The sequence below is a fragment of the Pseudoliparis swirei genome, chromosome 7 (assembly GCF_029220125.1).
Source record: "Pseudoliparis swirei isolate HS2019 ecotype Mariana Trench chromosome 7, NWPU_hadal_v1, whole genome shotgun sequence".
NCBI lineage: Eukaryota > Metazoa > Chordata > Actinopteri > Perciformes > Liparidae > Pseudoliparis > Pseudoliparis swirei.
The window spans coordinates 6,718,553-6,825,952 of NC_079394.1; the positions used below are offsets into that span (position 1 = coordinate 6,718,553).

Genomic DNA, 107,400 nt, shown 5'->3' on the forward strand with positions numbered 1-107,400 from the left:
ACACAACAGGATGCAATATCACATCAACACTCATCTGCACCCTGTGGAGTCACAGCGAGCTCATGTCTGACAGAGCGACGCCCCTTACACTATCATCAGCACCACCATCATATCCCATCATATGCGTCAAGTCAAACAATCACAGGCTGAACAACGCAGGAAGTGAAATAATATTCTGTTGAATAGCTTAATATATTTTAACATTGGCAAGCCATTTGAGTGATTTCAGCTTTGATGGCTGCAACTGCAAACCTTTTTTCACTTAAATGAATTAATTGATTATATTCATTTAAATAATCAACCAATTAATCAAAACAAATTCTTTGTGCTTGTTTTACACGCCATATGCCACAAAATATTTAGTTTACGATGACATAAAACATACAAAGGCAACACATCGAAGCTGAACCAATAAATGTTGGTTTACCGACATGATTTAAACAGGTATTAAACACATATGGATTTCCTGTCAACAATTCCGCACTACGTTGATTTGCCACTTACTAAAAGCTAGTGAACCGCTGGCAATGTTTCTGAGAGAACATTATTAAGTTACAGAATCATATGGTTGAATAAAAAAGGCCCTTTGATTCACAAAAGAGAAATTATCTATTTGTGATTTTTTTTAAATGTGTCAAAATCAACAATGTGTTACCTTTCAATTAGGATGTCAAGATATATAGTATTGTCATATAATTCACGCAAGGCGGTGTAAAACCTATTAAGTAAAAAATTATAAAACCTAACATCCCGTTAACGTGGGTTTAATTTGAAAGCCACCAGGAAGTCGTGTTTTGCACATTGCCTAACTTTACTCGCACGCAGCCTTGCGGGCCACTTTCCTTCAGGATGACTGGGAGTGACGCAGGGCATACGGGAAAAAACTAGTGCATGAGGGTAAGGGAGCACGGCGGTGATGCTGGAAGAACTGAAGCTTTCATTTCACTGGTTCCAGCCCGATGCACCGCGTTCCCGACTGCACAGAGGACATGAGAGTAACCTATAGCTAGAGATCATAATAATTAGGCATCATCACTTCATCCTTGGGGTGGATCAGGTTGCATACACTCCCAGGTAGGATTCATCGTGCCGATAGTTGTGACAATGCTGTAGTGGTTGCTCTGATAGGTGGGGTTTATTTACACAATCCATTTGATGTAAATGTGAATATTATTTTTTTCGGTTGAGTCAATCGCATGGACCCTTATTGTATGAGCTATTATCAATATGCTGTGTGATTGTTTTACCGTAGCCAATTCCTCAAGCTTTACAGTCACGATTCCTTACTACTGTAGATGTAAAGAAATCCGCACCCAATTAATAACACGAGACTTGTTTCTCTTTAGGCAGCATTGATCCCCGCCCCTCTAAAACGGAAAGCAGCCGAGTCATTCCGTCTAGTTGCTGAACACCAGGCTGCAAGTCGCATCCAGTTTGGGGCTATTTGGGCACATCTCTCCTCTAGAGCGTCTCCATCATGAACTACCTGCGTCGACGACTCTCGGACAGCAATTTCATGTCCAACCTGCCCAATGGCTACATGACCGATCTCCAACGCCCCGACCAGCCGCAGCAAAGCCCCGCAGTGTCGCCCGGCCCGGCGGAGAGGCGGCAGTCCCTCAGCCAGCCGCAGGAGCAGCCGCAGCCTCAGCCTCAGCCGCAGCAGCAGCAGCAGCCTGGTGGAGGTGGTGGCTTCTTCTCATCCATATCAAATGCTGTTAAACAGACCACAGCTGCTGCGGCTGCCACCTTATCTGAGGCAGCGGACAGGGCAGGAGTCTCCAGCAGTGCCAAGATGCTCCTGGTTATCGATGACCAGCAGACCGACTGGTAAGAGCAGCGCGCATTGCCTGCACGGTGCCTCGTCGTCGATACCTACATGTGTGCGGTGCTGTGAGATATATCACGTGTAACAGCCGTGGGCTTTGCTCAGACCTGAGACATCGTGTAGATGTGTCTGTGTACCAATGCCATGGCAAACGGGAACAGACTGAAGGCAGAGGAGCCATTTTCAATTGAAGAGCAGCTGTTGCTCGTGTAGAAGTATTGCATTCTGCCAATGCATTGGCTTTGGGCTAATGCCACAATGATGATGCAGGTATACGTTCAAGTGGAGTGGATGGAAGAGCACAAGACAAATGCATGCATCAGGTTAGTCAAGGCTCATCACCAGTGTGCATTATGCATGCTTCTTGGAGCTCTGAGCACACAACCAAGGTGATAAAACACTGCACTCTCGTCCCAAACTGACACCCTAGGTGATAATAAACTGCATATCTGTGCATCTTCAAATCAAAACCCTCCCATCCCACAGTACAGAGGCCCTGGGGTTCTCACACTCATGCAAGATATGTTGATATTAATACTTCATAGGGTGGATTTATGTCCAATTCATATATCTTTGTGCATCAGGTAGTTAAATAATGTTACATAAGCATCTTATTTGAGCTTTACCTTTCGGGCATAGTCCTGATGAAATGGAAGCAGTTACAGTCATATCCGCATATAGTGCCACTAACATATTACTTTATTTGTGGAGAAATAAAATGTTGCTCGATTGAACTCAGCTTTATTCATGTATTTGACATATCTCTTTCCTTCGTCAGTTCTGAAATGTTCTGCAAATGTTGTAAACAATGTCAGGTGTAGCGAAATGAGCGAAATGAATCTTTTGTGTGTGAATACACACAGCAATTGGACTCAAATCTTAATTTCACCTGCAGGGTGAAGGTCTTCAGAGGAAGAAAGGTCCATAATGAATTTGACATCAAGGTGGAACAGGTAGGTTTTTGGCAACTATTTCCGTATTCTGTGTTAATGTCAATCTTTACTTCTTTGGAACTTATAAAATAACTGGACTAGTTAAAATAAACCAACTTTAGTCTTATGACTAAACTGTGAACTTCTGTTGGAGGGATATTACATAACCCTGCCCATATTGTGCATAATCTGGCTTCCCTTTGATCATATTCTGGGCATTTCCATTTCCCCCCTGTGGCTTCTTAACAGGTAGCACACACGACAGATGAAGTCCGCCATCTTATAATAGCACCCTATTCAACACAACTCTTGTGGAATAGGTGATATGCCAATGTCCTGCTGCTGTGATCGTGATTTAAACTTCTTCTTTTTTAGGCAGACTTCTCTGAAATCAGCCTGGTGGTGAATTCCACAGGCACTTACAATGTGGACATTGAGGCAATCAGGAATGGGCATAAGGTTACTAAGTAAGTACCCTGCAACATATTTCTAGTGAAGAAAGTTTGTAAGTGCTTCTACAAATCTGAGGTTATGTTGAAATCTGCTGCAATTCCACTCGACCATGAATGGAAGTGCCACATGACCGATCAGTTATTCTTGCAATGCAGTTTAATATGTTGCTAATGTCCTGTCTCCCAGATCCTTGAAGCCAGACTTTGTGCTGATCAGACAGCATGCCTTCAGCATGGACAAGAATGGAGACCACCGGAGCATAGTGATCGGACTGCAGTATGCTGGACTGCCAAGTGTTAACTCTTTGCACTCTGTCTACAATTTCTGTGACAAACCATGGGTGGCAAGTATTCTTTATCAATTAATTTGAAACCATGTAACACAATTCTATCTGCATACAGATATAAAACGTACATTTTGGAATACAAAAGCTCTCTCCTGAACATTTGTGTCCATTTTAGTTTGCTCAGATGACTCGACTCTTCAAGCAACTGGGCTCAGATGAGTTTCCTCTCATCGAGCAGGTTTACTACCCAAACCACAAGGAAATGGTGAGTTCTTTGCCATCTGCTCTCCTCTCTCTCGCCTCCCCACTGATGGGTTTGTCTGAATGCTGAAGCCTTAAGGAGACACACACACACTCACACACTAACTGAGTGTCCCTCTGCACAGCACATTTCACATTTTAGGAGGGTAATTAAATTCCCTATTAAGATTCAATCTTGAGTAGCTGCTTATACCAATAAAATGTTCTGTGGAGTGTTTTTTCCCCCCGTTACTTGTAGAAGTTGAGTTTTTCATTTTTCATTATTCGTCTGTGCAGTCAGTGACACTACAGTTCTGTCAGAGTCTGTTGCTGCAGCGCAGTCATCTCCACCCCTGCAGTCACAGGTGGACAGTTCTGGCTGTCAATATGAATCAGAATCTCCTGCAGAAAAAGAGGAGGGGTGCTGTGTGTCACTTCCGTTTGACAGAAATGCATAACAAATTGTATTTTAGTGAATAGAAAGCTTTGATTAAGACGATTCATATTACATGTGTGTGATAATTCTCTTGTTTCAGATTACCTGTCCCCGCTTTCCCGTCGTGGTAAAGATGGGCCATGCTCACTCTGGAATGGGAAAGGTAGTACTGCTCAAGTGTTTACTCAATTCAATATGAGCACACTATTTATTGGACCGATATATGCCAGTATATTTATGTTTTGACCTTTGGTACTCAAGGTGAAAGTGGACAATCAATATGATTTTCAAGATATTGCCAGTGTTGTGGCACTGACCAAGACTTATGCCACATCCGAGCCCTTCATTGATGCAAAGTATGACGTCCGCATCCAGAAGATCGGCAACAATTACAAAGCTTACATGTGAGTTTCAGAAGAGCCAACACACCGGTACATTATTATATCAAAAGAAAGTGGTTAAACTGCTAAATAATAAAAATAAAAACATTCTAATAAACAGGAGAACATCAATTTCTGGCAACTGGAAAACCAACACTGGCTCATCTATGCTGGAACAGGTGGCCATGTCAGATAAGTAAGAGCTCATAAATGCAGAGGAGATGAGATTGTGAGTCCTATAATGTCTCAGTGCACTATTATAGATCTGTTTAATGTTATTACAGGTACAGACTGTGGGTGGACTCTTGTGCTGATATCTTTGGAGGGTTGGATATCTGTGCTGTGGAGGCTCTACATGGTAAAGATGGCAAGGACTACATTATAGAGGTACTAAAAGGCAGCATAACCATATCAATGGAATATTTGTCTCTGAGAATAAGAGAGAGATATTTAATCCATCATATGTGGAATTTTAGGTTGATGACTGTTCGATGCCACTGATTGGAGACCAGCAGGACGAGGATCGTGTTCAGATTGCAGAGCTGGTTATTTCTAAGATGAACCAGGCGGTTCCACGCACTTTGAGCTCTTCCGCAGCAGGACAGCCTGTACAGGTATTTTACAAGTCTTTATTTTACACACTTTTGTTCGTAATATACTGTCAGTCAGGACTGTTTTTATTTCACATGCGCAGTTTCACACAAGGTTTCTAAGAACATCAGAAACATATTAGATAACATATGTACTGCTTATACATACAGACTATGACTTTGAGAAACAGATGATGAGTAAATACATAGTGAAACACATTCATGTCCATGATTATGTGGTGCCGAGCCATGCAAGCCTTTACATATCAAAGCAAAGACCTTTAAGTGTGGAGGTGTAGCTTGACCTAACTCAAGGTAATTGGTGGAACCATGTAAAAGACAGCATAGTGAAGATCAGTGAAGATCATTGACATGTTACAACAATTGAAGAATTCCGTTTGAGGAATAAAGCATTATTATAGATTCAAAGGATAGAAGCAGTAATATTATTTAAGCAAAATTACTCTGACGGTAATGCGTGAAATAGTTGTCTAATTGTTGCCAGGATAGATGGCAGATGGTACAAATAATTGAGTGTTATTGGCATAAAGCGGAGATGTACGTCACCGGTGTGCCTAATCAAGAGACACAATCATACATGCAAACTTGTCACCTTTCGGTGAAATTCACCTTTTTGAACTCAAAATAGGTCATCCACGTGAATCGAGAGAGAGTTTTTTTTTTGGTGGTCACCTGGCCCGCTGCCGTTGAGAGATTGCAGACGAAAAAAAAAAGTGAAGTGTGTTGCGCAATAAAACATCTTTGATGGGGCGTGTCGCGTCCGTGCAATCGCAGTTCAGATCAGCGTTCAGGGGTTCGTTCAGTTTGGGGAATGTTAGCCCGCTCCATCTACTCCGCTCACGCTGCACGCGATGCTATGCTAACAAAGTGCCCGCACGTTAAACACACGTTAAACACGATGTTTTTTATATCGATTTTAGTATAAGAGAGATCAGAAGCGCACGCGCTGTCCGTGTCGAGCTGTCTGCACACCGTGCTCTGCAGCAGCTGCTGCGAGAAGAACAGCGCGAGAGACAGAGCAGCTTTTAAATAAAAAGATGCCAGAAGTGAAATGTTTCAGTCTGTAATAAAGCAGTGTGTCAGTTATCTCTGCATCTGCTCATCTGTATCATCTGTCAGGACTATAGTGTATAATCAGTGCTATGAATAGTGTATAATGTGCCATGTAGTTTCATTGTAGTTCGGCTGTATTATGGCTAATATTAAATATTACTGACATTTGTTAAGTTGAAAAAGTAAAAAGTGAACCATACATTTATATTATTTTATTACTATTATAGATAAATATACCATACTCGTAATTATGGTACCATATTGTTTGTATGGTGTATTGAATTCATTTATGGCATATGGTGGGTATGATGTATATGTAATATGTAATATATAATAATATATAATAGTAGAGACAGAAACAGATTCGAGAGAAGTCCATGAGGGACTGTTCAGGCAAAAAAAAACTGCAAAAAAAAAAAAAAAAATCATGAATGACTATAAATATATTATATATAATGATTATGTATATTTATATAGGGCTGAGCTGAGGGCTGAGGGAGACGGTTTTTTATGTTTATTATTTTTTATTATTATTATTATCAGAACAATAAAATGACTGGAACAAATGTTCATCTGTGGTTCTGTTTTTTCAAAAACTTGGATGGTGACAACAAAACAAAAAAAAAAAAAACCCCCTGTTGTCACCTCACCTCCCCACCACCTTTTCATGCCACAATGAAAATGAATGGGCCAAGCACTAATAGTTTGACTTTTAACAATCTTTTCCATCTTTAGCTATTGTTCTTTCCTTTCTTGAATGCTAAACATTTACTCTCTGCCATTTTAAACCCTGTATGTTTTGTAGAAAGCAGTTTCTCCTCAGCCTGTCTCCCAGCCCAAAGTACCACAGGCTCAACAGCGCCCCTCACCTCAGGGTAAGAACTTTGAAGTTAAATGATACAATTTATTTGTATTTTTGTTGTTGTCTTTATTAAGTCTAGGTAAGCGTAGTAGGAAAGTATCTGCATTAGATTGCTGATTTGTTTATCTCCTGTAGGTGGTCCTCAGCAAAGTCCCCCATCTCAGCAGCGCCCACAGCCTCAAGGGCAACCTCCTGCACAGGCCCAGCAATCTGCTGCGAACCCAGCAACCGGTGACCCCAGTGCTCAGCCACGGCCACCAGGTCAGGGATCCCCTCAGGGCCAGAGAACTCCTTCTGGTCAGGGCTCTCCTCAGCGAAGCCAGGGAGGTTCACCTCAAGCTCAGAGGCAACAGTCTGTCCCCCTGCAGCAGAAACCTCAACAGAGGCCCGCACAGCCTCCTAGACAGCAGTCATTGGGGTCAGCGCAGCAACAGAGGGCTCCCGGACAGCCAGGTCGCCCTGGAGGACCCACCACCCAGCAGCCCCGACCTGCTACTCAAGGCCAAGGGGGTCTAGGAGGACGACCCCCACTGCAGCAAAAGCCTCAGCCCCCAAACAAGCCCAGTCAGGACAACCCGGCTATGAGCGGTTCTCCACAACTAAAGTAAGTAAGTGTGTATGATAAATGATTGTGGATCAGTTTCCTCAAATTTGTTCCTATTTTTTTTGCCTGCATTTGGATATGCATGCGACCTGGGAAATCTATTCATGCACTTTGTTTCACAAAAATTCCTCTTGAATGTGCATGATTTAATTATTCTTACACTTTTCAGTCTTTCAGCAGCAGTCTCACCAAACACAACATTTCAGATCGTCATACATTAAAACAACAACAAGTTGAAGCTGGCTTGCATTGGTCACATTCCATATTCTAGGACACAGGTTAACACATGTTCAACATTTTGAATCAGTTTTCGCTTTCTATCAGGAATGGATAGAAACAAGTAAATACATATTTTTAAAGTACTTATAGTTCAACTTTTAAAAGTTGTTATTTAAAACTTTTTTGTTTAATGTTTAGTTTAATTTATTACATTAATTTATCAAAGAAATATAAATGTTGCTATTTTTATTTTTATAACTTTAAATCTGAGTTATTATTGACATATCCTGGAAAGAAATTAATTGATTTTTTCCCCCCCGATTTAAGTCACAACATATAATTTGAGACAACACTGATAACTCTGAGGAATCTGAACCATTACGATATCTAAAAATGTAAAGCTGAACAAGTACATTTACATTTCAGCTGTATTTGCTTTAGAAAGGTTTTTGCTGTGAAAGAAAATCTGTATTATTGCTTCTATCTTTGTGGTCAAATACATTCTCAAGCTGTGGACTCACATGATCCTGATTTAGGGTTATAATATATTATATTATGCTCTCTTGAAATAGAGACGTAGAACACTTGTCATCATCTCTTTGCATCCAGAAAAGCCGTCATTCACTATCTCATATCAAAGCTACTGTAATGCTTTGATGATACATGATAAGGTGCATGGCCATATAAAAAGCTTTTATACTTTTTTACTGAGCCTCTTTTCTCCTGCCTCTCTCTCTCTCTCTCTCTCTTGCCATGGTCCATGACTTTTCATTTCATTGGTTTGCTGCATGACTTTAATAGCCTCTTCCTCCTCTCTATTGCCGTTTTCCTCTCTTTATAGCAAGTCCCAGTCTCTTACCAATACCTTCAACATTCCAGAAACCCCAGCGCCACGAGCCAGCCTTAGCCAGGATGAGGTGAAGGCTGAAACCATACGCAATCTACGCAAATCTTTTGCCAGTCTCTTCTCAGACTGAGATGTCAGAAGCCCCCCTCCTCTCCTCCTATTGACAGACAGATGGACAGGCAAACTGAAGGGCAGATTCTCCCAGCGAACAAGGACCAACACGATCCAATTTCCGTGCATTGATGACCATGATGTGAAAATGTACACACTTGACACCCACTGCCTAAATAGTTAACACCTTTTAAAATGAACAAAAAGTAGAATACACAGTTAATTTAGGCACCGATATCTGAAACATTCCTTGCCTCGCCTCAAGCTTATTAAGTCATCCACTAATTGTGTTCCGCAAACAAATCACAGAACAAAGCCTGTATATGCATGGGCTCACATACACAACGATGAGAAACTAAACAACAAAATACTGCTCCCACTTGTTTGTAGGTGCCATGAAGTCATTATGATCTTTATGTTGCATTTTGGTTGGTTAGCCCACCAACTGAATGAATAAAGGGACTGTACAAAAAAAGACTGGAGGAGTGTTAAATCTAATATTTTATTTTATAAAAAGGCAAGGCCCTCCACAGGGTTTTTCAATATTGTTAAATTTATATATTTATTCCAAACATAGCAAAATAGTGAAAATACAGCTGTTCTATTTCTATTTTTAAACATAGAACTTGCTAACACGTATTATTATTATATCCTCTGCACATGGAAAAATACACCTCTATAGCACACATGAAAGCCATCTTTTTAATTGACTATTTATGAACTATTTTATCTATTTTTGTATAATTCATCTCACACAAACAACATACAATATGACCTAGTGTAGAAATATGGGGTAAGATAGAACAACATAAAAGACCCTTCCCTGCTATCCCAAAAAAGTAAGACTACACTCTCCTGAGTAAAAATGACAATACCCTTTCCTGATACATCAAACATATTTTTTGTACAGTCCCTAACACAGCACAGCTGCACACATAGTATGTCCAGAGTTAACGCTAGATCTGTTCGAGCTGTTGACTGCTCATGGTGATGTCCTAGCTGCATGTCAACAGGAGGCAATGGCCGCATTTTCCAACCCCTGACATTGGCGCTTGTAACTGTGTCGTCACATGTAGTTGAATTAGTTCGTACAGTAACCGTGTAGGTGTCGTGAGAATGATGTTGCTGCCACTTTGGTTCACGTTTTTTGTCGCACAAGAACAAAAGCCCCAAAGCGCTCCCCCTTAAAAGCATGCCTTACACAGACAAGAGCGTCAGATCAAATGGAGTTGGCTCAGGGTTTTCCAATTGATTGTGACACTATGTGGGTGAGGGTCTTCCATTGCAGTTGTATTGTCCTTGTTTTCTAATAATGAAGGAAAAGCATGCATTTTAATGAAGTAGAATCTTTCTATTATTTACGATGCATTTTCACACGAAGAATACTGCAAAATTATACATGAATACAGTGACACTGACTGATGTATGAAGACTTTATTTTCAGGTTTATTCGTCTGCCACTTGACAAAGCAACAACTCGGTGTGCCCACCCTGGGGTGCTGCTGTGTGTGTGACAGGTGTGGCACAGAATGATACAGCACATGCAGGCAGGGCTTGCAACAGTGCAGGTACAGTTAGTGAACAATTTGATTATATGCAGAAAGTTTAATTTCATATTCCCTCGACTCCAATGCAAAGCATTGAAAAAAGCTTCTGACTATAATCTAGTTTTGGATTTACAGTAAATTAGTGGATTGAGTCAGGTTTTATTGAGTATAGCAATGTTAACTTTTTCTTTGACCAGGCACTAAAATGTCTTCCAGAAGGAGTGCTTTCCATTTGAATGTCAACGTAGTATGGCAATATCATGCTTTTTAGAGAAGACCCAATAGCCAAAAGTATAAAGAAGCCCTGGTTCCCCCTGCAGATTCTTCTTCTTCTTCTTCTTCCTGCTGCCTGTGTTTTGTGTCGCCACAGTGACCCCTTGTGCTCAATGGTGCATACACGTGTGAATGTCGTTCTGTAACTGGTGGAACCAAATAGATGTGTTGTACAGAGGTCTGTTTGGGGGCAGATTGTCCCCTGTATCCCCTGCTGCTATTTGTGCTTGTTGATATTATGTGCGTCTCATAGTTTCAGTTTCTTTATTCTGTTTTTATTTCAACTATTTTTCTATGAGGCAGGACTATCTGGGGCTTGTACGTTTATGCATTAGTGGTTCAGAGCTTCATTTTAAAACTTTACAGGGACTCAGTGTCAGTGCATTGCTGTCTGATGTATTGTGGTACAGTCCAATGCCAAGATAATCAGAAAGAGCAGTTTTGTGTAATTGTTCCATTGAGTGCGTCATTTATGAAAATGAGCCATCAGAATTAGCATGGATGGTTAACTTTGAAAAATGTCATACTGTTGCTCAGAGGCCTGTTGGCCATTATAGGATGTACCATTTGTCATGGCGCCTCCCGAGACTGACAGGATGAGCTATGACAATAATGAAAAGAAGACATTTTATGTATTTATGTTTTGGATATTTACATTCTTTTTAAAAGTTTACATTATTTTTGGTGGATGTATCTGACTGTGAATGTACATTGATTTATTTGTGAATGGTTTTATTGTTTTTTATATGTGTTGTATTATCATTGTAAAAAGATTACATCTTTACACATTTGAGTTAAACTGATTGTCAGTTAATGCCTGCCATATTTTAAAATGTACATCATAAATGTAAGTGCAAGAATCAAAACGTTTTTTAGATTAAATTAGATATTACATAATGTTAATCATGGTGGAATTGAATTTAATGTATAAAAAAAAGTAATATTTGATGTTATATGCAATGTAGTTATATTATGTGAACATTTATATGTTATTAAAACATGCACATCTCTAATAAAGTCTATGACCAACTATGAGCCTTTTATTTGTCATTAACTGAATATGAAACAATAACAAGTTTCATTTAGTTATGTCTGTACATTAAACACCAGAGGGTTGTAGGTTGTACAGATTGTAAAGCCCCCTATAACAAAAAATTCTGAAAATAAAACTTTATGACCTGGCATGACAACTAGATCAATAACTAGATCAATATAGATCAATATAATTTTCGCTTTGAAATTGCTCGTACCATCCAGGTAGGAGTTGTGCTTGATCTGCTTGTGTTTTGTATTGTATTGTGTACGAGTAGTATGCAAGTATTGTGAAAAATCTAACATTCGTGGTCAGGAAGGAGCTGAAAATGACAATATAACATGCTTTAAATGGATCTCCAAAACTGTAGACTGATCACATGTTTTGCAGTGTTTTGCAGTTATTGTAATAGGAGTCATACTATTGTGACCACAAGGTGGTGCTGGCCTGCAATCTGACTACCACAGCCTTCAATCTTGCCCAGATTAAACAGGTTATGTAATTCATTTTACAGTAGCGTAATAACCCTTTTATGTCTGTTTGATCAGAACAATTCATTACATTCATTTGAAAAAAATGTTTTTAACAAAGCAACTTGCAATATGTAAAATCATATTTTAGAGGAACAGGAGCAATCAAACTGGAAGAGCATCTCTCTCAAACAACAAGGTCAAATACATTTTCGTGCTCCAGTTAGGATTCATATTTTATTTTTAGAAGTGAGATGATTGTATTTCACTATTCAGAGAACAAACCATTATTATGTTGGTAACATCACAGAGACGTGGTTTTTATTGACTATTGTCTTCTATAAAAGACACAGAGGTCTTGTTTTCATTGTGTCTTCTAAAACATGCATTTTAATCACATGATTTTGAGTCATAATCACACAGAAAACACAATTACCAATGTGTGCATACTCCTAATAAACTAAACTAATCACTGGCACATATGAACAAATGACTCCCTGAATACTGCTCCTCGTAGTTAACCTACCTTTTCTTATTCGGATAGTGGTCTGATTCATACTGTTAGAGTAAAAAATAATTTATAATGTTACAATATCATTTGCACTTTAAGTAGGGCTGCATTTCTGAATGCAGCAGCTGCAGCTGAGAGAGGCCAATAGTATTACTCATCTACAGCTGAACCAAATACATCAGAATTAATATATTTGACTTTCCTTTATCCAACTTTAAAGTGACTTGCCGTGTCTAAATATTTGGTGTGGCTGGTTTTATGCAGTGAGAAAGAAAGCTCAATTTTAATCACCAAATGGATCAATTTCTTATTCCCTTGAGGTTTTCATTGCAGACAAAAGTGTCTGGAGTGCAAAATCCAATTTTGCGAGCATGATGTAATATGGCAGCTCGCTCACGAAAGGTCAGTGTGGTTTTTAAAGCTGTCGGCACACCTGCACTTCTTGTCTCGACAGACACAACTTCATGTTGAACATGTTCTGGATGATGGTTACATTCTACTTTTTTTACATCATTTACCCAAAACCCTTTACATTTGGATCCTACATTCGCAAAGGAGTACTTTGGTATAAGAGGACAGCCGGCTGGCAAACTATACCATCCATTCACAAAGAAAACAACAGAAATTGTGATTTCCTCCCACTACAGTCATGCACTTGAGGTGTTGCGTAATCATTCTAAAACAACTTCTATGACTTTGCAGGTCACAAACAAAGGCTTCAAGCGTACTACCAGCAATAGTCTTGCTCTGTTACGGGAGGGGCGCTCACGACTTCTTCTCTGAGCCAGGATATTTCCAGAGCTGACCCATTTAAATGGCCTGGAGAAAGCTGCGAGCACATCAGGTGCATCTGGATGGATGCAAATGGCAACCGGAATGCGTAATTATATACTTTAAGCGTCAAAACCGATTTGCACATGTAATTTGATAGAATGCGCAAACTAAGCAGGATTTGAATGGGAAAGATTCCAAGGGATGAGAATTGATAAGATTTTAACGATTTCTTATCGATTCTTTTGGGCAAGGGGTGAAAAAAAGAGCACAAACGGGTTTATTCACATTAATTTTCTTTTATATAATGCTGCACACACACAGTATGTATACATACACATTTACTTTTTAAATAAGCATATTACTCTTGAACTTAAAATAAAACTTACATAACTTAAATAAAATGTATTCTGTTTAATTTAAACATGTTCCTAGAAATTACAGTGGTGCACCATCAATTGTATGGATCATCAAAATAAGCATGTCTGCTTTCTCCGGGAGGATACGCGATCTCTCAGGACTTATTGTGTCTCCAGCCGTGGAGAACACTCTCTCAGATGGGCTAGAGGATGCCTGAACACAAAGATATGAGGAGGTGTACAAGACGTGCTGTAGCCTGTGACCCAGACAAACTACCAGCCTCTGAACCGGTCTGACTCTGAACCTCATCAGCTAAATTGGATGGCAATGGAGATTATTTATAGAGTGAAAGCTGGTTTACACAATGAAACAAATGGCACTAACAAAATCGCTGAATTTGCTGAGCTGACATACGACCTCTGCCTCAATGTAGGGTGACAATGGAAGATTCAATTTAATAATGGATTAAAAATCGATATGCTCAGTTTAATAATGGGTTAACACGACAACGCGAACGTTTGCTGATAACACACGCCCTCCAATAATTAATACCGTTACGATCAAACATTTCTCAAAACTGGACTTTAAATCCAAACGTGAAGTGATCGATAATGGGAGACCAATGCCGGAGCTCAAATGTGTGCTTCAAACGACGGGACAGAAGATAACTTGATCGACTACACACAATAAAGGCAAATGGCTTCACACAGTGAGTGGTTGTGATCACTTTGGAGGAGTTTACCTTGGACAGAAAGAGATGAAGCGCCGGCGTTAGCTGAGCTGCTGCATCGAACACATGACATTCCTGTCATTTAATTCCACGCTGTGTTCAAATGCTTATTCATATTAGTTGTATTTCCTCCTTCGACGAAATAGATTTTTGACACACGTTACAAGTGGCGTAGTTGTCATTTTGTCGTGTGAAATAGAGCCAAACTTTAGAGCGCTTCTGCCTCGTTGCCATGTTTGCTGCAGTCTGAAGAAACTAAAAAAGTTCGCGCATGCGCAACGCCACAGAGGACCGTTAGCAGAACCGTTAAAGAATTTGGCTAACGATCCCAAACAATCGGTTCACTGGGAACCGGTTCTAAAACAGAACCGGTTCTCGATGCCCATCCCTACTCTGGGGTCATGTCACATTGGACTCATTCATTTGAACTGAGTCACTCTTCTATGGAGGAAAAAGAAAAGCCAAAGTCAGTCCACAATTCAGTTGTTTTATTCAGAAATCAGATGGTCGTCGTTGAATGGGAAACAGTGGCTGTTACAGCTGTTATACATGGCCCGCCCCGCACCCTTTCACAACTAGTGCAAGTCAGTACTACTTTGCATTGTTCTGCTGTGGGATGGAGAGCGAGAGATATCCATATTTAGAAGGACCTCATTGATTCTTCCTAACCAAGGCACAAAAGACCTGTTGTCTGTCCAGTCTTGAATAGCGGGACCTTAATGACAGCCCTCCATTATAAAACCTCCTGCTGATCTCAATCGTGGTTTGACAAATCTGATGAAACTCTCTTAATGTAATATAACTGTATTCTGTTGCCATGTTGTTACATAACAATAGCGTAATGACAATGCACATGCACATAATTCACACCATCAGGAGGCCTTGGAAAGAAACTGCACCCACTGAGAAGCCCGTCCCTTCAGTCTAAATGTGTTTCCCCTTTAATAAACGTGCACACATGACTGAGTGAATCCTTCGCCAAAGAGCAGATGATGAAGGATGAGATAAGTTTGTCGTAAAGATTTAATTAAATCTCACTATGGGATGTCTTACTGTGACTCCGGAGACCAGGACAGAGGAGTTTGTGTTTGCTCTGTGCAGCTGTGATTAATATCTACACTATTCTTACTTTGACCTACATGTACTGAGAGGAGGATCTGCCCACACCGGTCTTCCTTCCTGTGTTATTTTTACCATGAGGCAGCCACAGGGGGCCTCCTTATGTTATACCTTATGCTAACTTTAAATTGTCAATCTCTGCTTGAGATAATTTGGGCCAGCCGAGATATTGACACTGTATGTTTCCACCGAACGTGCATCGCTGTGAACCTGCACTGCTCAATCCCTCCTGCGGTGCGGATTGATGAAGGTTTACAAGCGGCGTTTACCTCTCTTCATCCGTGTGACGTACATTTTTACGGTCTCCATGAAAGACTCCCATCATAGCACATTACTTCAATTCAGTCTCTTTTGCTCCTACTCAGTGTGGGTTACCATGGATACCTCTCCCAAATGGTTTGGCTTGTCCATGAATTTGTTTATTTGTGCTACTTGCAGTGGATTTGAATGTTCTTTTTGTGTCCGGCCAAAGTAAACATAAGTCGCTAATTAAGAATGAGAAATGACATTGTTATTCAATTCTATTCTTCAAGTCTCAAGAGTATCTCGTTTGGTCAACGTTTCCGATTGTGCCAAGAGAGCATCTAAATACTTCCTTGTGCTGCTTCTAAATCCTCAAAGAAACACGTGGTCTGAGTGGCATGTGCTGTATATGGACTGCCACAACTGTAAATCGTGTCGAGGAAAGAAAGTTGGGAAGAGAGGATTGAGTGGATTAATTTGTTGAGAATTTAATCTGGGTTCATTCGGGATTAAGGGAAGACTGGGTGCATCTCCCCAGAGTCTTCAAATTCACAGCTGCTGCATTTCACTGATCTCTGAGGCCACTGCATCAGAGTATCTACATATTTTATACAGTCATGTAAATGTCCTGGAAGATCTGAAGGAACCGCCCTCATTCTGACATATCCAAGAGGTCATATGCTGGTTATGTGAAATATTAACCACTGCAGGGACCGCGGACAACGTTCCTATAGCTCCCCTGGGGATTCCTTGTGAAACAGTCCAGGTAAATTGTGTTTGCCTTTACATTTCTGTTTAATATGTTTTCCTTGTTTCCTCTGACATGTCATTACAGTCGACAATAAGCCATGTTGAGAGTTGCTTTGTGTTAGCCTGTCACAATAGCTATTATGGGCTGGCCTTTGTAAGCAGTGGGGTTTAGCTGGATGTGCATCCCTGCATTTCTTATGCAATTCCCTTTAATGGGAACACGACAACAAAGCAGAATGTCCAGATTCCTCCTTATGGCTCATTATGGCTGATACGTCAGAGCAGCATGCAAGCTTGTTGGAGCAGTGGATCCGGAGTGAAGCAGGGTTCTGCTTTAATGTCGTTGCTTTGTGGTGGTATCAGGCTGATTGATCCCTGTCAGAGGGGCCTCTAATCAACAGAGGGCCATTGATTTCCTCTCCACAGAGCCTACAAGGTGCCTAAGACACCTGCTAGCAGCCAGCTGACAGACACTTATGCCTGCTAACCAACAGCTGACACAAACTGATGCCAATGCACTGTGTTTGAGAGGGTGAGTCACACGTGCTCAGATAGATCCCACTCTCAGGGACGTTGGATGCCACACAATGTGAGATCCACTGTTCTGTCATTCTGAATCACATCTCATACACGTGGTATGCACAGATGGAGTCTCGGTTAGCCATGGTGTTTTGTAACCAAGATGCATGCAGGAAAAGTATAGATAGAAACCTGGTGATTATCTATGTGCAAGCAGTGTAAATATGCATTTTCTGTAACAAAATGAGCCATTTAAATGCTAAACAGCATTGCAATCTTCAGCCCTATCAGCACCGTTTGTCTGTAGTGATTTGTATCTTCTGTGAGATTGCTTCAATAAGCAGTTTTCCAGCAACATGCTCCCGGTTGGGGCTCACAGCCAGCTGTCTCCATCATCAATTCAGACAATGCACAAGGCTGTGGCGAGGGGAGACTCCGGGGCAGATGTGTGTGGCACAGAGAGAGCTAAGGAAGGCACAATGCTTTTGAATCCTGCAAGATTGCAAACAACAATTGATGAAGTGTTGTATCAAAAATCCTGTTGTGTCAAGGAATATTTGATTACCAGAGAGTACAAAACAAAATTTTCAGTGCTAATAAAACATATGTACAATCTGGTTTTGGTGCTGGTCGAGTAAAACAGATAGAAAGAAAATAAATGGTGGATAATGGTTCATGAAAACAATCCACATAATACTGGCACAGGACACATTTTTCTCATCGCCATGTATAATGCATGTGCAACAGTGTGGGAGGAAGATCAGAAGTAACCAGTGAAGTGTAGAAGACGCCTCATTTTGCAGGCAACAGTCTGTATGCAAACATTCTACAAATGTAAATGTCAGAATCGCTTTTCCTCGTGATGAAGAAAGTTGATTACAAGCTCCTCACATTGCAGGAGGACCAAACACACAGCAGCTGTCCCGGAAATGCCCATGCACTAGTCCTCGGGGCTCCATGTTCCGAGATGAACGGAGAGACTGCATTGCTGTTCCCAGCCTGATCACCCACCCCAGCCTCTTCCAACACCCCCAACCCCTCCTCCCTCCCTCCTTCCCTCCCTCCCTCCCTCCCTCCCTCCCATCAAAACACGCACAACCACGCCTCCAGAGACACGCGTACAAGCGTAGGCTCAGACACACCTCCTCTTTCCCCTCCATCACACACGCACACACACGCACACACACACACACACACACACACACACACACACACACACGCACACACACGCACACACACACACACACACACACACACACACACACAGACCATAAGCAACTCCGAGAGCATCGCCGGGTGAAGGAGACAACATGTAAGGCAGCATGAAGGACGAGTGCTCGGCTCCGGGAGGCGTGCGGCTGGTGCAGTGGGGCTGAAGCTGCACCTCGCGGGGAACAGGCTGCCGCTTCACGATGTTCACCGCAGGCGATTTACCCAATGGCGAGACGGTAAGGCCCCCGGTTCACTCGCGACATGATCTCCTTTCCAAACTTAGCCAAACTCATCCCCCCTTTCTCTGTCCTGGTTTCAACCCGTTGCTTTTTTGATGATGTGAAAAGTATGTCATTCGCGGCTCGAAGGCATTAGGTCCGTTTCAGAGGATGGAGGGCCGGTCGTGCCGCAGCACCAACATAAAAAGGCTGTGGAAGTGCGTGAGAGCAAGTATTTGGTAACGCGGGGGCTCAATGCGCCTCGCTGTGGCCCCATGGGGAGGTTTCAGGCGAATCTGCATCGCATTTGTTATTGTGGGACAATATTAACGTTGTTGGCAGAATACAGTTGAATATGAGCTCAATGACTATTAAACTGCCTGTAGAACAATTACCTCGTGCAAGAAAAATACAAGCTGGCACAGGAAAACACAGCTGTTGGCTCTATAAGGAAACTATTATAGCAATAGTATTGGTGTATCCTTTGATATAAGGTCAATATTAAGTTGCACTTGTGGATCACAGATGGATGTTGCCCACACAGAGAATATTAAAGCAATTCATTGGGAATGGGAATCCATTTTTTCCTGACTGAAATTGTTCCCTGAGTGTGCAACTCCAGCAGTGTTGGATGGTTTCTTTGCTGTGTGCTGTAGCCATGGAGACAGTATGTGGAATGCGGCTTTATTGTGCAGAAAAGTCTAGTCCCTTTATTCAAGAAGCTCCTAAGACGAGGATGAGTAGAGGAAGGAATGTACCTTTATTGTCTTCTAATTTAAAACAAATATGCTTTTTTTGTTGGTCTTATCTTCAGTCCCAGATCAGTAACATATTAGCATTTCACTTGATTTCCACATGGACTTTAAAGTGTGTCGGGGGTGGTCAGTAGTGATGTCACAGTGACGTAGACCTACTAAATTAGCTCTATTAACACTATTATATGAATCTCTTATGACATTTTGTTGCATTACTATTGGAACTTGTACAGCTGCTTTGCAGGATATTGTGAAAATACTATACACAGTCCTGAAAATACTCTGAATTTAGCAAATTTAAATCCACTGATGTATTAAAGTTATTGTTGTTTGAGGACAAATAGATTGTGGTATACACTTCTCACTGAATGTTCAGCCTTCACATCATGCCCCCTATTGGGCATATTTATTATGCTGTGTAATAGAATGTCTCAGTCTCATCAAGGTGGCAGATGGTATTCATATTATAATGATCTATAGCATTCGTGACCATTATTCCCAACAGTGATATAACAGCTGATATTAGTACAGAAGGTAGCCTGCATTTTGAAGCACAGCAGACTTTTGAAAAAAAATATAAACTACAATTGAGTAGCTTTTATAAATTGTTCTCCAATTGTTGGATTCAAAGTTCAAAGTCAAATTGAGGTATTTAATTACTTGTGCAGCTAAAACACTGGCACTATAAGATGACTTCTAAAGTATTTGTTATGATGTCATGAAATTGGAGAAAATGAATGATACATCTAAAGAAAAGTACCATCTTGCCAAATTATCTGGGATCTGGTTTTCATTAGCTATGTTTTTTAATCATGCACATCAATCATGCATATCAAAAACAGTGTTTCGAAATGAAATAAAGAACACTTGCATACAACTAGAGTAGCAAAATACACACAGGTATCTTATAATATTTCATTGAAACAAAGAAATATAAGGAACGAGACAAAGCGAATACAAATTGTTGGTTTGCCACGGTTGTCATGTGTGAAAGGACGAGATATTTAGGTGTGTTGTGGAGACATGACAGGGGGATGGGTGGTCAGTCCTCTCTCATCACGATAAACAGATGGTAACTCAGCATTAGCTTGTGGGTGGGTGCCAACAAGGAAGCCCATGTGTATATCACACATAAATCCATTGTTGAAATGGAATCATTTTGTTCCAGAAAATATTCAAAGCCCTTCAAAAAAATACTCTGGATGTTTAAGCACATATTATTCATTCACAAGATGTGAATAATCAAATTGTGGGAAACAGAGGGGCTTTGTTGCATTCTCGGTAAAAAAAATTTGTAAAAACATGAGCCACTCTTTTTTTACATTTTGATGTGTCTAATATGTACTGTGTTTGATTATACATCACAGGATTGAAAGGTAAACCATCATTTGCTACAGTTATGCAGTAACAACATCCAATTCTGCAGAGTAGATAATACGATAATGTGTAGTTCATTAGTTCAATTATACAATGTTAGCATACAGTGTCTCCAATCTAATTAAAGGGCATGTCTCGTCATTTTCTGTGGTATGATTACATAAAAACTGCCCTCTCAAATTTGCTAAATTATCTCAAGAGATATAATCTACCACATCTGTTAAATACTACCATCATTTCAGGCTTCTGTATCATGGGGTCAGGTTGTTGTTGTACAAATTAACCTCACTGAATCAGCTTTATAAATGCTTTAAAATAAAACATTACACTTATTTCAAAAGGTTTGAAACGACTTGGTTGACAGACTAATTAAACATATGCTGATCCTACTATTGCTATCAACAACTAACTGTACATTTAAATTGCATTGAAGGGTATTTGTTTTCTTCTCTCCCTTTCCTCAGGCTGTATTGATCTTGAATCACACTGAATGGAGAGCATTGACGTTCCTTTAAGATGACACGAACGCATCCCCCTGATATACTGGCATCAACTCTATATCGGGACTTTACTTTAAATCCCATCAGCGACCACTCCATTTCTCTCCACTCCTCACGGCAATGTGACTTGAAAATGATAGACAAACCAGAAATCATCAACAAAAGACACTGCCGTAGCTTTGACTTCATTGAGTCACTAGATGACCAACAGTCCCTCTCTTCCTCAATGGAGTACCCTTACAAGAGGGCTGAGCATCAGACATTAAATAAAGATCTAATGTGGAATGGACTAGATCAACCGGGGCACCTTCGCTTTTCGTCTCCCGATCTGTTCAACACCAGACAGTCCCAGCAGCACACCACCCAGGATAAAACCAGCCATCTTGCATGGTCAGACTCTAAAAAGAAAACAAGATCTAGAAGCGCTCCAAGAATTAAGTCCACCCTCACTCCTGTGCCCATCTCAGTGTCCCCTCCAGGAGCCAGGAAGGGGAGGGACGCGCATCAGGCTGCGTCAGATACTTTCAGGACTTCTGAAACACATAGAGAATCCTACTCCTCAAACAAGGCTTTTTTCAATGATGTGCATCCTATCAAACTGCAGCCTCAGTCCTCCCTCTATGTCTCAGACTGTTTTGAGGAGGGTAAACCAGCTATAACCCCTCATGTCAGGTGCCGTGTTGACATTAAACCAGATGCTGCTGTACTGCAGCACACATCGAGGCAGGTTCCCAATGTACGAACTGATCCTCTTTGGCAGCGATACTCCCAGGCTAGTAGCAGTAGGGGTTTGTATGCACCTCGACATATTGTGTCCTCACCAACGCCTACTCCGAGTGAATGCTACAGTGGAGATTTTCGACAAGGATACAACTATACCACCAGCATGTCTCCTATTTCTTACCAGCATCTAGACATGCACAGAATGCCGTCACCAGCAGCACCATATCTGAGTCAAGAACAAAGAGCTTACTCAAATCCTAACATACCAACCAAGTTTTTCTATACTGAGGACCCAGTTCGGTATCAAGTCCATCCCTATCCTAGAGCATACGTTCAGGATGACCGGTCCAGCCTAACCAGCCATGGGAGTACGATGACTAGTCAGTATGATCCAAGGAATCGATGGGTCCACACTCTTCCTGTCAGGTCGTATTACACAGAAAACTCTTCCAACAGAGAGCCAGCACACTCTGTATACAGTCGGCCTTGCTCCACGAGTGAGGCAGGATCATACTTTTCTCAAACTCCACTGTCTAGATCTTACTATGGAGAGGACAACCGTTCCACTCCATACTATATGAGTAACTCAAGGTCGTTTTATTCTAAACCATGCTCTCCTGAGGAGCAGTACTTTCAATCAAGGCCATACCATACAGAGGGTCGTCGACGCCCTCGAATGTCGCAGGCCTTTTCAGATGACTGGTATCGCTCGAGTATATCTGGTTACTCCAACCAGTCTTCTCAGCACACACCACCAAGAGTAAGGCAAGAACCCAGTACACCCCTGTGGTTTACTAACACCGGTGTGGAGACAAGTAGATTAGGAGCAGAGGTCAGAAACCATTCCAAGTCTTGGGACAATATTCTATATCCCCGGCACGAAAAAGAGCAATCAGTGCCCCGTGGTCGAAGCTATGAGAACCTGTTTCACCAAGCAAAGCATGCAGCACCCTCTGACATACAGAGTCAACCTGTGATACTTAACCTCTCAAGTTCACCAAGACGCTATGCTGCCCTTTCGCTCTCTGAAAGCTCGTTAGAGAGAGGCTCAAGCAATCCGTGGAGGAATACCAAGAGTGGCCACTGGTATGTAACTCCTGAGATAACCATAACAGATAATGACATATGTGCAGGCAACAACAGTAAGCGGCGTGATGTGCACTCTGTCAGCTGGGATATGTCTGACGGTGAAAAGATACCACCTTTGAGAGCAATGGATCACAAGAAGCCACACAATACACAGGACATAACCAAAGAGAGGAAACACAACAACTTCTCCCTCCAGCAGAGTCTAGAGCAACTTGACCAACTCTTAGCTGATTTGGTCGTTGATTACAAACCACCAACTAGCAGACAGTCAAGCGAGGACCTTTTAGACCAACTGGAGCAACTCATTACTGCAGATGACGACAAAGACAGAGGATCTTCCGGACTGGAAAACGTAGGATGCCTGAACACACAGCTCCCGTCATCTAAATCCAGCCCTGACACAATCAAAGACCCCGATAGTGGGTTTGATGCTTTACAAAGGAGTGCAGAAGAATGTTCTCCAGACCACAGCACAGATGAGGACGACACTATGGTGTGCGCTAACAAGAAGTGCAACCGGATTGAGAGTATGTTCAACGCCTGCTTGTACTTTAAGTCATGTCACAGTTGCTACACATTTTACTGCTCACGAAACTGTCGCAGGGATGACTGGGAAATCCATAAAGAGACCTGTCTGTACAGCCGTGTGAACAGTGTGTGTCGACACACTCTGAAGTTCTGCAGAGAGAATACGGGGATCCACAAAGCCTTCTCCCGCGTTGCCAAAGCTGGCTATCTCTCCCGAGGGAGAGGCGTTCTCTTTCTGGGTTTTGCTAATCCGGAGACAGTTGACAACTTCCTCCAAATTGGACTCGAGAGCCTCCTCATGTCTCCCACATACCTGTCTCTCAGAGAGCTGGATGGATTCAAGGATAACCTTGGTGAATACTGCAAGGACCTGCAGCAGGCAGGCAACGAGTATGACCCCAATGAATGTTTTCTTCTGAATGTATCCGTAGCTGTTGGTGAACTAGTGCCTAACAGACCTTCACCAAGGGTCCCAGCACCAACAGTTCGAAAATATGCAAAGGTGTCCCTGGCCTCCTCAAGCCCTGACAAAAAGGTACTCAGAAAGGATCGTGAAATGGAAACACTCATTCTCACTCCGCCTCCTGGCACACCGGACATTGACAAGGAGGGAGAGGAGGGCAGGAAAGCCAGAGAGGTGTGCTTTGTCAATATCCAGCGTAAGCTCAGGACCAGGGGAGTCTTCCTTCGTCATGAATACCCCAACATCTATAATCAGCTGTGTGAGTTTGTGGAGAGCAACAAAAGATTCACTCCAACTACAATTTACCCACTAGATAAGAGAACAGGGAAACAGTTCATGTGCATGATCATGGCTGCGTCCGAGCCAAGAACACTGGACTGGGTTGGTACCCCTCATCTCCTAGATGATATTATATAAAACAGCACGAAATAGTTATCATAATGATGTCAGCTACACTAAATGTACAAACTGTAAATACATGGTTTAGCAAATTGAACATTGATATGGAAATCTGTGTTTATCTGACCAATCTCCCCTATTGTCTCTCTCGTTCTCTTATTTCTCTCTGTTGTCACACACACACACACACACACACATAAACACACACACACAGACACACACACGCACACACTCACGCTCACAAAGACGCACACACATACAGTATATGCTCACACTTTTTTAGGATGCACTATGTTGTTTTTGGCTTGTTTTGATCCTGTTGCATTCAGAAGACTAGCCTGCATGTAGACTAGTCACAAGTTACCCAGGTGTTTATGATGTGAACATGTATGATCTGGGAAGTTTCTGCAGATAATGTATGAAGCACACAATATTTATAAAATAAACATTGCATTGCCACCACATAATAGTAGACACAGCCAGGCCAGCCATGGTGTAACAAATGTCAATTATTGATTTCTCCAACAAATGTTATATCAGACATGTATTGTATAACTTGTGACACTGGTTGTAATATTACAACTGTTTATTTGTACTTAAGTATTATTTTTTAAGTATATCGTAGTTGTGTGGGTACGTTTTGATTTGCCATGTTGTTTGATAGACAGTACAATCAAACCACCTATTTGTTTCCCACTTGATTAAGAATTTTAGTTTGAGCTTATGTCATCTTGTCATAAGGCTTGATGTCATTACCTTAGCATTGAAAATGCCGGAAGGTTATGTTTTGATCGCCGTGTATTTATTTATTTATTTATTTGTATGCGTGTTATTCGCAAAACTCAAAAAGTATTGAACCGAATCACATGAAATTTGGTGGGATGATTGTTTATTATCCGGGGACCAGTTGATTAGATTTTGGGATCGATCGGGTCAAAGGTCAAAGGTCATGAACAGGTCAAAATCTTTCGCAGAACTCAAAAAGTATTGAACCGAATCGCATGAAATTTGGTGGGATGATTGTTTATTATCCGGGGACCAGTTGATTAGATTTTGGGATCGATTGGGTCAAAGGTCAAAGGTCATGAACAGGTCAAAATCTTTCGCAGAACTCAAAAAGTATTGAACCGAATCGCATGAAATTTGGTGGGATGATTGTTTATTATCCGGGGACCAGTTGATTAGATTTTGGGATCGATCGGGTCAAAGGTCAAAGGTCATCAACAGATCAAAATCTTTCGCAGAACTCAAAAAGTATTGAACCGAATCGCATGAAATTTGGTGGGATGATTGTTTATTATCCGGGGACCAGTTGACTAGATTTTGGGATCGATCGGGTCAAAGGTCAAGGTCAAAGGTCATGAACAGGTCAAAATGTTCTTGAATCGCATGAAATTTGGTGGGATGATTGGTTATTATCCACGGACCATTTGATTAGATTTTGGGATCAATCGGGTCAAAGGTCAAGGTCATGGAAAGGTCAAACTCTTTTTTTACCATAGCACGATACATTTTTGTCCAATTGGCATGCAACTAATGCCAAAATGTTCATAATTCAATGCCCAATCTTGTGATATGCGAAGGTATGCGCTCTACCGAGTGCCCATTCTAGTTCTTGTATGAATTGCTTTGTTTGAAAGTGGCCTTCAGTCAGGAAAAAAAATGCATTTGACACAAAGCAATGTAGGTGTAGCTATTTCTAAAGGGATGACAGTTCTGGACTTAGGTTGTTTGAACCATTGTAAATGAACAATTATTTTGCTCAAAGCATGTTATTTATATTCAGGTATTTTAATATGGATATTGCTTATAATTATATTTATTATGTTAATGAGATACCATTCGATGCTTAGACATGTAAGAGATATATATATTGAATAGCAGATCATTTTAACATGACATTCAGACCTTATTGTAACTAATATGGCAGTATGTTCTTCAACAATATGCAATAAAAGAGCAACCTTAACATATATATATATATATATATTATCCTATATCTTATTTTATTATTAATGTTGAATAATTCCCTGGAGCCAAGAGCTGCAAAGACCTTGTTTGCACTAAAATATAAATTATAAAATGAGAATGTTCCTAACACAACTGCAGCACTGCACCCAGATGTGATGGTATGCCTGCTTTCATTGCCATTGTTGACTAATCTAATGTTGCTCTTTTACTTGATTATATATCTTTGTGAAAGACCTCCCTCAACTTTCTATTTTTTGATGTTTATAACCCATGTAAAAATATAGAATAAATGGAAATTAATGAGTGACCTTGTGACTTGAATTTATCTTCCACGACACTCCTTATTTTGCTATTGCAGAGTAAAAAAAGAAGGTTCCCATCAATTAGATTGATCAGCATGTCTGAAGACAAGTCAAAGTCAAAGTCAAAGTCAGTTTTATTTGTCAATTTTCCATATGTGCAAACATACAGAAGATCGAAATTGCGTTTCTCTTCTGTCCAACATAAAGTGAATTGTGCAACATATAGACAACATAGAGTGCAAAAATAGTAAAAAACATGTGAACATATAGACAACATAAAGTGCATAGACAACATAAAGTGCAAAAATAGTAAGAAACATGTAAACATATAGACAACATAAATTGTGCTAGCAGCATTCAGCAGCCGCCTTCCCATTTTGCTTACAATTTCATACATGGAGTCAAAGTAGCCCAGTCTGAGGTGTTTTCCCCTCTGGATTGACACGCTCTTGTGCCTCAATTTCCTTGCGTTCACTTTGATCGGATGATCCACGGACACGTTGCGATGCATACGATCCCTTTATTATATTTGCTGTGCAATAACATAAACCCGGTCCCTTGATGCCAAAAATTAACACTCGGTTGTTAGAAGCATAACACTCGTACCGTCACAGCGGTCAAAACTCTTTATCCTCTCCGGGGCCCAACACCTGATGTCAATATTACTAATTGACTACATAGGCCAGCACAGGACCACAGAACAGCATTACCTAGTGTACATACAGAGTGACACAATAATGAGCATATTTGGCTCTACACATGGTTTTATGACACATGCAAGAGTGCACAAGAAAAAAAGATGAGAAGAAAACATGTCCTGTAAGGTACAGTTAACCCCCAAATCCCGAATAAACAACTTTAGTTCTATTCATCATACTCAATTGTGTTGGTGTGAGTTGCCTATAGTTTTGGGCTGAGTTGTCCTCCTTCTCTTCAGTAGAATGGGACTATATGGCACTAGGCATGTGGTGGTTAAAGTGACAACATTGTTTTGGGGGAAAACTCAACAGCAATGTCACTTTTAACAGAAATCCTCACCCGGTTAAGTAATCCACAGACCTTGTGAGTTGTTTCACGGAGGAATTATTTTCTTTCAGCCATAGTTCCTATGAAACTGCTCTCAACAATGTCTGTGGATTATCTTGAGTAAAAAAGTTGTGATGTCTTGGTATATATATATATATATATATATATATATATACACTACCGTTCAAAAGTTTGGGATCACTTAGAAATGACTTTATTTTTCAAAGAAAAGCACTTTTTTTCAATAAAGATAACATTAAATTAATCAGAAATACACTCTCTACATTGTTAATGTGGTAAATGACTATTCTAGGTGGAAACATCTGGTTTCTAATGAAATATCTCCATAGGTGTATAGAGGCCCATTTCCAGCAACTATCACTCCAGTGTTCTAATCGTACATTGTGTTTGCTAATCGCCTTAGAAGACTAATGTCTGATTAGAAAACCCATGCAATTATGTTAGCTCAGCTGAAAACAGTTATGCTGGTGATATAAGCTATACAACTGGCCTTCCTTTGAGCTTGAAGTTTGTAGAACAAAATTAATACTTCAAATATTAATCATTATTTCTAACCTTGTCAATGTCTTGACCATATTTTATATTCATTTGATAAATAAAAGTGTGATTTTTCATGGAAGACACACAATTGTCTGGGTGATCCCAAACTTTTGAACGGTAGTGTATATATATATATATACTAAAGTTTATATGAGCAAGTTTGAAATTGGCTGATGCTTTGAGATTCCCAATCTTTCTTTGTTTATACTAATGTGGTCTACCGTGTCTGATTCGAGTTACTCTCACAGGTTATTTACTCAAGGGTTTTCCTGAGGTGTTGTTCTTCTGTTATTAGACCACCACCTAGTGGAAAAATCGATGTATTTTTTTTTCTTACCCCAATTTGAGCAGGACTAAACCTACAGGACTGTCTCAGAAAATTAGAATATTGTGATGAAGTTCTTTATTTTCTGTAATGCAATTAAAAAAACAAAAATGTCATGCATTCTGGATTCATTACAAATCAACTGAAATATTGCAAGCCTTTTATTCTGATTTATTGCTGATTATGGCTTACAGCTTAAGAAAACTCAAATATCCTATCTCTAAATATTAGAATATCATGAAAAAGTATACTAGTAGGGTATTAAACAAATCACTTGAATTGTCTAATTAACTCGAAACACCTGCAAGGGTTTCCTGAGCCTTGACAAACACTCAGCTGTTATAAATCTTTTTTTTAACTTGGTCTGAGGAAATATTAAAATTTTATGAGATAGGATTTTAGAGTTTTCTTAAGCTGTAAACCATAATCAGCAATATTAAAAGAATAAAAGGCTTGCAATATTTCAGTTGATTTGTAATGAATCCAGAATGCATGACATTTTTGTTTTTTTAATTGCATTACAGAAAATAAAGAACTTTATCACAATATTCTAATTTTCTGAGACAGTCCTGTATATGTCCATAAATGTACTTCAGCGCATGTAAGCAGAGGTAAAACCACACTATCTCTACATCTTCCGCCGGAGACTGAAAACACACCTTTTCCGACTATATCTGGATTAAAACACAGATTTACACTTCAGTGGCACTTAAATAGCACTTACTTATGGTACTTTTGTAGTTCGACTATGTTGAGGAAATGTTACTTCCTGTATTCTTGTTGTTCTTAGTTTGTACTCTAGGTTGAATGCACTTATTGTAATTCGCTTTGGATAAAAGCGTCTGCTAAATGACATGTAATGTAATCTACTGGCTCAGTATATATTTATTCAGTTCCAATAATATACCTTATAACTGCACAATGTTGTCCTTATTGGAAAACATTCCATGAGAAATATCCAAATTTAAAGTGTGATGTCTTTTTGTTTATCCTCTCTTATTGTACATTGTAATATGACATTGCTGTCAGGGAATACATTTCATGGGAACTATTCCTGCTTTTAGATCCCAATCCTAATGAAGTGGGCCTGTCAAAAAAGGTTGTTTCAATCCATATAATCATGCAATCATGAATTATGTTTTTTTTGTCTGACTTGCTCAAGTTATATTGTGTCTTATTTTTAATTCCCTTTCTGTGTTTTCCTAAACAGTGTTTCCTTGATGTTGTGGTGCAGGGATAGTAATAACAAGTTGTAATTTTAGACTATACAAAGACGAAGGATTAAATATAAACTTTGAATTGATTAGAGTAACTCATAATTATATGATGTTTAGAATCTGTTTGTGCATGGAAAGAGGACTCATATTGTCCATCATCACTATTGGATGAGCAAGGGATCGCTTTACGGCCAGTATGAACAGGAGAATTTAAAACACAGCTACATGCAATTTCAATGTTTATATTGCCACCTGACGCATATAATGTGAACCTCCGGCTTTAATATATTTTTGTAATGCCCTCATCTTGGCTCTCTGCAGCAGTTGTTCTTTTCAGTGTTTAACTATAAGATGTGGTCCCTGCAATGTTGAAATGTTTTTCTCAGATCGGAGTGATTGGCAACATCATGCAGATAGTTTTCACTATCATGCATTTGCCTAATACTGTTTTATGTCCTAGTATGTCCAGACTGGGCAATGATAAGTGGTATTAGTAAACCAATTTTTGATTAAATTAAACAACATTACCTCTGTGACACACGATCCAGATAGATTAACAGTCAGGTATTATCATGAGTATGAGTAAAACACCTGACAAAGTGACATTTTGGAGAGAATATGAAGAAAACAATGCCACTATATAACCATAACAAAGACATCAACAGCAATTAAAATATTGTTTTAGATATTATCCAGAAATATATGGCATATAGCATGTGAATCATATAATCTCCAAATGTGTGTTTGAGTATGTAGTTTTCCATTTTCCAAAGTGCTGTTGGATTTGTCATAAATTGCACCAACTATTGTTACAGCATAAATAGCATGGCGTGTCGGCCTGTTGGTGGGAAAGCGTCCTTTAACAAGCCTTTGCGCATGCGGGGTGCGCATGTCTCCTCGTGATGACAGCAAATGACAGCACTGTTCGCTCCTGCAGAAGCCAGTGTGAGACGGCTAACCGCCAACACACAATTCATTTGATTTGAGAAATCTTACGATCGGCTGTGTTCTGAGAATAGTGAACAACCAGTGAGCGCTAATCACATCAGGTAAGTTGCTGAGTACCTGTTGGCATGTTTCGCTTATCAGATTGGGACATTGGGGAGCTTGCAGCCTAACGCTAAGCTAGCGCAGCTAACTAGCTCATCGTTAGCTCACCCTGCTTGACGAGCAATACGTGTTCAACTTGGTTAACGTTAGCAGGCTCCTGCTCGGGTTGGACAGCTCACCCGGTTTATGTCTGTGCTTCTTCTCAAATCCGTGCCAACACGAGCCAAGTCTCGGCTAATAACAGTGTCGTTAGCACCTGGGTGTCTCGGGTTGTGTCAGTTTCCTTCATAGCATTTGACGTCAGGTGATTCGTGGTTTATTTGATATGTTTCTCAGCTCGTCTGATGGGAATGTAGCCTAACAAACTGCTATAAACATTCACTTAACCTACCCATCTCGATGTGTTGGCTACATTTCGGTCGGCTTGTACGTTATCAACTCAAGGACACTACGAAATGTTTTAGCTTGAGTGTCAAGTGTGCTCACAGCCTCCCTTTAATCCTGTGAAGGTAATGTCGAGCTAAAGTTGGAGCCTAATAACTTAACCACTCTGACACTATTTGTATCTGTCGGCTTGTAAGGCCAATGTTAGTATTCAAATGATGCGTCCTGCAGAGTTATATCATCAAATTGAATACATTTGAGTTTGTAGTGTTCGCCAGACAAAACATGTTTATAAAAGACCTGAAGGCTCTGTGAGCTTGTGACTTAAAGCTTACAAGATAAACGATGGAATATAATATTACAACCTAAATATACAGTCATTACCTCCCTCTTTGACAATAACTGTTGTCATACTGATCCTTAATTATCCTATCTCTGTATTTGCTTACCTTAAAAGGACTAACATTAATACCAAGTGTCAAATGCCAACTCACTTACACAGCAGAACATGCCTTTTAATAGGTTCAGATGTCGGACTCGGTATATCACTTTGTTGTATTAATAAATCTTTATCGGCTCTGTTGATTCCAGTGTGACGAAGGGATCACAAGCTTGTTGCTTTGCAACTGGATTTATAATAATTCTTAAGCTCATTTATTATTTAGTAGGTTCATCTTTACTTGTCGGATGACCACAACACTGCAAGTTTAGAAGACTACCAACGACAGATAATTTCAGATGAAATTGCATGCCAAACGATATACAATGTACAGTTTTCTAACCATCTGCAGTCGCAGAAGAAGATGATGTTGAGTTGTGTATGTGTTTGAGCTTTTTTGCTTCACTTTGTCGTCATCGGTGCCGTCATCTTAAGAATGTTGGTTTGGACAAATGTCTGTCTTAATACTGCAAACCCATTGTTTTTAGAATTTCTTTGAAGTATTTCACTCCATGTAGGTTGGATGTCTTCTTGGGCAACAACACATGGTTTGACCCACCTTCATGGGTCTCTCAGAAGGCCAGAAAGAGGCTGAATTTACATATCATGCCCAGTTGAGGTGGTCTGTCCGGACTGAGGCCAAAACTAATGTGCACTCTGGTGCTCCTCATCTACTGGCCAAATCGAACACTTCTAATAGAGTTGCCCTGAAGATGGTCGATACAATGGCATCCCCTGTGAACTGGGTTCGAGCCCCATGATATCCAGATCTACAGTACCAGTTGTAACATTTAACTTAAGCACCTGATGAGCGACTGGTATTCTAAACGGTGATCCATGTTAATGATAAACACTGATTTGCCAACTTCGAGTTAACACCCTGTGATTAACTAAACTAAGCTGATAACATTTACAAACCGTGGAGTTTTTCCAGGAACTCCAGCTTCAACATTGTTTTCTCAACTGAATATGGAAGAGCAACATGAAATGGATTTTTATCTCCCTTTCATAATATGTTGGGCATCAGGAAGGATTTAGTAAGACTCTGCCCCTGAATTGAGACGTGTAAAGTGTGTGTTTCTCTTTTGGCACCACTACGGCGTTGCTATCTTTGAGCTGGTGGACATTTTAAACATTCCTTTGGTTGTTGCGGCCAACGGGTCGCTTCCTCAACCTCCAGACTGCAGGTTAAAGTGAGTGGGGGCAGATCAAATAATGCTCGCTTGCCATGTACCCAAACTAAACTTTTTTTTTTTGCTGAAGATACTCATTGCTGATCATAGATGATAAATATTGGCAGATACGTATTTAATTATAGCAGTTTAATCCCAAAAATATTTCAACCACTCTGAGGTTGTTGTAAACCATTACAAAATACTAAATGTTATCCTTTGACTTTGTTTTAGTAATTTATATTTTTCTTCTTCAAAACACCCAAATCGAATCATACGGAAAAGCCTTTTTTTTTTTTTCATTGATTAAAACAAATCTTGCGCTGCTTATTGTGGTTGTAAACGAATCATAATTTCCTCTAATATCTATTTGTTATTGTGAAAACCTTGTCTCATTCAAAAAACTGGATTTATTCAAGATTCTCACTCTATTTTACTCTTAAATCTCATGTACTTGGTGTACACTATCGGCTTGCGGAGCAGTGTAAGACATTATTTGAAAGGGAAGTGTAAAGAGGATGTTTGCTCAGAAACATGAACATCTTTTGTAGAAAGTGAAATCTTTTGAATATCTATAAAAAGCTATTTGTGCTTTTGGTTCTGTGTGGGTTTCTTGGGGGGGGGGGGGGCTAGGAGTGGGATGTTTTCCAAACACCTTTGCTCATGTGCTATGATATTATCTGATATTTACTTAAAACAGTATTGTTATTGGCTTTCATTCATTTTCCTTTTGTGTTTTAAATCTATTTTTTTCTGAGCCCTTGCTCTTAATAATTGTAGTGCCGATGTAATGGAGGATGACTTGGCCTCTTAATAATGAATTTTATTTATAGAGCACTTTTCATTAAAACATAATCTCACTGTGCTACAGAGCCAGTAGATGGTTGAAAACAAACTATAATAGAAAATAAAATAGCTGGCAGTGATTTAACACAAAGTCCAAAACGCCTTCCTGAATAAAACATATTTTAGAGTCCAGTGTCTGTGTTGCCCTCACGTGGTCTGGGAGACTGTTCCAGGTACGGAGGTGCATTTCCATTCATGCATTTATGGTGAGTAGTAGGACTTTGTGGTCAATCCTGAGACAAAGAACCAGTGGAGTGAGTTGTTGGTGTTATGCGCTCATATTTCCGGACTCATCATGCACCTGGCAGCGCTGTTTTGAATGTATTGCAGTTTCTGGAGGTTCTTGCCAGTGATTCCAGTGAAGAGGAAATTACAGTCGTCCTCTCCAGAGGACATGAAGGTTCTCCTCATCCGAGAGGGTTACAGTGGGGTGGAGTTTGGAGAAGTTTTTGAGATGATAAAAGGAGGTTTTGAACAGGTATTTTATAGGTAATTAAAGCTCAGGTGAGGGTCCAACCTAACTCCCAGGTTAGTGACTGTGGAGGAGAGGGGTATAACCTGACCGTTAAAGATGAGTCGAGTTATGGTGGAAGACTGAACCTGGTGTGGAGGGCCAACAAGGAGGTCCCGATGTGGCTGTCCCGCCACGACGACCATCACCAGGGGTCCCCAAACTTTTTCCTTCTCTGATGGGGGCCGGGGTCAGTTTGTAATAGAAAAAGTGTGACGATCGCAGGGGTGCCTAAATGTAAACATTTATTGTTTTCCAGAAAGCCACACATAACCAAATATTACAACCCTTTCAATTTTTCTCTTACCTAACCGTTTCGCCATTATTCCGTTCTATTTGACAGCGGCTAGTCTAGGATTTGCGTGGCCAGACTGAAAAAAAAATCATATTGCGACTCTGGTATTGTTCAGGGGGCCGGGCCAAATGTGGAGGCGGGCCGTATCCGGTCCGCGGGCCTTAGTTTGGGGACCACTGACCATCACTGTCGCACAGCGAGGTTGCAGAACATGCCTTCGATCGGTCTGGTGTTTGGTTTCTCTTCTGCTTTAGAGTTCCTCAGTGTTCTCCGTAACTGACTCACCAGGTGGCTTTATGCAGTGTATTTGATTGGCGCTGACTGGCCACGAGAAAAACACGTTCACCTCAATGCGAGCCACTCGTTAGTCTCGTTGTTTTTTCACTACCTTCCAAGTACAAGAAATGGAAACTAAATACAACCTTATAAAATGTACCTTTCTTATTTGCCCTCCAGTTCTAGCCCCTACCAAATGGTGTAAGCTTTCAAGTAATACAGTCCCGACAACTACTTTGATTCCTCTTGATTAATCGTTTAGCATTTTTGAAAAAAAAAAAAGTTAATGTTACTGGTAAGTGCCAATAAAATGGGAATTTTGCTGATTTTCTATCCGTGGTAGTTCATAATTTGACTATTGGTCGGAACAGAAAGCACTTTAAAGACCTTGAACTTTCTTTAACATTTCTAATATTTTATAGACAATTAGTCCATTAATAATACAAATATTTAGTTGCAGCCCAGGTTAAAACCTAACTCATGTCGCCACCACTCACTACATACCCTCATGGCCTTAATGGTGTTTTAAGACAATTGGATTTATCTGGGCGTGTAGGACTATATGTAAATTATGCTCTAGCACAGTTCTTGTAGTAGTCTGAGTATTTTGGAACTCAATCTTAATAAAAATCACCCAAAATAACTTTCTCAGATCTAACACGACTCGCTATTTATTTGGCAGTTTCTTCGCAATTTGCATGTGCGGGATATTCGGTTCCAATAATTATATCAGGCTCCCACAGGACATTAATAAACACACTACAGTACTTACAATTTTTTAGTGTGGTCTATAAAAAGGCACTTAAAGGAAAGCTGTTATTTTCGTGATTCAGATGGATATTGATTACTTTTCAAATATTTGTTGAGTTTTAATATATTAATGTTGTGAAGTCACAAATGCCTTTTGATAAAAAAACTCTTATTGGTAAATATTTCATATTTTTCCTCACAAATAAGTGATTAATTTCTTGTTAGATTGTTATCATATTATTGATTTAGTGCAGCCCCCGGGAGGCTATACTGTTTCTCATTGGATAAGGATCAGTTGTGTCTTGTGAAGAATTGTATATGCATTTCTTTTTCTTCTCTCCAAACCACAAAATCACATGCTGAATGTTTCTTTTGTATAACAGTTGTATTTTATTAAAAAAGGGTTTTAAGTCCATCAGGAGTTCAATGTGGAGGCTATCATTATGTATTTAAAGCTGTATAACCAATTGATTTGTCAGACGCATCAACTGTAACGCTGTGGTTGTCTGTCAGCTCATGAACAATAGCACTGCCTCGCAGTCATTCCCACACTGATGCAGGTGTATCCAGTCTCGTCTCATTCTCCTCCCAGAACCATAACTCCAGTTAAAGCTGTCTTTGCTATGTTAGCAACCAGCCACAAAGAGGCTTTTGTGCAAATGATTCACCAAGAAATCATTCAAATTTCATGCACTCGGCTTGGCTTGTATGTCTTGGCTGTGTTTATCTAGAAGAGGGAGAGGGATTTGCATACTATGCTATCGGGCGTCTTCTGAAGCTTGTGAAAAGCGTGCTTTTGTTGCTGTCGTTGGCCAGCGTGGCACATGGAATGCAAATGATCACTTGCGAGCATCATGTGGGACTTTACAGAAAAGATAACCACTCTCTGCTCCTTCTTTTTACTTTTAAATGCAGCGGAGCTCAAATATAGAATACTCATACTGTTTGCCAAATATCCTAAAGTATATCATAAGTGGAACAAGTGCAGGATGCTAAGTCTTTGTGATTCATCAGTGTTTGTTTGGGAAGAGACAAAGACACAAGCTAGAGTCCCACAACATTGTTATAAGTCCAATGCCAGAAAGTGGGGACTTGCTGGAGCCCGATTTTAAAAGGATCAAGTTTGAAGAGGCTGTGATATCCTGCTTAAGCTTGTTAGCTGTTCTTTGATATATCACACACATTAATTAAGTATCAAAATTGTTGTATCTAACCTTTTGAGCATCATCCAATCAATTTGTTGATTTGTTTGAACTCAAATGTCTCCAAGCACAGGCTGTGATGGCCCTATTGACATCAGAGGTTCACTCCAGAGCTGCAGTGGACTTAATACAACTGTGTTCACATGCTATACACTCCTATCCAGTACATGTAAAATACAGAACACCTGACATCTCTTACTTTTCTTGCTCATGTGACTTTGCACAAACATTTGATGAAAAGGTTATGAGAGCTTTTGATCTGTTTTAAAAGGACCTGGTATTTATCTGTTTTTACCTTTTTTTTTCTCCAGGTCATTTACGTCTCTGCTTGTGAAGATGGTGAAGCCAGACATCCACACTCTGGCCCACCACCTGAAGCAGGAGCGGCTGTACGTGGCATCGGAGAAACTGCTGATCCAGAGGCTCAACAGTGATGTACTGAAGACAGCTGAGAGACTATACCGGACCGCATGGATTGCCAAACAGCAGAGGATCAACCTTGATCGTCTCATTCTCACCAGGTCAGACCTGCCATTATGATCCACTCTGCCCTTTATAAAAGGAATAGATCAACCTTTTGGGAAATATGCTTTCAAAAGTGAGATGAGAAGATGGATTTTAATATCATGTCCGTGCATAATGTACAGAGCTGTAGCCAGGTTGGGATTAGCCTGGTTCAGCATAAATATGGATAACGGTAAGCCTGTCGCTCTAAGGTTAAAAACACCTCTAAAACTCATAAATAAATACAAAACTTTGTACTTAAAAATTTTTTTTACCCAAAGTTATTATAAATGACAATCTGTGTCACGCCTCTTTTATTAGTGTTTCTTGGTTTACTTAGTTTACTTGGTTTTGAATGAAAGACGGCAATATACAGAATGTAGTCAGTAAATCATTAAAATACTGGTCAATACAAAACTTCTCTTAATTACTACTAAATAAAAATGATAAGTGTTTCGAATTTACAGATGTGGTGAGCATTTTATAGAAATGCTGGTATCCAATATCAGCATCTCTATAAAATGCTCACCACATCCTTAAATTTGAAACTCCTATCATTTTTATCTGGTTAATTATATTGTGCTGGTAAGAACAGTTTTGATACTGCATGTACGGTGTTCTTGTGTGCACTCGGCCCTGTCACTACAGTTTAGATCCGTTATCAGTTGGAGCTGCAGATGCAGAGCAAGTGAGATATTAATCCTTTGAGCAAACAATCTAATGCAACTACTTTATTGTCTAAAGTTTGATATGTCAGTGAGAACAAGGTTGGATGATGTGTCGTCTCCCACATAGAAAAGCTGGGATATAAAACCCTTTTATATCCATAATGGGTATGTGGGGTGAGATCTAGTTGTCCTGGTGAGAGGCAATTACAGCATATACTGATAGTAGTTGTTGCTACACTGGGTTTTATATGTTAGACATTAGTAATAATGAAACAACTTGTTCTACAGTGTGGAGGCCTCGCCGGCTGAATGCTGCCAACATGCCAACATGCTGGAAGACACACAGTTTGTCGATGGCTACAAGACGCTGGGCTTCCAGGAGACGATCTACGGCGAGTTCATGGCCAGGTTAAGGGAGAACCCGAGACTGGTGGCTTCCTGTCTGGTGGCTGGAGAGAAGCTGAGCCATGAGCACACCCAGGGGGTCGCCTATACAGTCTTCACCTCCCTTTATGGCAACTGTATCATGCAGGAGGATGAGAGCTACCTGCTACAGGTCAGTGGCCCGTCCCCGTCTCTCGCGTAACACATTTGTGAAACAATTTCAAGGCCTCAAAGTAATATGACGTGTTTTTCTCTGGTGTGGTCTGTCTTTCTTGCCGACTTCCAGGTGTTGAGATATCTGGTCGAGTTCGAGCTGAAAGAGAGCGACAACCCTCGGCGCCTTCTGCGACGGGGAACCTGTGCCTTCAGCATCCTCTTCAAGCTCTTTTCCGAGGGCCTGTACTCGGCCAAGCTCTTCCTCACCGCTACCCTCCACGAGCCCATTATGCAGCTGCTGGTGGAAGATGAAGACCACCTGGAGATCGATCCAGCCAAGGTGACGGAGCGCCTCACTCCGGCCCAGCACGAACGCTTCGGAGAGAAGGGCTCTGAGGGCTACAAACAAAGGGTGCAGGCAGCTGTGGAGGACAATGAAGCCAAGCTGGTAGCTCTGGTCAACAAGTTTATTGGTTACCTCAAGCAGAACACCTACTGCTTTCCCCACAGCCTGCGCTGGATTGTGTCACAGATGTACAAGACTCTGTCATGTGTGGAGCGTCTCGAGGTGGGCGAGGTGCGCACCATGTGTACAGACCTGCTGCTGACCTGCTTCATCTGCCCAGCTATAGTTAACCCCGAGCAGTACGGCATCATCTCGGATGCCCCCATCAATGAAGTGGCCCGCTTCAATCTAATGCAGGCTAGTGGCACAGCGAGCACCCTGTTGACACACAACACATGTGGGAGGCATTCCAGTCAACATTGATTTTTCTGTTCCACAGGTGGGGCAGCTTTTGCAGCAGTTGGCCATGACCGATGACAATGCGGACCCAAGGCGTAAAAGCAGTTTGTCTAAATTTGATAAGGTTTGTGAACTCTAGTATTGGTTATTTAATTCCATCCAGAGCGCAACTTATTTCTACTTCTTCGCCTCTGTCTGCAGAGCTGTGTAGCTGCCTTTCTGGATGTGGTGATCGGAGGAAGAGCAGTCGAGACCCCACCCATGTCTTCAATGAACCTTCTTGAAGGCCTCAGTCGGACTGCTGTCTATATTTCCCATAATCATCTGCTCGTGTTGGTAGGCTCTTGTGCAATTAATATCCCAACGTATCTTTAGCTACCATTTGAAAGTTTGAGTTCTTCTGTACTGCCACCATGTTGCAGGGCTGACCTGTAGATCGAGGCGTTCCAAGGCTTTAAGCTACTTCCGACAGACGGAGTGATTTGTCTTTCTGCATACATTTGCATAATTTCCTGAAACTACTCACAGGGTTCGTACGGTCATGGAATTTCAAAATGGTCATTTCCAGGCCTGGAAAAAACGTAAATCATAAGTCATGGAAATTTGTTGTTTACGCCCAGTTTGAAATAATTAATATGTTTTTTAAAGAAAGACGCTCAAAATATAAGCCGGCACACGCTCTCAATACGCAACATTTTCTAAAATGTTCATGTTTATACCGAGATTTCAGTTTGGTCATGGAAATTTGGTTAAAAGTCATGGAAATCCATTGGTCAAAATGTGTACTCAAATGTCTTGAGAATGTTCCAATGCAGAGTTAATTTACAGGCGGTGGATAAAATAAGAAAATGCCTTACTATATGAGCATGTGCAGTAGACATCCTTCTGGAGATGTATGTTTGTCTTTTTTGTGACACTAGGAATGTTGATGCAAAGCAAGTGTTAACTATTCAGCCAGAGTTTGTAGTAGTTTTTATACAAATATCTTGCGCTTGCACACGTCTTTCAGTCAGTTAAATTTGTGGTTTCTGTGTTACCAATTGCCATTGCAGCTCTTCTGCATTTGGCATAGGCGGCATAATTATTGACCTTAACCTATTGTCACAGTGCATCATTTAGCTCTGTTTACAAGTAGATTACTAGCAGTTCAATCCTAACTATGGAGATCCCATTTTAAAAAGGGAGTTACACAAGTGAGTCCCTTGAATGCCAATTGAGGTTCTTTAAAGCTTGACTAAATAAGTGACTGGCGCTGTTCTTCTGGGTAACGTGTCGAGTCTTTGTGAATCGGAGATGAGTCGGGAACAAACTAAGCAGAAATGTGTCCAACCTGCCTCATGACTCGGTGTGACTTTAATGTACGATATATTTATCAGTTAATTATGTTTATGTCAGGAGATAAATGTGGTGTATGTGTCTGTGAAAGCTGTGTGGCTTTCGTGTTGATTCCATTCAAAATAACCTTTGATCTCTCGTAAACCTGTGTATTCCCACGTTTTGGACCGGACCGTTAAGGCTCACTGTGACGTTCAACACCCTTCCTAAGAATAACTGTTGACTCCTAATGACTGATTTATCATCGTGGTCTCAAGAATAACGTTTCTCCCTTCCTGGATAGGTGGACTTTGTGCGTAGTGTGATTGCAGGGGACCACCTTCGGGAGGAGGAGCACATGGCTCTGGAGAACCTGGTTGCCAACGTGCCCCAGTCTCGAACCGTGAAGAGCAACAGTCTGGAGCTCACTCCCTCCAACACCCCCCAGCTCTCCCCAGCTACCACTCCTGCCAACAAGAAGAACAGACTCCCCATAGGTACCTACCGCCACGTTTTAGAATTGATGTACTTAAAGTGATGCAACCTCTTGTAATTTCCCGATATGAGGATATCTAAATGATAGTTTGCTTTAAAGGAATATCACAATTTGAAACTTGAACTAGAAGATGGAAGTGTAATGTGCCTAATGAGAAGCATAATAAACAAGTAGAGTTGAGTAGGGATGACTAGTGAAAGGCTTGTGTTTTATCGGTAAGCTAATGAGCTTCTTCTCAGCTTGTTATAAAGATAATTAGCATGGCCTGGATTGAGGCTCAATTACAGAAATGACAACCAATTAAATCACCAAATATAAATGAACTCATTTTAATTGGAATGGATGGAAAAGAGGCATAGACTACTACCTTCATTAGCATTCTCAAGACAAATGATGCTGTAGCAACACCCCCTTAATTAGAAATGAATCACTACCGCTTGCTACTCTGTAATATGACATTCATACACACAATCTTTTGTTGATACTTGAAAATACTTTACAAATTCTGAGATGTATTCTGTATTCTTTCTCCAACCCCCGACTTTGTCCTCTTCCTTTTCTCCTGTGCTGCCACTGAATGACCAGGACAACACTTAGCCGCTATAACATCCTGGGACGCCACAGCCAGCACTCTGTCTGCCCACATTCCATTAGTAACCCCTTTCGGTGGGTAGTCAGTCGTGTTAGAGCTGGAGAGGACTTGACCCGTTACTGTTTTCTCACCGAGTCGCCCGTGAGATCAAACTCATGTAGTTCATGTGCTTAACGGCTCCGTAGCCTCACCACCGTCGTCGCATCGCGCTGCTGTTGTCCACGTGCTCTCTCCATGCTTGCTTTTGCCTCGCACAGTGCTTTTGCTCATTATTAGAGTTTTTCCAACTAATTTCATTTTCTAAAGGTTTCCCTCTTTGCGTCCTCATCCAGCAGACTATGGCTTTTCATTACCAGGTAGAGTGGGGGAAACAAATCTATCTTCCACCTTTTGTCCTTCTGGTCAAGTTGTGGTCAAAAATAAATGCAACACTAGCGCAATTACTTCCCACAATAATTGTAGCTCTGTGGTTGTGTTCTTAATAGAACATATGGCATCCACTCATCTTGTATAAAGTTAGGATATACATTATTTATGGTGATAATATCAAGGATTATATTGGCTCTTTGGGAGGACGTACAGTGTTTCATTTTCAGTTCTCTTAAAAATTCTCGACTGAGAATCTTGTTATTAAACGTGCAAGATAACAGGATACTTTTCATGTTCCTCAAATAGTTTTGTCCATATATATATATATTATATATATATACTTTGAGGTAAGCATTGATCATAAGAAACACTGTTATTGTGAACGCAAAACAATTCAAGTTGAGATTAAAATTGACTTTATTGCCCTGGTCATTATTTTGTGTTGATTGGAGAATTGAGTACCAGACACCCCATGCAACTTCAGAACCCCAGGGAAACATATTTGGAGGATGGAGCGACATAATCATAACTGTACGTGTGCAAAAGCTACGAAAACATAGGGCTGAGATATGTCAGTGTCTTCAGAGTGGCGTGAATGTCGTGTGCTGCTGAAGTATTTCATTACGTCAGGCCTCCATTTCAATCCTGGAAACGTTGTCATAGCACGTCAGTTGGTATGTCAACATGCACAGAATACCATGATTCAGAACGGGACATGCCACATATCAATAGAGAACATTGTAATATTTTATATGTACAGTGTTTTCACATTTCTATATTCTAGCATTGCAACACAAGATTATAGTAGATATAGCATTGTTTTTTTAGCGACATCATGGGCAAAGCTGCCTTTGTGTTTTTGTATCGGCTTAACCAATTAACTGTGTAGTAGGAATACAATTTTCAGATTTGAAAAATGTTGCCATTAACTAACTATTTTCTAACATTTAAATACGATGCATATATTTGTGTTTAATATCACACCAATGTATACCTACATAAGGAAACAATTGGAAATCAATCTAAAGGTTATTTTCACATTTTCTTTGTGAAACCGATGGTCGTTATGAAGTACATCTCATTTGCAAGTCATTCTCATTACTTGGTGTGACATCCCAGAAGAGTGTTGTTCCTCTAGTTTCAAGCTCTCGGCTAGAGCTGCTCATTTTCACGAATATTGTTTGATTCTTTGGGGAAATATTAGTGGTTTCCCTACTAATTCCCTCCAATTTTCCAACCAGCAGCTGCCCGTAGCCGCAGCCGTACCAACATAGCCCAGGAGGGGGAGGCAGAGGCCAGCTCCCAGGAGTCCCTACAGGAGCTGATGCCAGAGGAGGTGCTGGTGATTTCACTAGGAACTGGTCCTCAGTCTGTCCCTGGGATGATGTCAGAGAATGAGGTAATGTGACTTGAATTAATGTACTCATTTGCAGGAGAGATGATGTAATAGATTAATAAATACAATATTTTGTACCATCACTTAAGGAGAACAAGACTTCTCAGTTGATGTCATGCATTTTGCAGTGCTTTGTGTGGGCTAGCAATGTTTACAGTTTTTAAGAAACCTTGTATCTCATGGATAACCGACTCCCTCATCCAACTTTAACTGTCTCTGCCGTCTGTGAATGAGATAATGTCACGAGCAAGAATGACTCGAAGCAAGTTGGCAACAAACACAAGATATATTCTTATATATATATATTAAGGGATTTCTTTTTATTCTCTAGGTGTTGAACCTGCAGATGGCTGATGGGGCCCAGGCGGATGGCCATGCTGACGATACTAAGCAGCATGGTAAACCAGACAAAACCCTTCGCTTCTCCCTCTGCAGTGACAACTTGGAAGGAATCTCAGAGGGTCAGTCTGAAGCCGCATTAAGTTAAACAAACAATTATCAACTAATATCTTGCGTATTGTTTTTATTCATTTTTTTTCTCCACAGGCCCATCCAATCGGTCGAACTCTGTGTCCTCTCTGGACCTGGAGGGAGAGTCTGTTTCTGAGCTGGGAGCCGGACCGTCGGGGAGCAACGGGGTGGAGGCTCTACAGCTTTTGGAGCATGAACAGGGTCGGTGTATATTTCTGTATGCTGCGAACAGGAGAATAAATATATACTTTTCAGATGCTGCATTTTTTCTAAACGGACAAAAGATTCCAGATGAAAGTTTTCCAGGCGCAAGCCTTGTCTAACATACCGTGTGTTCCCTTCAGCCACAACTCAGGACAACCTGGATGACAAACTGCGCAAGTTTGAGATCAGAGACATGATGGGTCTGACCGATGATCGCGACATCTCTGAGACGGTCAGCGAAACCTGGAGCACCGATGTGCTCGGCAGTGACTTTGACCCCAACATGGATGAAGATCGGCTGCAGGAAATAGCAGGTTGGGCACGGCTTGTTTAACCTACTTTACTTCCTGCATCACGAAGCAAATTGATTGATCTACGCAGCGTGATCACGCATGTGATCATTGCCATTTTATGAGATGAATTTACCACACGTAGGGATCTTCCCTGACTGTTGATTAAGTAGATTTAGGGAAATGTCCTCATCTTGTGGTATGTGGGGGAAATAGCATCACAGGGTAGGTCATCAATTCACCTCAGGTTCTATGAATAAATGCACCTCATGCCTCGTGGCACTGCATTCACATTTTCTCATGAATGTTTTCTTTTGATCTTAAAAAAATATTTTAATTGCAAATCCGTAATGAAGACGCATCATTAGTACATTTGTTACCTACTTGATTTGAAACAAAAAACAAAGTTACAAAAAAAAAACTTTTTAATTGGAACAAAAAAAAGCTGAACAATATTAATTAAATAATAATTAAGGACAAAGCAAAAAAAATAGCAATTTCATACTATTTGTCTGTTCTTATTCTACTGCCATGGACTTAAAACATTTTTCGTTATACTCGAGATGCAATTATCTTCCAATTGATAAAATAGACTAATGAAGTGGACGCCTAAAGCCGAAAGATAGAAAATGGTCTCTCGGGGCAAAACAAGTGTCTCTGGAAGTAAATCCTGAAGTTAGCTTGCATAATGACAGTGGCATTAGCTTATAAGTATATGCATAAGCCTAATATGCTGATCTACTGTATAAGATAGACAGTAGATAGTTATTCAGGCTCTCTGTCTCCTCTGCCTCAGTCTTGTTCTTCACAGCCTTCCCCCTGCCCATCTCTCTCCTTCTGTCTCGCTGACATTCACTCAGTCCCTACAGTCTTATTGACCTTGCTTCCTTCTCATTTGCATCCGCCATTTTTCATTCTTCGGAATATGGCGTTGGGGGACTTTTCCATCATTAAGTGAATTTACAGCAATTTCCTTATGTGTTTTCTCCAAGGGATTGGGTTATGAGATGCACATTAAATAACCATTAATACCTCATTATCCCACTGATAAGATTACCATGATAATGAGGCAGAAATTCTAATTGTTTCACTTCTTGTTGTGCCACTCATTTAATCATCCACCTGAAAGACGAGTACTCTGCGCCCCTACCTTGAAGACTGTAAACACGGACAGCGGGATAGTGCTCTCCCACCGCCAATGAGAGCCCTGCCCCCGCCAACAGCAGAACACACTGTTGCCCGGGTGCTGGCATGTGTGTGTGCTCAGTGTGTGTTTGTGTGTGTGCGCCATGAAGTGGAAGCGTGAGATACCAGGGGGCGCGGCTACCACAGGTCGACTTTTTGGTCTTGAGCCTGGGCCACTGACTCCCACTCACACCTGCTAGCTCTTCCGCCTTGTTAAGCCACGGCTTCCCAAATGGAGATGGAGGGACGACGTGCCGAGGACATTGTGGGAGGGTGGGCTAAGCGGTAATTTGGTTGTGAGTAATGCTAAGCTTAATCAACAGCTCAAAGTCATGGCCCTAGGGGCCGGGGCAGGGTGAGATATTACCATTAACCTCTGACCTTTGGCACGGTGGTATATGTGCCTGTGGGCCCCAGCATGAAATGCACATGACCTCCAACTCTCTCTGTGTCTCTGTATGCATCCACCACCATTCAGAGAGGATGTGTTGCTTCTCTCAGGCTGGTTCACGGTGTTTAAAAGTCAGAGTTGAAAGGCAAACGGCAACGGTGATGGAACAGTTTTTTACAGATATTACATGTGAAACCAATACATTCGGTACCATACACTGCTGAAACAAATGACTAAATAATTGTTGAATGGATTGAGAAGTGGAACCAGTGCTCATATGTGAAGATTTGCTACCTCTACAGTTTTTATATAATTGTAAATTGGATATTTCTGGGTTTTGAACAGTTTCGGTCAACAAGTAATTAAAGATAAAAAATGTTGAGGCTCAGAAGTTTGAAGAAGTTGATTTTTTATTTTACTATTTTTTATCATAACTATATGGCCAAAATGATTGATTTGTATATTTAAAAAAACAAATGATGAATCAGTTGACCAAATGATAAAAATAAGCCTTAGTACGATATTCAATATATTATGGAATGGAACAATAAATGTGAACAACTCACAATACATCTTGTGCCACAGGCATATTTTCTGTAGTGGTATTCACATGTTGCTCATATTTATAATCTGAATAAACAATAATGACTAATTGAGGCTTGGTCAGGTACAACAAGGTGCCTTCAAGATGACTTTGGGACAATAGAGGGGACTTAAAATAAAAAGCTGGTTCATGCTGTGGACGGAGATGAACTGTAATCTCTTTCTGCTCCCAGGGGCAGCCGCGGAGAACATGCTCGGCAGCCTGCTGTGTCTTCCTGGCTCGGGTTCAGTGCTGCTGGACCCCTTCGGCTCCACCATCTCGGAGACCACAAGCGAGGCTTGGAGCGTGGAAGTCCTTCCCAGTGACTCGGGTAGGGATCCAGGTTTGCGCCCTTCGACTGTTTTCGTTTTTTATAGTCTTTTATTTTTACACTCCATCTCCATGAAGGCCTCAAATGGGTGTTTGCATGCATGTGTGTCTATGTATGCATATTTATGTTTGTTTCATATCGTGGGGGTTGGGCCACCAGGTGTGGTTGCCCGGCATTCCATACTAAAAATGCGTGAGTGCATCTGTCATCATATCTGTGTGCACTAGCCTGTCTTTCAGGGCAGATCTGCGTATGCCAGTAAAAGGCAGCTCAGGGTTTCCTTAGAGGGACCACCAGGTGTGTGTGCACCTGTGGTGGAGCAGTGGGGATGGAAGCACAAGGACAGCAGCTGTCCTCAGTCAGCTTACACAGCGTCAGTTTCCATCTTCCAGACGTAGCATTGAAGTTCTCTCTGGCTGGTGTTTCTATGTATTATATTTATGACAATCAGTTTACGTCAGTCAGTGCCAATCCAAATGCATATACGATGTTATAAATCGTAGATTTTCTGTTCTTGCAAATTGAACATGCAGTTCTAACCTTTTTTATTATTGAGAAGTGATGTGCTTAACTCCCCCCTTTAAAAAAAATCTGTTTTGTGAAAATCAGTCGAGTGCTTTTATTAACGGCGTTAAGTGTTTCTTTGAAAAGCCTGAGCCTTATGCTAATTGAAGTAGTACAGCATTCCAATATGTGCAGAAATGACATGCATGAGTGTCTTGATTGCTTTTTGTTCCGTTTGCTACCCCTGTTCTGCTCCGTAATAGCGCGATCGGATGCTCGCGTGGAGTAGAACGCTTGTTTCATGGCTAGGCAGCAGAAAACTACACTCTGAAGAGCACTTCCCCAACACATTATTACTAACGAGCATGCAAATGAGTACTGCTGTTGGTATGGAGCCTCTGGGTTCGACCCAACAGCTCCATTGGGTAGCCAAAGAATTGGCCGTACTCACTTTATGGTTTGGTTTGGCTGTTCTAAGACACGATAATGTACGCGTTGTTTGATTTCATGCATATGTGCACACTTGGTTTCCCAATGATCGTAACAGAGGGGGGTTGGAAAGAGAGAATGGCCATCAGCTGTTGCAAACTGCCAAGAGTTTCTTTTAAATTCATCCACATTTCAAATTAGTAAAGTTAATTTTTTTTTCTTGGTCTTTTTCAATAAAAGATAAATAAAAATACATGTATGTTTTGTGCTTTCCTTTTGGGTCCTAATCCAGAAGCTCCGGACCTAAAACAGGAGGAGCGTCTGCAGGAGCTAGAGAGCTGTTCAGGGGTTGGCAGTACCTCCGATGACACGGAGGTCAGAGAGGTCAGCTCGAGACCAAGCACACCAGGCCTCAGTGTTGTCTCAGGTATAATCTAATGTCCACTCCCAGTGTTGTCTCGGGTATAATTTAATGTCCACTCCCACTCTTATCAGTTCTTTTTTGGTGCTTTTTAGTCCTTTTTTCATCAATTAAAAAGGTCCTAAATTGCCGACTAAACTTGTCACTCTCCTTGAGTCTGTGTAGAACAATCATGGAGTGTTGTTAACCGGTGTAATGGGACAGTGTTTTTTCTTTTTCTTTTGGATGGCTCTTGCTGGTTGTCTTTTCCTTGGGCTCAGGTGGACATGCTATGTTGACATGCATGAAGTAGTATCCTAGATTAAGAAGCCAGCAGTGATGTTCGTGGCTCAGCTCACAGGAAAACGTCCCATGGGATCTGGCCAATGGATAGTCTGCATCTGATGATCACTCTTATCCGTGTCTCTCCCCTTACCCATGGGACCTTACGCTACCAATTTGGAGTTCCCACTGGGTTCCCATTTGAGAGCGAGCGTACTGGATAGTAAAGAGAAAAATATCTTTTGTTTGAGAAACATTGAACGTATAGGTTCTTTTTTTTTTTTTTTTTAGTTGCTTATGTCCAAAATGTCAACTCTACTGTTTTTGTGTTACCATTTTTTTCCCTGATTCAGGCATCAGTGCAACCTCCGAAGACATCCCCAATAAGATTGAGGACCTGCGGTCAGAGTGCAGCTCAGACTTTGGAGGGAAAGACTCTGTGACGAGTCCAGATGGGGAGGAGTCAGGCCACGGTAGGAGAGTGCCACATCCCCGCTAGGCTAGCTGTGCCATCAGTTCAGTGTCTATCTGCTCTAACCATCATCATCCAGAGCTATCAATCCCTGTCACTTGCCCAGCTGCCACCAAGCTAAATCACTGTTTTAGTTCTCAGCCACTGTAATTCTCATAAACGTTCAAGTTGGATATTCTTTGTTCTGGTTGGGGAATCACCGGGCTATTATCTGATAAACTAAATCTTCTAAACGATAACAGTAATGTGCATTTGTGTATCAGTGGCTAATTTAGTAAATGCTCTTAATTGTCTCGTATCCTCTTATGTTTTCACAGGAGCAAACCATCTGACATCTCCACAGTCACAGGCCGATTCCTTACTGGCCATGTTCGATCCCCTCTCCTCCGGTGAAGGTAATTAGCACTCCCAGAATACTCTAAAGCCAATCAGAGCGAGACATGAGTATCATTCAATCCCTATCCTAATGTCGCAGGGGTCACAGCTTGAGCGCTATGGAATTAACCAAAATAATCCTCACACCAGCAATAGGTCACACTAAATGCAAATTAAATGTCATTTAATTTGGCCCATTTAGCATCCCAGATTATTCTCCACAGTCTTTGTTACTGTGCATGTTGTCTATAGTGCAGGTGTAAACTGTGAGGACTGGTTGTGGCTGTGTGTCTGTGACAAGGTGAAGGCATGACGGGCTGAGAGACCTCACCCCAGGCTCTTTGGCACTGTCCCCTCGTCCCACTGTGCTCATGGCACGAGGCTGCCATTGGAAGCTTTTCAGGAGAGTCTACCCTTGGAACAGGTGGCCTACCTATACCCGGGGCTCGTCTCCCACCAACATCTCTCTTTAGCCTCTCCCCCACCTTTTGCGGTGGTTTCTTTCAACTGGTTTTATAATGTTTAGCCACTATTCTGGAACAAGTGATATTCTGTGGTACAGAACAACTTGTCCTCTCAGTGAACCTACTTGTAGAATTTCATTAGTATATTTAAGGATGAGAAACGGTTAAATACTTCGGGAAGTCGATGTGGAGTTTTTTTTCCTGTCGGCTGTTGAGTAAGTAACTTAAAGATTAAAGAGAATGCAAATATGCAATGTGCACTGGGAAAGTTCAAATAAGATTCTTTTTTGTTTTATTACCTCAGGCTCCTCTACTGGAACAATAGTGAGACCCAAAGTGCACTACGCTAGGCCCCCTCACCCTCCCCCTGATCCTCCCATCCCTGAAGCCAGTGCCCTGGGGCAGGAGACGCGCCACTCTCTCTTCATGCCCCACTGCCTGGCCCAGGCTGAGCTGGAGCACACCAAGCAGCGCCACTCCTTCCCGGACAAGCTGGTTCGTAGCCGCAGCTCTGACATTGTGTGCCCAGGGCGCCGGCCCACAAGTGACCCCGGCCTTAACCGGCGGGTAGCGGTCGAAGAGCGCGACCCTGCCGGGGCCTTCGCCTTAGGACCGTCCTCGTCCCCTAGCAAGGACTCTCTCAAAGGAGAGGTAACCAGTTACAGAGGCACTCTTAGCTATATGTAATCTAATGGTTTCTTTTATAGTGATTGTTGTGTGTGTGTAATAATGATCCTGCTAGTGTCTCAGTGTGTCTTGGTCATTTCTATCCAAAGGCTGAGGACAGAAAGGACAGTGACGACGAGAAGTCTGATCGCAACAGGCCGTGGTGGAAGAAGCGTTTTGTTTCAGCCATTCCCAAAGGTACGGTGAAAACACACTGTCATTTTAAGCATGCCCTCTTGGCTACACTTTAAAATTAACTTTTATATATTTAAAAGCGGTCTCTTTGATCGCAGTGCTCCTTTTTTCTTTTCCTTTTTTGTTGCGGGGGAAAGAACGTTCTCTTAATCACAACGGACAGGAACTATCGCACCTTAAAGAGCAGAGCGAAAACCAATTTATAATGTGAGAAAGAGAATTATGATCCATATTGTCCACGCCATCGCTGATGCGCCAGTTGGAAAATCATGTTTATTATTGTTTGAAGTTACCTCGGAGACGTGTCGAGTCCTTTTTCGCTCACGTCTCACTGGCTGTAGATTTATAGAGACTTTTCAAAGCTAATCAGTCATGAGGAGCTTTAGCTGTGTGGCTGTAGCCCTCCCAGCAGTGCTGTCAGCCAGTGGCTAATGGTCATAAGATAGACCCTTTCTGTCATCAGGACTGATGGATGACACATCTCTTGTTGCAGTTCTACTTTATAACCGTCTGTCTGGGAAATAATGAGCTGTGCCCACACAGAAGGGCTGTTTATTACTCTTTGAGATAATGTTGTTTCTTCAACAAACATTACATTGACATTCATAAAATGGAGGACCGTGTTCACGTCGAAAAGTAAAGAGCCATGAAGCCTAAACCACCAATCCCTAGCCAAACCTCTGTAGAGTGCATTGTGTTGTCCGGTTGCTCTGCATGGTGACGCACAGGCAGTTGTCCAGCAGAGCGGCAGCAGCAGCGCGTGTGTGAAAGGCCAACCCTGTCTGTTGTGTTCCTCACAGTGCTGTATTGGACGGCTGAGAGTGATGTCCCAGGTAACGCTTCCACGCTGTCATCATTGAGCTAGCTTGACTGCTGGAGCCAGCGGCTGCGTACCCATGCTGCTTTGTAGATGTCGCCTTAGAGCTGTGATGTGACATGGTTGTAGCCTGAGTTCACAATCCTCATTCATGCATTCGTTTTACCACCTCTTTTTTTTTTTTATCGAACGTTACCATTTTATTAGAGAATACAGAATATCAATATGTGTCCTGTTTGCACCTTAGTGTTAATAGGATACGCATCAGTGGGCCTATTTACATCTATATCGACTGGACTTTTTATGATGACTTGCTTTGAGGCTTTGTGATATTCAGCTATGAAACGATGGTTACATTTACCATTTCAATATCATTTGGCTTTGATGTTAGTTAAGTTCTACACTAGACCTTTTCTGGTAATGTATGATATCCATACATCCTACATTGAGATTTCTTTGTCTCAATACAAACCATGAAAGAAAATACCAAAGATTGACCAAAGTGGCACAAGTGAAAGTTGTGTCAATTCACTAATCACATGCGTCTCCCCTACAGCTCCGATAGCTGCATTTCGGAAAAGAGACAAGCATGAGAAAGACGACATTATCCCAGAGCGTGTCCCACAAGGTCGGTCCTGGTTTGTTGGAAATAGATTCCTAATTGGGGACAAAATATAGATGTCTATTATGGTGGTTTCATTTGAATGTATCTCTTGTGTTGCTGGGTTTATCAGACGACCCATTGCCCAGACAGAGCTCTCAAACTCAGGCAGCTGAAGACATTCTGGACAAGTACAGGAACATCAAGCGGACCAGCCCGAGTGATGGAGCCACAGGTGGAGCTTCTTATGATGGTACAGGAGGTCAGGACAGACACTTGTTTTTTTTCTTCTTCTATATATGTACAGTATACTACAGAATGTACACTTTCATTGAAGACGGTTCCTATTTTTGTCCATGTCTACAGATCTTTGTGTTGAGGACAGCGTCCATGACTCTCCGAGAGAAGACCCTCTGCAGAACGTTTCCACTGACGACCTCCCAGACTCAGCCAGCCAGACGGCACAGCAGCATGACTGCAAGTTCTCTTTCAGGTCAGAAAACTACCAAACACAATTTAATAATCCACCACTCAACCGTTTCTAATGTACCTAACATATATTCATAGCTATTGACGTTAGTTAGATTTATTTTGTTTGTGTCTTCCAGTGATGCAAAGAAGAAGTTGAGGTTGGCATTGTGTTCTGCAGACTCGGTGGCTCTGCCCATCATGGCTCTTGCCACCACACGAAACGGGCTGCCTGACCACATGGACTCTGACGGTAGCCATTTCTCCTGCATCTATCCTTGATCTGTCCTGTATTAGTGCTGCTGTGGTCACCAATAATTGGTCATTGCGTACGTTAAAGTTGGTACTATCGACTAGACTTCTGGTGTCTTTGTCCAAGCCCTCCACAGGGAGCAGGGTACAAGCCTTTAATGTTGGCAAGCATCCAACCTTCTGAAAATGTCCTGAAGCAAGATACCCTCTCTGTACCACCTTCACCTTCTGACCCGCCTTCCAAGGTTTGGGTCATGGTTGAAAGCGTGGGGGAGAAACTCCATATGGTGTCTGTTAAATACCACATTAAACCATCCTACTTATTAAAATACTTGTGTAAACCAGCCACATTCAAAGTCAGTCAAAGTCAGTTTTATTTGTCAATTTTCCATATGTGCAAACATACAGAAGATCGAAATTGCGTTTCTCTTCTGTCCAACATAAAGTGAATTGTGCAACATATAGAGTGCAAAAATAGTAAAAAACTTGTGAACATATAGACAACATAAAGTGCATAGACAACATAAAGTGCAAAAATAGTAAGAAACATGTAAACATATAGACAACATAAATTGTGCTAGCAGCATTCAGACATGTGAGTCTGAGAGAGGACGGAGTGGGAGGATGGGGAGAGAGTTCAGCTTCCTGACCGCCTGGTGGATGAAGCTGTTGGACAGCCTGGCGGTGTGAGCCCGGAGGCTCCGGTATCTCCTCCCAGAGGGCAGGAGGCTGAAGAGACCGTGTGAGGGTGGCAGGGTCACTCACAATCGAGGTCGCTTTGCGGGTGAGGCGGGTGTTGTATATGTCCTGCAGGGATGGGAGGGGGGGGAGTGAGGCACCCATGATCCTTCCAGCTGCCTTCACTATGCGCTGCAGGGCGTTCCTGCTGTGGTCTGTGCAGCTTCCGCCCCACACAGTGATGCAGTTGGTCAGGATGCTCTCGATGGTGCCGCGGTAGAAGGTGCACATGATGGATGGGGGGCTCCCTGCTTTCCTCAGTTTCCGGAGGAAGTAGAGGCGCCTTTCTTTGCCAGCGATGTAGTGTTTGCTGTCCACGAGAGGTCCTCACTGATTTCCACCCCCAGGAATTTGGTGCTGCTGACCTGCTCAATGTCCGCACCGTTGATGGTCAGTGGTGGGTGATGGGTGTGGCCTTTCCGGAAGTCAACAACGATCTCTTTGGTCTTGCTGTTGTTGAGCAGGAGGTTGTTGGCTCCGCACCACGTGGTCAGAAGGTTGACCTCCCTCCTGTAGAGGGTCTCGTCATCCTTGGTGATGAGACCTATCAATGTTGTGTCGTCTGCAAACTTGACCATGTGATTGGTGCTGTAGCTGGTTTTGCAGTCGTGAGTCAGCAAGGTGAAGAGCAGGGGACTGAGCACACAGCCCTGAGGGGCCCCTGTGCTGAGTGTGATGCTGCTCGAGGTGTTGTTGCCAACACGTACTGCTTGTGGCCTCTCACTCAGGAAGTCCAGCAGCCAGTTACACAGCGAGGTGTTGAGCCCCAGCTGGTCAAGTTTGCAGATTAGTTGTTGTGGGATGATTGTGTTGAATGCTGAGCTAAAGTCTATGAACAGCATTCTTACATAGGAGTCTTTTTTGTCCAGGTGGGTGAGGGCTGGGTGGAGAGCAGAGCAGATTGCATCCTCCGTGGACCGTTTGGCCCGGTATGCAAACTGGAAAGGGTCCAGAGGGGGGGGGAGAATGGATTTGATATGCATTAATATCGTTTCAACATTTTAACGGAAAGATACAAGTATGCTGATGCTGCACCAAAAAAAAAAGGTGCTTTCCACACAGCAGTTCTGCAGGGCACCACTTTCACATCAGGAGCAGACCCAATCGAGAGACATCCTGTGAAATGCTCAACAGTAGAACCATAAGACTCCATCTTTGTGGCCCTCAGTCACAGTGTCATGTAGAGGCAGCAGGTTGATCACATTACAGCCGTTCCTTTGAGTAGCGAGCGGTGTTGTCTTATGCCATCTCCCTATCGTCCCCGCTCTCAGACAATGAGATCGTCTGCTTCCTGAAGATCCAGCTAGCAGAGGCCATCAACCTTCAGGATAAGAACCAGATGGCCCAAATCCAGGAGACGACGCGCTGCGTCACCCGCTTCGACGCGCGTACCTGCAGGAAGCTGCTGGCGGCCATTGCGGATGATTACAGGTAACTGGAGGACTGGAGAGTCACTCGTGGCACCCCGTGGCTTTTTCCTTGCATCCTTTGTTTGTTCAAATGATATTGTGATGTTTTAGGCAACTACGGAGACCCAGTGGCAATAATAGAAAACACATTTGTGCGCGTTTCCTTTTTAGAAAGCGGGCCCCATACATCGCCTATCTAACCAGGTGTCGTCAGGGCCTGCAGACTTCTCAGGCCCACCTGGAGAGGCTCCTCCAGAGGGTGCTGAGAGACAAGGAGGTGGCTAACCGCTACTTCACCACCGTGTGTGTCCGGCTCCTTCTTGAACACATGGAGGCTAAGACGCTTGACTTCATAAAAGGTATTGACACATTTTCACATTCAGTGTAACTCAACAAGAGCATATAGACTTGTTATGAACTTCAGCTGGAAGAGAGTAGAGACAATCCTGACCCTCCTGCCCTCGTATTTTCTACGGGTTTCTGACATCTTAAAATTATAATTTTTTTCAATTCCACTCCTCAAACACGACGACAAAACGGCGTTCCCTTGCAGGTTATTTAAATACACAGGCAGTCCATCCCCAAACTGCAGCTCCGTCCTGTGCTGCCGTTACAGCTGCCGTTTCTCTGCTCCCCTCCAGCGTTCCAGGGGTGCACAGCATCGGATGACAAGACGGCAGCAGTGGAGGATTTTCTGCGTTACTTGTATGGCGCCATGGCCCGTGATGCCATTTGGCAGTACGCTAGCGAGGACCAGCTGCAGGATGCCCAGATGGCCATTGAGCGCAGCGTTATGAACCGCATCTTCAAACTGGCCTTCTACCCCAACTTGGACGGAGATAGTCTCAGAGACCAGTGAGTAGCTGCAATAACACTCGTGCCACGCAGGCACATTAGGCAGTCCTCCAACATTATTTGTTGTGTTTTTTTTAATGATGAGATTTAGGTTTTTTAAATCTTCATAAAATAATAAATATGTTCAGGACTATTTCATTGAGCAACAACTTATAGTAAGTATGATGCTATAAACTGCTAACATGTACTTGCAAGGCAGGATGCTTTGTGTGTGCATCTTTATGAAGTGTTGCAGCCACTTAATCAGCAGAAAACCAGTGAGGAAGATGAATTTAAATAAGCTGCGTAATATTCAGGTTGATTTGTTGCATGGGGCAGCATGTGCACTCTCTCTCTGTTGTCATACACTTGTTTTGTTTCACAGGCTTTTGCATGAACATATCCAGCGGCTCATAAAAGTTGTGACGGCCAATCATAAAGCTCTTCAAATCCCAGAGGTATTTTCTCCCTGATCACTTGTACTCATTTGTGGAGAAGGAAAAAGAAAAAAAAATGTATTTGTCATGTTCTGATTGATTTATTTTCCTCTTGTGGTTCCAGGTCTATCTGAAGGAGGCTCCCTGGCCCTCTGCTCAGTCTGAGATAAGGACCATCAATGCATACAAGACGCCAAGAGACAAAGTCCAGTGTGTACTGCGCATGTGTTCCACCATCATGAACCTCCTCAGTCTGGCCAATGAGGACTCTGTCCCCGGAGCGGACGACTTTGTCCCCGTACTTGTCTTTGTCCTCATCAGGGTAAGCCTGCACTAAGCTGTATCTTTAAACAAACTCTTTGACCTTCATTGATCACTTATTGACTGATTTTTGGAAATGAGGATTAAGAACACTCATCGCAACATGATTTCACAAATGACTGCATTGTAAACTCATGAAATGAATCATGAAAAATTGCTATCCGCGAACCTGTGTGGAGATATTCAACATATTTGCATATTTATGATTGTAATCCGCACGCCGTTGCGTGAGGTTCTTTCGGCGGCTAATGTGGGCCCATCCCTACATCTCCTCCCCTCCAGGCAAACCCGCCCTGCCTGCTGTCCACCGTTCAGTACATCAATAATTTCTATGCCAGCCGGCTGAGTGGGGAGGAGTCCTATTGGTGGATGCAGTTCACCGCGGCGGTGGAATTCATTAAGACCATCGACGATCGCAAGTGAAGCAGAACAGCCACCTGTATGGGCAGACTGCGGGGGAAGGAGCCGGGAGACTTGGAGACTTCCCAACCAACTGCTCCCTCTGCACAGCTTATAAAACCTGGCCCTCAGCCTGCTCTTTATTTGTATAGCTTGTACATAGCCAGAGATGTTGAAAGAGTACAAAATATATATTACTGTATGTATGTGAACAAATCCAGGTTTTAGCCGTGCTGAAAAAAATACGGCCTTGGGGAAAAATTGGCAAGATGTTAACTCTGAACCTGATTTGGATATTTCCTTTTGTCTCTTCAATCACATTTGGGTTCTGTATTAATTTTATAAATATACAATTACCATTTTGACATTAAATCAATCTAAAAGATAATCCTATATAAGGGGACCAGACTTCCTTGATGTGATCACTGATCTTTTTATTCCCTACTGAGTGAGAGGGAAGGGCTTCCAATTAAATTACGATATAATGTTAATTAAAGGCATTGTAACTCGGGGATTTACAGTGCGCGGTAGTTACTGATGGGATTTAGCGAGTCATAAAAAAAGAAACTAATAATTATTCAGAATAATCATACTACTCACGAGGTAAGTAGCAAACAAGTAGGGCAGCTGTTTCAATGAATTGTTTACTTCATCGTATTCCCAGAAAAGTGTCAATGACAATTTGGACATAAGGGCCCACATATTTATATGAAATAAAATTTATTTATTTCTGTAATTCTATTTAATGCTTTTGTTTATCTAATAAAAATGCATATCATGCCCATTCAAGATGTCTGAGGCAAATGGTGTGTTTATAATAAACTCTCCAGAAAGCTTGAGTTAGCTATAAGTAGGCGGGGATTATGATACAGGGTCAACTCATTCAGATTAGTGGTGGCGTTTATGGAAATATAGAAAATTGTGCCTTTGGATGTGGGGGGCTCTTTAGTTATTTTTGACTCGCACACACACACACACACACTCGCCAATGGGCCAACCACGTCTCTGAGGAACCGTTGTCCAGCCCTCGCTGCAGGAACATGGGCGTCTCCACATCACTGACTGTCATGGCTTCGTCCCTTTAATGCACCTGAATCTGACCAAATGTCCCCTTTGGTATTCTAGATCCTACCTTTAGAGTTGGAGCCGATGAGCCTGATTATTACTGTCCGGTATTCGTTGTCAACAGAGAACTGGATCAGTTTTGCACTGGTAAGAAATAGTTAAACGGGGAAGAAAATGTGGATATTGACCTGCTGGGATGTTTGTTGTGGTCCCATCACCCTTAATCAACACAAGCTGTCGTTGGCAAACAAAGATATTATGGTTTCTAATATTGTACCCGAGATGCCACATGTGACCCGGGCAGACTAAACTATTATTGGATATTGGCTCTCTACCTCCTCATACGTTCAAGCAAGGGACTCGTGCTTCTGTGCACTTCTATTTCATTTCTTTTTTTTCTCCCCAATTTGGCGTGCTGTGGTCTCCCAGTGTCATTGTGTAGTACAAGCATGTCTTTAATTCTCCAGAAATGACTAAAACTTCTCTCTTGAAAACCTCTGCTTCATTTTTGTGCACAGACGTGCCACATGTGTTGTAGTTTCCGATGATCCGTTACTTTTCACGTCCGTTGACCTGACCGCACAATACACACAGGAGGGTAGAAGAGCAAATAATCAACACCATTGACTCGTTACTGATTTCTTTCAGTTTATGCTAAAAGTGGTCTGTGTAGTGCGCGAGCGTGGTTTCTATCTAGTGAGTGCGTGTGAAATGATCGTCTGATTGGTTGACCCTCTGCCTCCTCTTGCATGAAGTCATTGAATGGTCTGTACATTCTCAATCATGAACAGTAGAATACAGTTAGCATCTGCCACAGGCCAGTAATTGAACCTGCAAGAGGATGCACAGCTTCTCTTTGTGTCTGATACTTCATATCATGACTCAATTCATTTTTGCACAAAGCAGATGTTTGCCTGAAAAGAAATTGACAGGGAGCAGTGCATTTTTAAATGTCACTTATTGCTGGCATTTAACCTAAAGATATCTGATTTATAATAAAGTTTGAGTAGCCGAGTTAAGCACCTGACTGTTAATATTTTAAGCTTCCACATGCAGTTTAAAGGCAACCTCACAAATGCATTTTATATATACATGTCTACAGTCGCACATACACCAGATGTGTATGTGCAGTATGCTTCCTAGCAGCGTCTCTGTAATCAATTTGATGAGAAAACCATGCACTGGAAAATCAAGTTGCAGGTTGCATCTATACTAATTAGGTTTATGTGATGTCACTTTAATTGGAAATACATACTGCACAAATCGGATACAATGATTTGGACCTGGCTAACGTTTCAGCTTTCCTCAGATAGCCGGTCGCAGCAGCTACAGATGACCCCGGAGGCAAAACTGATCAAAACACCACATTTACACAAATAGGCACAAGGCTGTGATGGCAACTTCATTTGAGCTCTGACTGGTCAGCAGTGTCCAGACTAAAGACTCGCTCTGTTCTTCAAAGCTTTACTGCGTTGCCCTGTGCAAATGAATTGAAAAGCTGAGCAGAGAGAAAGAAACATCTTGCATCTAATTTTACATTTAATTGTCAGCTTGCACAATTACGACGTGCGGGGAACGCAGGTTTGTCTTTACTGTGATTAATGCATTATGTGAGAACTTACAAACAATAAAAGAAGCAGAAGTTTTTTTTAAATATATATATATTTTATTCTTGTTTTGTGACTCTTGCGATACATTTCCACTACAAGGGGAGAATGTCGGCCCCATTGTACACCACGACGGTGTTTCATTATTCTCAGGCTTCTTGGGACAGTCCACACAATACAAGAGATGGTAGGGAAATTTATGCGTGGAATATAATTGTAAGTGGGGGCAGTGGAGCAGCATCATCCAATCTAGCAGCCACAAATAGCAACCTCTCAGCAAACATTTCATTACTGCTGACAAGTGTACGCTGGATTGTAATTGGAGATATCCCCTCATCTAAAAGCCCTCTTTACTTCACCGATTGCCTTCTTTATTACTCATCTTTTTTTCATCATAAACTTCTTCATAGGGGCGTTTTGTGTCCCCTGATGATATCGCACAATTGTTAATTTAAATTCAAATTTTGGTATGTGAAGTTAATTAGTTGCATAAGCCAATGGGCCAGATTTGGCGATGGGATCTTTTGACTAGGTGGCACTCAGCTGATGTGAGAGACAAGGATGCTTGGTTTTGTTTTGTCTTATGCTCCTCCACAAACTGTTATTAAAGGCTGATGCTTTCCTCAGCAGCGAACTAGAGGCACCACGAGGCTGTGCAGACGTCACTCGAGGTGTGCAGCACTATACTTCCAAATTAGACAAGGTATCAGTCAAGTGGAGTTTGTTTTTCAGGTGGAAGATGGATCAAGTGGGAAAGACTCATCTGAGTTGTACATTGACGTCGTCCTGTTGAAGACATCAACAGGCCTGAGGTCTCTCCCAGACGGCTGTGGCATGACGGATGATCAGTCCAGCTGGGCTCATGCATGTTGGAAGGTTCTTTCTGGAGAAGAACCGTGGACGAAGACCCCACCCCCTACTGTTCAATTACAAAGGGACGTTATTGAACAGGAGATTTTACAGGAGAACACTGACATTGTCATTTATACCATCATCATTCCATTATTCAAACCGCTTATTCTTTTTAGGGGCGCTGGAGCCGATCCCACCTGACATTGGGCAAAGGCGGGGTTCACCCTGGACAGGTCACCAGTCCATCTCAGAGACAGACCACTCACACCTACAATTTTAATACTTTTCACGACTCACAAACAACTCTAACATTAGAGTGGTAATACATCTCTAAAGATGGGCCTCAATCATGGTGATCTAGAAGTAGAGAGACTACAACAATAATAAAAAGCATGACTAAAAATACATGATATACCACAGATAAGGTTTTTCTACATTTGACATTGACTAATATTTGTATTGCGAGGAGTTATATCTGATGCAGGATTGTATCACAAGAGCATGCAGCTGCAGGAATAACGACAGAGCATCAGCCCTGCCCACTGTGAGTGTGTGTCGTACCCTCGCTGTCCTGCAGGTGGCAGACGCACCATTCCTCACGACGGTCTGCAGATCTGATCTGAGAGCGGCTCAGACAAAGAACACCAAGGGGCACGACGGCTTGGAATTGAATACCAGTGGCACTCGATGTCTGGAACTGGATCTGTATTGTCCATTGTGGATGTTCGTCGAATAAAAAATATAAATATTATTATCATCATTCAGCCTTTTTTTTGTTTTCATTGGGCCTAGTAGCAGGATGGACATATAACACAGAAAGTCGAATACACAGGCATATAAGACTAATACTTTTTTATAACAACATACAAGAATGGCCTGTTGACTGTGCGACATTTTATTTGGTGTGAAAAGTGTCATCGCTCAAGGGCGAGCCCGACGTCGAGCCCTCGCGTGCATACACTGCATGGTGTGGTTCCATATGTACATATCTCATTGGGACTAATGTGTTGTTGGTGGCGGGAAATCTTCACAAAGGAAAAAATAAACAACACAAGGAAGCATTACGTCAATTAAATTAATTATGGAGGGTAAGGGGTCTAAATGAACACAAATGTCAAATACACATATGAACGCTTAAATGAAAAAGCTGCGAGGATGCAGAGGAGATTAAAACTCAGAGGGATGCCATGTATCGGTGCCCTGGGGTGGTGATAGTGTAAGAGATGCAAATAGAAAAAGTGAGCACCACTCGATGTAATAATTGCAACTTTAACAAAGACAAAGGAGATTTGTGTCTTGTAACAAATAACAGAATAGCTCTGTTTCATTAGAAGGTTGCTGTGGAGAGTCAATATTAAAACATGGAAATAGGCTACAGTCGGCTCAATGCTAACCCAAACACTTATGCTATAGCGTCATTCCAAAGGACAGATATGTAGATTATGGCATCCCTTTGCACTTTTATTGTGGCATCAAGCCTTCTGGGTTTAGTCTAATATAGTAGACACAGTAATAAATGACATTCCCCATCATGTTTTCCTTTACTGCTCACCACAAAGGATATCAATTAAGCAAAGGTGTCAGTTACAATGGTGCTTCTGAGGCTACCACTCCTTCCTTATATTGTGCATATATCATTAGAAAAAAGAAACATTTTTACAGGCGCAGCTAATCACCTGTGAGAGAAAGAGTGGGTGGTGACATCAAATTGAACCGTGGAAATAGAACAGGAATTAGATGCACTTAGCCATCACATGTTAATGGCAGCAATCAACAGCCAATTACCCAGCGTACTTGAGTACCTTGACAAGTGCAGGTGTACCCTACAACTAACACAGGCCTCTTTCATGCATTTCCATAAATTCGACAGAAAACTCCCTCCGTGATTGAGCGTGCATGTTTCATTGAGGTTGCAATTAAGCAATATTGTTAGGACTGTGTCAGTCGAGGATTGTAAGAAAAAGAAAGAAAATCCCTTCAGGGCAACAGTAACATATACCTGGATGCATGTAAATCAATGAAGATATTTGTTTTCTCTTAAAATGACCTTTGTTATCGGCTTGAGAAATGTGAATATTGCTTACACACGTTTGCTGATTTGAACATTTCTGAATCAATGGTGAGAAATGTTGGCAGGCAAAATGTTGACGTCCAACCGGACGGTGCAGCTGTGTCACTGCCTGGCAACGCTCTCACGGTGAACGTGATCGAGGCTGAAGATCTGCTGCTGATGCTGATGATCTCTGTCACTGGGGTGGATTTCAGGGCTCAGCTCTGACTGTTGCCCTGACAAGTCAAGGAATCACACACACACACACACACACACACACACACACACACACACACACACACACACACACGAGAATGAACACATCAGCCCTCACACACACTGTGAGGCCAGCGTCCCAGTGTGACCCACTTTGATTATTCTGTCCTTAAGCAACAGGTGATGGGGCTTCCCCGGATGTCATCCGTGTCTTTGGCCTCTGTTCAGAGGCAGCATTCAGGACCCAGGGAGAGCTGGCTGGCAACATGCCCGATCTACAAGTGAGCTGTCCTATCATTGACATCAAGTAAGGCGAAGATGTCACGTCTTCATTTTTTCAGGATGAATCAAGCTCTCTGTCGCGGGAGAGAGAATCATACGTATCCTTCTGGGAATGTCTTAAAAAGTAACCCTGAGGGTACAGGCATGCTTAACAAAGGTCGCTTTATTGGCTATCATGAAGCAATCAAATGCATTAATGTGTGTGTGTGTGTGCACTCTGTATCCTACAACACTGGATTTAATGTACACCCTTATCAAAAGTCAAAGTGTATATTGTTTAACAAGCTGTGTTTGTGTGTGTGTCCAGGCACATACATGTGTTTTGTATGAGCCCTGATTCATATGCAGTATCTGGTATTCAGGCTGCAGTTCAGATGGGCAGGACTGTACGCGGCAGCAGGAGAGAGCTCTGGTCTCAGCAGCTGGGAGACAGACAAGAAAGAAGAGGTTAGCAATATGCAGGACAACGATGTGTGTGGAGGAGGGTCTCATTTATAAAAATCTAGAAACTGTTTTTTGAAACTCTAATTGAAAACTGTCTTGTACAAATGTTCACTATTTGAACAATACCATGTACATTTAATTCATTTCTGTTGTTGTTGGTCAGTGGTCTCGGTTAAATAATAGACAGACAATGACTAATAGCACAATCTTCACATGAAGCAAACATATTTTATAATATTTGATAATACAATATGACCATTGACAGTCCATTAGCTTTTAAGAATGACCTGTTCTTTCCTTCTTCTTTCTCCCTCTTTTGTTTGCCCTCCAGCTGCTTGACTTGTTCTACTTGACTCCTGAACCATTTTAATATCAGGCTGCCATGGGTTTTCTTTTCTGTAAGCCAGCTACTTGGTATTTCTGTTTATGCCCTCTCAGAACAAGAGATAAAACTGTTGTTGGTATACTCTACCGGTGTATATTAATAGACTTAGTGACCTTGTTAATAGTCTTTTTAAACACCACGGAGAGTCTGCAGGAAGCACAAATGTTGAAAAAATATTTTGGATTTATATCTAGGATATTTGAGTAAATATTAAAAGACAACAACACCTGTGTCCTCCTGCTGCTAATGACAACATGCAAAAAAAAGAAAATATGGATTTAAAAAAAAAGAAATCTATTCAACTTCATGTCCAAAATAATGTGCTTAAGATTTACTTGTATTTCCAATTGGAAAGAAATATATTTAAATTCAATTTCACATTGACATTGAACAATGACCAAAAAAAATAGTTTTATTATTCATTTCATCTCTGTACAAAGTTAGAAAAATCCGAGAAATCAATATAATTCAATGTGTCAGTTCAGTTTTGTTGAGTACTAAATGCAATAGCTAATTAACAGTTCATATTAATCACTTTTGAAGCGACATCAATAAAGCAGCCCAACGGAAAAATGGCAATTAAGCATGTATTGGCCAAACGTGATCAGTGTTGTCAGAGGTCATATGCAAGCGTCGATGGCAGCGAGTGTGTGCGTGGTCGTTTGAATGCACGTGCGCTCTGTGTGCTTGCGCATATTAAATCTGACCCAACTTTTTCTTTTTGACAAATGGACTCTATAAAAGATGCATCCTGTCTCGCTGCAGCAAACCTCTTAAACTCTGTCTTTCTGTCACTGGCACTTCATTGCTTACTCACAGAGAAGTCCACAACGCTATATATTAATTAAGGGTTTCACAAACAATAATAGTGACAATAAAGACAGTCCTCCCTCTTTGTCCTCCGCGTTCTGCCGTCAGACGACATTAGGAGGCATTTGAGAGGAGATTGGGGAGGAGGAGGAGGAGGAGGAGGAGGAGGAGGGGATGGAGGAGAGATAGAGCTCCTTCTCTCCGGAATGTAATCTCCCTGATGTTTCATGGTGCAGCCTAAACTGATAAATTGCAGATTAAATGGCAGCCACACTCCACTTCACCCTACAGCCTGCACCACACCCCCTTAGTTCCACACATTTTTGCTATCCACCGCCTTCTTGGCCTGTCAATTCTGCCTAATCGTGAGAGGCACTAAAACACCAGGTCTTGACAGAGCCAGATCAAGAATGATGAACATCTCTCAATGGCAAAAGACTCGTGCTCCTAACTCTACTAGAAGGCTCGCATCACTTATGCAGAAATCAGCGGCGTGCCAGCATCCAGGAATTATGCCTGCTGACAGGAGATGCATGAGGTACGCATTGTGCGGCTGGAGCAGCCTTGACAAGTTATAGTTAACTGCAGCGATGGCGACCCCGAACACAAAAGGATACGGCGGCTTATTAATGGCGGAGCATCCATGTCAATAATCCCTGCTTTTGGGTTGTGTCCAGAGTCATGCATCTTGCCACTACAAGTGGCACACACACACACACACACACACACACACACACACACACACACACACACACACACACACACACACACACACACACCCAGCCACACACACGCATATAGAGCACATATCTTCAAAGTATGCATTCTCTCTCTTATGGGCCGGAATGCTTTCTTTTCCTATAGCATATATATAAAGAACTGATGGTGAATATATATATATATATATATACATATATATATCCATGAGTATATTCACCTGTGTTTGATTATTTATCTTGAAGAGGGTGTGCCCTAACGATCTAATCTATAAATATGAATACAAAGAAATAAGTCATTAAATTCTTAAAACGCATGTTGCCGATGTCGTCTATGGAAATATTTGTAATGTATATTCTAATTTTTCAGAATAAATTAGGCAGAGATGCATTTCCATGTAAATTTATTCAAGGCGAAAGGAAGAGTAGTGTGGGGGGTGCGGTAAAATCTGACAGATTATGCATAATTGTAGTATTGTAGCCCTCATTTCTACATCTAGCTCCGTATTGCGTGGTCATTAAATTCAAAAAATAATGGCAACCTCACAGCTTCTCTGTCCTAATTGCCCCTTCCATACAATTGCCTCCTCAAGACAACGTGATGAAGTGTGCTCTCGGATGTGTTAATAAGATGACATTTCTAACTGAGCACATTGCTTTGGAGTTGCACTCTCAGTGTATACCAAGTGGAGTGACTTCACTCACTCACTGTCTTTCTTCTTTGCTCACCTTGATGCCTTTGAGGCGGCAAACCACTGAGCTCACGGTCAGCCCCGACACATCAGGAGGAAATTGGGATTTCGGCTTGTCTCCACTCATTTCAATATGTGCGGAAATCAAAGAGGGAAACAGGCTCATTAATAAAAAGACTCTCTAATCCACTCAGTGGTTGGGATGACATTTTTTTTAATGAAATGCAACATGTTATCTAATTGCACGGCTGCATCCGGAGCACAGTATACATTTCAAAGGAAAATATGCATGCGTTTCAAATGTAGCATCTCTCAATTGAGACCGGATGCGAGTGAGGGGAAGGGAAGGAGAGATCAATCTCTGTGATGATATGTGAAAAGGGCAAGCTCCTCGCCCAGCATGTACTTTTCCTCATTACCTTCCATTTGCCAAGCGAGCATCCTCCACTTGATGGAAAATAAACAACTTGAATGCAGTGTGATGATATCCGGCCGTCTTTGGCCGCAGTGGAACCTGCACGTCCTCATCTGTGCATATTTGTAAACACACATTTCAGACTGAAACCTTTAAGATGCACTTCCATGATAGAAAGTTATTATAACGTGCTTAAAGTGTCCCCCAGTGGACATTTTGTCCCTGCTGCCACTTGGTGGACTCATCAACCGCAGTTCTGTGTCTATGCCGCAGCCCCCCACCCCCCCTCCACCACACACACACACGCACACAAGCACGCACACACACACACACATACAACACCCCAGAGTGCGCTCCTCGTAGCCTAACCCACCTAAACATCCTCCCTGCTCCCTCTGACGTTTAGCTATGCTTCATCTTCACATCCTTAAAAGCAGAAATTAATGACAAGCACAAAGCTGCTCATTTATAATTGCTTCATTATACTGTTGTGTTCTCCTGACAATAATGGTGTTGCTGGTGTTTTTCTAATTATATGGCATTTTTTTTGCTCGTTATCAAGGACTTCAGGTAATTGTGGAGAAAATAATGACTGTCTGCCTGCCTGCTTCCTCTGTCTCTCATGGATTGCACATCACAAACAGTCTCAGTGCAACCAAGAGCCTTATCAAGGAGGCTGTTGGGTTGCCTTCTACACTGCTAGTGGCCCAGTGGCTCAAGCGTCTCTAATGAGCAACTTGTATTCAAGTGTTTAACTCAAGGATTATGACAGATTACAATTAGCTTCAAATTTTTTTTTAATTACTTGCGACTTTCTTTCTCCAACTCCTCTCTTAAAGTAACAATCTATAAGATGTTCATGTAAATGTGCGGTGTTCAGGATTCGGCGGTGAGATTTCCGGGTGGTAAACAAATGAAACTGTGAGCCAAGTGTGTAAAAGAACTACAGCGGCCGGATCAAAAATTCAAACGCGAGTTAGTGTCTGTTTTGTCCGCTCTGGGCTACCGTACAAACATGGCGGTCAACTCCTGAGGTTAATATAAAAGGCTCATTTGAATTATTTCTTCATAATTAATTTCATTATGTTTAGGTGATTATATACTATAGAAAACATACGTATGAATATGATATTCCATATCTACCAATGGTCTGTGGTGACTTTCCCAAGGATAATACCAAGCGGCAATACTGTCTCTGGATGTGAGATCCACCTACAATTAGTCACCAAGAGAGATGGAGATGTTTTGAATTGTAACTTCAGAAAATTGAGGGGACAACAACAACAAACACATGTTATTAAGCCTATCAGGATAAACAACAAATGAATAATATGGAGGTAAAAAATCCAACCCATTGTATAAGTCTCACATAAGATTCTCCGATATGATTTGCAACCGTGACGATAACGTCCCTAATAATGCCGTCTGTGTCGTGTGATTTACTTCAACTGTGGGGAGATTAGTGATTTAATACTCGTGTGCTCTGCTGTTTCTTTTTCATGCAACATCGCCGGATATGGATGATGACATTACAATAATTAAAGAACATTATGGACAGAGGGCGCTTCGCTATTTGCTGCCATGCATAATGGCGGCCAACACTGTTATTTCTAGTGGAAGAATGCATCCATGTGTGAAATAATAATACTCCCTCCAGGAATACCATTGTCATATTTTATTTGTCAGTATAAAAAGATGAAACGGAAAAAAACATGATAAAAAAAAAAAGGAACTCTGATACTTTATTTCCATCCTTGTTCCTTTTGTTTTCCATTCTGCTGCTGCAGCATCCAGCACACTGCTGAGGCGGACTTAATTAGTTGCTAAGAGAAAGCTGCCAGTGGTGGGGAGCTAAGAGAGTGGGCAGATTTTACTTTGCTCTCAACTTTGCTAATTATCAGGTAGGATATAATTTCCTCTGTTCCCAAGAGGCGCCCAGCAGAGAGCTACATTGACTAAAAGGAGAGTGCCAGAAAAAGTATGAAATATTGACTGTTATGAATAAATCCTTTTGTTACAATTTCTTCTTCAAGATCACTAAGTCATATTTTTTTCTTCTCCTGACGTTTCTGGAGGTGTGATTATAGTCTAATGCCGTGACACTTCACGAACAGTGTACCTCAGAGGGTGGGAGAGAATATTTGCACAGAGCAGTGATCATGGGCCGGTGGAAACAGGATGCAGTGGTTCAGAATAGGGAAGGCAGGCGCATGGCGTCTATCATTTATATCCAGCAATATCTGAGCAGTGACAGGGACTGTGTTTAGCAGGTTCCTATCCCACATGCATCACATTATGATTCTGAAGTGCCTCAGACGAAAGAGGAGGTTGAATTGCCGTTGACCTGAGTGAGCTAAAATGACATAGATTCAGACAAATAGAGCACTGAGCTAAGCGGGAAAACAAGATGGATGTCTAGTGGCAGCACATCTGCACAGACTCCCTCTCTCTCGCTGTGTGTGTGTGTGTGTGTGTGTGTGTGTGTGTGGTGAGCCCAAACTTTTAACATTTTCTCCAGACACACCACATCTAAAGCCGTCTGCATGGATGCACTTTTAATAAGGCTCGCACACACGCATCTTAAAACTCGGGAAATTACGCAACTCCTTGGTTTTTCAAACACACATTTCTTCTAATGTTGCCGTCAGAGAAGATCTTTTAACCGCGCAGCTTGACATTAAATCTAAGGACTGTAGGCTACAGAGAGATCTCTGTGTTCCAAAATGTCAACGTGAAGTTTTCAGAGCGGCTTTTACAAGCTTCCCGGTTTAAGTCTTGGCAGCCTCTTCTGTGTGTGAGTGTATCACCATGGTTGCGGCGTCTAATATGCACGCCCCAGTGCATTGAGAAAAGAGAGTACTTCTTCCTCACTTGGTTTAATTGTCCCTCAGAGACCTGTGGAATTGTAATCTAAGTGGAATACCAGTTTCTTTCTCTAGCATCACCCCCCGACACCACCACCAGCCCCCAAACCCTTGCCCCCCCCTCTCTCCGGGGTTGGACCGGGCATTCAGAGACTCTTGATTTGGCCCTGCCTTTTTTTCATCACAGGCCTCTTCCCAGCTTGGTCCTCGTCGTGGCGCTTGAGCGTTAGGCTTTATTAACCCCCCTAAGCAAGAAGTACCTAAGGGAGGTCAGACACTAGTCGTTAAAAATCTATTGTGACTTGCTGAAAAATGAATAAATGAGCACATTATTTCTCCCCGTTGTGCAGCCCCGGTGCGCTGTTTGTCTAATCAAGTGCCTGAGCAGGCGAAGTCAACCAGGGTTGACATGCACATTTTATTTAAGTTTTTGTCTGTCAGAGGAGTTTAAATGTGTAATGAACAAAGGAGTGGTGATTTGAAATATAATCCCATTACACTGATGAAATTACAAAGACGCCGAGAGTTCACAAATCATGCTCATTGTTTTTCTATCATGAGCGATGCCCCTGTTGAAGTTGTGGCGCGAGGAGGAAGGGCAGACCGTGAATGAATAGTGACAGCACTGTAAGGGGATTGGGAGTGCAGCATGGCCGGTGCACCTTCCCATACCGGGAGATGCTGAACGGCTGTGTTGTTGCTCTGCTATGGCTCAGGATGAACCCATCAGCACGGGTCCAACACTGAATTAGCGCGTCAAAAGAACTGTTGGAGATATTAAGGAAAGGACCCTCGGGGTCTTTTACCAAAAAGTGCAGAAGTTATTGAAGTAGTTTTGATCCAGAGAAAGCAAAATGGGATTCTCAGACAATAAATGATTGTGTCATTTTTTTAAATATTTTTTTGTCTCTTAAAAATCAAAACATTTGCAAAGCTGCAGCTCCACATTCATGTTGTGCAAGGAAATCCATCTTTGTTTTTGTGAATAGCAGATAGTGTACTGTATCACCCATTGCTTCCATCTCAACGGGGAGAGCGGGGTAATGTGAGACACCGGGTAATGTGAGACACCCCCTGTATCTAGGCAAAGGAACCCATTTGTGGTAATGTGAGAATTATGTTTTCAAGCCCCTCCCATTCCCCCCTTGCCATGAAAAAGAAGTGGGTGCTGGTGCTGTGTTAAGTATGTTTTTTCACAAAAAAATGTTTTTTGCATGTAAAAGTAAATTTTCCTGCTGTGAACTAAATCAACTTTTGTGTCAAAACAAATTGATTTAGGTAGAAAACCATATATCATACATGTCGATGAACCTCTAACATATACAACCATGTGATTGATGCTAGCTGAAGATTAGCCTGAATGGCTAAGATATGTTGTTTTTTCTAAAATAGTGGCTGTGGGGTAAAGTGAGACAAATGTTATGGGGTAAAGTGAGACAGTTTACCCCAAGTTAAGTTTAGTCTTAAACATATTTTAGTGTAATATTATATTAATTATGTTGTATTTGTAATATCATAAACATTGTAGAAAAGCCATCATGCCAAGAAACTACACCAGGAAGACAACATGGGGCCAAACACCCCTTGCAGAGATGGAGAGTGCAGCCGCTGAGGTCATGCAAGGACATGCACTACCGTTCAAAAGTTTGGGGTCACTTTGAAATGTCTTTATTTTTCAAAGTAAAGCACTGTTTTTTCAATAAAGATAACATTAATCAAAAATACACACTATACATTGTTAATGTGGTAAATGACTATTCTAGGTGGAAACGTCTGGTTTCTAATGAAATATCTCCATAGGTGTATAGAGGCCCATTTCCATCAACTATCACTCCAGTGTTCTAATGGTACATTGTGTTTGCTAATCGCCTTAGAAGACTAATATCTGATTAGAAAACCCTTGTGCAATTATGTTAGCACAGCTGAAAACAGTTATGCTGGTGATATAAGCTATACAACTGGCCTTCCTTTGAGCTTGAAGTTTGTAGAACAAAATTAATACTTCAAATATTAATCATTAATTCTACCCTCGTCAATGTCTTGACTATATTTTCTATTAAATTTTCAATTCATTTGATAAATAAAAGTGAGTTTTCATGGAAGACACAAAATTGTCTGGATGACCCCAAACTTTTGAACGGTAGTTTAAGTCCTTAAGAAAAGCTGGAAGGGATAGAAATATTGACAAGACAACCCTCAAAAGATTTATAAAGAAAAATAGAAAGGGGAAGTAAAATCAGTATCCTGGGGTGCAGTAGCTGAGGCAAAGAGAATATTTACAGATGAGATGGAGGAGGAGCAAACAATTGAAAAAACTAGCTGACCAGTTCCATGGCCTTGCTCCAGTTGATTGCTGTGAACTGGCATATGAGTTCTAATCTAACTGGTTCTATCTGTCATTTGATTGTTAATTAAAACATTTTGCATTATATTTTGTTGTATAGGATTTAGTTTGGAGTTACTTTCAAGTGTTTAAATAAATGTGCTTAATTGATCTTAATCTCCATGATTCTATGACTAGTCCGATATCAGTTTTGGAATGTGTAGTTGTCAATCTAGCTGTCAGGATTGTAACTATTACAACATGTGTTGTTATGGTAGTTTTAAAATGGAAAAAGTAAGTGGATCACTTTACCCCCTTGACTTCTCAGGTCTGTCTCACTTTACCCCAGTTTAGGGGTAAAGTGAGACACAAGATCACTTTTTTTTAAACAATCATATTTTCACTTCCCTTTGTCCAAAAGACATTCTGATAACGTACATTGCTAGGTAACATCCTGAATTAATGGGAAATGTGTACGTTTTACTGATATATCATTTAAGCTCGCCTAGAGGGGAGCAAATGTAAAAAGTGTATCACATTACCCCGCTCTCCCATGGTCAACGTCAACAGATCATGACGGAACTTTTAGTTTCTCTTGTCGAGTCCAGCTTGTTAGATTTTGTCTTGAGGATTAATATCGCTGTGTGCGCACAAGCTGCAGACGTCTTTTGATGTCTGCCTTTGATAAGAAGGGTGCTAACAGTTAGGCCCATGGCTTAGAAAAGTTGCATCTAACTCCAGGAAGATACAAAATATTAGAGAAACTTTAGTTTTATACAGCTTTAATTGGAAGCCTCATATGCCCCTTAAACAACATCATCTGAAGCTATAAAAAAAAAGTAAATCTGGCTCTAAAATGCTTACCATTTTTAACACTAATGAACTGAGGCGTGCAGTAGAGATCGCCAAACTGCGGGGAGACGTACAGTATATTCTGGAGAATTCCCCTGCTGCACAGGAGCTCATAAAACACATCTGAAGACAGGAACTTGTATCTGGTTATTCGTGTTTAATTGGAGGCGCTGAGTGATGCAAACTAGGTTTTAATGCCCTCCCCTGCTGCCTGACTACAAGTAGCATCAGTGTAGCCACCCTTCCTTTTCCATCTATTCTCGCCGAAATGGCCAAATTCTCTGCTAACAACGTCTGAAAAACACTCCTTCCTAAATGTGGCAACACACCATGCAGATATTAGACGCTAAATGCACCTAATGCCACAGTTTTGTTTCATTTCCGAGCATCTGAAGAAGTGCAGAAGTATTTGTGACAATCCTGCCAAAGACACAGTGTTATGACTCATGTGGGAACTATATTACGTCTCGTTTGTTTCAGATTAATTTTGGTGTTTAATTACTGGCCATATGAAAGTGCTGGTTTATAATGTGATACGTATGTCATCAGTCCCCAGGAAGTAGAGTCTCAGCTGCCATCTAAACCGTGTGACGGGTGAAAAGGCAACATGTAAAGCGAGAGCCGGGCGTTACGCATGAGACGTATTAAATACACACCCAATCGAGTTGACAACAACATCATTCAAAAACAGAATGACAGGGAGGCTCCGCTAAACCTTCCGACTGGAGGGGCCATTTGATATTAATTTTCTTCAACTGTCGCATGTGTTCTCCGGCGAGCTCCGTCGAATGTCCGGTTTTTTTTGTCAAACGCTTGACACAACGTTCCGTCTCACGCCGTTACGTTCTCTTCCAGGCTGTGATCGTCTCCGTGTACGATATAATAGCTCATCCTGTAAACATGAGCGCAGATTGAATAAAGAATACTTTGCTTTCCCTTGGCCCTGGAAAGCCGTTCTGTCATGTGCTGTCCGCGCTCATCTCAGCTCTGGGCTGGCTTCGGCGCCTTTATTCAATGTGACAGAGGAGAACTGGGGACTCTTTCTCCTGGCACCCCGGTACGCGCCACTGACACTCTCCTCTGAAGTGCCACATTAATTCTAATAAAGCGCCGCCTTACCAGGGCCCGTGAAGACCAGGGCTGTTGGAAGGGGGTGGGGAGGAGGGGCAGACGCTCGTATAAATACCAGGCTTAATGAAGGGAGGCAGTGGTGGCGCAGGTGGCGTGGCAGTGCAGGTGGCACCTCTCGCCCCCAGGCTCCCGGGTGAGTCCGCTGCCACTGCCGCTCTAGGGGGCGCAGCGGCAGAGATTGCATTTTAATTACGAGGTACACCTTGTCCTCCTGATGGGTCACCGCCTTGGTGGGAGTGAGTGTGCAGACGTCCCCGTTTCCAGACCTGCTTTATCCGGACCTGCATGTTTACAAGGAGGCGCTCTCTCCCAAAACGTCGTGACGCAACGCTCCAGCGTGAATCGGGATGGTATTGTTCGCGCTCGGCCTGTCACCGCTCAACATAACTAATTCTGTGTGTGGGAGAAACCGGCGTCCTCCCTGAATTATGTGCACCTCTCTCTCTGTGGGGAGGTATCCATCCAGCCCCAGTCATTGCTAACCCTCCCCTTGAGGAGCTCTATCCACAGGGAGGTCCACACCTGTTTCCCCCTCCTCCCTCTCCTCACTCTAGAAAAATCATCTCTCGCTTTCTTCCAGCGGTAACTCAAAACTGTCGACATTTCAAACGCTTCTTTTGTTGGGGATCGAGTTTTGTGTGCAAGTGGCTCACCTGGGTGAGAAATGGATCATAGTTTCCCGGCACCCATCCCTTCTGTGCGTCCAGACCCTGTACAGATGGGTGATGTGAGGGCTTGGATTGGGGGAAGGGAGGGTTGGATGTCCAGGACATGTGAAGACACCACCCCACCACCACCACCCCTCCTCTCTCTCTGGGGATGCTTCTGTCAGCACACACCAGCACTGAGCAGCACAGATGTTGTTGCATTGTCTGGAGCTCCAAAGCCCGGATCAGCCCAACTGGGAGCTTCTACTCATTAGCTATTGTCTCTATGTGTCTGACTAGGCCTTTGATGAATGCAGCAGTTAGCCCAAGATCAGACACCAGACAGAGAACAAAAAACAAACCATCTATCCCTCTGAAAGATGCAGTTAAAATAATAATACCCCACTATGTTCAACATCTTCAAATGACCATTGCCAATTTAACATTTATTTAACATTCACATTTTCTCAATAAATGCAAACTATAGTTGAGGTGGATATTCTTGCTCACATAGCTTGTCTTTTAGCTCTTTCTGCTCTCAGCAGACATACGATATCATCATAAGCTTTGTGTTTACCATAAAGAGCATGCGGGCTCTGAGCTCCAGAAACATAAAAGGGCACCGTGTCCGCCACATGGAAACTCTGCTTCCCTCTTTGCTTACTCACCCAGAGAAAGGCTGTGCTATTATTTATTTAATTCCCGCTCCTTCCCTTCTTCTCGGTTCCCGTGCGCCGTGCACCCAGCCTCACAGCCGGCCGGCCCATGAACACATTGCGGGGCCCGGGGGCAGTGCTGTGGACAACCTGCGCCGTGTTCACATGGCTGAGCAGAGAGCGAGGGAGGAAGCCTGGCACGCTGAAACCAAACAGGTGTATGATTCAGAGGCGTGAGCTGTGAAGGGTATATATTTTTTTTACAAGTCAATGTTGCTTTTGGAGCAAACAGCGGCTTGGAGCTGTCCCAGGAAACATTTACACGCATTGTGACTTTTTCCTCTTGTAAGCCAGAAAGCGCTTTTATTGTTTCACGGTAAGCTCATCAAAGGCCGGGAGCCATTTGGCATCCATCATCTTACTTTAGGATTAAAGGTAAATGGCTTAAATTCATTCATCAATGTGACAAGTGCATAAATAAGTGATGACATGCCACCTAGAATCTGCATGATGCTCGTAAGTGGTCAGTGCTGTGCTGTGTTGATATCCGTGGATCTTCTCTGGAGATGAGTTCTCACGTTGTGTAGGTGGGCCTCTTTATTTAGATACACACAGCATCACTGCTTTTGTCACTGTTCTATTTATTTATTTCATGCTGACAAAAAGTCATCACTTCCTGTGGATTAGTATGTGGAGAGAAACAGCCAACACTGGATACTGGAGAATGTCAGTTTCACAATATCACATATTATAAGCATACATGTTGCTTATTAGCTCCTTTGAGAAGGATTTTCAAAGCATCTTTCTCTGGGGCAACATAACTGGAGTTCACATTGAACAGCAAAACAGTTCTACAATTTAAATGCAGCCTTTTCACGACCCAAATTATATTCCATGACAATCAAAGTAAGTTAAAGTATCAGCCGTTTCACTGCACGTCTACGAAGAGATTTTCCCGGAAAGCGCAGTATTTAATAATGTGGTTTAAAAAGAAATCAACACACCTCTCCACACTTTGGAATACAGAAATGACACAATGCCCCGGAGGAGTCACTATAAGGAAGCGGACATTAATCTCTGCCCAGTCAGTCTTTGAAAGCTGGACCTTGAGGTTAAGATAAGAGACCATGTTAGTGGTTATTAAGTGAAAGTTTTCAATCGATAGCCAGAGAGACGTAATCAGGGAGGGTTTAATTGCAGAGGGGAAGACATCTATTCACGTTATTGCAGCAGCTGTCCAGAAAAGCTACATTTTTCGCCCCACAGTCTCCCTCCCGCCATCTGACTCCAGCTGACCTCCTGAAAGGCTCCCGCTCACACCACATAGGTGTCAGATATTCAGTGATTTCACTTTTGTTACATTTGTATGACTCATCTCTCTACAGTACAACACCGTGTTCATGGCGTTTCATTTTCTTCTAAATCATTATTGTTAAATACATACTTAATTTGTGATTTTGCATTTGATGCATGCTCTTAAAGATATAATAAAATTGTGTTTCATACCAAATAACACAGGAACACACTTTTTTGTCTTTTCTTTTTCAAGAAAGCGAGAATCTAGTCAGCATGAGGGGAAAGTTTATATTCGCTCAAGAAGGAATAGGAAAACTCATGAATGCAACTCCTTTTTTTATGACTCTGAATTCTCTAAAGAATTAACCTTTAAAAATTTGATTTACATCTGCATTTGTCAACCTCCACCGGGTAAGCCTGGCAATAAACAACGTAGAGACTCCAAACATCTCCCATGACCTCAGAACATATTTGGCTGTAGTTATATATCAACCATCAATTACCACTCATGCAAAATGAATCACTGAATACAACGACAAGTCCTTTGCTACATCCTGTCCAGGACATCAGCACCGGAAATAAAGTACAAACCGAGGATTTAAAAAAAAGAAATTCAACATCAATCACTGGTAAAGTTCTTGTATTTCTTGCTAATAGGGCTCCACTCAACAAGGAGCTTAAATATAAGGATTCAGCATTATAGATACATTGGATTCTGGCAAAGTAAATTGGGTGCATTATTCAGTGCAGTGGTTGTCTTTTTTCTTATTTAAAAAGATTCTGCTACATTATGTTGCATGATCATAATACGCATAGAAATCCATCCATTTGTTCACCAGCCCTGTTCCTGGGTCTGCAGCAGCCGGTTCATTTCTGGCTCCATGTGCTGCTTGATCACCAAAATCCAAAGGCGACTTATTGCAGGGAATTTCATGGCATGAAATGATGATGATGATGATGTGAATGGATGGCTGATGCCGCGTCAAATCCAGTAGATGTCAGTAAATTGGAACATATGTTACTTAAACTATAACATCATGATAATTCTCCTCCAAGATGGCTCATAAAACTGGAATTTATTAGGCTAAATCTAGGATGATGATAACATAGATAATTTTTAATGGAAGGTTAATGCGAGAATCAAAAGATAAAAATGGGCCCTTTGGCCTTGTATCAGCTGGATCCGACAGTGGCGTGGTAAAATCAGAACATTTTTTATGCACCGTGGGGTGTTCCCCTTTCATTACATTTTATAGCTTAAAGCATAAAAATATACGGAACGTTTTCATGGGTAATAAAATCCCAGATCTTTACATGATAAGCACAATGGAGACACAGTGTAAAGGAAATCTAGCTTCTGCAAAATATTCCCTCTGCTACGTGTCCCAGTGCTGTCCCACCAGAATGAGGAGTGTGTTCAGCTGCTCGCGAGCCATACCTCCTCCCAGCGGGGACCTGGAGAGCTCTGACACGAGCACAGAGCGCTCCTTCTATTCCCTCAGACGCACTTTTAAAATAGGCCACATTGGAGAAAACATGACTTTTCACTATTCTAATAAATGGGAGCCTGCCTGTTTATTATTAATGACATCCCAGCACACTTTTCCGATTTGGTTGGTGTTACGCTATGTGAGTAATTTATATTCATGCCAGCGTAAGAGCCTGCGTGTGTATGCTTACTGTCTTTTTACTGTCAGCTATGTGTAGTAGTTCCATGAAATTTTAATGTTTACCAGGTCAGTCCTGACCTTCTTAATCCTCCTGGTTATTAATATGGTAAAGTCAACACAGAAGAACAATTAATCAAAAGCACCTCTTTTCTTCCCTTTTTCAGCTTTCATACATATTAATTATACACAGCTGCCTTGGGCTGAGGAGTGCATTAACATGTATGCACCAGCGCAGGGAAAAAAAAGTCAAAAAGCAGAGGAACTCTGCTCCTCCAGCGCTCGGTACTTCCCCAGGATCAGCCTTATGAGGCTGAGTGGCAGAAACTTGAACATGACGGAGCACTGATACACTTTCTTGTCCAGACAATTATCTGTGCCCTACTTTTAAAGCTAATTCTACACGGGCCCCCCAGGTTGTGTATGAAGCATCCTGGTGGTGGGGCAGCAGTGGAGGGTGTCAGTCACAGGAGGACCAGACTGCCCCGGAGCAAAGCTGCGGGTCCCTTCTCAGAGGGAGGGGTGTGGTGGGGGTGGGGGTGGGGGAGGGGTGGGGGGTGGGGGGGATGATTGAAATAGAAGTTGAGATGTAGGACACATAAATAAAGCGATTTTTTTCACCCCCCCTGGAATACACTTCCCTCTCCTCACATTTACATAATACTCTACCATGCACACCATCACTTTTAACAGCCCCAAGGTTTATGGAGTCATGTGATGATGCATGTAGCTGCAGGATTGGCCAGTAATTCACATCAGCTTCTTAAATATTAGCAGAACAACTCAAAACATCATGTTTTTGGTCGCAGTACCTGTTTCTAATTATTCTTTTTTTGCGCTCATCAGATTCAAAGGATGAAGGCTTGGGTATGCTCTCGCTGCTCAGGCTATTGTACTTGCATGACCTCCAAGGGGAGATGGAAGACAATGCAAGCGTGCTGGATGAAAGGGCATCGGAGAGCGGCTGCGTCCATGGGTGGGGGAACAGGGAGGAAGGGAAGCAGATGGCAGTGGCTCCGTCCCATCAGCACAACAGAAGGGGGACTCAAGATGGCCACAGGCCCCCCTCGCATTAACAGCATTCAGGGAGACGCCTTATCATCCCGCCAGTGTGATACGTTTTTAACAACATACAACCCCCCCCTCCCAAACCTTCCTTGCACTATGCTGGAGATGCTAAATCAATCATCTGGGTACTTACAGTATTACATTAAAGTCAAGGGTAGAGCCTATCGCATATAGCCTAAAAATGGGATCTAGGTGAGGAAATATATTCCTCAAAATGAGACAGAATAAAATCAGCTTTAAGATGACGGGGCACGACCTGCCTGACGTGCTCCGTGGTCGACTATGAATGAGGATGCAGTGCCTATGAGCAGCTTGTCTGGGAGATAACCTTCAGCAGCCTCCCATCCCTCGCCTCTCCTCGCGGTGTGAAGAGCATGTACTGAATAGGTGCTAATTAAGCTTTGAGAATATAGAGAAGACGCCACGCTCCCAGTAATGCAGTCTCTCCACTGAAGACATCACAGTTCACTCAGAACACCGAGCAGTACGGCCCTGATTTATTTCAGTCCATTTCCCCAAGTTGAAAGATATTATTTTTACTTGAGGAATGTATATGTATACAGTAAATCAGAGGTTGAATCTAAATTGTTCATCTGATGACTTTTCCGCACGCAGCATAGTTCATCACACAGACCAGCGACAGAGCAGCCAAAAACCAAAGATTCATGCATCTTTGCAAGTAGAAATTAATAAAAACACTATGTCAAGGAGCCAGAAAAAATGGTTTCCCCTAATGGGTTTTCCACAGAAAACAGCTTTTAGACAATCAATCTTTTCTTTGAAAGCCCAATTATTTAAGTAATTGTTCCTCACAATTGCCACAAGAATTTGTCTTCTGGATGCTGTAAAAGTAAGCATCTTTTGTCACTTGTAAAATGGCTCATACCATTTTTATTGTACTCGTTTAATTTCTGTGACACATTTCTACTTAACACCCTTTGTCTACATTTATAAAACTGTTCATTCTCTATTTGTCAAATAAGCCACACACACACACACACACACACACACACACACACACACACACACACACACACACACACACACACACACACACACACACACACACACACACACACACACACACAAATGTACGCACACACACACACACACACACACACACACACACACACACACACACACACACACACACACACACACACACACAGGGCTTTCTGTTGTTATGGCATAATCAAAAGTCATACAGAGTGCAGTGTCAATCAGAAGTGGAGCTTTGTTTACAGCCTGCTATAAACACCTGTTGACTGACATATTGTCATTCTACAGTATATGGTAATGACTTTGCAGCATGATATCTTATTGGTAAACTGGCAATGTTTGATTTACCAGTGCCATCATTCATTCAGCCTTGATAACGACACAAATGATGCTTATTGAAATGGAATGATTATACAATTGAACAATATAAATAGTAAATCAGATATAATTTTATCCAGTAGAGTTTTTTATTTCAGAAAACAATGTTCACTTTTTTAATCTCTACCAAATGTTTTTTTTAATCAACTTGCAGGCAGTTAGTATCTTTGTATGTAAAATATGTTATTAATCCCTGTGGATAATAAAATGTGTTTTTAAGGCCTTCTAATTTTAATCATCTCTCTCTCTATATATATATATATATATATATAATATAGTCATTAATTTTCAGAGTGTTTTCCATCAAAATGGCAATAAATATTCCACATTTTAAAGTCGCCATACTCCCACAAAATATTATAAAATATAATAACTCGCAAAACACATTTTTACATCTGCCAAAAATATGTAGTAAAGGTCTTCTTAAAGACTTTACTTGCATCATTATTATAATTTTGTTTTGCTTGTTAGTGTCCAGGTTACTGACAGCCTGCAAAATACTGTTACAATTAGGCCTGGCAGCAGTGCCAGATGTTTCTCTGAGAGGAGAGAGGGAGATGTCAAAACACCTGTCTGATCTCCATGGTGCACATGCTGGTGCAACCAGGAACCAGACCTTGTTAGTTTCGTCTCCTCTTCAAGGCCCCGGCTTGGACCGCACAATGGACACCTCTGCTGACAAAGACACTGCAGATTATTTCTCAACATTACTGACCATGAGATCTCTGGGCTTTGTCTGATAGTGAAGCATTTATGTAGCATTTATTGAATTGAATGTATTTGTTCAGACATGTTCTTTCTGGATGCGCAATATGGTAATTGACCATATGTATACAATAACTGGGTAACAGCATATATATAACTCATTGAATGACTTTGTGTTGTGCACCGACAGATATGCTAGAGAGGTTCATGTCATTTATGTTCGCTTTCTCTCATTCCAGGCTTCCTGATTGTTTTCACCTGTCATCACACCTGTCTCCTATGCTCATCAGTGTCAGCCCCGCCCCTGATTGGTCCCACCTGTGTCTTGTTACCATGTGCTTAAATTCTGTCTCCCCAGTGTTCTTGTCAGTGCCTGGTCTTTTTGCCATGATCAGTCGGGTTATGTTGTGCCTGTTGTTTTTTTTTTTGATCCTACGTGAGCGCTTTATTTTGTTCACTGCAGAACCGAAGAATAAAGTACTACAAATACTTTATCTCTGTCTCCCGGGTCGTGCAATTGGGTCCTACTTCCTAAGTGTCTGAGTTCGTAACACTTTGTCCTTAATAATAACTGAACTTCCAAACATTTGGAAAGCTATTAACATTATCTTCTACCTGTCCCCAACATGTCGTCACACTGAGAGTAGATGTCAATGTAAACAATGTGTAACAAAATATAACTGCAGCCTACAGTGACTATAAGCATTGCCCTGTGTTTCAGCCGTTTTCTGGGAGAGATCGAAATACATGTGCGTAATTGTAAAAACAGTAATACAAAGCAATGAACATTATAACCGCATTAACCCAACATTACGTCAGGCTTTTATTGGTCTACGTGTTCAATAAATACTCCGAGTAGGTTGTGGGTTAATATATTCTGTAGTGTTACTCATACCTTTCAAGTGTTCAGGTCAGTTACTATGGCAACCTGCACAAACTGGGGATGAGATAAGGGCCGGAGCCGTGGCCTTGAGGGAGTCGTTAAGCATCTGTCTCCTGACTCCCCCCTTCAGTCTGTGTATGGAGGAGGCTGCCAGGGAGGCAGCACATAAACAACAAAGGTGGCTCACCCTTGCTCCCTCTCCAAGGGCTGACCATCATCACGCTGAGTTAACAGTGCCACCCATCACCGCTGAGTCCGACTGGGATGAAGGAGATACTGTTGGGGAATCAGACAGTTGCGCTTTTTGTTTGGACATCTAAGGTGCTTTTTACATTAAAAGATCATGTTCACTCACAGGTTCACCTTTGAAATCCCTCAACTACACTTGTATTTCTTCATTTTCCAGCACTCACAAAAGATCACATTCAAACCATAAAAGCAGACGACAGAATAAAAGATGATGTTTTTTATTCAGTCACACAATGCCTTTTATATGAGTAAAAAGAGCTACTTTTCACACTGAGATAAAGTAAGAGACTGGATTGGTGGTCAACTGATCCTGAACTCGAGACTGAGGTATACGTGCTGAAAAATGAAATATTGCTTTAAATTATTCTGACTTCATCGCTGTAAAAGTGTGAAGACAAGAGAGATGTCAGAGGCTAAGTTCATCAGTGGATTCTGATGAGGTTGGTGCTGCAGCAGCGAGTGAGCGAGCACGCCTCACTGAGTTTCAATGCAGCTGCGCTTTTCAAGATGTTCCAATCAAGATGTTACCGTCTTCTTTAGAAAGGGAGTTTTGTAACGAAACCAAAAAGTGTGCAAAAAAGTCCCAATAGTGTGGTTTGGGGCAAAATATTGAAATGTGGTATTGAAGTCCTTTCAAACGGACTTTAACAAGATGTTTAACTGTCCTCTGGCATTATTCTGTCGAAGTCCCATGACCCACACAAGGTATTTCAACATCAGGGTGGAAAAAACAAGTATTATTTTATTATATCAAAGACTTTTGACATAAAGGCAATATATACATGTGCTCACAGCCTCTTTTTCCCACTCGTCAGCATGTGTTTGTGGACTGAATCCAGCTTTTCTCCCTACTGAATGAATTAATCATTCCATAAACACACAAAACAGCAAGAGTCAGCTAACAAGAGGCCCCTGCTGGTTGACCACAGCATGTCAATGTCAATAACAGCAACATTTACTGGACTCAACACCACCACACAAGGAGGACAGCAATTTGGAGGCCTGCTACTCTTTAAGACACTGCCACTCAGGATCTTACAGGGCTCTTATGTTAAAGTGTCATGTCGCAGCCTCGCTGCTGTTTAAGCTCGGAGCACAAAGCATCAAGGCTACAGTCCACCTACAGCCTCACCTAGCATTAGGTGGACCTGGAGCAGCCAGCCTTGCTTTAGAAACAGATGATAAATAAATCAAAGTGCACTAAGCACTGCTTCCACATGGCAATCGCCTCCTTCATAGCGTCTGCACCTCATCAATCACGCTATTGTCTGCTTGAAAGGCAAGCCTTGTAAATGTCATATCCACTCAAACCCAAGGAGAGGCGGATCAGAATGCGGCTCAGTTTTTTTCTTTTCCTTTTTAATTGGATAGTGTAATTAAACTAAAAAACCTTGCTAGGCTGCCTTTTGACAGGACAGATGAAGACCCCTTTTAAAAGGGCTATGAAACATATTTGTTAAAAGGATGAGGCAATATGTACCATATGATTGGGTGCCCTTATGTGTCATATACTTTTCATTTATGATTCAAACGGCAAAAATGTGTCTTTATGAAAAAAGAGAGATTCTTAAAAGGTTTCAATATACAAGAATAATTCATGAAATTTGCCACCCAAATTATAAAGTTTCTCGGAACCAATTGACAAAGAAAGCACTCATATATTATACACACCAATCAGATGCATATATCAAAGCATATGTTCAGCAGCATTTGCGAAACATTCATCTTGGGACCAAGCGATTAAGAGAGGTAGAGCTTGTTCTTGATTAAAGTAACAACCGGGAGAGGCCAAGCTATAATATTGATTACATGCACAAACGGGATACGGGTCACTTTGCTACCCACACATGCTTTCTATTTAATTTCATTAGCTGCGTTCTTTCCTGATGTTCTAATGTTACACAAACACCAGAGGAATACATGCACGCATACACACACCGAAAAAAAGGAAAGAAAAGAAAGCAGCCACTCGCTGTCACTTGTTCTTGGTCATAAAAGCAGTGACACACACATACGCACGCACACACGCACATTCAATATGCCGATGCTTTGGAGTTGATTTTGATGGTTGCCGGTGAAAACCTGGCTGAGAGGGCTCTCTTGAGAGGCAGAGTAAGGCCTCAGTAGGAAAGATCGATAGGACAGGGGTGCACAGATAAATCAGCATGCTCTAGTGACGTCTGTCATAAAGCTCCCGCCACAGTTGCAGCTCTTAGGTTTATGGCGCCGTTGAGTGTTATTGCAATCTTTTGATAGCCTTGGTTAATTTATCTGATTACAAGAGCACCCAAAGAACAAGCTTCAGGCAACCTCAAGTGTTACATCGAAGCAGTTCTGGGGTTTTAGTGTACCCAAAGCCATCTATGGTAAGCAAGGAGGTGAGCGTTTTTATTTTGCTCTGAGGAAAGGACTTCATATGCTAGGTAAATGCACCAATGTTGTAGAGGGTTCTCGCTGTTATCATACATAATCGTCCATCAACAATCATGGATATAGTGAATATGTGTAATGTGAAAGGCAACAAAACCTCTTAATTAAGTCAAGATTGACTTTACCTTACTGACTAGCGGCTCAGTCGCGTGACTAGCTACCATGCTACCTCGCCATCACTGCACAGGGTGAGTTAGCGGCTAACTGGTGAACATGCTGGAGGATTTACTGCGAATATATCCATCAGGAATTGGTAGAGACCAAAGCAGAGCTAAAAGGAGAGTGCCTTCTCAAGTGGCCAAAGAAAGGTTTTAGATGCCTATTTAAGTATACACATCTAATTGTAAAGTTGGTGTATCTATAATCCAGAAAGTGTTCTTTTAAAAATAATTTTACTGCTAAATATGATGGTCAGAACATTTTAACACAGGTCAACAGGTGATGCCGTCTGTATTAATTTTAGAGTTCAGTTTTTTTTTACACCTGCTTTCACATTGAGTATATCTTCTGCTTTATCATTTCACTGGTGCTCAATATCAGCAATGAAAGCTTTCAGACGTTATTGAAGTGAAGATGTTTGACCTAACCCAAAGGGAGCTTTTGCCAAAAGGGAATGAGCATTTCAGCTACTTCTTGGCTCTAAATGAAACTGCATAAAGGGCTGCCCTTCCATTCTACCTACTGGCAGCCAGTGTGAATTGTGCTGGAAAATCTATTCTGGGGAGACGGGCCTTTCAATTCAGAGGGAAAAGACTGACTGCTGAAGTGACATCAATCAAACTGGGATGCTGCGCTGGTTTTGCTATCCAAGTGGAAGGTCCAGAGTTCACGGGTTAAAACAGGCAATATAAAAAAAAGGTGTAGAGAGACGGCTGAGCTCAGGGCAGACTGTTGTTGGTCTCTGCTATCTCCTCAGTGGAAGTGTTGGAGAGGTACCCCCCTCCTGTATTAGCTGGACTTCATTAATCTTCATGCCATCTTCTTTAACTAGTCATGTAGAACGGCTCAATAGAAAGCCGTATAATGGGGAAGGCCCAGTGCCAATTACTAGGTTAACATAGTGTTCAGCCCCAGTGCAACAAAAGAATGAGATGGAGGAGGAGAGCTGGCTCACAGGGAAAGATGCACAGCATTTGAATTGACAAGAGATGCAAAATGGAAGTTCTGGCGGTCTTATTTCACCTAAAGAAAACTCAATGGTGCCAATAAAAATATTTTGCATGTATATATTTCAATGTCATTCCTTTCTAATAAATCACATAACGAAAAGAAGGTCAAACTAACGGGGTAGTCTGGCATTCACGTTTGACATCACGTTGATAAACCAGAGGGGACGCAATGGCAGCCTAATGTGCAAAAAAACGGACACAATTCTTTTTAAATACAACATTGTCCCTCCTGCTCTTGCATTTCTGACAAGGTGGATTGTTTGAATTGCAAAGCAGCAGAGGTAAGCAGAATAACATATCCTCAAAAGAATGGAAAGGAAAATTAAAGCATGTATTGAAGTTGAATTAATTTAGCTATTTCAACGTAAAATTACTTTGTTTTTATTGTCAGACTACGTCAGAACTTAAAAACATGAGTTGTTCTGGCTTGATGTCTTTTGACTAGAACTTATTTACCGTTAAATAAATGTACCGCTGAGTGTCCGCTCAGCTCTTTAATCGAAACTCTTAGAATACTGAAATAATGCATCAAATGATATGGTGGAAGCAATGTGACTGTGAAAGGGGTCATCTCTGAACTTACAGAGAATGATCACCCGACTGCAGTAATGCAGCTTTGTAGTAAGTTTCAGCTTTATGTTTATCTATCTAGCTGTTTTACAGCAGAGGGACACACAGTTAGAGACTATAGTGACTATTATAACACAAAGGAATATTATGCAGCAAAAGAGGCAGTGGGAATAGACCGAAACAGAGACAAAAGAGTGCACATTTAGTGTAAATAAACTGTAAATTAATACTGTGAGTTAATGTGTGATCTCTAAGTCACATGAGTCCTTCTCGCCCTTCCCCCAGGTCTCATTCCAGCAGAGACCCTGTTTTTTGTAGTTTGAAGAAAATGTATATTATATAAACTTGCTGAGTGTTTTTTTATTAAGAATCATAAAAAAAACTAATCACAATGAAGATTAGTATTTCACAACTCATCAGCCGACTTACTTAAATATTCAACTTAAGTTCAGTTACCTCCCATTTCAATTCAACAGGGAAACGTAAATGTTTAAGCTGAATTGGCTTAAAATATTTAACAGCGCATGTTTGCAAAATTGTTTTGGGTATGATGTAGTTTGGTATAACTCTGCTTTACAAAATTACACAAAACAACCGTATTTATCGAAAATATAGCCTACAACACATGACTTCAATCACAGAAATAATACTAATGTTATTTTCTTTCACTATAGTTCTGCGACATAGTAAGTATCACTCACGTCATCCTCATCCTCCATTGACTTTGTTTTTTCCTTTATTTGACTCGAGGGGAAATTTGCTGTGGAAACGACTTGTCATGACTGCTGTCAGAACCAGTACAGTATTAAACTGTAGTTATTTAATTCCATGTGATTAAAATGGGACTGGGTCAGTTTGGGAAGGGCCTGTAGGCTACGGTTTTATTTAGAGGACCAAGATTAAACTCGAGTAAAATGGAAATGTCACACCGTCATGGAAGATGCTGCGAGAGTTGTGAGAAGGATAACATTATTGTGATGTGAAGTGATAATTCCATCCTGTCCACCCTCATTATCCAGCAGCCTAGTGTATTTCGGGCTCGCAGCTGTATGTGTAAGTGTGTGTGTGCTGATGCCCTTTCCTTTCTCTGCACACTCAAATCCACAAAACAGGAAACATGGGGAGAAACATTTGGCATCTTCACGTTTTATTGTTGTCGCCCACATAGGGGCACAGGGAGGACATGTTTGTATGAGTGTGTGTGGTAGAATAAAGGGTGTGGCCTTGCATGAGTTTCTGTTGTGTGTGTTTGGATAGGTGATTATGCTGTGTTTGCATAAACTCAAGTACACTGAGTATCAAACGTAGTTCCCGTCACTCCCCTCACCTCCACAGTGGCGCAACACCAGGCAGAAAAGCCATTTCTGAATCACATGCAGAGCAGCAACACAACAGCAAAAATAACATCAGCATCGACAAACAGCAACAAACCATCCACATGCAACACAAAGAAATTGAACAAGAGGATGATCCGGAGAGGCTCCACATTCATGCAGACCCCAGAAGTCCAAGATAAGGTATATTTTTGTCGGGCAAGATAAGGGAGAGAAAGCAAACATATTACAGGGCTCAAAATTCTATATCTATAGCTCCTTTTGGTGAGTCCAATAATTCATTCATTCATGGCCTCTGTTTCCTCTGCCTCTTGGAACATCTGCCTCATACATACATCACTGCACTGATAAAGATCGCAGACAGAATTGGTAATACACTGTGAATGGAAGACTGCGGCGCTGATTAAATAACTTCGGTGGCACACTAAAATTGAAGCGGCCATGGGATGAAAGGGGACTTATCGGGGGCTTTATTAAAGGCAGCGGAGGATGATTTTAGGTTTAGGGTGATGCACACAATTTAAGACACAATGTCCGGCGACACTGCCAAGGGATTTAAACCAGAAAACAAAAATGGCCTTTTTAACCTCTGTCAATGTATTTTCCCCCCCGACACACACATAAAGGGGGAGAGAGTATTATCCTAGATGTGCCGGGAATGAAAATAAATCTACGGTTAGAATACGTGAGGGAGAAGTTTTTGTGGAGAACTTTATATCATCCAAAAGTGTTGCTGTTGAGAGTCCCGTGGATTTGTGATAGTTCATTATTGTGTTTGAAATGACATGTTTCCTGATATAAGTGTAAACAACTTCCATGGTTTACTTTCTGGTGCGTCCCTGTTTGAGAACTATTCCATGTCTTATCGTGGCACTTTATTCAAAACTTAGGGTGCAACTTCATCTAAATCAAGTCATATTGTCTCTCTTGAGTATCAGATTCCTTCTCGGTTTTCCTGTCATATTATAGTTGGATATAATGAGGATTATGCTACCTGTATTTAATCTAGTCTGGTAAGGAGTCTTTTCATCAATCACATTGTTTACTCTGCATATGAAACACGGAATAAAGTGTTAAAGATAGTCGTGTACGTTTGATGATGGCGACAATGCACAGAAATTAAATAAAACATTGTCATTCGACTACATTTGGGAATATTTCATGTTTTATGGACTAGATGTAGAGACAAATATGTATTTGTTTGTTTGCCAAAAAGTCAGTCACAAACAAAGAAATGTGCATTATGTTGTCCTATAGGGCCATTTGAGTTCCAGCCAGTTAGCCCCCTCTTATGAACAAACTGTAATAAAAGTCCAATAACAAAAATCAAATCACAGATTCGAGAGCAGATCAATCCTTTGTACTTTATGTTTTACATCTGGTAACTCTGAGACTCCAAACTGAAGTCTCATTTTCAGTTTTATTAAACATCTGTTCAAAGTAATGTTTTAAAACAATATTGAGGTATTAAGGTGATACAACCATGTCCACTATTTGTAGCTATTGGAGATGGCCTTGTGTGTCAAAGACATAACATTAGTAACAATATAAATTGTTTTCTTGTTGATTGTATGTACTGTTGATGCTCCAGTTTACAATTCACAAATGTCCCCTTAAGGGCTTTACAATCTGTGCAGCATATGAATCTCTCAATCCGTGAGGATAAACAGAAACCCAAAATAACATGTATTGGGAGGGGACAAGAGGCGGCACGTTTAGTAGATGTGCATATGCATATGTAAAGTACATCGGGACACAGCTGCCAATTACCTTGAAGTTAAATGGTCAAAATGTTATATTTTGTTGCAGCTTTCAGTAAAACAGTTTAACTGAATACAATTGAATTTATGTGAATCCACAACACTAAAAGCACTTTTACAGGATGTTTAACAGGAGGTTTCTATACTGTCTTTCTTTTGTGTTTTTTAGGAACACATCCATACAATAGTTCCTGACAAACCATAAACATTAACACATTTTATGTTTCCATTTTTGCCTGCGCTTGTAAAGATTTCACTCGATTCGGATGCTATTTCCATGCGACTCAGAGAAAGCCTCGGTGGAATTTACCCGGAGCAGTTAATCCACACTGATGGTCTAACAGGGATTGTCTCCACAGTATCTCCACAGACACATCATACAGGATGAAACTGCATCAAATGAACAGATGGCAGTGACACGAATTAAAAGCACAGAACAATAGCAGAATATAAACCAGAAATGACACCCAAAGTGGCTGTTGATTTATAGCCGTAGCGAGTTTGGTACTGGGCTTCCATGTATATTAGTGCTACAAATCTGGGTCCATTTAGCAGGGAGATGCTCATACATACATCACCGACTCCTGCTCCAAGCCAAGGTCAGTCCTTATTGCATCAATCTTTTCAACAGAGGCTACTCCACACAGCAGCAGTTTTGTAACTGTCGCAGCTGTAATGGAATCTTTTTTCTCGCGCTTCATCTTTCTCTTATCACATGAAATATATATTCAACTTCTCTACTTTCCCTCATTCTCCTGATTCTTTTTTATTTTATCTGTAAAACATTCCCCGAGACCTCATCCCTTTTCTAGGGGGTGGGGGTGGGGGGGGGGGGCACACACACTCCAAGTAGCACAGATGTTAACCCACTCAGGTCTCGATCGCAGCAGGTCACTTCGCAATAGCCTCCATAGATATAACAAAATGAAAATTTAAAATACATTAAGTAAAAATAGATTTGTCTCATTTATAGGATGCTTTGAGTAAGTGACATGACATATATTAAAATCTTTCCACTTCCCTCTGCTGTATATATTATTCACAAAGTAATTTCCCAAAGGTTTGGCGGACATAAAAGCACTTCTTTGCTCCACTTAAAGTAGACATAGGATGTTGCTTTAAATAGGTATTTTTTTAAACATAAAATGTCACTCTTCCTGAATTTGATTTTAAATGTCATAAAAACCTCCTGAGTGTGTTATGCCTAATGGATGCGGTCAAACCACTTCAAGAAGAGAAGAGTCTGAGTTGCTGAATTGTGAGGTGCCAGCTCTCGACATTCATGCTGAGTCAGTTTCTGTTGTCCTGATTACTCATGCTACAGCCTCACATAGTACTTTAATAAATGAAGAAATAATAAAATCAATCATTTTAAATAGCACCGGACCATTCACAGCAAAGGGAGAAAAAAAGAGTAGACTTTTAATTGATGAACTTGACCCGCTTTCCCTGATAACAAATTTCATTTGTTCTATAAAAATTATGCTCATGTGACATTATTTGACGGGATCTTCATCACCTGCAGAGTAAATAAGAGTAATTTATGCTGTTTAATTTTGAGCACGGATTATAAATCACAGCTCTATCATACATTATGGAGCTTGCATTGATGAGGGAAGTGAGAGCGGGGGCAGCTGATTGGGTTGTTAAGGCAGCGGTACAAAGCAACAGTAGCAACAGAGACTCATTCTCCCAGCATGGTTCTTTACAGCCAGGCGGATTGATGCAGATGATAAATAATGATAAACACCCTGCACAGCCAAGTGGTGAAAGATAGACTTTTAAATAAATTATAAAGTATGCATCATTAAAAATCAGACAACAGCTTGATGCAGAAACAGATTACAGGTATGTGTATTGTCTTCCTTGTAGTTCAAGTTAATAATCATCACTGTAAATCCAGTTGTGTGTTCACGCTACATTGCTTTTGCAGTAATAACAACATGATTAGATGATGCAATAAAGTGCAACGCATAATAATAATGATAGAAACAAGATATATATTACGGTGCTATGACAAAATGTAATGCATATTAATACGGACATAATTTCATCTGCAGAGGCTGATTACAGGCATCGCTCTCCTGTAGGTGAAGCCTCGCAGTCATAAAGTCAGCCGTCTCCGGGCTGATCCTCCGATCCTCCGTCAAAGAGACGGCTTCTGACAAACATCAGTCTGCAGTGATGAAGACATGGCAGCTGTCACTCATCTCCTAATAACGGGGAAGCAGAGCAGCTCGCTCGCCGGGAGTTTGACCTGCAAGCCCACACACACACTTGATTTATCTATCTTTTACATTTTATTAGCACATGTAAAACAGCAATGGATTTGTTCCATAAAGGCACAACTCAACTTGTTTGTTTCCTTCCCAATGTTTTTCTCTCCTCAAGGTTTCTTCCTTTTTTTCCCCAGTGAAAGGTTTTTTTTCTATTTCTTGGGAGTTTTTCCTGATCCGATGTGCGGTCATAGGACAGGGATGTCGTATGTGTACAGATTGTAAAGCCCTTAGAGGCAAGTTTGTTATTTGTGATTTTGGGATAAACAAAATAAACTGAATTTAATTGAATTTCAGGTTTTATTGCTCAATACATGATGATAAAAAGACCACTTGTGTTTTAGGGATGGGACAGATTGTTTCTCTAGAACTTCCAACAGGAGACAGTTATTTGTTGCAATGCAAGGTTATCTAAAAATGTGTGTTCTTGTTTGACTATTGTGTTGACATTGCACCTGTTGTATGGGCTGGACACTTCTCCTGCAAAGCATGAACTAATAAGTGAGTCACAACATAATCAGAGACACATTTCTGAATGTGCACAATTTGAAAATATTGTTTGTGCCTTACATTTTGGAGTTTTTTTATTTAATGTGATTAAACAACTCAGTGTAAATTATTCTACAACTGCCAGGTTTTAGCTGAGCAGTAAATTCAGTGCACTTCACTGAGAACTTTAAAAGTTTACTATTTAAGTATTTTGCCATCTGACTTCTTACGATTCCACCTTAAAGAACGACGACTGCAATCAGTTAACGAGCTGCAGCACAACACTGGTCTCAAGCCTGGATGCGTGTATTCAGATGAAAAAGGATTAATAATGCTCTTCCTCCTCTTGTCTCACGCTGCAGAGCTTTATGAGTTCCTTCGATCCCTGCTTTCAGAAGCCATTAGTGCTCTTCCTCTTGAAAGATCGAAGGCGAAGCCCGGGGCCGTAGTGAGAGTCCCCTTCCTGCTCTAACTAGCAATGACACAATGTCAATAAGTATACTGATTATTCTGCCCATTTGTTTTGCGCAATGCAGTTAACGAGCTTTATTATACAAAAGACATTGTGAAAACCCAATAACCATTCTTTATCATTTGTTTTGATGAGAGCAATAGAGGGGCTCATGTGAATGGCCTGCTCAGTAGAAACTTCTGTTCCTGGAGCACACAATGGATGGTGTTGCCCATCTGTAGCGGTTGGAGCAGGTAGGAGGAGGAACCCGCCTCTGTGCATAGCGGGATAGGGAGAGCGGCCTCGGTCCACTCCATCGTCTTGAAGTGTTTGTGTTCCCGCATCAGCTGTCCTCCCAATTCACCATTTATCTTCCCTGAACTGTCCTAACCTTTTCAAGCTTTCACTTATGACAGATTTCAGATACAGTGGGCCAAGCCTCACTGGGAGCCAGCTACAGTATCATACACACAACTGTCAGTATAAAGGGAAGCCTACACATGGCCTGGCACACTGGATTGGCCTCCTCCCATACAGCCACATAAATCTCAGCAGCATCAGACAGGTGGGAGGAGGCTCTGGCAGATGTAGCCATGAGGAATGGAGGTAGTGATGTCTCAGACAGGTCCTCTTCCAACCTCTGGCCCTGTTACTCCACGGAAAGTAAAAGGGTTGTGGGAATCTGAAACAAAGGTGAGATTTATTGGACGCACACAACTTTGGCAGCAGGAACCACCACCTGTCAAGAGTTTAGTCACACAAATCTAATTTAAAAAAAATTATATATATAAAAATAAAAAAAAATTGGGAGAAAGAAAGAAAGTACATAAAGTAACTTCTTTTTTAGCGTGACCTAAAACAGCTTTATAATAATTGTTTTGAATAATTGTTATATCAATGTAAAAATAAAACAACAAATCACAGTACTTGTCATATATATATATATATATTGTATTAGATAAATACAAACACAAGTATGTGGTTGCTGTCTTCAGCTGATGTAGGCATGTAGGAGTAAATTCCCTGGTCTCATCTTTTGTTTCAACAAGAACAAGAAAATGATAGAAATGTGAGATATCTTGTTGGATTTGTTCTCTCCTGTGGGGATAGCTGAAAACGTCATTTCTAACCGAGAGCCTTAAATGAGCAGCTCTGAAGCGTACTTGATTGACCGAACCGTACAGCCTGTCATCTAATCAGCGAGCTAACCAAGTCTGGGCTGTACTTACCTTGCCATTCACTCGCTCTGTTGTTGTTGGAAAGCTGATAGACCAATTCACTGCTCACCCTTCACAGCTACAGTAACACAGCTCAGGCATGTGTTGTCCACTTGTGAATACTTTATAATCACAAGTAAAAAATACACCATTAAAAAACACCATTATCTCTCACCAGTCACATTGCGTGAGAGTTATTGGTGTCATTTCTGAAAAGCTTAACTTGTCCATCGGTTTACCTCAAGTATGTGTTTTGTCTCCCATTCTTTATATTCTTCAAGCAACTGTCAAAGTTAAGACCAGAACTGACCCATTAGACCGCTCGCACATGATTCTGTTGTACTATATCACAGTTTGGCACTCTGCCCACTGACTTTCTGTGTGGAGACTGGACTGCATCTTTGACGGATATGTTTGTCGAGGATTTGTTGTTTTGGGTCTTCTGCTAGTTTTTTCCTTGTTTCATGGGATTCATTCAGACTCAATGTTTCCTCCTTTCGTTTTGTAAGTTCACTCTCCAAGCTTGTGGCCTGTCTTCTTTTACTTCCTTGACTTTTATGTGTTTCCCCACCTGTGTTGATTGTCTGCCCCGCCTTGATAACTGATTACTTGCACCTGTCTCATCAACTCTGCACTTGGCCATCATTCTGCACACCTGTTCCCACTTTCCAATTAACCAGTTACTTTATACCAGCCCGGTTCAGGTCTCTAACAGTTTCCCTGTATCCTTGCTTCTGCTTTCTGTTAGACCAAAGCTAAATTAAATAGTCACGTAAAGAGTCTTTTCTTATGTTGAACATGTCAAAATCCACCGCCATGATCATTGGTTTTAGGAAACCTGCACTCACACAACTACATGTGATGGATATAGGTAACAGGGGAATAGATAAGATCCTAATGTGTGTGGTCATGAAATGTGGTGCAGCTCTGTGTCACTTACGTTTGGATTTCACAACATGGCAACGTGTCATGCCACACAGCTCCAGTCACATGCGTGGTGTCCTCCTGTAGGCAAAACAGTGAGTGTAATGTGGATTAGTTACAAGAGACTCCGGCTTGTTTACTTATCTCTAAATGAGCGATATGACAGGCTGACTGACGACAAGCTCTTGAATGTTGTTGGCCTTCTTTACCATCCGGCTATTATCTGACAACCTTGATTAACATTAAAACACCCAGCTAAAGGCTTTATGTAAGTAACTAGTTGAATGAGTGAAATGGAAATGGTGATGTATTGTTGGGTCTTGACTGAGCGGAGAGACGGTACAACATGAATCGGGCTGGGGAGGAGGGCACAATGTTATATTTCATTTGATAAATAACTAAAACCAAGGCCCTCAACCGCATTATTACTATTCTCTTTGTAGCCAACAGCAGTTTTGCTTTTATTTCGATGATATACAGCTATATTTAAAAATGTTGTATTATTATAATAATAATAATAATAATAATAATAATTATTATTATTATGTTTATATGGTACAAATAATCTTTGTTAGTTTTATATTATTATTTAATTGTTTAAAAATACCACTGAATGGTCTTTATAGCAAGTTATCAGTCCTTTGCGCCATAAAGAACACCTTAAAGATATGATCAAAAGCAGCTAATTACCAAATAATGTGATGGGGTTGGTTTTAAAAGAGGCGCTAAGATCCACTTTCTTTTTGATATATGTAATGTTATTCATGCAGAAAGCTGCATTAGCTCCAGAAAGCACCAAAGGTAGCAGGTTGGCAGTAAGGATGTTTGCTCTGCGGCACAGTGGGGGTTGTTGGGGGATGTGGGCGTTGTTCTAAGCCATCTCCTTGATGGGTTTGCATTTCAAAAGACCTTGGTCCAATCCATTAGGGGTGTAGGAAAACAAGATGCTCCTCTCCAGTTGGACTAATTAGGTTTTTTTGAGGGAACCTTCCATATCCTGAAATTGCTGTGGGGATCCAGATGTGTAACTGGGCTAATGACTGACTGGCTAACAAAGAAAAATGGGCTGGAATTCTTGAGCAGCATAATAAGTCACCTTCTGTGAGGCAGTAGTCATTGTCCAAGTAGCTCTGCTCACTGTGCCCACCTACAGTAAATAGCCAACCTTGATCTACTCTGAGGTCAAAGCATATGCAAGCTCCCCATTAGATACACTCTAAATAGAGTGATTACAAGTCAATTTACATGTGGCAACATCCTCTGCGCAGAGACAGAGGAGATGAGAAGTGACCACGAGAGGATGGGAGTGGCCCAGAGGGTGAAGGGTGAGAAGGCGCGGCAGTGTTGTGCTGAAGCCGTGTGTCTGCTTTGAGCAGAAGTAGAGCTGACAGAGGCCACCTCAAGAGACTCTTCACTCTCCATCAAAGAGCTGAGAAGAAGAGGCAGGGTCTGTCAGGGGTTCCCAATTCCTACAGAGCACCCACATGCTGCACCTCCCACTCTAAACACCTTGAGTCAGTCTCGTAAAGCTCCTCACGCTGCCACAGGCCTCCAGACTCATTGGTAATGCATGACCAATCCCCAGCTCAACCAGCCAAACATCACCAGAGTTTAGCACTTAGGACATGACATACACGTCCAGGGGCTTCATCTCCACACAGTCTGCAAACACTGGGATCATGTAGCATGCAGTGTGATACAATCGTATTATAGGGGGTATCAGATTAAATGTACAGTACTCAGTATCACAGTATCACAATTATCAAACAATAATATATGATATCTGATAGAAATCCTAAACTATTGAGACAACGGAGATAAGAAATCTCTCAGTGGACACAGCCTGGCCATATATGGTCAACCAATTTGACTTGTTCCCCCGGCAAATTGAGATTCCTTCACCTGCTCCCCCCTTTTGAACAAGGGCTATCAGTTTTAATTTTCCTAACTTTCTCTTTTCTGTCAAAATTGGGTAAGAGGAAAAAGGGGAATATAGAGCAGAGACCACCATTCCAAGTTTTATCTGTTCTACAAAATGCCGTTATCTTAGTGCGGTGTCAAGAACTCTATCTCTTTTTTTTCCAGGTGACAGGCACAGACGAGAGATAAGATTGGAAAAGAATCCCACTCCACTGAGTAAATAAATAATCAATACTCATCTAAATGTAAATGAGAAAGTAGCCCCCTTTGATAGGAGGGTTTTTATCAACCAACCAATTTTCTACAGGCACTCACTGGGCCTCAACCAAATCACCATCATTCAGCTCCCATGTAATGGATAAGAAAGGGGAAGGGGGAAGGCTATGGGGGGTGAAGAGGAAGGGTCATCTGAGATCAGCCATGTTCAGAGGGCTGAGCATCGTACCATTGACTACTGTATGCTCACTCTATTTCTTGGGAAAAGATTGTTCAATATCAGTAGGATTTCCATGACAAATAATACTACACAAGCTTTCGAGATAATAATGATGAATGGTAAAAAAAAAAGAAAGATTGCAGATTACAAATAGAAATAGCGTGCACTTGACTTATTGCACTCTTCTTTTGGCAAAAGTGGAGGAAGCTCAATTTTAAAGAAGCTTCTTTTGACGTAGATTAAGAGATAACCTGATTATTTTACCATTTGTCACATCAACCTTCTGTACCTGACTAATGTGAACAAATATGTTCCCACATTGAACCACGAGCTCTACGTTTGGTGTGGCTAACTAATCACATTCACTCCTGTCAAGTTAAATTCCACCAGAATGACAATCCAAACATCAAGAAAGACCAGTCCATCGATGCTACGCTGATTTCTGCCTCTCTCTCTTGTGTTTACATTTTTTTGATACCTCTGCACTTTTCTAACCTTTTTGGATGTTGTATACGCTGGATGAGATTAGCATCGTATTGTTATCAGAATGCACTGCTCTGACTTTAAATTGATCCAATAAAAACCCTCAAATACCATTTTCCTCATCCTCATTGCGTTAGGTTTTATTTCATAACTCATAGATGTCAATAATGGAAACCATTATATATAGCAGTATACTCAATAACAGAATTTTCCTGTTTGAAATGCATGCAGTATTGATTTCATGTTTTTCTGGGTCCATAAGGGCAAGTAGCGTGGCGGAGGTTGTTTTACTGTACTCAGTCAGCAATGCTGAAACAACGTGCAGCTTCACAGCTAAAAGGAGCCGCTTCAAGAACCTTTACAGATAAATATGTATGGAATAAAGGACAATTCATACAATTTTTACAATCTTTGATTTTTGCCATCAGCTCAACAGCACACATTTGCAGTGATTATGCACATGACCTTTTAATGCCCAGTTACATCAACACATCTAAAGAATAATGTGGTTTTTTTCAGATCTATGCCATTTAAACTAACTATGTTTGTGATTGCTGTTGATGCAACGTGTGAGTTATGAGCTATCGCTGTGCAGGAAGATGCTTATTTTTCAATTACAGTCCATTGTTTTATAAAGCACACAATGAATGTGGACAGCAGTATTTTCACAACAGCTGTACATAGTCTGAGGCTGGTACTGTACTGTGGAAGGCTCCAGGTGAAGCGGTGGTCTGTGGCCAAGCTGTTTTTGATTTTTATTGTGCTGAATTGGAATGACAGAGCAGAGCATTTCACAGAGTGTGTCTTCCATTTCCTCCCTGGGATCCCTCCAAGCTAGCCTCTCGTGTCCCACGGGAAACAGACCCATCCAGCTAATATGCCATAAGCTGACAGCACTCCTCTGAAATGTGTGTTAAAGAGCCGGGTTTGGAAACATAAATACATTCTTCAGAAGCTGACGCAATCCCTTTAGAAAATCACACCTCCCAGTAGAACGCTCACAGCTCTGTTAATACAGGACCACACATACATAATACAACATTATCCATAGGAAATACATTGGCTATTAATAACAAATGGCATAAAGAGACAAAATGTTTGAGATGAACTTCTAAATTCAGCACAGGGAGGCAACATAGTCACAGTGATGCTTTTTGCAGAAATAAAAAAATTCAAAAAAATTTACTGTACAGTATTAAAAGCTTCTGACTCATATATATGCAATTTAGCTAGGACATGAAATTGCTCCAAGTTTTCCAACCTCAGCTGTAATCCGCTCAGGGAGGATTTGCAGGCTGTTCCTCCAAACCATTTAAAATCAGACAGAACTGCGAGGGTGAAAAAATAACAATTTAAACGGATATCTTGACAGAATAGTGCAATGTTGATGTTACACCGCAGCTGCTTTTGTTTAAATCCGGCACATTCACACCTCTTTAAAATGTTACTTCACTCCTGCTTTATAATCTCTGTGCAATTTCACTCTTTGATGGTTTTAAAGAATACAAATTCTGCCTCCTGACTTAATTCCATAAGAATTACTGAATACCTAATATGAGCATTTATCACGCCACAAAGGCCAAGCAGAGCTGCAACATTTAGACTACATCCACACCTACTGAGACTGCCCGGTGCGCCCTTATTCAATTTACACACAAATATTAAAGCCAGAACTTTTAAGTACAAAAGGCAATATTGCTGTTTCATAGAGCAATCTCTCACAAGCACATTGTTCAACAACAGAATCACCAGCCATTTAAAGACCAATACCAGAGACCATAACGCCTTTATAGTTGGTGTTGTCAACTCAATTTTCAAATTCCACCCCACACTCCGGCTCTTGTATTGAAGTGTCATCTGATCTGGTGAATTACTGACAAGGCCACAGTCATCACCGTACTGCTCTACCTCTCCTTCAACAACACCTATCAGCAGCTGCATTACCTTCACCGAAACCAGGGAAATAACAGCTCTGCGGAGGAAAAAAGATGCTTGGATCTAATCTTTTATCGGAAGGACTGCGTTTCTGCTTATTGTTGTTCTACTGGGCTGCAGCCCACAGAATCATAGAAAAGGGTTTTAAAATATTTATTTAGATGTAGCACACATGGAAAAAAACTACTGTTCTGAAGCAACCATAAATCTTCTTTCATAGTCAGTGGGAAGTATTACAACATGTTAACAGTGATTCACTTTTGTATTTTTTTGTTTGTGTGTTGCTTTTCAGCCTCTCTGTTAAAATTTACATCTAAACGTTTTTCTTTTCAAACTTCCCTCCTGTCATATGTGCCTCACCAGCTGCCGAGCAGTCTGGAACTCAACTCTCGCTCTGTTTGTGCTGCAGCTGTATCGAACTGCATCATATTGAAAGGTGCTTCGAACAGGTATTCTCTAGGTCTACTGAGCCTGTTTAAGCAGAGGTGGTAAATCACTTCAGCTAAATCAGTTATTTTTTGGGTCAACAGAAATGAGCTCACTTTTACAGTTGTAAGACCAAGATGAGCCCACAACTCATCACCTCACACTGAAGGATCCGGCAACCTCACCTGAGACTCTGGTCCCGGGGGCAGCAGTACGGCTGAGGGGGGGGGGGGTCCCCTGGGAGACGGTGCAGCTGTCTACCCAACAAAACTCAAGGACGCCGAGTACGGCAGGGAAAGGTTGCCGATATGACGACTGGGTAGGAGCGGCAGACAGCCAGAGAGAAGAGGTGCCATGAGCTGGCGGCACTCTCGCTGCTCATTGGTTGTCAAGCACTTGCTCAGATTCGCTTTTGTGACAGAACCAAACAAGGACACTGGGACTCTTGTGTATTTGCTGGTCAGCGATAGTGACTGTTATTCCCGCAGTGGTTTGTTGTAATGCAGCCTCGTATCATTAAAGGACATTACGTGTGGTATCTGAATAAAACTTCTATTTCTCCCACATGTTACAGTCGGAAGCCCCTCTGTGCTTCTTGGTTCATTTTAGTTTTTACGTTAAATGCACTTTCTGCCAATGGTTTTGAGCGACCTATTGTATGTAACTGCTTTACAGACTTAAGCCCCTTGAAGAATGTTGATGCTCCTCGATTATTCATCACAAAGACAAACTGAATGTGGATGCACTTCTGCTGGGAAAGGGTGAAGAAGAGCTTTTGACCTGCAATATGGACGATCAAAATAAATAAAACATTTTACGGATCATTTTTCTGAGACTATTTTCATGAAATGCATGCAACCCATGTTGCTAATGTAAGACCTATGTGTGGGTTTCATTAGAAATCAATAAAAGTTTCATTTTAATGACTCAAAAATGTTATTTAAAATAACAGAAACTGCACTTAATCATTTCTGACATTAGTCACAGGTACAATCCTCATCGTTAGGACCTCATTAAAGGTTCCCTGTGGACCTTTGACTATGAGTTTGGCTATGAAGCAATGTTTTTACGAGTGGGCCTTTGCTTTGTTTCTATCACATGCAGTGCCATCACACTCCTGCACACACTTTCACACACCAACAGTTGGCGGCTGTAAAGCACCAAGAAACATCAAATTGTTGCAGCGTGAAAAAGAAGACTGCAAACTAGCAAACGTGATCTAATTAATGCATCGAGAAATACTTAAACATATCAACTTTGCACATTTTTAATGAGAAAGGAAATGCCTTCAATACTTGTGTTAGACCTCAATGCTGGTTGGCATAATGCACTGACTATAAATGGTACATGTCTATAAAGAAAAGTCCATTATTTTTCTTTAATTTAAAGGGTCAGTTTACCCTACTAAGCATGCAGATAGTTTTAGTCGCTGAGATGTATCCCACACTGATACATCAGATGTCCTCAACACATCCACTTTTGAACCAACAACTCATTTAATGTTAATGGGAAGTATTTATATACAATTCACAGTGAGGTTTCTGGATACCAGGGGCGTTTCTGGAAGGAGACATTGCTGTTTAAATTTCAGTTTGAGCTCCACAAATGATATTTAATTCACTTCCGCTGTATAAATGTGTTGAAAGTCTTCATGGAGGTTATCTCAAAACCTCAGCTCATGCAATGGACACTATCTACATCACTGGATACTCCAAAGGGAAACTGAGAACATTTGTGGGGTTTATTTCTGTGTGGTATGAGTGAACTGACCCTTTAAATTGCTTGCTTGTACATACAAGGCTTGTTTTTCAAGCCGGTCCTCCTTCACACATCTGCTGCTGGTAATGCCGTCTCCTAACAGCATTCCTGATGCTCAGGTGAGTGTTCTCCTGGTGTGAATTGCAGACCTTGTGCTGAACATTGATGCACTGCCTCTATTACCACCCTGCCTCCTTCCGAGGAGTCGACGCTATTGTTTATGACACTGACACATGCAGTAATGGGTATTTCACTTCTGCACCTATACTGAGCGTGTGTTGAAACTGGAAACACAAATAAATATGGTGCGTATCCACAACAATCTGTAAATTTCTATTTCATCAAGTGAAGCATTCGACTGATCACTAGGAAGCCACAGCGTCATGGTGGCATTGCTCATTGGGCGGACCGCTATTAGAAACTGAAATTATAACGTTAAAAGAACAGGAATATAGTCCCATGGGTTAAACAGTTGCTTCAACAAACTCACTATCACTCTGTGTTTGGTCCCTCTGTTATTTCTAGGACGTAAATGTTCGGGGAATTCAAGTCGCAAAACTTCTGAAAAGATTTAACTGGAACCTCTCTTCAGAAAATCATCAAACATGTAAAGATGTGTCTCGGGGGATTTGAGAAACTTCAGACATACTGTACAAGTCAGATGAATCCTCCGGTACAGTACGTCCCTTCAGACTGGGAAACATGGCAGCTGTCACTAACAAGGAGAGTCACATGCCACTCTTCTCCTTTATGTTCAAATACAAACACAGGCTCTGGTGTATTAGTGCCAGATATTTTCAATTATCTCGTGTCAACCTTTATCTCTTCACCTTTACTGCCGTGCAGCTGGATTGATGCCTTGCTGTTTTCATATCTAAAGCCCTGTTGTACTTCAGAGGAGAAGGAGGAGGAGGAGAAGATCACAGCAGTTTCATCCAACTTTTATGTATGTGTTTTAGATTCGGGTAGCCTCGGGGTGTATGGTGCGCACTGTTAAATACTTCAACACTGTGCTCTTAGGGGCACAATGATTTTGAATACAAACAAAGGCTCCCAGGAAATGTTTGTCTTAAAGAAATCTTGTTTGCCAAACAGCTCATTCATTTTCAAACACAGAATCATCAGCTCATATCAAAGAGTGATGGAGTTGGCAGGTGCAGAAAAATAATCTGTGCAGTCTCCCTGTTAATGGCATACATTTGTGTTGCAAAGTAGCTGGAGAGCACAGCAGGGCTTTTACATCTCCTCACTAGTTTTCTATTACTGTAAAACAAAAAGCCTTTTTTTCTGTTTACATAGCAAGTGTGCATCAAGTGGAAGATTGTGCACATATAATTACCATAATAGGTTGGCCACAGAGTTTGCTAATGTGCTTCTCTGGATGATAGTGCATGCAGAGACGTGCTGAGGGACAGACAATGTGGCGAAAACAGACAAACCCTCAGCATATCCTCATTTTTCCCGGCCCTCTTTAGTACATGGGTGTGCAGCCACCCCAGGAGCAGCGAGGTTACCCCACATCTGGATAAATGAGTTTGACCCTCTCAAAGGGCACAGGAAGTTGCCCCTGAAAGCCGCAAACAAAAGCAGCAGTGGCGAGCAGGAGCCCAGAGCGCCATTCATCGCGGCTAATGACTTGTTCATTAAGAGTGATGATGGATAAAGACTTCTCACGCTGAGATGAAATCAAGATTTATATGCGTTGTTTCCTCACCCAACTTGTGGGAAGATCATCATCATTTAATTCTATCTCTGCGGCCGGTGATGGGCATCCAGAGAGCGGGCTATCAAACGGTGCAGTCAGCTGGCAAAATCCAAAACGTGCCGTTGGCACATCTGGAGCTTGCCGTCGCAGCTGAGGGTGAGCAATGGCTGCTGGCGGGTGGCCAAATTACAGGCAGAGACGCTTCAGGACTCCACAGCCTCCACCCTGGCTTCTCCTCGTTTAGATCATCATCATTATTTATTTGCTTATTTATTATTTTTTCCATTATGTGTGCTGTGTTGCATCTCAACAGCACTTTTTTTTCTTCCTTTTCTCAGCATCAGCGTATTATTACACTGCACTAGACCCTCGACCCACCTCTCTCTCTAGGTTCTTATCTCTAGCTGGAAATAGGCCCCAAGACACTTCATCAGTGTCCTTCACCCTGCTATCTGCTGCTCCCAACTTTTATTAAAACTTCAGCCTTTATCAGCTCCTGGGTAATTCAGGCATGACAAATTGGGCACCAGATGCCACCTCCATTTGAGGCCGCTGTACATCTCTTGCTCTCCTATCAAGACAATGGGAGGTGGCGGGCTGCGGCATTGTGGGATATCCACCTTCAGCCCACCACATCAGGTTACTGCAACAAACTTCCGACATCCATCTGAATGGTGAAAACAGTGTGTGCCATGGAAAGAGTTCTTCACGATGCATCTCTTCTTCATTAGTGCAGTCCACTCCCTGCAGTCTATTGTGTGAAATCTTATTCAGGATTATTCTAACTCCTTTCAACGACCAAGTCCCAGACTATGATTTTTTTACTTCTTTAGTTCTGATTTTTAAAATGGTCTTTTCTTGTCATAACATTTTATTTTGTTGTAAGATATCAGAATCTCTGGGTTAACTATTATATACAGTAGTCAGCCACAATGTAACACATATAGTTGCTTTTCATTGCACTGGTATTGAAGTAACATAATGCATCTGAACCATCAAAATGTATGAATATTTACAATGTGTTATTTGTAGGATAATACATATACCTTTACGGTTTCTTCTATGGTGTAGTATGAAAAGTCAACTGCAGTTTTTTTTTATGGTGAAGGGTGACAGGAGACTTATTTAGCGATGTCAAAATCATTATTTTGTGTTTGAGTGCCTGTGCATGAACTGCTAAGCATTAATCTATCTTTGACTTGAGAACATGAACTGTACACTCATTAAAAACAAAAAATAAATAACAAATATTTATAGAGCCTTGTCTTTCTGGGCCAGAAATCCACAATTAGTCTTCCACAGTGCCTTTGAATGCACTCATCTTGATGACATGGACAAGAGGAGCACTGGACAGCTCATATTTACTGTCTCCTCCTCCTGCACATTTCATTTTGGGCATGTATAAAGATAGGACATAATTTATGATGCATTTAAAAAGAGGGAATGTGGAGCAGAGTTGTACGCGCTGTTAAATAAAACCACAGCAGGTCCAGGATATAGAAAAAATAATCAGTCAATTCTATTTGTTCATTTATATCACAGAGATTAATAATATGCAGGGTTCTAGCCGTGGCTCCTCAAACTGACAATAGACATCTACTCACATGTGGAATAACCTAATTCTGGAGTAAGAAGGTTTTCAAGTTGACAGCATTCATTGCCCTGTGCATAGTGAAGCTGGTTGGTTCAGTTACTGGAACACTTGAATCGTATTCATAGTGATAGGGACAGTATTCATGGGATATGGCCCCAACCAAGACCTGCACATCATCTGCTCCTCGGGGGATTCAGCGAGGGTCCTGCCTGTAAATAAGAATCCATGATAGAGGGGCAGCAGGCGTGAAGCATGAGATTGGAAACCAAAGGCATCACACTGGGCAGTTGGATCTTAGTGATGTTTAGCAACACATAACTCTACACATAGACCCTGAATTTGGCATGAGCTAGGACACACTGGGGCAGCCATGCATGTGAGCACTCTGTCATGCACTGCATTGAAGTGAACTCCCCTTTTCCCAAATGTATAATGCCTTTAAAATTAGTTTGCAATAATCAAAGCCTGCTCTCTCGAAGAGTTGTTAGGTTAGCACGGGGGGGCGTGTTGGGAATGAAATGCACACAAGTACCGCAGCATGGATGCACTCTCATCATTCCAACTGGGCTCCATTTTAATTCCGCTCTAACATCTACTTTTGGTCCTTCCGTGCCCAACACAGCGGTGCCGGCCAAGATGCCAGCTGTGTTGCAGGGCTAAAATGTGTTTTAAGCGCTGCTGCAGGATGGTAATGTGTTGTGCAACCTGCCAGCCCACAAGCATCCTGAGGCAAATGGGAGAAGCAGTGGTTAAAAAGCAGGTTTTTTTGGGCTAAAGCCAGGGAGTAATCTACCACATAAAAGCCTGGCAGAACCGGGGGCTATCATAAGGGATATGCTTCCCAAAAGACTTTATTTGTTTAAAGAGACCTCCTTTTATTTGGTGTCAATAACATGTGGCACTGAAAGCCTCTTTTAGTCAATTAACATTTTAAATTCAAAAGCACTTTACATAGCCATGTTAAGTGAATTAGCAAACAATGGATTAATTTGTCAGTGATGTTGCCACTATCATATAACTACAGCTGGGAAAACGCTCACACTGAACAGGAAGTGGATACTGACCTCAAAGACAGGACCGGGATGCGCTTTTCGTTCACACATTTACCTTTTTGGTTTGAAAAATATACCAATTCCCTAGTCTTTAATTTTGGCGGTTTGTTATGTATATGGGTAGACTGGACTTGGGTACAGAAGTCTGTGATGAATAGTATCCATTAAGCTGGAATCTTACAAACCTTAAAGTGAAAACATACCTAAAACAAGAGCATCATTAGGAAAATGAGCAAAGATCTAAACCTGGAGTGTTTCTGAGCAGAGATGAATGATGGCATCACACCTCGGTCCATTATAGACTCTATTTATACACAGGCACACAGAGGAGCAACACTGGTTCGAGGCTTCTCTCCAATTAGGTTATTATTGGTCTGGGAGCCTCTCTACTAAAGGAAATTTCACAATAGAAATAGTGTCTTTAATCAACCATATAGAAACATGTCATGGAATAGTCGCCTTTTAATGTTGTTTCTTTAACATGGAACCAAAGCACTTCCTTATGCTTCCTTATGATATTTTACCATTTGCATCCACTATAGAATTAAATATAAAAGTTAATATTCAACTGATTATTATTTATTCCGTGTATTAATTATCTGCTTTGATATTAGTCACAAAATACATGTTTGGGATGTCACTCGTTTGAGGATATTGTACAAAATGAAGAGAGAGAGTTTATTGTGGTGACATTTCTGCAGCATGTTTGCTGTGATATCTATGATTCAACTCTTTCCTCTGAGGTTTTTCTTTATTCCCTTATTTTTCTTATTGTCAACAAATCAACAATACATCTTTTTGTCTCTTAATAGTGTGTGTCTGTAGCTCTAACTCCCAAGTGTTTTGTTTCATATTGAAGATGTACATCTTGATTTTGTATTTAATTAAAAAAATACAGTATATGTCATTTCCTGAAACAGCCCCGACTCTAGTTTTGGTAATGTAACTATCTATCCATGCCCTTATTCTGAAGGGTTAGTCTAAGGGACGTGAGCACCAATGTGTTGCCAATAAAACACGGGGCCAATGTGAGGAATAGTGTGGCCCTTTGCATGCAGCCTGCGCACTGAGTGACAGGTCAGCGTGCAGCCCTGGAATTCCCCCGCGCTCCTCCTCATCGCGGGACATGGTGGCCTCACTTGAAGTCGAGCGAGGAATAAAGGATTGCCTTCTGTATTTTTTCATTAGACTTTTCTTTTGTTACTGAATACATAAATCCATTGTGGCAAGATGCAATATGTATCATGGCGCTCCACCTGCGGACGTCTCATAATGGCTGCCATGTCCCTCCAGTCAGG

At 41.5% G+C, this 107,400-nt stretch overlaps 3 protein-coding genes across 14 annotated transcripts; all 3 read left to right on the forward strand.

The window, feature by feature from the left end:
• Nucleotides 1-1,011: 1,011 nt before the first annotated feature.
• Nucleotides 1,012-11,712, forward strand: syn1 (synapsin I). The gene is made up of 14 exons (XM_056419834.1): nt 1,012-1,074; nt 1,347-1,830; nt 2,724-2,781; nt 3,136-3,227; nt 3,400-3,556; nt 3,675-3,764; nt 4,276-4,338; nt 4,437-4,579; nt 4,677-4,751; nt 4,840-4,942; nt 5,032-5,169; nt 7,025-7,094; nt 7,217-7,685; nt 8,746-11,712. The coding sequence occupies exons 2-14, from the start codon at nt 1,478-1,480 to the stop codon at nt 8,879-8,881; spliced, it is 1,947 nt and encodes a 648-aa protein (XP_056275809.1). The 5' UTR covers nt 1,012-1,074; nt 1,347-1,477; the 3' UTR covers nt 8,882-11,712.
• Nucleotides 11,713-21,266: 9,554 nt separating this feature from the next.
• unm_hu7912 (un-named hu7912) lies at nt 21,267-25,502 on the forward strand. Its single transcript, XM_056419634.1, has one exon. The coding sequence runs from the start codon at nt 21,267-21,269 to the stop codon at nt 24,468-24,470; it is 3,204 nt and encodes a 1,067-aa protein (XP_056275609.1). The 3' UTR covers nt 24,471-25,502.
• A 5,272-nt stretch (nt 25,503-30,774) lies between these two features.
• gapvd1 (GTPase activating protein and VPS9 domains 1) lies at nt 30,775-57,309 on the forward strand. Of its 12 annotated transcripts, none has more exons than XM_056418261.1 (30): nt 30,775-30,903; nt 37,091-37,300; nt 38,240-38,507; nt 38,622-39,194; nt 39,277-39,360; nt 39,438-39,572; nt 40,855-41,047; nt 41,632-41,712; nt 41,971-41,994; nt 43,252-43,406; nt 43,735-43,864; nt 43,950-44,075; nt 44,219-44,392; nt 46,721-46,870; nt 48,084-48,218; nt 48,827-48,946; nt 49,263-49,340; nt 50,089-50,435; nt 50,561-50,648; nt 51,446-51,478; nt 52,019-52,090; nt 52,197-52,325; nt 52,430-52,556; nt 52,672-52,784; nt 54,793-54,952; nt 55,102-55,289; nt 55,572-55,785; nt 56,150-56,222; nt 56,326-56,523; nt 56,805-57,309. In XM_056418261.1, exons 2-30 carry the CDS (start codon nt 37,116-37,118, stop codon nt 56,943-56,945), a joined length of 4,494 nt encoding a protein of 1,497 aa, XP_056274236.1. In that variant the 5' UTR covers nt 30,775-30,903; nt 37,091-37,115; the 3' UTR covers nt 56,946-57,309. The 12 variants fall into 12 exon arrangements, with proteins under 12 accessions (XP_056274236.1, XP_056274247.1, XP_056274238.1 ...); XM_056418272.1 differs by having other exon boundaries at nt 50,089-50,279; XM_056418263.1 differs by having other exon boundaries at nt 46,721-46,858.
• Nucleotides 57,310-107,400: the final 50,091 nt, after the last annotated feature.

Bases quoted from the DNA above. Each gene is read 5' to 3' on its own strand.
- syn1 (XM_056419834.1), top strand. From the start codon at position 1,478: ATGAACTACCTGCGTCGACGACTCTCGGACAGCAATTTCATGTCCAAC. The intron at 1,831-2,723 runs GTAAGAGCAGCG...TTTCACCTGCAG, and splicing joins GATGACCAGCAGACCGACTG to GGTGAAGGTCTTCAGAGGAA. The intron at 4,943-5,031 runs GTACTAAAAGGC...GTGGAATTTTAG, and splicing joins GCAAGGACTACATTATAGAG to GTTGATGACTGTTCGATGCC.
- unm_hu7912 (XM_056419634.1), top strand. From the start codon at position 21,267: ATGACACGAACGCATCCCCCTGATATACTGGCATCAACTCTATATCGG.
- gapvd1 (XM_056418261.1), top strand. From the start codon at position 37,116: ATGGTGAAGCCAGACATCCACACTCTGGCCCACCACCTGAAGCAGGAG. The intron at 55,290-55,571 runs GTATTGACACAT...GCTCCCCTCCAG, and splicing joins GACGCTTGACTTCATAAAAG to CGTTCCAGGGGTGCACAGCA. The intron at 56,223-56,325 runs GTATTTTCTCCC...TTGTGGTTCCAG, and splicing joins AAGCTCTTCAAATCCCAGAG to GTCTATCTGAAGGAGGCTCC.